General features: G+C 36.9%; 1 long non-coding RNA gene and 1 pseudogene across 2 annotated transcripts; one reads left to right on the top strand and one right to left on the bottom strand.

The window, feature by feature from the left end:
* Positions 1-27,845: 27,845 nt before the first annotated feature.
* Positions 27,846-121,915, bottom strand: LOC134479459 (uncharacterized). The gene is made up of 5 exons (XR_015622528.1): positions 121,811-121,915; positions 114,848-114,969; positions 105,425-105,528; positions 53,333-53,440; positions 27,846-28,135 (listed from the first exon to the last, which is right to left on the bottom strand). It is a non-coding gene; the product is annotated as an uncharacterized LOC134479459 (long non-coding RNA).
* Positions 121,916-124,987: 3,072 nt separating this feature from the next.
* On the top strand, positions 124,988-126,896 carry Phb1-ps13 (prohibitin 1, pseudogene 13; annotated as a pseudogene). Its single transcript, XR_015622527.1, has one exon. The product of XR_015622527.1 is annotated as a prohibitin 1, pseudogene 13, transcript variant X2 (transcript).
* The last annotated feature ends 17,283 nt before the right edge of the window (positions 126,897-144,179 follow it).

Genomic DNA, 144,179 nt, shown 5'->3' with positions numbered 1-144,179 from the left:
TATACATTGTATCTTGGGTAATCAGAGCTTTTGGGCTAATAGCTACTTATCAGTGAGTAGATATGATGTGTGTCTTATTGTGATTGGGTTACCTCACTGAAAATGACATTTTCTAGTCCCATTCATTTGCCTAAGAATTTCACAAAGTCATTGTTTTTAATAGCTGGGTAGTACTGCATTGTGTAAAAGTACCACATTTTCTGTATCCATTCCTCTGTTGAAGAACATCTGGGTTTTTTCCAGCTTCTGGCTGTTATAAATTAGGCTGCTATGGACATAGTGGAACATGTGCCCTTGTTATATGTGGGAGCATCTTTTGGTATATACCTAAGAATGGTATAGCTGGGATCTCAGGTAGTAGTATGTCCAATTTTCTGAGGAACCTCCAGACTGATTTTCAGAGTGGTTGTACCAGCTTGCAATCCTACCAACAATAGAGTGTTTTTCTTTCTCAACATCCTTGCCAATATCTGCTGTCTCCTCAGTTTTTCATCTTTGCCATTCTGACTAGTGTGAAGTAGAATTTCAGAATTGTTTTGATTTTAAGTTCCCTGATAACTAAGGATTTTGAACATTTCCTTAGGCGCTTCTCAGCCATTTTATATTCCTTAGTTAAAAGTTCTTTGTTTAGGTCTGTACCCCTTTTAATAGGGGCACTAGGTTCTCTGGAGTCTAACTTCTTGAGTTCTTTGTATATTTTGGATATTAGCCCTCTATCAGATGTAGTATAGGTAAAGATCTTTTCTCAATCTGTTGGCTGCTGTTTTATCCTAATGACAGTGTCCTTTGCCTTACATAAGATTTGCAATTGAATGAGGTTCCATTTGTTGATTCTTGATCTTAGAGCATAAGCCATTGGTGTTCTGTTCAGGAAAATTTCCCCTGTGCCTATGTGTTTGAGGCACTTTCCTACTTTCACCCTATTAGTTTCACTGTATATGGTTTTGTGTGGCGGTCCTTGATCCACTTGGACTTGAGCTTGTGAAATGTGGGAACCAAGGGAATAAAACTACCTCAGAAAACATCAGTTTTGTTTCACCAGAATTCACTGAGTAAACACCCTATTCAGGAAGTGTCCCAACCACGGTATGAGCGGGAACCTCAACCCCACCTCCTGCATACCAGAGATGTCTCCCCACCAAGGGCTTCCAATGAATTCAAAGGACAGTAGGCAACCATCAATGAATTCAATAGGTAATAAGTCAAGCCAATGAGAAATAACCAACTCATGCTGTAACCTAAAGCCTATACCCTGAAAAGGTATAAAGAGTGTGTGTCTTTGTTCTCCGGTGTCGCCTCTGTCTTGATTACAGTGCCACCCCAGTGCATTGGATCATTAAACCTCTTACTTATTGCATTGATCTCCATCTCAGAGTCTCTCTGAGTGGGACATCCCGGAAGTAGAGCTCGGGAGCTTCTCTAGTCATAGAAGCTTTATACTGGTGATAAGAATGGATAGATTTGTATTCTTCTACATGCTGACCTCCTGTTGAACCAGCACCATTTGTTGAAAACGCTGTCTGTTTTTCCACCGAATGGTTTTAGCTCCTTAGTCAAAGACCAAGTGTCCACAGGTGTGTGGGTCCATTTCTTGGACTTCAATTTTATTCCACTGATCTGCGTGCCTGCCTCTGTAAGAGTTGATATGGCCACCCAGTGTTGAGAAGTAACTGAGACTTTTGTATTGCTTCCTTCCCACAAGCTGTACAGTGTGAACAGGACAGACTATGAGCTGATGGATGATGATCCCTGGATACTTAGCTCAGTAATTGACTCATTGAGGAAACGATAGGACAGTCCTAGGAAGCCCAGTACAACAGACAGAACCTCCCTTATTCTATTTCAAGAAAATGGCCATTTTCAGCATAAAAACTTCCCTCCTGTCTTCTTTTTGCATTCTGTTATCCTCACTTCATACTTAGAGGTCACTTTGTGCTTTGATCTAAAGAGGTTAAAAAGGTGTTTACATAAGCTTTAAAAACCATTTTTTAAAAAAAAATTCACTACCATGCTTCAGGCAGAGAGAGAATATTTTTCTTTTATTTCTTATCTCTTATAGTCTGTACAGTTGCACAAAACTCCATGTACATGCCACTGACATGCAATTTTATCTGCATTGCTTTGTTGCATTAGTACAAATTGATTGTGATATTACTTCATTATTCAATTTATTATTTATGAGTTAATAGTTTTAGTTAATTTCTATATGTTTCACAATAAATTTAAATGGTTTTTTTTGTAGAAGAATAATTTATCCTGTGTTTCTACATGGTATTTGAAAATTTTCATGCTTTCTAATAGAAATTTAAAATTAGGGTGACAAGGGCCAGTAGAGATAGCTCAGTAGTTAAGAATACTTATTGATCTTGTAAAGGACCTCTGTTCATTTCCCAATATATAAATACTAACCACCTATACATTTGGCTAAAAAGGAATATGACCCCTTTGGCTTCTGGGGACACTTTTTCTCATGTGCCCATAGCTATGTGGAGGTAAATATGTATGTGCATAAGTAAAACTATAAAAAACACTGTAGATGTGGCGTAATTTCCTGAAATTAAAGCAGTAACTGTCTGTCCCTGTATGTTGAAATAGAGAATAGAAACCATTTTTTTAGGAGGGAAGATGTGATCTAAATTATAAATGATATGGGACAAAAACAACTCTAAATGTGTGATTTTTTTATTAATATTTTATCTTTAGTAATGGCATGTGGAATGAAAAAACTGAAGTATTATTAAAAAGAAGACAATTACTTGTGTCAGTTTATTTTCTACTAGACATGAAATTTTAGAAAAATAATTACATTTATAGACTTTAGTAGCCTAATTAATAAAAAGAATGTATGGTGCCTATTCATAAATCTATGCAGGCATTACATTAAGTAGATATGTGGAGAAGAATTATGTTTAACACAATCTTCATACATTAGTGGGTATTTCTTATAAGGAGAAATGAAGAAAATAGATTTCCATTCCAGCATTATATGAGATTAAGAACATCATTGGAAGTAAGGTTAAAAAGCAATCCCAGGAAAAGTCATTGGGGATTTAAAATTTTCCAGGCTGGGTAATGAAGATTATTAAAGACAAACATTCAAAAGTCCATGAGTTCACCTATTGATGAATTCACAAATTTACTTCTGATTACCCTTGTAATCCTTACTTCAAAACACACAATATTATGATATTTGGTAGCTTAAAGGCTAAGACTAGATGAGAGGAAAATAATTGAGTTTAGGAAACCCTCTGAAGATTTTGCCATTTACTATAAGATAGTTATTGCCTTTTGGTGGTTTCTGTATTGAGTGCTAATTTTTATTTTTGGAACCCTGGGGATTGGCAAGAACTGTTTGTAATGCTCATTCCTTTTGCCTGGATGTTAGCATAGAATTCCAGGAACTGGGGTTTATCATGATCTGTGAAAATTCTAAAAGCAAGTATCATAAGAATATTTGAGTCTAGGATTTAGAAAGCCATTGTAGTTATAGGGAATCATGAGTGAAACTACTCTTAACACCTAGTTGAGGTATTTATATTTCAGTAAATATTAATAGTTGATGCCAATCTTCCTGTAGCTCTCTACCTAAAATTTTCTACCAAATGTGTTCTTAAGATTTTTGAAAGTTAAATTTTAATTTCCATTCCCTTCATGTGGAGTGTAAACCTCTAGACACATATTTCAATTTCCAGGGGCTTTGCAAATCTATTCCTCTAAAATTTACAACCTGAAGCTGAAGCTAACTGTAAGGAAGACTGATCAATTGCATATAATTGTAGAGATTCACACAGAAGTAAGAATAAAGTTTTGTGTAGGATCGCTTGCCTAGTGTTCAGCATATGAGCCTTGATGATGTTTAGCATGATTTCTTCTTCCTAATTCATGTTGTATAAATACGCTGAAATAAAATCTGTACTATTTCAAGTCATGAGTTTAAACTTTGAGGATGAACAAATGTCTATCTTCATGTTAGGTAAACATTACGGTTGGGTAAAAATGAAAAAAAAATAGTGAATGGACACATGCCACTTCTAATTGTATTGTAAACAAAATTTTTGAATTGTCGGTTGTATACCAGACCTGTATAACCTTCATAGAACTGTTTGATGTCATGATAATTGTGCATTGATAAACACAATTCATTTTAAATTTCAAAGGCACAGACGATCTTTTTCAATCTGTAAGATAGTTTAAAATTGAATGAAGTTCTCTTTAAATGGAAGACAAAAATATCTACTTATTTAAGGTTTTAGAAACAGCTTGGAAGAGATTTAGTTTTTATCTAAAATGACTTTGCAGTCCATAGGCAAAATAGAATACAATAAATGAAACAAAATAAAATAAATTATCCATGTTTCTGTGTAGATGTGCCTTCTTTGCAGTCTGCTCTTCTCCCCATTCTGCATTCCTTAGTGCTGATTCATTGTCATATAGCAGTATTTGTAAAATTATATTCTCTTTCCCTCGCTTGAATATATTTAAACATATTTTAACTGTTTCAGATTACAAAAGAATAAGTTTTAAGATACAAACACATGTTACTTCAGTGCCAAAGAGAAATTCTCTGTCAAGTAGACAAAAGCAATAGCAGGAAAACTAGATAGGCATGTGAAAATACATTAAATTTATGTTCACAATTATGAGATTAATGGTTTTCATATTGGGAAGTTACAAGAATATGACAAGCTAAAGTTAATTCAAATCATAAAATATGGCCAAGAAAGAAGATCAAAGAAATAAAACTATAATTTCACATGAAAGAGATTCTATCAATATGGTCTTCCCACACTAATATTTATAAATTTTAGGATGTTTTTATTACCCTAACTTCATAAATATATCCCGGAGTAATAAATCAGTCTCTCAATGACTGTGCTCATAGACACATAATACAAATGTTAGTCTTGCAGAATAAATTCCAACAAGCCTCTTCTCATTTACCTGTACTTACCAAAGGGCTAAACATGAGTTGTTTTAGGGAACCAAATAAAATCCACACTATGACCTATTTCAGGAGAGGGTGAGGAAGACTGAGAATGTAGAGTGCAGAGACAATATTTCAGCATTTATTTGCTAATTGCAATAAATATATCTATAAATAAATATACATTGTTCTGCTAATCTCCCTTTGCTGACTACTTGACACGATAACCCTATGGGAATTCATTAGGGAAGTTTGGGTTACTCTTTTTAGTGGAATCATGACACATGTGTCTTCAGGAGAAGTAGGGCTTTACCTTTATCAGTCCATGTGTTAGAGATATAAAACTACTGAACTTTTCCAGATTTTTTTTTAAAGGTAGGATTAACCTGTCAGGAATGTTCATAATGTGCTTGTCTGAAAATAGCATCCTGTCCCAAGGGAAACTGAAGAAAATAATGTACTGAGATAATTGAAATAGCAAATGTGTTGGTCAGAGTTCCTGAACTTTTGTAGATTAAGGAACACACACACAACAAGACAGCGGGGCTTTTAAGGATAGTCCTCCACTGACTTTATTCACTACAAAAGAAATAATCTGGTGCTATCTCAAAACACATTGCATTGAGAAAAACTTTAAGGATACAAAACATCCAATCCTTCTCACATTAAATATTAGATGTCCAAAAAGCAGAAAGGTGATAATAAAATTGCTGTCCCAGTAAGTATGACCAAAGTACCTTTAAAATAACTACCAGAATTGCGCAATCAAGACAAACTGTAAGAGAATAAGGAACACTTCTCCATTGTTCTTGGGATTACAAACTGGTACAACCACTCTGGAAATCAATCTGGAGGTTCTTCAAAAATGGAAATAGATCTACCTGAAAAAACAGCAATACCACTCTTGGGCATATACCCAAAAGATGCCCCCACCATGACACAGAGGCATGTGTTCCACTATGTCCATGGAAAGAACCGTGGAAAGAACCAATCTCTAGACTCAGAGATGGTACTTTGTAAAAACAATGAATAAATTAAACTGAGTCCAAGCCAGCAAACAAATGAATATATTTATTTTCCTCTGTTTTTGAAAGCATATATAATAAATGAGATGCTTCAAGTTCTGCAATAACGAATGTAACCTTGAATCAGAAGCTGCAGTCAACTCTTATGTGTTGATATTTGTCAGGCTGTTTTAGTGTAGCACCAGAAATGAATCTAGGATATTGGCCCATGGTTCCATTAATTTCGGAGATCTGTCCATGAGCTGTGAATTAAATGCTTATCATCTATTTGTTGAGTTTAACATTCTATAAATATCTGTTATATCTGATTGGTTTACGATATGACTCAGCCCTGAATTCTTGGTAAGTTTTAGTAGGCAGGACATACCTAAATATTACACTGAGATATCTAAAAATCTCACATGATTGTGTCAGTTCCAATTTCACAATTTATGCATTTTAGTGTTTGCTTCATGAGTTTGGAAGCCCAGACAGTCAGGTCATAACAATTTACAATTGGTATTTTGATATCTTTATCAACATATGGTCTTCTTTATCTCTTAGGACTAGTATTGTGTGGAAGTGTACTTAACTAAACACAAAATTAACTACAATGGCTTTTATACAGCTCACTAAGAGTACTTGAGTTCTTCACCTATATTTATGGATGTTTTAACTTATGGAAGTAAGTTATGTTTCTTGGAAACAACAGATAGTTACATCTTGTGTTTTAAAAAAGTCAATAACCTTGTTTGCTTTTTTATTATTTACTTTTTATTAATAATGGGGTGAGTCTGTATGTAATTAAGGATATTATTGAGAGGGTGTGCTGTTTACTGTAGTTCCTCGATTTTTATTTTGTTTTGTTTGTTTCGACTATTGGTAGTTATTTTCTTTCTTCTCTTAGTACTCAGGATTTGGTGAATTGCTGTTGGGAAAAGAGAGACGTTCTGAGCTCTCCCAATTCTATTGTAACTCTCTCATGAATATGCTCCTTCCTAGACTCTTGTGGATAACGTTATCTTCCTTCTTCCTCGGAGTATATATGTTTTACACTGCAGTCTTGCCACGATTGCATAAATCAACTTAATTTGCACTTATATTGAAATATTATTTATCAATGAGTTTTAAGAGTTGCCACTACTGTGCATAATATTATTGTCATTTATTTACTCTCAAAGCTTGAAATGCATTATACCATATACTTCTGGCTTTTGCATTTTTAGAAAATAGAGATCTGATGATATTCTGATGTTTCTAACTTTATATGTAAGTTGTCATTTCACCTTGAATCCTTTAATATTAGTTCTTGGGTTTAGTTGTTGTTGTTGTGTTGTTGTTGTTGTTGTTGTTGTTGTTGTTGTTGTTTCTCACATCTTGCTAATTATGTTGTGGTAAAATTATCTGACTCTGCCTATTTGGGATTCTAAATTCCTCTTATTATTGGATGGCCATTTGTCTTTCTGTCTTGATACCTTTTGTTAAATTATTAACAACACTAGATTTTTTTAGATCTTCTGTGGCATGAATTCTTAAGTTTAGTCTCCTAAAGATCTCTGTAGTTTCTGGAAGTTTTGGGAAAGTTCATATCTGTATTCCAATATGACAGATTGTATTGTTGTATTGGTCCTTACACCTTAAGTTTGTCTCCTTGGTCCTGTCAGTTAACAATACCTGCCACTCTGACTTGTGTCTTTGGTTGATTAGATGTGAACTGTTCCATTTTTAGGAATCTCAATTTCATTAATTTTTTCCTCTTATTTTTATTTTTTTCTTTCCAAGATACTAATCATTTAATCTATTCTGGCAGCTTTTTCTCTAGGATATCACTTAATTCTCTTATTTAACTCTTCTAAATGTTTTCTGATCCTTTTAAAATTAATATCCTGAAATATTTCTCTGCTATTTTAGCCCCTCTATTTTCTTTAAGATGGTAAGAGTCTGTGGGGTATCAGAGAAGGTTAAAGGAAGAAAATGGGGAGAGATAATAAATAACGATGTGAAGGACAGTGCATGTTTCAGAGATATGAGAAGCAGGAGAATAATAGCTAATATAAAGTAGATTATGTGGAAAAATCTAAAAAGGTTGATTACAGTGATAAAATTCAGCTGAAAAACTGAAGCACAGATGTACAAATACCAAATAAATACAAATAAAATAAAACAAACAAAAAATAAGCATCAGGTATTATTACCCCCTTCGCTATCTTATCATAGCTTGAAAGATACACATCACATTGAATTTTATCTTTTATTAGTATGCACAGAAGGGGCGAACAATTGCTAGTCTCAATAGTTCAGTCAAATGAACTCAATACATTCTAGGTAATTTGTGTGATACAAATACACCCTTGTTCAAAAATTCCCAGGCTAACACACTGCTACATGCCTGGAAATTAAAATGTTGTCTTAGGAGATAGGAGACATCAGTCTTTCCTAAAAATTTAATTACTTGATTAAAGTATTCATTATTTATTTGTATATGTACATGTGTGTATGTGTGTATGTGTGTGTGTGCATATATGTGTGTGTGTGTTTAAGTGTACATGTGTGCGTTGATCTGTTCATGGAGATCACAAGTCAATCTAAAGGAATTAGCTCTGTCCTTGAATTATGTGTCTCAGGAGTTGAAGCCAGGTCAAAAGGCTCTACAGTCAGTACATTTATCCCACAGGTCATTCTGTCCACCCTAGGATCAGTCTTTCTATACAGGATGTGTTGTGACTCAGGATTTGGGGCCATATAAAATACCTTCTGAGTACGTTCCCCTCATCCTCTGTCCAGCAAGATTTGGTGCTACATTCTGTGGCGAGGCCATGTGGCTTGTCTGAGCCATGAACACTAATACCACTTTTGTCTGTTCACTCATGAGCTCTCCCTGTCTCTGCAAACATTCTGCATCAAGCCTTTCGTTTGGTGTCCAAGGCCTTGTTTCTTTCTCTCTGCTTTCTACACTGCTGAGCACCTCTATTTGTTCTCCTTGGCAGCTAAAGTTGGACCAGGAAAACATACTTTTTATGTTTTTGTTGCTGTCATTCTGTAGTGTATAGCCAACCACAGGGGGGGGGGGTGGTTCAAGTGAATTTTGAAATAAAAAAGCTAACTGCTGTGGATTGGATTTATTGCCAAACTCATCTCTGCCTTGGACTCAGATGGTTCAGTATATTTTACAGAGAAAATAATGCTGGAGGCCATTGCGTATTCATTATTTTTGGCAAGAGTGGCCTGGTGAAAGGCAGTCTCTTTGTGTAGCAACAGGTGCTGAGAATTTCATTGGTTGCCTCTCTTTTTTTAAGCAGTTGTAATTGAACCTGAGTGACAGCTATTAATAGATGGGACATCTGGACTGCAATCAGCTAATTACCTTGTTTTATTTGCTTTCTGTAGGAACTGAGTGTGAACAATTAGGACTAAGGTGTAACTTGTCACCCAACTATTAAAAAAAAAAGTAAAGAAGGAAGCAAGTGGAGCAGAACTTTGGAAGGATGGCAATCTTGAATTATGTTACACTTAAAGAATAATTTAAGGTAAGGGGTTTGCTTCATAGGAGGAGGAAAGTCTACCTGGGAAACAGTTAATTAACAGTGATATGTTTTCTTCCTACTTCTGTGGTAGCACATTGCTATAAATTTAGGGCCTTACAAATTACGAACCTATTGTCTCAATGACCTTGAGAAGGTAGAGCTACAAGATCGATCTACTGGAACTGAAATTAAGATGTTCACAGGTCTGCATTCCTTTCCGGAAGCTTTAAAAGAAAATATGTTTGTTTGTTTCTTTTCCTTTTCTAGCATAGGGGTTTGTCCATAGGCCTTGAGTCTTGTTCTCTTATCCACCATTAAGCCCAAAATTTTCAGATTATTCTAAGAATTCTTATGAAGCTGTGAATCTCTTTCCTTATCCTTTTCTACCTCCATTGCTATTAGAATGGGCACATCTGGGTAATGCTAGATTTCCTCACCACCACATGGTCCCCATGTTTATTTCTCTTTAAAATGTATTTTGTTCTTCAGAATAGCATATAGAAACATACCATGAATTCAAGCATGAGCCTCTGTGAAGGAGCCTTACTGGGAAACTCACCAATAAGTAGCCCTGCTCTATTTTTCTGCATTTTAAATCTGCTTTATCCCTTTGAATATTATATTTCCAAAGTTGGCATCAAAAGTTTTTTTTTTATTTCAAACAAAACAAAACTATTGTCTCGTCATGTTCTTTAAGTTTGAATCAAGGCTATTTTGAGCACAAATATATTTTAAAGACAAATGAAAGCATTTCCTGAAATAGGATTAGAGATTCACATGGATTTATCCTCATTTATCTCTTGACGATATAAATTTATAAGTGTGAATTTCTTACCTTCAGTTCAGTAATGACCAAGGAAGCTGCCAGGGCTTCAGGAATCAACATGTTTCCACTCTTGTTTCCACAGGCTGTAAAATTCATTCACGGAAAGTTTAGGTCTCTGAGGTCTTGTTTTGGAAGAATCCCCAATTCTTAGTGGCATTTCTTTCACTTGAGCATGGGCCTTAGATTCCTAGTCATTTGCCCTTTGGACTCCTTCATAGGATCTATTTCAACCTCAACTGTGTGTCCATCAAAGTGTATGCTTCCTAATTAGACATTTCAGAGTATAAGAAGAGGAAACTTCGTGCTGCAGTTCATTTATTTCACCCTCTCTGCAAGTGAGCTTACTTGTGTGTGGGAGTGACAGTCACAATCTCCAATGTATCTCAAGGCCTGACCAATGAAGAAGTTCCGGCTGCACAGAGAGTGCAGGACCACCCTGAGGCACACTGAGGGTTTCTGGATGTTCTCAGGGTTTTGAGTCACTAAGTCACTAAGACGGAAAAGAAATCACTTGAACATAGAGCAAATCAAGGAGTTCTGGAAGACTGAGAAAAACAAAATGGTGTCGGTTTATGTAGATATCGGCTTCATAGTTGTTAGAAATAGAAAAACAGCCAGTGCTGGACACCAGGGCCTGTTGAATGAAAAATACAAAGGCTCAGATATGGTGACTGTGTTGAGAGATGTGAAGACCTTGTTGTTTTTCTCATTTCCTGCTACGACAGCATGTCAAAAATGCAATAACTACTTCCTGGAAGAAAATTGCCATGTAGTGAAGAGGGAAACATGTGGTTAGACAGCAAAAGATAAATGTAGTGTGCTACTGGTTTGTACAAGAAAAGAGAGTATAAAATTGTTGGCTTTATTGATAAAGCTCAAATTATTAGTTTTATGAGCCAATTCATTATTATTTTGTCTTCACAAAATTTCAACAATGTATGCATTTTTGTGGGTGTAATTTTAATGTATGCTATTTGTCTATATAACATACCATTTATGAGTGTTTATATATTACTTAGTATATAAAACAAGATTACTACATTTTTTTACTTTTATCTCCAAATTTTAAACACAAATAAGAGAATATATAGCTTCCCAAGCAATTTGTTGTTAAATATCCCTATAAACTGTCAACCCATAAATATGGAAGAAAATCAGAATAGAGTACAATGAAATTGTCCTTTAATTAGAAAAAAATTGAAACACATAGACTGTATTCTACATTATGTTACAAATTATCAGTGTGCCTATCTGTTTGAATGACAGGCCATTTTAATTACATGATCTTAGGTCTTAAGGCTGTCATATAAGAATATTAATGTCGACTATCTCATGCTATTGAATCATATGATACACATCATGGGAAACCTACGGTAGGTCCTCAAGAATATGTAAAATTACTTAAGGTAATATTGAACACTGTGAATCACAAAGGTTAGTAGTATGGTTTAAGTAATAAGTTCAATTTCAGCAAATTTGCTAGAGGGCTGGGCCTAAAATAAACAGAAACTAATCTTCTGTGAGTGGCGTTGCACTGATGGTAATTGATACTGTAGAGAATTGGGAACAGGAGAGCTAAGGCTCATTACAGCATTTTTTTCTGAGTACTGAACATTGAAAATGCTGAGTGCTGTAATCTGGAATAAAGACAATTTGACCTCCAATTTTATTACCATTTTTGCTATAGCTCCTGAAAATATCTTCTCCATAGCAGCCACACAAAGCAATGTTAATCTTCCTCTCTTCCAAGTTAAGCTGGAACAGACAACATTGCTTAACGGGCAATAATTTTCATGTTTTGTAAGTTGTCTCCAAATGTATTAGGATCTGGGGCCTTGAATGGGGACTCTGGAAATGTGTTGTATGAAGAGTAATGGGGGTACCTTCTTCCTATTAAGTATTTTTTTTTTTGGTTTGGATTTTTTGGTTGGTTTTTGTGTGTTTTTGTCGAAATTGTGCAGCTTGACTTAATACAAAAAGTCTTATGTGATGAAAAACCTGCAAAAGCATTTAAATAGATCATTCATTGGACTCAAAATATGAGTTTCAAAGAAAGACTTTTTAAATATCCCTGTGTTGGATATGATCATCTTGGAAGTAATTATAGTACAGATTTTTTTCTCCTAAAAAATTCCTTCATCTTGAAATGTTTTGAATGTCATGACCTTTACTGACCTCTTGCCATCATATGGGAGACATCTAAAGATAGCCAGATTTCGGTTGGCCTTACACCTCCCCTTCAATATTGTTTCATTAAGCACCTAGGGAATGGAGTTTGTAGAGGGGAACCTGGGGGCATATTCTTATAGACCAGTTAATCCACACTCGCCTTTCCAAATTACTTTCAAGTTCTATGGATTAATTTTTGGAGGTTTTCAGGTCAATAATTTGTAAGCTATATAGACATTTTTCTGCCCACAGAAAATGAATAATAGGAAAGTAACATATTTCTTGGTTTTATAATTCAAAATGAGAGAAAGGTATTTTATTCTGTTTTACAATTCTGGAGCATTTCATAAAAATGTAAACTTTTTCTCACTTCACTTAATTTCTTGGTGAATTTTGCTCAGAAGGCTTCAGCAAATATAGCATTATGTTCCTAGATATTATGTTCATGATATATTCTTATACTTTCTTACAAATAACACACCTAACTGAAAATATTTATCTTGGAAAGTAATACAGATATATTTATCTTGGTAATTAATACAGATTTTTGCAAAAGCTATGGGAGATTTTGATTTTGTTCTTTCACATAATTTAATAAGAATTTACAAAGTTACCTAACTGTAAAACTGTAAATTTAGTTCTAGATTTTATTGAATAATATTCACAAACTAGACAAAGCAAGGCAGCAAGTGTTTCTGATCATAACTGATGAGTGGAATGAAAGTACATGTGGACTGTAATTTTTTTTTTACACATCTGAGCTTATCATTAAAAAATTTTACCTTCAGCACTGGTAAAAAAATGGTAATATATTTGCAATTTAATACAGTATATAATAGAAGTTCAATAAACATCATTGAAACCCAGGTTCTTCTCTACAAGAATAAGAATCCCTTTAAGGACACCTATTAGCACTTCTCAAAGAGCTCATCTGAGCACATTAAAATTTTTCAGATATTTTTGAGGCAGCAGACCCATAATTCCTTACTGCTGACATCCCTGCACTCCGAAGTTATGCTTATTGATGACTTTTTTCATGATTGTAGGATGCCAATCCCATCTGACTGACAGCTGGGTGCTAGGCAGAATGCATCCCTAAGCATACTGTATTATTTTAATGAAGGAATGGCCCCATAGGTGCAGGTCATTATTTTCTGATCATTTAAGGATACAGAGGGTTAGACAATTTGAACCCGCTCATACTTTTACCCATATCGATCTTTTCTTTAATGAAATTTTCTGACTCTTCCACCATGATACATTATACTGTCTGTATTAGTCATGTTTCTCACTGCTGAGATAAAAGGTCTGACACAAGTCATACCAAGGAGAATGATCTTATTGTTCACTGCATATGGTTATATCATCTCTGATGGTAGTTTAGCAAGGCAGCAGAAGGATCATGCCACTGCTTGGTACACCTACTGTTAATGGAGACAATTGAGTGCTGGTGTTTCTCCAGCTTTCCTCTTTCACAGTGTAAGGGCTCATCCACCGATGTGACTAGCACAACTCAAGATACATCACCACTCAGGTCCACCTTTCGAGAAAATGCCCTCATGTATACCTTGACGCATGTTTTCCAGATAAATTCTAAATTCTGTCACTTTGAAAAGGAAGGCTTATTAGTACGGTGGCATTGTATTTTCAAATACAATAACTAAAATTGTATTAATCTTCTGCATTGTGATGAATTTGAATAAAATTTGAGAAAGCACCTTGTCTAATACCGAGTGTAGATAGGAGAGTGACTGCATGCTTGATTGACTACTTCACATCTGTCCAGATGTGTTGTCTCAGAACTGTCTGTTATGGCATTTGAATTCTCTGATTTTGTTATACAGAGGAAGACTTCAAGGCATATAGCACACACCAAAGAAATGTTAGCTGAATTTGTCCCGTCCTTTCTTGTATGAAATGTTATCATGGTAACGTGTTTGCCAACCTTAAGCTGGGGAAGATTGGTAGTTATAACCAAAATAGCCAATGAATTGGATCATATATGGGATCTTAAGCAGCACTATTGTGATAACGAAGTTTTACATGGAAATGCAGTCACAAAGATGTATACCATCTCTTTTTTGCATCTCAGAACCAAAGAAAGGATTCAGAGATACATTTTTGTCTTTTTTATACTAGTTTAACAAAAACCCTCTGGAAGATAGGCTTTCTTCTCTCTCTCTCTCCCAGCAAATTTTATTTGCTGTTGTACTGATGTCTTGTTCTATGGATCATAGATATTAATTATTTTCTACTATGACTGGCAACCCAAAAAATAAATCAGTGGTTAAAGGAACAGAGATAATGAATTGGTGTTGAATGTTCTTTTAAAAGCATTAAAATACTGAACAGCTTTTCAGCTGGGAGGAAAACATGGAATTCTGAGGCAAGTGATACCTTAGGATATATATATATATATATATATATATATATATATATATATATATATATATATTCTCTTTTCTTATAATGTGCCTAAAGCCTCAAAACAAATTTTCTCCAATATATAAAAATCATTAATATTAACCTGGGGAATTTTCTCTCTTTGTAAGAATACTTGAGGAATTGAAAAGAATATCTGAATGAGGTTTCCTGATATCCACTTAAACAGCAAAGAGTAAGCACTAGGTATCTGTTAATCCCACCTTATTAAAATGTCAGTGGGGCAGGGACAGGAAAGTTGCTGGAGCTTATTGAATGTCACCTCATCCAGAAGGTCATTGTGAGATTATATCACAAGAGAAAAAGACAGAGAGTGACAGAACAATATATGATTTCCTACTCAAGCCTACATGTAAGCATAGGTGCACATAAAGATACATACATGTATATATCCACATGTACATACAACACACACCACACACACACACACACACACACACACACACACACACACACCATGAAGTAGAAACATATTGGTTCTTTGGAAAGTCATTCTGATAGTGATTTTCTGGGGCAAACATGTGAACGAACATTTCATTAAAGTGGACACAGTTGTTAAAGGTAGAGCAAACTCTTGAAGGTATGTTTTACTCAAGCAGACACAGAAGAGGATGTTCTGCTAAAGCAAGCATATGAAAAGAGATGTGATGAAGGATTCTTTGCTAAAGACATGCATTGATCTACCTTACATTGCCTAGTTGAGCTGCATTTGTTGGGACTCCATAGAGAGAAACACACACACACACACACACACACACACACACACTCATCTGGAGGTAAACTTCAGTTTCTTGTGGCTTCTGTTGATTCAAAGTGATCAGTAGAGTGATGTCAGCTGAGAAAAACACACTTGCTGAGGCAAGACACATGGAGGAGACGTCATGTACAGAGGGTATAAATGGGACTCAACTGAACTTGGCTTCCTGGAACAGCTAGATATACAACGTTTGTAAATCCTGTGTCTTCGCTGATCTTCACTGAAAGGCATAGCCCAGAACTTCGGATGTCCCTCCGGGTCCATGCTGTCTCTGCTAGGTAGTGCCACTACTGTTGATTCCTGTTTGCTAACTCAACTCTACCAAACTGGACTGTTAGTGTACCTGTGAAGTGTTTGTGTGTGGATCAGGCTGCTGCTGCTGACCTGTGAAATGAACTGCAGATTTCTAGGCAACACAGATGGGCTGATGGGAGTTACTCCAATGAATGTATCTAACAGGTCACATCCCCCATGTCTCCTTTCTTTCCAACTACCTCTGGTGGGTGATAAGACTAAAAGGACAGTTAAAGCGTTTAAGAGCCATCATTAAAAATAGGTTTTGAAAAATATTAAGATACACACACACACACACACACACACACACACACACCTGAATTTATAACCACAATAGGTTAATGCTACTTCATCTTCATATGTGATCTTTATTTGATTAAATGGTCATAGCACTATTTGTAATAGGGAAAAGACCAAATTATATGCATTTACTTTTTATGGAATATGTATCATACACAATTATATGTATATATTTATATATGGGATTATGACATGAGAAAAATAAGAAATGTGTGTGTATTTGTGTGTGTTAGCACTTTTAAGTGAAAATTCATAGCAACACCCAGAAGACTGAAAATTTGATGGTTGCTATATAAATAAAAATAAACAAAAGTATTTTCTGTCAGAAAATAAAAGGAAAGCTAAGTTACAGAATGAGAGAAAGTATCAGAAAGAACAAGAACCTAAGATATATAATGAAATTTTGAAACTTAAGAAGACAAAATCATGGAAACCCGACACAAACTCTCACATGCTCATACACACACACACACACACACACACACACACACACACACACACACAAGATCAGAAAAGATGGGTTGTAATATTATAATGGCCAATAGACTAAAAAGTTGGAGGCTACACCCAAAATTCAATATTATGACTCACTAAACAAGATTGAAATAGTGAAAATACTAATAGATATGCTGACAGAAAAGAGTGAAATTTCACAAGGTCAAAACTCCAGTTCAATAACTACAGGTGACTAATAATTGTAAAACAAAAAAGTTTGGATTACTCTCTCTTAGGTATGAGCACTCCAATTGCTTATCCAATACAAACTTAGTAATCATGAAACTATACATATAAAAGCAATACCAAATGGAGTCAGCGGTTGACATTTGTATTCTAAGTAACATATAATTGTGTATGTTAATCACAAAATAATCAAAGAAAGGGAGAACATCAATGTGAGAGCAGTGAGTAGCATGGGACAGGGTTGAGAGGGGAGACGTGGAAGGTGTTGGCGAAACAAAGGTGAAGAGTAAAGTGATATTATTAAATTTTCCTTAAAATTTAAAAATTAGTTGGGATATTTGACTTCATGAAGTCATTATGGAGAAGAAAGGCACTTGTTGGTGATGTTAACCTGAGTAACTTAATGAAGAGAAACCAGGGACTTCAAAAATAGAAGATAGTTTATTTTCTAAGTCATAAAACATTCCAAACCACACTAGGCACTACATCAAATAGAATAATAAAACATCAAGAGATATTTGTCTTCATATACATTTTATACTCCTGTTTTTCAAAAGCAAAAAGAAGAACAAAAACAAAAACAAAAACGAAGTCGCCAACAACAAAATATGGTGTTTTAAATTAAAGTCACAGATTTTTCTTCACCACACTTTGCTAAAGTAATGTGAAATTTACTCTGAATTTTTAAAGAGATTTTTGAGATTCATGTATGAGAAAGATCCCTTACTATGGCTATGATGCTAGAAAACAATGGCTTTGAAACATTCTGTCACATGAGCTGAGTCATCATTTATTCAAGCCTAGTACACTAGTTCAGTCTTTGGCTTAACCATAAAATGTAGTTAATTTAATTTCTACTATTTCCTAGCTATTATTAACCATGATTTGAGTGATGCTATTTTCACTTCAAAATAGATGTAGCCCAGTGTGGCATCAAACTCTGGAGTCACAAAAAAACGTAGACATTGTAATATGATAAAAGGCAGAGCGAACAAAGCTTTCGATGCAATAAAGTTCCTTCCTGATTTGAAAAGTGGAACATATTTTGTCTCAAAGACTGAATATATCACATGTTTTCTAAGGCATGCTGACTATTTTATTCTACCTTTAATATAGATCATTTCAGAAGATGCAAGATTAGTGATATATTTTATATTTCATTAATTGTCACAAGTGTGTGTGTGTGTGTTTGTGTGTGTGTGTGTGTGTGTGTAGTATAATTACTGGCAGATATAGAATACACAATTCAGTTGGAGAAATGGCTCAGCAGTTAAGAGCACTGGCTGTTCTTCCAGAGGACCCGGGTTCAATTCCCAGCAACCGCATGGCAGCTCACAACTGTCTGTGATTCCAGTTCCAGGTGATCTGACACCCTCACAGGCATACTACCACTATTCGTAAAATAAAAAAAAAAATAAGTAAGCTATTTCTTTAAATGGGCTGGAGTGCTCAGCGGCTAAGAGCACTGACTGCTCTTGCAAAGGTCCTGAGTTCAAATAACAGCAACCACATGGTGGCTCACAACTATCTATGATGAGGTCTGATGCCCTCTTCTGGTGTCTGAAGAGAGCTACAGTGTACTTATATTAAATAAATAAATAAATAAATAAATAAATAAATAAATAAATAAATAAATATTTAGACTACATAATTCAAAAGATATACAGAAAAACTGTTCTATAAATAAAACAAAACATTTCAGTACACTCGGAATCTAGAGGTCCTCTTTTGACATACTATCTATAATGTTATCTTTCATTAATATATGTTGTTAACTATGCACTTGTAAGTGGGCATATACCATGCATGCCCTTTTGGGACTCAGGTACCTCATTCAGGATGACTATGCTCCAGTTTCATCCATTTACTTGCAAAATACATGATGTGTTTGTTTTAATAGCTGAATAATATTCCACTGTGTAGATGTACCACATTTTTTCTATATCTATTCTTCAGTCAAGGGACAATTAGGATTTTTCCAGTCTCTTAAAATAGCAAATAAAGCTGCTATTAACATAGTTGAGCAAGTGTCTTTGTGGGAGAGGGGTGCATGTTTGGGGTACATGCTCATGCGTGGTATAGCTGGGCCTTAAGGTAGAAGAACTATTCACTAACTATTCATAGAACTGATCTTTCTGAGAAACTGGCAAATTTTCTTCCAAAGTGGTTGCAACGATGCATTCGAGGCTATTTCCCAGTTCCTCTTCTATGAAATTTAATGTATCTGGTTTTACGAAGTTGAGCATTGCCCTTTAAATGTCTATAATGAATTCTGCTGGAACTTCGATGTGGATTGCATTGAATCTGTAGTGGATATTAGTCATAAAATACAGGATATCCATGCTACACTCTACAGACCCAAAGAAGCTGAAGAGGTAATGCACAAGTGAAAATGCTTGAATATTATTTAGAAAATGGTATAAAATCGTCATAAGAAGCAGGTGGAGGAAGGAAACTGAGGGATGGAGAGAGGATCAGGAGAGCAATGGGAAAAGTCAGGATCAGTCATGGCATAGGACAGGAAAGATGGCCTGATGGTCATGTGAATGATTGGAAATCTGCAACTGACATGGGTGGGGAGTTGGGGTGTATTTCCAGGGCTTGATAAAGATGAAGGATGAGGGAAGTACACAAAAACCAATAAGGGGGACCTTAGCATTGGGGACATTGAAACCTGATGAGGCCACATCCTACAGCCAGGCAGAAACCCAATGGAGTGATAGACACCAAGCCACCTACAAAGCTTTCAACCTAAAATTTATTCTATCTACAAGAAATGAAGGGATGCGGGAAGAGACTGGGAATGGCCAGCCAATAACTACCCCAACTTGAGAACCATCCCACGGGCAAACACCGACCCCTAACATCATTAAGGACATTGTTATGTTTGCAAACAGGAGCCTATCATGTCTGTCTTCTAGGAGGCTCCCCGCCTCAGCCAAACATTTCTGTCCTTAAAACACTTTCAAGTACATATTCTTCTAATGTTTCTTCTTCTCTCTCTCAAAAACCAAAGGGTAACTCATTAGATAATAATTCCATCAATAACCTTATCTAGTTTGGAAGATGGCTTAACAGGTATATCCAAATATCCAAATACCCCTAAAATTAACATACATAAAACTTCCATTATCATAAAGTCAAGCATCTAGATATCTATAAGCCATCATACACACATACACACACGCGCGCGTGCACACACACACACACACACACACACACACACACCACAAATAACTAGAGAGAACTCTTAACTTAAAAGTTCATAGGAGACATAGGAAAAATATGAAGTTACCTAGTTCTTCTTTATTAATAAAAGAAATCTCTTAGTAAGTGTTGCTGTACTGTTTACCTAACCAGGGGAACCCATTATTACCTTAGAGTTGAACATTTCCCATAGCCTATGTTATTTAAACTTGCAGTACATTTAATCAAGTTTGATAGGCTTCATAACAAAAGAGAGATTCCAGATAGTATTAACCTTCATTCTTTTATTCCCTTGACAGTAATACAGTGAAGAGGTAAAGACATGAGTCCACAGCATGAAGATTTTTAGCATAATACACTGACCTCCAGAGCAAACTCACTTCGCGTGAAAGTTTTCTTGTTAGTACAAAAGTTAGCATCCTTAATTTCACTCTCTGTTTTTTGACAGCCAAGAAGAATCCGTCTGTTTTCTTAAACATTCTATCTTCTTTGCTGAACAGGGTTCACTTTCACAGTGATGGCAGAGAGTCAATTCATACAGTTAGTGAAAGGAATTATGTCATCGTGACCAATAGACCACTCAAGACAGCATTTGGGGCTTTTAATAATTACATCAGACTTTATACAAATTTCACAACTGTCTTCAAAAATTCCCTCTAGGTCTTTCTTTTATACAGATACCTCATTGTGAAGTGTCTGTGAAATCAATTGATACTGTAACTAACCTGTATTATATGAAGGCAGCTATTGTGAAAGATGAGCGACATTCTCTTCGTAGTATCGTCTAAATGTACAAACTCCATTTGGTTAACCTGGAATCACTGTGTTTTAATTTTAGAGCATGTAGATTTGAAGAGCTTATGGTTATATTTTTATCTTTTACAGCCCAGGCTAATTGATTTCTAAAACTGGAAGCATAACAAATACATTTCTAAATCACTACCTTGGGACCTAGAGTAAAAGAAAGCGAGGTTCAGAGAAGATTAAATGATAGAGAAAGATGATGTTTGATATCTCCTTCCTCTTACTGGTGTGTCCCATTCTGGTAGAGAAGATAAGCATCATGAGAAGTGACAGAGAGGGTGAAATGCATAAAATAAAATTTTCTTAGAGAGATAAGCCATAAATAGCAATAAAGAGAAAAAAATATATGGAATACTTAGAAAGTAACTGAACACATACTCTAATTTAGCTTATGGTCATTAATATTAACAACCTGCTTTTCACTATAAAAAATAAATCTAAATGTCAACCTTCGTATTACAACCTCATATTAGCAATATGATTTGAACCAGTACAAATCTGGCTTCCCCTTTCTTTCTATTCCTGTACCCCTTCAGTCATTCTACCATATTCTCTCCAGTACCTTTACATAACAAGTATTGTCTTGTGATTTTTTGGGGGGCAGATGTAAACAGCCATGCATTAACTTCAGACAGGACATGAATGAAGGGGAAAAAGGGCATGAGTCCAGGCAAGGGCAGCATAGTGCCAGTGAGATTAAGGGTATAGATTACTGAAACACAATTGCATCTCCTAAGGTCTCATCCTGGAATAAATGCTGACTCAGGAACATTGCCTTCTTTTCTGTTGCGTAGCGAACCTATAAGAAGCCCCAACAGAGTATCCTGTGCTTACAAATTATTTACTATACATGACACCTGGTGACAGATGTCATAAATTCATAAATTTCAGAGGTTCTTAGTCCTAAGAGTATACTTAGCTTTCTCAATCCTATGATCTTTCCATGACACTCCCAGAGCAGAATATTTCAATGGAAAGGCAAATGCTAGTCCATTGCCTTGAGATGTTTTTAGTTATAATAGTGACTGAACTAAGTGCAAGCCTCTGTCTGAGAAGTAAGCAAAATTCTGTAAGATGGAGTTTTTTTCCCCTCCTCGAAGAAGATATGTGTTTAGAACTGTGGAAAGCCACAATAACATTCGCCATCACAAGATAGCGCTGGCTTCCGCTGCGCCCCACGTGGAAAGCCGGGATAGCATTCGCCATTACAAGATGGTGCTGGCTTCCGCTGCGCCAGCCCGACTTCCTTTCAGGAAATTAGCTGTGTGCGCATGTGCAAGAGTGTGTTCGCGCCAAGTCTTTGCCCACCCCGGGGTGTGCCAGTGAGATCATGGGTAAGCGACCAATCAGGCGTGGACGCGCCATGCTAGGGTTTTATTTTCTTTTTCTTTTTCTTTTTTTCAGAGCTGGGGACCGAACCCAGGGCCTTGCGGTTGCTAGGCAAGTGCCCTACCACTGAGCCAAATCCCCAACCCCCGTGCTAGGGTTTTATAAGCAGCGCCTTTCTGGGCCCCAGTCTCTCCTCTTCAAGATGTAATAAACGCTTTGCTGCAGAAGAATCCTGGTGTCCGCACGTGTTCTTGCTGGCGAGACGATAGCACGGGACATTTGGTGCCGAAACCCGGGACAAACGCCTCACCATCGCCGGTGCCGAGGAGAGCCTCCATCCACAGAGAGGGTCCAGAACTGCAGGTCGAAAGATAAGCTCTGAGAGACATGTTTGGTCTTGATCTCTCTCATCTCTCTCCCCCATTAAATGATGCGGTGGAAGCTTTTGTTATTGTTTTGGCAGCGCTCATTCTTTCTCTTTTGGTTTTTGATTTTGCGGCTGCCACTAGGCACAGCCAGAAATCGTGCCTAGAAAATGAGAAATGCCGCCCAACAGTAATAGCAGGACAGGGAGCGCTAGGGGAGTTACAGGACAGCATGTCAGAAACAGAGCGAAATGTAAGATTAAAGAGCTCAAAGAGAAAAGGTGCACCTAAGAAAAAAGGCCCTTCCAAGGACCTTGGATCCGAGGAGGCGAGAGATAAAGGAAAGGACGCCCTGGGAGAGAAAAAGGGAGGAGATAAAAGGAACACAGTATTTTGGGAGAAAAATTGTGTCTTTGTGCTTGTCAAAGGTGTGATTAGGCTCTGGAAACTTCACAGAGTCATACTGATCAGATTTGATAGAGGTAGACTGCCTGAAACATTTATTCAGGAGAATCAAACAAAAAGATATCTCAATTCTTCATTTTTCCTACCCCCTACCCCCAAGGACATCTCAATGCCCATACACAGCTTGATGGAGTTAATGTAATTGGGTTGTGAGTGGAAATATTCAGGACTGTGTTTCACTCCCATACCATTTGTGAATGTTAGTCGTGCTGCTCAGATATCCCGTAATATATCTCAGTATCGTACAGGAATTTGGTTTCAACACGTTGATGGACTAGTCCAGGAATTGAGACAATCCATCGTCCATATCACTCCACTCGAGTGGATGGTCACCGTGGAAGTGGTGGGAAAGGGGAAATCCTACCTCTCTGCTGACTCCTATTGGAATATGGGTCCCTTTGGTGGGACACCATCTAGTTTTTCCCTCTATGTGTATTGTCTGTCCTTGGTGCACCAAGCTGTCCATGTCTATCAGTTTATGTCTGTGGTTCTTGCTTCTCATTGTTTAAATGTTTTATGTTTCATGTTCAAAAGAGAAAATGGTAAAAACTTTATCTGCCAATCGTTCATATCTTGATTTGGTTTTAACTTGTTTCAAAAAAGGAACAAATGAATAAAAAGCAGTTTCAATCGGTCCTTGGAGCCCTGTATCTGTAGCCAGGAGTCTAGGTCAGCTGGAGAAGCTGCTCGGGGATGAGCGTCTGCATGAGCTGATTATTAGACTTAGCAGGTGACAAGGTGCTTCTCTTAAAATCACAGCTAGAAAAGTCATAATGGTGTTTGGTCTAAATATTAAAGATATGTGTAGCCACTTCAATTTTGTTTCTCATTGGTTTTAAATGTATAAATATGCTCTACATGCCTTGGTTATGGACTATTGGCTTTTAAGTTATTGGATATGGTTAAAAAGGTATAATATTGATAACAGAAAGTTGACATAACATAAAGCTGGTAATTTGGATAAAGTCATTATAGACAACATGTGACATGAGCCAACCTAGGGAAACAGGTCTAAATTGAGATAATATTTTTATGAAACTCTTATCCTAGAAACCAGGCTTCTAAAAGAATTTAGGACAATGTCTCTTTGTTGAGGTATTGGAGACCGCACCATCGTGCGTTGATATGTAGGAATTGGCAGTCAAACTTTGTAGCATGAAGGATAGACTCGGTGTCTTGGAGACTAGATTTTGGAGACTAGATTGTTTGTTGGAGGTTGAGTTTTGCTTTCCAAAGTTGTGGTTTGCCCTGAAGTTATCTGTATTTTAATGCTAATTCCACTGCCCCAAGGACAGCTGCCTAGTCACTACTCAGAACTCAGGTGACCTTGTGGTTGTGCTATGGTGTTACAAGGAGAACTTTAGGATTTGATTAAGGATTGCCAGTGTTACATTGACTAACTCAAACTTATTTATAATTGAGGAAAAATCAAACAGGTAGAGATTGTTACAGGACTTACAAAGGATTGATGAGGTCTTAGAACTTGTGAGAGCATTACAGCCAGTTTCCTTCCTCCAACTGCCATTTCAGGACAGATTTAGAGGATTGATTTTATGCAATTTGTTTACGTCATAGCAATTGTGAGTTTTCATTTCATGAGCTTGCTTATAATTTTAGAGAGCCCATGAAGTGATATCATTAAAAATTTTACAAAAGAGTGGCTAATAGCCTTATATTGTGTAATTTTGTTGCTTCTTCAATGTAAGAAGTTAGAACTTTGAATCTTTCAGTGTATATGGAAATTTTTACTACAAATCTTTGCTCTCAAAATGAGCTTTAATATTTGGGGAGTAGCTGTTACACTACTCCAGAAAAGAATATTTGAAACTAATTTTAAGCTTCTAAGGATATGTTAATTGCCAAAATTCCTCACCTTACCAGAGGACTTAAGCCTTTGTTATCCTCATTGGAGATAAAGCTTCAGTTGTGTTAATACAGAATTGTAGGCTAGAGTCATGGAAGTATTTTAAAAAGAAACCTGGTGGCACATACCTTATTCCAAACAGCAATCAAATTGGTTATTACAAAATACTGATATTTGGCCTATTACATATACAAATTTTTCAGGCAAAATTGATAATTTTACTCTTTGCATGCTTTTGTACTTCCTGTATATTTGTGCATGCAACCCATAGGAAATGCACTTATTGTATCTATAGGTGGTTCATCTAATGAAAAGGCTACATGTATGATTGGATCACTTGTTTATTCTCTTGAGTTTCCCCTCACAGACTACTAAATTACGTGCTGTAGCCACTGTTTTTAAAATGTTAAAAAATCAAGCTTTCAATTCATATACTGATAGCCAATGTGTGGCTTGTGGTTTCACAATTGATTAAAATTTTTTCCTTTTTTTTAGATACTACTAACCCTTAAATTTTGCAATTAGTTAATGCCTTATTGGAGACAAGTTTTCTACATGAAATCAGTGAGTGATGATTTCAGTGTGAATGTCTGACAACTCACTGTCCTTTCAGTGCTCTGGGTCAGACAACTAAACAAAACCATAGACCCAGCTCTTTGAAAATGGCAATGGAGTTGATAACACACCCTCACGAAAAGAGGAAGACTCCATTTGCTTACTTTCAATGTCCAGCCTCACCCTGCCAACTCAGGGATTTCTAAATAAGGCTAAATCTGGACTTGTTTACAGGATTCGGCATTTCTAATTAATGCTCAAAACTTGTGAGGTGGGCTGGAGAGATGGCTCAGTGGTTAAGAGCACTGACTGCTCTTCTAGAGGTCCTGAGTTCAAATCCCAGCAACCACATGGTGGCTCACAACCATCTGAAATGGCAACTGATGCCCTCTTCTGGTGTGTCTGAAGACAGCTACAGTGTACTTATATACATTAAATAAATAATAAATAAATCTTTAAATAAACAAAAAAACAAAACAAAAAAAAAACTTGTTAGGTGCTGGAAAGATGGCTTAGTGGTTAAGAGCACTAAGTACTGTTCCTTTGTAGGCCATTTGGGAACTCAAACTAGATAGCCTGGACCCCTTAACGAGGGAGGGCTATGATGCTAGACAGTTTATATCTTAATAAATAAAAAGGGGGAGTTATATCCCTGTATGCTATGTATGCTATACAATAATACTCCTTTTATTTCCAATTTTAAAATTTGGATGCCAAGGAACTCTGAGTGTTTATGGCACCCTACAACTAGGCATACTTCTGCATTTGGCATGATCCTGTCCAGGTATTTTATATGGGGAAGAGGGAATGTTTGTGTTTTTTCTACAGGATGCTACAAGAGTATGCCAGCTGCCAGAGGTGGTTGCTGAGACTTGCTGATCCTGGGAGCATGAAGATTCAGCTCTCGTGGTTCGGGTCCCTGGAGTCATTCCTGTGTCCTTGGAGGAAGACGGAGGAATCCCCCACATCTTTTGTCATCACAGAGATTTTGACGTTGCTGCAATCATTGTGTCCCGTCCCACTGCGGCCTGCACTCCAACCCTCTGTGCACTGCTACTTGGTGGAGAAGATTGGACTCTAGCTGTTACCCCTGCCCCCCTCATTCCCCTGGTGACTCTTGCTGCCTTAGTCATTTTGCAGTCTGTAGCTTCACAGGAATTCCATCTGCGTGAAGCTGCTGTGGACTGGGAAACACTACCCTGGTTGTGCAGATCTCAGACATGGTTCCATTGCCTGCTGGTTGTTCCAGAGAAGAATGACTGATCCTAAGCTGTCCTGGGAAAGACCTTGTTACTTTCGCTGCTATTGTAGCAGCCATTACTGCTGCAGCCATTGTGTCTGCAGTGTCCAGAGTTACCCTCCCCTAAACTATTGTTAGGCAAGCACAGTGGGTGAACTTTCTGGAGTAGTTGCTAACAATTGGGAATTCTAAATTTTATTATAGGAGTGGCTTGACTACGGCCCTTGGTGGTAGCAGCTGAGGAGAACCAGATGAGGCGCCCACTACTTATCGGGAGTGGCTCTGTTTGGTGCAGCCCTATGCTGTGGATTAGTGTTTATGCTATGGTTGGTTTGCAAACTCAGATCTCAACAGAAACGTGACAAGGTCGTTATCACTCAAGCACTTGTGGCCATTGAACAAGGGGCCTCCCCTGAAATTTGGTTATCTATCCTCAAAAATTAGTCGACATCTGAGTTCTCTGCTCTTGTACCCCATGGATTTGTGGATCCATTGCACTGGGATGAGAGAGACTCAATGATTCTTTGATCAGCCCTTCTACATCGCTGAGGTTTCCTCATTGCACGCGATAGGGTGATCATGATTTCCCCACTAACACACTTTCTGGCTGGCCTCTTTTGTAGAGTTCGTCTTAGGTCGTTTAGCAGTTACTGTCACACAGCACTGCGGTATCCAGAGACGGGCAACTTTCCTCATGCACGGACCAATCTAAGACATGGGGCCCGGTGGCGATAGGGTTACCCTACAATGGATAAGGCTGTGACATTAGAGGAACGACCTAAGACAGGAGCCACAGCAGATGGACGTAACTGCAGAGGCCTAGACCAGCCTCATTGTAGTAAAACAAAAAGGGGGAGATGTGGAAAGCCACAATAACATTCGCCATCACAAGATAGCGCTGGCTTCTGCTGCGCCCCACGTGGAAAGCCGGGATAGCATTCGCCATTATAAGATGGTGCTGGCTTCTGCTGTGCCAGCCCGACTTCCTTTCAGGAAACTAGCTGTGTGCGCATGTGCAAGAGTGTGTTTGCGCCAAGTCTTTGCCCACCCCGGGGTGTGCCAGTGAGATCATGGGTAAGCGACCAATCAGGCGTGGACACGCCGTGCTAGGGTTTTATTTTTTTTTCTTTTTCTTTTTTTCAGAGCTGGGGACCAAACCCAGGGCCTTGCGGTTGCTAGGCAAGTGCCCTACCACTGAGCCAAATCCCCAACCCATAGGGTTTTATAAGCAGCGCCTTTCTGGGCCCCGGTCTCTCCTCTTCAAGATGTAATAAACGCTTTGCTGCAGAAGGATCCTGGTGTCCGCGTGTGTTCTTGCTGGCGAGACGATAGCGCGGGACATAGAACATCACGAGGAAATAGATCAGTCAAGAAGGCCAGTAACCCTAAGATATCAAAGACAGAATTAGTAGATCTCTCTAATTCACCACTTGGTGATTATGGAGATGAAAAACCTATTTGCATATTAGTTGTGGACAAAACTTGTCTGCTGAATGTTTGTAATACTCTAACTTGGCTTTCTGAGTTTTATAGCATAAGATATGCCTGTGTGATTCAAGGTCTTTCATATAAGTATTTTCCTATTTTATATATTATACATTATGAAATTTATTTTATTAGCACACAACTCTAGGAAGGAGATATGATTTTGACAGGCTTGTAAAAGTGATTACTTAAAGAAATGCACCTCATGACAATTTAAAACCCACATAAATCTGTTATGATAAAAATATCGCATTTAGAGGCACTATTTCAAAAGCATTGGTAGATTTTTGCTTTTCATCTTTAGTGTCCCACTTATCACATTTTATCAACTTTGTAACATCACTGAGAATCTGTTTGCCCTCTCGCAATTCCCTGTAGCAACAATAAAAAGGATTAGTGTTGTTTCAGGAATTGTGTCACTAGAAAAGGAATGTGGAATATGGAACATGTGATTCTATCTTGCCACATGGTAAATCAATTCAATACTTATATAGTTTATGGCTTGGTTTTTGATAGACATCTACAATTATAGAGTCTAAACACCCATGGCCAACTTGACTTTATTATGCAGAGCCCTATGTAAGGAATATAAGAGTGCAAAGCCCGAGTTTCAAACTTGTAATGTTTGCTAAATACTCATTCCAAATAATTGTACCTTTCTCTACTTAATTTTCATCTTCTTCGGCATGCTGTTGTTAAACAGTTAAAAAAGAATCTTGGAAATAATAGAGTGTAGAACATGGTGACTAAAAGGCGTTTAGTATGAGTCAAGAACTTTCTTTGCTTCCCCCTAAAAAATGTATATTTGTTTCAGTTGTTATTGTGAAATGATTTATAATTGCCTAGGTACCTAAGGTAAAATACAGAGTTCACTTGGTCCTGAAAGAAGAAAAATATATTTACCTCCACATATCTCATATAAATCAAAACTGATAACAAAACCTGTGACAATTTCCAGATTATATAGTAATGACTAACATTTGAGTACTCACCATATACTTAACATACCACTAAACACATAAATGAAATATTTCATTTAAACTATCCTAAAGCACTCCGAACTAGCCTATACTTTGATCTTTTCCATTTGCCAAACGAAAACCAGATTTCCAATTTCACACATCTGCCCCTTTCCCCATGAATTAATTTGTTTATTCAAAGTTCCATACAAATCTCAGCCCACCTCCTCCCAGTAAACCCTTCAAAATTCCCCACCCCTCACCCCTTCCCTTGTATCAAATCACCCTGATAATTCTAGTTACTGAAACACTACACACAACTTCTCCAGCTGATTCCAGACAAGGCAGCCCAGGTAGGAAAACATGATGCACAGACAGGCAACAGGGTTGGTGTTAGCCTCCAGTCCAGGTGTTGGGGACCCACATGAAGACCAAGTTCCTACATACTTGCTGCGGAATGGGGCACCTAAGTCCAGACCTTGTATGTTCTTTTATTGATGGGTCTGTCTCTGGGAGCCTCCAAGAGTGTAGATTAGCTTATTCTGCTGGTCTTAGTGGAATCTTTATTCCCTTCAGGTTCATCAGTCCTTCCCTCAACTCTTCCACAACCTTCCAAGCTCATTTTAATATTTGGCTGTGGTCACTGCATCCGTTTCAGTCAGCTGCTCCATAGAGAATCTCTAAGGACAGTTAGGCTAGGCTCCTCGCTGTGTATCTAGGCTGCCAGATACAAACATCGCCTGAGGATCGAAGGTAGTTGAAGAAGGAAGTTAAGCCTGCAATGTGTCTCTATCGATCTTCTGAGGATAGCTCAGCAAATTTTCCTCAAATTGGAAGGGCTTGCCACTGCATTCATTTAAGTTCATCTCATATAGGACACCTGTATATCCAGGCCAGCAGTCACAGTTATAACTGTCAGCAGTGTCTTCACATTTTGCATCATTGTGACAGGCTTTGACCAACTAAGAGGCATCAAAGTCTCACAATGTGTTCCTGTGAATCTACTAGTCATGCAGGCACAGTGGTAGTGGTTGTTTCCTGTGTCCACACATAGCCATGGGGACATATTGTCTAGCACATTCATCAAAGCTGAATTCACAGTTGGTCTCCAAGGAATCCTGGTGAAATCTGTCAATTTTTAAAATTTTGATTAATTATTTTACTTATTTAAATTATATCTTTTGCTACCTCCTGGTCCCACAGTTCTTCACCCTTTCTTCTTCCTGCTCCCCATACCACCTCTGAACCTCTCTTCCCTTGGGCCTCAAGTCTCTCAAGAATTAGGCACCTTTTCTCCCACTGCGGTCAGATCAGACAGTCTTCTGATTGTGTGTGTGTGTGTGTGCGTGTGTGTGTGTGTGTGTGTGTGTGTGTGTGTGTGTATGCTGGAGGCCTTCAATTACCCCATGTTGTATGGTACCTGCTTGGTGGCTCAGTCTCTGAGAGCTCCCAAGGATCTGGGTTAATTGAGACTGCTGGTCTTCCTATGGGTTCCCTCTCCCATTCACCTCCTTCACTCTTTCCCCAGTTACTCTATAGGGGTCCCTGACATTAGTCCAATGGCTGGGTGAAAGTGTCTGCATTGTTTCAGTCAGCTTCTGGTAGGGCCTCTCAGAGGACAGCCATGCTAGGTTCCTGTCTGTAAGCACATCATAGCATCAGTAACAGTGTCAGATGGGTGACATCCCCACACATGAGATGGATACCAAGTTGGGCAGATCACTGGGCAGCCTTTGTTCAGTCTCTTCTATATTTTCATTCCTGCATTTCTTTTAGATAGGAACAATTCTTCATCAGAAATTTTGATGGTGGATTAGTAACCTAATCCCTCCACTTGAGGTATGGTCTATCTACTGGAGGAAGATTCTTCAAGTTCCCTCTCCCCACTATTGTCATTTTGGCTAAACTTACTCCACTGAGTCCTGAGAGTCTCTCACCTCTGGATCTCTGAGACTTTGTAGAGGTCCCCAAACTCCCACCCCCAGAAGCTGGGCATTTCCATTCATTTTCCTGGCCCTCTTGGCTTCTTTTCTGTTTACCTCACATATAGCTGATCCAGTTCCACTTTCACCCTCTCCACTCACCCCTGTAGTCGCTCCCTCCCTCAGCCTACTGTGATTGTTTTATTCCCCCTTCTAGGTGGGATTGAGACATTCTCCCTTGGACCTTCCTTCTTGTTAAACTCCTTACAATATGTGGGTTGTATCCTAGGTGTTCTGTATTTTGGGGATAATATATAGTTATCAGTGAATATATACCATGTATGTTTTTTGGGGTCTGGGTTACCTCACTCAGGAAAATATTTTCTAGTTCCATCCATTTGCATGAAAAACTCATAATATTCTCAGTTTTAATAGATGACTAGTATTCTGTTGTGTAAATGAATCACATTCTCTTTCTTCATTCTTTGATTGAGGGATATCAGAGTTTAACGCCATGCACAAAGCTCAAGTCCAAGTGGATCAAAGACCTCAACATAAAACCAGATACACTCAATCTAATAGAAAAGAAAGTGATAAAGACCCTGGAACTCCTTAACCCAAGAGAAAATTCCTGAGCAGAAAGAACACCAATGGCTCTAAAAGCTACAACTGGTAAATAGGTCATCATGAAATGTATAGGCTTCTGTTAGGCAAAGGACACTAACAATAGTACAAACAGCAACCTATAGTTGGGAAAATAATCTTCACTAACCCTTCATATCACAGAGAGCTAATATCCAAAGTATATAAAGAACCCAAGAAGTTAATCTCCAAAAATAAAAGCATATATCCCATTTAAAAAAAAAAAGTTCAACATCCTTAGTCATCAGGGAAACGCAAATCAAAATGACCCTGAGATTCCACCTTACACCAGTCACAATGGCTAAGATCAAAACTTCAAATGACAGCACAGTATTTTCACATAAAATCATTTATTTTCACATTCCCCTTTTTCTACTATTCCTTCGAATGGGAATCTAATTATTTTGATGCAGTATGTGGCACAATTGTCTTAAAGAGCATATGGCAATATTAAAATGTACATATTTTGATTTCTAAATTGCATGCCTATATATGTATGTGTATATCTCCAGTGTGTTTGCTTCCTCATTTGTATGTTCCCTAAGGTTGTGTGGTATCCATGATGGCCAAGAGCTATGGAACCCTTGGAACTGAAGCTGTAGGCAGCTGTAACTTACCCAAAGTGGGTACTGAGAATTGAAACAGGTTTGCTTGGTGTCATGACTTCAGACCCAGATTCTCTTAGTTTTGGTTGAAATGAAAGCCAAGTTGTGTTAATCAATTCATAGTTCTTATGACTTGTCATCATTTAGGTTCATATAAACTGACATATCTAGAAGTAGGCCACAAAACAAAAAAATCTACACACCTTTAACTTCAGATGAATATTTCACAGCTTATACTTGGGAATATTTATGTGACAAACTTTTTAAAAGGGAAATACATATTGCTTGGTTTTATATATTCATATCCCCAGCAGGTGACTACAAGTTTAAATAAAGTATTTCTTAACTGGCAATGCATTTTTTTATGAAAATTTAAGTTGCAAGCAGGCTATAGGGAGTGAGCCTTATAAATCACCTGAGCTGTCCAACTATTGGCATGCCTCGCAGTCATTATGTATAATTGGTTAATGGTGTATTTATTCGCAAATTATTGAATCAGCTTCAGGGATATTCGCTGATGAGTTTCTAAACTCCAGGGGGATTTCAGTGCAGAGGTAAATGAATTAAAACATAAGATAAAACTAATTACTTTTATTTAAATTCAATTTTGGGGTAATCGTTCTGTCTTGGGGGGTCTTGCAGCAGTTTTCAGAAGTGATAAATTTGCTTTACTTTCCTAACTTGCATTTCCCTAGAGCCGAGAAATTAAATCATTGGGATGAAAATCAGAAAAGAGTATTTTCAAACTAAATTTTGTGCTGGTGCAATGCCCTACCACACTTCATTAGGCTCTCTTCTATTTGATCTTCTTTTTAGTTAACATGGCCTCTGTGCAAACCTGGTCACCCTTTTCAGATTCAGAGTCAAGTGCACGTAAGTGCATATTACTTAATAGTATTTAGATGTCCAGAAATTAAATGCCACTAGAATAGAGCACATCTCCTTTTTAAAGAAATATGAAGACATCCCCAGGATGCTGAAGGAGTTGGAGTCTATGCCTCATATAATGCTGTACATTTTGTGTCACTTAACTATAAACATAAAGTGGTAACATAGACATTAGTCAAACCATCAGTGTTTCATGCATGTACTTGAAATTTACTATTTTGTTTAATAACTGGTGCAATATCATTACAGCCTACTTCCTTTGACACAGTGTTGCATTTCTCATGGATATGGGCCTCTAGAATATTTATGAAATTAAAATTACACCTTTATATTATGATTTAGATACATGTCTACTGAGATGTGACTTGGTGCCCTGGTTTGTATCCATCTGATGTTGTGACAGACATCTTGAGCAAAAACAAGTTTGAGGAGGAAAGGTTTTAAGTCATCTTACAAGTAAAAGGTCACATTGTATCACAGAATAGTGGGAGCAGGAACCCATAATTCAACAGATTGCCTCTGAAAGAATACATAAAGAATTAATTGTATTTCATATTTCTGGAATCTTTGTTCCAAGTGATTGTAACTTACCTCTAGAAAGTGAAAGGCTAATCTTGCAACATCACTTCTCTTCCCTGTGCTTTACACCAATGAAACTCAGCTTACTCAGAGACCCCCCTCTCATTTATCTATCTTAATAAGATAAAGGCTTAGATATAATCACCAGCCATGTTTATGAGTTACCCAGTGGCTGTGTGTTTTGATGTGCAAAATACCCTGGTCTCTAAAAGGAAATTACAACTAAACTCTATCTCACTTTTAAATAGATTCCCCTCCCTCCGAGACAGGCCACTGCTGTGTTCAGGAAATGAAAGACATTTCATTTTTATTCCGTCTTGTCAAAAAGAGTTAAACCCAACGAAATGTATATGTTTAAATGTGGGTACCATATGCGGATGACTTATCACCAAAGTATCCTTAAAAAGACCAAATATGTAAATGTTAGATAGGACCTAAGACTGCAAATGCAAGAAAAAAGCAGTCCTAGGAAGCTCAATGTAAATTCTTACTGTCTCTTTATTATTCCTATCCAAGACCAAAAAGGCACAGATTTCTGAATGCTTGCCAGGTCTTAGATCTTTTGTTTTATTCGTGCTTTTAAAATAGGACTTGATAAGGTATGATGATTACTTGTAAGCTTTAATGTCAGAAATCTTACATTTGGATAGTGACACAAAGAGAATGGTAGAAACAATTGAGAAGGCCTGTTGCATATGAGATACAAGGAAACATCCAAGGCCAACTCCTTATTCAAATACACAATGAGCTTATTATTAACTGATATTACCCCTGTCAGTCAGCTCAGTGGGCACAGAAGTATAGATAAACAGATCCACATCATGCTTAGATTATGTTGATCATTGATAGTTATAGTTCCTTAATGTTACCTTGAAGAGTTGGGGAGAGCTTGGAAGAGATCAAAGAATACATCCACCCGGTTGCAAACACTTCAAGAAGATTCACATGTCATTGTATAAATGCATCTTCTCTATACCCTGAAAGGAAGACTCACACCCAAACAAGAGTGATTTTATGGATGTGGGACAAAAATTGTACATGTTCAATAAGTCTGATAATTTTAATATAAATAGGTCTTAGATGTAACATTAGAAGACAAAGTGTAATGAAAAGGGCATAAAAGTATATTCCCTGAGATGTAGAGTGATCATTGTTTTTGCTTTTTAATAAGTAATTTTCTTTCAAAATGACATCTAAATATTTGCTTAGATTTTAGTTGTAGAATATGTATTATGGTTATAGTTCTCAAACTTTCTAAAACTCAGACACTTAAATACAGTTTCTCATTTTGTATTAACCACCCTCAACCATAAAATTACTGTGGTTGCAACTCTATAAATACTTTTGTTAATGTTAAGTTATAAGTATCTGTGTTTTTCAATGGTCTTAGGAGACACCTATGTTGAATTTACCTTTTGTCCCACCTGCAAGGACTGTGGCCCACAGGTTGAGAAACACTGAAAGGGAGAAAGCATACTCTTTATCTATTGGCAAAGGACCACATATGTACTAAGCTTAAACAATAACTTCCTTAGCGTGTAATGTGGCTTATTAGAAAGCCATTTTTAATTGTATTTGTAATCTATTTCCAAGAAGATTGCAGGCATATAATTATTCTGGCATTGGGCATATGAACAAATTTCATTTTGAATTGTTCCCTGATATGACTCCAAGTGTTCATTTAAGTGTATTAAAAGAAATAATAAGTCTTATCCTGGAAATCTTTTGGCATTGACAACAGAAAGAAGAAAGGACACAGAACCTCGAGCACTGACAGTGGGCAGGTGGGCTCTACTGGAGTTGCATTAGCAACAATAGCAACCTGGAAACTCAGGCTCTCTATTTTATATATTTAGACAAAGTGGCAGGTTTATGGTATACAGTAGAATGAGAAGGAAGGTTTAAGCTAGTCTCTATAGAAGGTCTCCAGAGGGGCAAAAATCTCACACCAGAAACATCTGAGAGAGAAAGCTGCAATGCCTGATTTCTCTACACTCTGACAACATTTGCACACAAAACAGAGAAAGGCTTTGCCAATTCCCTGAGCCTGTTCCAGGGAAGGCTTTTCTGAATCCTGTGGGTCTGTGCCATTCCAGTTCTAGTCAACAACACACACTCCATCTTTACTATCCAGAAGACCCAAGTCCACAACTGACTCATCCACTGACACAGACAACCTATGTACCAGGGAGCAGAGAAAATGCTTTCAAAGGCTATTTTACAATAATCGTATCTGTCTAGCAGCCTCCATAATAAACATTATCTATTTTACAAGGTCTCTAGAACACCTGCTGGAAGGCCTGAGGAGTTTTCTCAAGCTGGAAAAACTATTCTGCTAGCGCGTGTTTTGGAATGTTTAGAGTCCATTTAAAATTAGCCACCGTTAGAGTGATTTGCAGTTCTCTGCATTCCTCACTTGGCACGAGCTTTAAAGGAAACATGCTTTCACAGGTCTGTCACACCTACCCACAGTAGCTGCGACTTGTGTCCTGTTTGTTTCGTTCTCTTTGGTCGATTTTAATGGAAGGCTTAGGAGTGATTAGAAAATAAAACACCTCGTGACAGAAGCATAAATTATTTCTTCAGTACCAGACAACATTGTTAGTGTGTCACAGAATCATAATGTATAATACATACATTATAGTATAAACTCTAAAGTTATTTTACATTCTCAGCAGGGAAGACCGATTTGCAAATTCATAAATCACATATGCCATGTTAATTTATTTAAATAGAATGTTACTGTACCCCTTTTTGAGGACAAAGCATAGATAATAAAATATTGAGGTCACAGTTACTATTTTAAAGAAATCAGATATTGTATTTAATGAGAATGAATGTCTGGAATATTTTGTAGCAATTGTTCAACATCTTAACATCCCATGTTATTTTTCCTTGCCACTCAACCCTGAGTTCTACTGATAAATCTATTATTAATCATTTCTGTTATTCATGGATGATGTGATATCCTTTATTTATATTTTACAAGAATGTAAGCTGGCCCTTGGGATCCAGCTAAAGGGAAGGCTCCAAGTTTTGACACTATTACTAATGCTGTAGTACACTTACAGACAGGAGACTAGCATGGCTGCCCTCTGAGAGGCCCAACAAGCAGCTGAAAGAGTCAGATGCAGATATTTACACTCAACCAATGGACAGAAGCCAGGGACTCCTGTGGTTGAATTAGGGAAAGGCTAGAAGAACCTGAGGAGAAGGGCAACCCCATAGGAAGAACAGCAGTCTCAACAAACCTGGACTCCCAAGATCTCTCAGACACGGAGCCACCAACCAGGAAGCATACACCTGCTGATATGAGGCCCTGGACACATTATACAGCAGAGCGCTGCCTGGTATGGCCTCAATGAGAGAAGATGCTCCTAACCCTTGAGAGACTTGAGGCCCCAGGGATTGGGGAGGCCTGGTAGGGAGTAGAGGTATGAGGGCATCTTCTTGGAGAAAGGGGAGGAAAAATGGGATGAGGAACATTCAGAGTGTGTACCTGGGCAGGCAGGGGATAATGACTGGACTGTAGAAAGAAAAAAAATTAAAGAATAGCAGTAATAAAGAAAGACAAAAAGAAAGAAAGAAAATAACCTAAATGTTGACAGAAATCTTTATTAATTCAACATTTTATATTTTTATTTTATTTCCTTATGTCTCTTTGTGTGTTTGTGAATGTACATTATACCAGAACTCTTGTGTGAGGATCAGAAGACAATTTGAAGGAGACTTGTTTCTTATACTTGGGTTTCAGGGATGGAAATCAGGACATCAACCTTAGCAATAAGTGCCTTTATTCACTAAGCTATGTCAGCCCATTCTAACTCACACTTTTAATTAAAAGTGCTTACTTCTACTAAATTACAAAATAGCTCTCATTTTCAGGTGCATAGAAAGACTATCACACAGAGAAAACTATAATTTTATTTTTAAAAGGCTTGACATTTACCCTCCAGCAAGTCATTTGCATCCAACCCATCTGCCTTCGTAATAAAAATTGGAAACTAATTTGATTTTCTTACCTGCAACTCACATGAAACAACAAATGCAAAAATGTTACATTAATTAGAAGGTTCAAGAAAAGAACTTCATAATAAAAACAATGTCTTAACAGTAATTAGTTCAAAAATATAAGATTTTGTATTTAATTATCTGTCTATGCCTGCAAAAGTCTCACAGTGATAACCAGGAGATCCATTGCAGTAAATATGGTTCTGCTAGGTAGCCGTGGCAGTTGAAGTACACTCTGCACAGCTTTACATGAATCCATTTTCTCAAGTTCTCACATTTCTTTGAGTACAAACGAAGCATCACTTTAATATATGCTGTCTTTAAGGGTCACTTTTCCCCAGGGAGGGATGCATATGGCAACATCTAGAAGCACTTTTGACTGTCACAGCTTGGAAGTGGATTGGAACTGGAACCCAGTGATCTAGCCAGGGATGCTGTTAAGCCCTAAAATTCAGAGCCTAACCCTTCTACCTCATCGCCTCATTAGCCAGCATGTTATGCCCAAGTTGGAAGGACCACACTTTAACTGAATGGAATTGCTACAATACTATATTATTGTGAAACAGTTTCCAGGAAGAATGGTGAAGGCAGTAGCTTAAAGGGGGGTGTTCAACTCCCCATCCCCCATTTCTTCAGAAGTCACCAAAGAAGAGTCACTTTTTTATATTGCTATCCTGAAATTGTGCCTCTCTCTAAGCACTACACCTACATTTCCATATTGTTCTATGGAAAGTCACCTAAGTTACTAAGTAGATCCTTAAATTTAATGGTTAGCACTAGCCATTTCTATGGTTATCCAGGAAGTCTGGGCCAGGGGAGGGAACTGACTCTGGCATGTGGTCCGGAAATGTTTGTTTTGACTGTCTCATGGCTGAATATCAGCCCGAGGGAGTTAGAAATGTCACTGGTGTGCAGTGGTATAATATTCCTGCTGCTCTGAAGCATCTTCAGTGTTAATCTTCTCTCATGCTTGGCAACTTTCAAAGTAGAAGTAATAGGCAATTCCATGGAGCTGTGAAAGAGATTCCAAGTCCTCATCTGTCTTTGTAAGGACAGAGAAAATTGCTACCATGCAGTTGGCCTTTTTCGTTATTGAGAATGTAGAACAGCTCAATTTTCACCAGGGCTAATTGATTTTCACAGCTGGGGCAGGGACTCTAAGAATGATGCGAAACTTGAAAAGTTTCTTTGTGCAGACCCCAGAGCTCATGGGTCTTCCAGGGACTTCAGAAATGGACTTAAATAAGGAATGCTGAACTCTTCTGAAATAACGGGGCACCAGCCAGAAAAGGGATACTTGATAGAGCCCACTGTGTGAAGAGGTTATGGCCTGCCATATGTCATTCCCACCTCTTCATAATTTCCCCTTCACATTCATTAGTTATGTTACAAGGAAGAAAACTGATTTCCAGCCCTGATACCAAACAGCTTCTCTGAAACAAGATGGGCCATAAGGGGTTGAGTTTCTGATTTCCTTTGCCTCTACTGACACAGAACCCCATGACTGACTTGGGTCAGTCTGTTTCCTAACTTTTCATGGTATTTTTCCCCAGAGGAAAGGAGAAAGGGTGTGAAGAGACAAAGCATAGATTGAATGAAGGACTGCAAATCATGGATGTAATCAATGGAAGAGAATGAAGTGTTGGGAGAGGTGAAAATGGAGGGAGAGGGAAAGGAGGAGGCGAGTCTTTCCTTACTTGGAACAGTCCAGCTTCCTAATATTCTCATTCAAGATGACACATCCCAATCAGTCCTGCACTTCAAAATGATGATTCTAGTTTTCAACCAAACTTTACTACCAAATGGCTAAATGGTCTGAGACGAGTGTTCTTTTGCCCGACTAGTGATATAAAACAATGCATGTCTAATGTGTTGGCAATGTCATGGCACGCCTGTTTCTTCATCTTCTACTTGCCTTGCTGAAGGTTAAGTTCTAACTCATGGTCCTGTTCAATGAAAGGTGTTTGATATTCAGCTTTAAGCTACAGAGTAGACCATTTTGTGCTTTTAACCAGAGGAGTGCTTATATTTGGAATGTGTTAATAATGCCTATTTTTCTGGAGAATGTCTATAGAAAATGAAAATGTAGAAGTAAAGTATATCACTATGATGAATAAAGATGATTATCAGAAGTAGTAGCCGGCAAACATTTAAGTGGTATCTACAGGCAGAGGCCAAGGAATTATTTGTCTTAACAAGTTCTCTCTTTACATTAAATAAAAATACAACTTGACAATAAAATCTAATAAATAGAATAGTAAGCATAATCTATCAAGTTACCAAAACAATTTACAAATGGAAAATTTTGTGAGATATTCCTGATAACATGTAAACCCATATAGAAAATTAGCTATGAGTTATTATTTAAGGACTTAGACTTGGTATTAGGAATAAAAGAAGGGATAATCACACTGTATTCTGAATGCCAAAATATTATTCTGCACTAGGGATAACTCATGCAATTACCACCATATGATTTGCCTTTTTTTATAAACACAAAATAAACTAAGTAGATAATTAGTGAAGAAAGGAAGAAGAAAGGAAACTTCTCCAAAACTGCCCTACAAGCCCATATACAGTCACAGAACAAGCATTAACAGGTATAAGGAAACTGAAATTACCCCTTATATCCTATCAAATCACAATGGATTAAAGCTGGATTTCAACAACAGAAAAATCTACATAACCACGGAAACTGAACAACTTACTACTCAATGATCTTTGGATGAGGAAAGAAATAAAGACAGAAATTAAAAACTTTCTGGAGTTCAATGAAAATGAAAGCATGACATACCCAAACTTATGGGACAAAAGGAAAGCAGTACTAAGAGGAAACTTCATAGAATTAAGTGCCCTCATAAAGAAATTGGAAAGTAATGCTAGTAATTTAACAGTACATGTGAAAGCTCTAGAAAAAAAGAGGCAAACACACACAAGAGAAATAGTAGGAAATTATCAAACTCATGCCTGAAATCTATCAGTTTAGAAACAAAGGGAACAAAACATAGAAACAACAAAATAAGATCTGGTTCTTTCAGAAAATCAACAGCATAAACAAACCCATAGTAGTAAAAGAACTTACACAACTTAACAAGCTCAGAAATAAAAAGGGAAACATAACAACAGACTCGGGGGAAGTTCAAAGAATCATTGGCTCTTTTTTCAAATGCCTGTATTTTACAAAATTGGAAAATATAAATGAAATAGATAATTTTCTATACAGATACCACTTACCAAAGTTAAATCTATACCAGGTAAGCTATGAAAACAGTCCCATAGCCCCTAAGCAAATAGATGAATTCATTAAACTCTCCAACTAAAAATAATATAAAATAAATAAAATTAAATCCAGGGACAGATGCTTTTAGTGCAAAATTCTACCAGACGTTCAATGAAGGGCTAAGACAAATACTCCTCAAAGCACTCAACAAAATAAAAACAGAAGGAGGCAAGGGGTGGGGAAGAGGATGGGGGTTTCCAGAGAGGAAACAGGGAATGGAAATAATATTTGAAATGTAAATAAAGAAGATATCCAATAAAAATGTGGTTAATTTACACATTAAAATACTGCTTAGCTACTAAAAACAAGGACATCATGAATTTAGTAGACAAATAGATGGTTCTAGAAAAGTTCATACTGAGTGAGGTAATCTAGACCCAAAGACATGCATTGCATGTATTCCCTGATGAGTGTTTATAAGCTAATAAAGCTCAAACTCAAAGAACCTCCAAAAAAACAGGGAACATTCCAGGGAGGCTGACTGAATCTATCTCAGAAGGGAAAAAAGTACATATTGGAGGTGGGTGGAGGCAAGAAACTGAGTGGGAGAGGGAGAGAGGGGAAAAAGAAGGGAGATTGGATGTGAGGACAGCAGTGGAGACTGGAAAGGTGACGGGGACACCTCCTGGGTGTCTAAAGACCTGGGATAGGGCAGTCCCCATGGTCACTAAAGGGGTGTCTTTAGCTGAATCTCCTAGCGGTGAAGAATATGGATCCTAAAGTGGCTACTTCCTGTAGCCAGGCAAGACTAATGGTGGAGGGGTAAGGACAACAGCATGCCCACAAAACTTTGACTTAAAATGTGTTATACCTACACGATGTGCAAGGATAAAGAGAGAGGAGGTGGAGAAAATGGCCAACCAATGACAGATCCAACTTGAGACACATCACATGGGCAAAAGCCAATCCTTGACACTATTAATGATGCCCATCACGCTTGCAGACAGGATCCTAAAATAACTATCCTTTGATACGCTCCACTCAATAGACGCAGAGAAACATGCAGAAAAACAGATGCAGGGACCTACAGTCTAAGATTAGATGGAATTGTGGAAGAGTCAGGGGAACAATTGAGATAAACAAAGAGGATATCTACTATACACTACATGGGAAGGCCAACAGAGTCAACTAACATGGACCCTTGGGGCCTTTCAGAGACTGAAGAAAGAAACAGAGACTGGACCTAGTATCCCTGTACATATGTAGCAGATGTTCAGTTTTGTATTCATGCATATCCTCTAACAACTGGAGAAGGGAATTTGTTTCCTTCCAATGGATCTTGTTCACCTGACTGGGCTGCCTCTGTGGCCTCAGTGAGAAAAGACATTGCCCAGTCTTGCAGTGACTAAGTGCTTGAGTGGGTTATCACATGGGGTAGGGTACCTCCTTGTCAGAGATGGGGAAGGGTTATTGGGGGAGGAGCTGTAAGAGGGGACACTAGGAGGAAAAATCTAACTGCACAATCATTTAAACCATCAACGTCTCTGTCCTCACTATAGCCAGAAAACATACTGGTCGGGATAACATGTCAATTCAGCCTTAGAAAATAAAGATTTGTATCTAAAAATGACTAGGCATACTATGTCATTAGATTTTATAATCAATTTAGTCAACAACTTAGCATATTTATGAAATTAGATTGTGGAAATAATTGTTGAACTATAGAAAGTTATCTTGAGTTGTCATTAATTGACTTCATTCCATAATGTAAATGCATCTGATACCTTAATTGTATTTCATGTTTTGTAACTTTATTTTTATAGAATTTTATAGTTTATGTAGAAAATATTTGAGAATAGTATGTTTTTTCAATTTATTCTTTATTAAAGAAACCCCATCATTTTAAGTGCTGATCGGTTCAAACTGAAATCGTCCTTGTTTGCTTTTGCTTTCTGTGTTTTGTTATGTTGTCTGTTTTCTTTTTTTAAATCTGCAAACATTATAATACTTATTTATTTTTAAAACTATTTGTTTGTTTAATGTATGTGAGAACATTGTTACTGTCTTCAGACACACCAAAAGAGGTCATCAGATCCCATTATAAATTGTTGTGAGCCACCCTGTGGTTGCTGGGAATTGAGCTCAGGACCTCTGGAAGAACAACAGTTTGTGCTCTTAACTGCTAAGCCATCTCCCCAGCCTGTTATCTGTTTTCTGTAGCCTGAGATGATTCAAAACCTTGCTCCTTCTATATAGGAACGAGTACTGGGATTAGAGATAGGAGACTCAGTACAACGTCACTGTAAGAGTTCTTACATTAGATTACGTTTCTGATTCTAGTGGTTGGAGCCAAATATTTTCTGAACGTGAACAATATTCCAATCTTGCTGTTCGAGGGAGTGTTTTAAACCCCAGCATCCACTGAAGAGGTTAGCATTAGTTTTTGATTAAGAGACCAAATGTCTCTTAATAATTACACAAAGAGTTTCCCAGTGCTTTCATAAGTCCTTTATGGAGGATGCTGCAAGATAATATTCACAAAATTTGTCTAATGATTTCAAGAATCAAACAGTTTAGTCTGTATATTTCTTTTGTATAAACTCCAATATTCTTGACCTTAGCAATGCAATTTAGAAAGAATATTTTACTGCAATCCATTTATATCTTACTATCTAATTTGAATTTAAAGAGGCCCTAAAAGCAATATCATGTTCATTTGGTTGTTTTAAACTTTATTAAATTCCCTCCTTGATTTAAATTTTGACTTGAAAAGTTACAGGAAATAGCACCAAAATAATATATGAATAGAACTATTATTTTTTCTTCCCACTGATGTTTGATTTTTATATTTTAAAGTATTTTATTTAATACATGTTCTTGAGTGTCTAGTATGGTCTAGACTGCTGGGCTGCAGGATTGAGGCAGTTGTGCCTGTCACTGCAGGAAGTTTTTGTCTATTTTTTTGTCTATTTTGTCTATTTTTCTTTTTCTGTTTCTAAGCTACTGGTTATTTTATTTATTCACACTTCGTATACTATGTCCCTTCCTGGTTTTCCCTCCACATAAACCTATCCAGTCCCCTTCCGCTGCTTCCATGAGGATGCTCCTCTATCCACCCACCCTCTCCTGCCTGACAACCATAGCATTCCTCATACTGGTGCATTGAGCCGTCACAGTACCAAGGAACTCTCCTCCCAGAGATGTCAGATAAGTCCACCCTCTGCTTCATTTGCAGCTAGAGCAATGGGTCCCTCCATGTGTACTCTTTGATTGGTGGTTTAGTCTTTGGGAGCTCTGGGGTGTCTGGTTCATTGATATTGTTCTTCCTATGGGGTTACAAACTCCTTCAGCTCCTTCAGACCTTCCCCTAACTCTTCCATTGGGGTGGCCATGGTCAGTCTTATGGTTGACTGCAAGCATCCATATTTGTATTCTTCATGCTCTGGCAGATCCTCTCAAGAGGTAGCTATACAGGGCTCCTGTCAGCAAGCACTTCTTGGCATCCACAATTTTGTCTGGGTTTGGTGGCTGCAGATAGGGGGGATCTCCAGGTGGGGAGTCTCTGGATGGCCTTTCCTGCAGGCTCTGCTCCACTTTTTGTCCCCGCATTTCGTTTACTTTTTTCTTAATTTTTTATTTGATAATTTTTATTGATATTTCAAATGTTACTCTCTTTTCAGGTTTCCTGTCCATAAGCGTCCTATCACACCCCCCCCCCTTCTTCTAAGATACAAAAGTAATTCTGGGTTAAAATTTTTGAGATGAATGTTTGGTCCCATCCCTAACCACTGGATATGGTCTCTATAGGTTCTCCCTCCTTTTTCTTGGCTATTTCAGCTAATGTCATCCGTGTTGGGTCCTGGGAGCATCTTGCTTCCCTGGTCCCTGGGACTTTCTGGTAGCTACTCCAGTTCCTCATCGCCCAACACTACACACCTCTATTCAATTTCCTGACCCTCTGAACATCTCCCCTATTTCCTCCCATACCTGAACCTGTTCCCTTTCCCACTCCTCCATCTAAACGCCCCTCCCAATTCCATTTCTCCCTCTACCTCATGTTATTATTTTGTTCCCCATTCAATGTAGATCTGAAGCAGCATGCAGACCTTCTACTTGAGCTTCATATGGTCTGTGAGTGTATATATATATATATACATATATATATATATATATATACACACATATATATATATATATATGTATATATATATATATATATGTATATATATGTATTAAAATATCCCTGAGTGTAGATTGACAATTCTACTTAGTACTTATGTGATCTTCAACTACTTCCAACTATAGACTAAGTGTCGCTTTTTGTCTCATCTCTTAACCAAAGAGAAGAAAGTTAAGCAGGCATGTGAAGAAGGGTCTATGAATCACAGAAGTCAAATTTGCCACATTTTTTCTTGTAGTAACTTATGCAGTTAGTTAACAATTCAAAATCTCACCCAATAAATCCCTCTGGAAATCCTGATTGCTTTTCAAGACCTCATGTATACATATTGATAATTAATATACTAACAGATAAACTTTACTTTCTATGCTAACATATAAGCCACACTGAGAGACATAGCAGCCAAAAATAATGAAGCATTTGAACAATCATAAGAAAGTATGTTTTTTTTATAAGTGAACATAGATATGGAGCAGAATAATGGATATTCAGAATACTGGACAAGAGAAGAGAAATAAACTTACATATAAGAAAACCAGAAGATATGGTCATGGAAAAACACGGAAATTTGCCAATCAGTGATCTAGCAGAATTGAGATCTATGATAAACAGTATTGAGTGCATAATCCTAAAGAACAACTATGTTTCAACTCACATTAATTCCCTTTCACTCAATCCAAATATGCCCTTAACACTCCTGAGCAAAATGTTCCCCCAAAAGAAAGAAACCTGTAGAAAAAGATCGTTCAATGTTTTATTCCAGTATGAACATGAATCCAGATGGCATTGCAAAAGGAGATTTATATTGAAAAAATATTCAAATTATAATGATGTAAACAAATGTAGAGGACTCTTTTCTTAAGATAGAACTGTCCCCAAGGCAATGAACTCCAGCATCAAAAAATAACATCCAGACAAAGTCCTTTTTATACTATGACTCTATGCACTGTCATACCCTCTGGTTCTAAAGAAAATGTATCAAATAAATTGTCCAGTGCTCTGTCATATAAAATATTTCATGATTAGATGAAATCCAATTTCATTCATTCTGTCAAACATACTAGATGCTCATAATTTGTCCACAAATTTCATGCTTATGTTTCTCTTTGAGTTATACATAAAATCTCTATTTCCTATTTCTCTTCGTAAGATGAAGATGGCTTTATTGATATTGCCTATCTCAAAGAGTTCTCATAAGATTTAAATTATATGCTACAGTTAAGGAACTTTAAAATGCTCCTAGCTATATAACTTTTAGCAGTCAATATTCTTTCTCTTTGTAAATCTGCAAGGAAAAATTATGCAAATAGTTCTTAGTGATAGTTTTATCTATTCTCTTGGGTCCTTGTTCATAATTTGACAGTTTTTGAACTGTACAATATGTTCAATAGAAGTCATTAAAAGTATCAGGAATTCATAATATTTCTCAGACATGTGCAGTGCTCAAAAGACCTTCATGAAAGACTTGTGGCTATTTTCAACCAACAATCATACATCCCTTAGTCAGAAAATGGGTTGATGTTAAAACAAAGTATAAACCATACATTTTGTTATGTTCAAAATCAATATTCTGAAATATATGTGTCCCAAACATATATTATGACCCCACACTTTGGTGATATGTTTAATACTCTTTTATTTAAAACATAACTTTTTTCCAACTCTGTTGCAAGATATTGAAGCATCTTGTTGATGCATTTATATATGCCTTAGCAATACTTTGAAGAAGAAAGCATAACACCCTTATTAGGAAGATCGTATAGCCTATTGAAAATATGGACAGTTTATTTTTGTAATATTCTCTAAATAATTGGCCCAATGAGAAAATTGCCTTGTGATGCATTTATCAGAGGGCACAATTGATATTAGATGGCAAATGACTATAGCTAGCCAGTTATAAATGAAGCACATGGGAGTCAATGAGAAGAGTGTCTAAGCTCTGACACAGAGCTGGCGACAATCCATCTCGGTGACAGAGTTCTGGAGGAATGATGCACTGGGGCAAATCTAAGCTTTAGTGATTTTTTTTTGTTTCTGTAAAAGTTGAGGGGGTAAACAATTATTACACAAAAAGACTATATTTAGAAAACTTTCTTTGATCTCTCTATAAGAAGTCACCAATGATTAAAAAGAATAAAACAAGAGTATTTTTAAGAAAAGTATCAGATTTTGGAATTTATAGTTAACCTGTCACTTTTATTTATTGGAAACTTACTGCATACTCATGGACAGAGATGCTCATTTGGAGAGAAAAAAAATCTCAGCTATTTCTTTAACTTCATTTACTGATAGCAGAGCTAACTTCACATGTGGTACATTTTTACCAGAAAAGTTATTAGTATATAAGGAGGTAAAAGTAAAAAGGAATCATGTACAGCAAGTAAGAATAATAATATTGAATGCAACACAATTGTTCTTTAAAACTGTTTATTGATGAACTATTGCTTCGATATTCTAGCTGCTGAAACAAAAAGGGAGAGGGATATTCAACTGAAGAATATAAAACTGCAATTTCATTGTGGTACATCTACACAATGGAATATTACTCAGCTATCAAAAACAACGGCTTTATGAAATTCGTAGGCAAATGGTTGGAACTGGAAAATATCATCCTGAGTGAGCTAACCCAATCACAGAAAGACATACATGGTATGCACTCACTGATAAGTGGCTATTAGCCCAAATGCTTGAATTACCCTAGATGCCTAGAACAAATGAAACTCAAGACGGATGATCAAAATGTGAATGCTTCACTCCTTCTCTAAAAGGGGAACAAGAATACCCTTGGCAGGGAAGAGAGAGGCAAAGATTAAAACAGAGACTGAAGGAACACCCATTCAGAGCCTGCCCCACATGTGGGCCATACATATACAGCCACCCAATTAGACAAGATGGATGAAGTAAAGAAGTGCAGACCGACAGGAGCCGGATGTAGATCGCTCCTGAGAGACACAACCAGAATACTGCTAGCAAATACAGAGGCGAATGCCAGCAGCAAACCACTGAACTGAGAATAGGTCCCCCCTTGAAGGAATCAGAGAAAGAACTGGAAGAGCTTGAAGGGGCTCGAGACCCCATATGTACAACAATGCCAAGCAACCAGAGCTTCCAGGGACTAAGCCACTACCTAAAGACTATACATGGACTGACCCTGGACTCTGACCTCATAGGTAGCAATGAATATCCTAGTAAGAGCACCAGTGGAAGGGGAAGCCCTGGGTCCTGCTAAGACTGAACCCCCAGTGAACTAGACTGGTGGGGGGAGGGCGGCAATGGGGGGAGGGTTGGGAGGGGAACAAAAAAAATTTATGGTAGTCTTATAAGATATAAGGGCTTTTGATTTTCTTCTATCTGTTGAGGGTTTTGTGACCTAGTGTAGTGTCAGTTTTGGAAAAGTTTCCATAAGTACTGAGAAAAAGGTCAGTTCTTTTGTGTTTGGGTGAAATGTTCTGTAGATATCTGTTGGGGCCATTGGATTCATAACATCTGTTAGTTTTATTATTTCTCTGTTTAGTTTCTGTCTCAATGATCTGTGCATTGGTGAAAGTAGGGTGCTTCCCTTCTTAGTTTTGATGGTATGGTGATATTTATTTTCTTTTTCTTTCCTTTTCTTTTCTTTTTTGAGTGTAGTTAGTCTCCTTGGGTTGGAGTTTTCCTTCTAGTACCTTCTATATGATTGGATTTATGGATGAATATTGTTTAAATTTTTCCCCATGAAATATCTTATTTTCTCTGTCTATGGTGAATAAACATTTTGCTGAGTATAGTAAAAAAAAAATAAGACACAAATGTGAAACCTGAAAACGTCATTAAAAAAAACAAAAAAAATTGCAATTTCATAAATACCATACGTTCAAGTAAAATTTGGAACCCTGGCATTTTTTCTCATAAGTTCACCCCATGGGAGCAAGTTTTATTCATTGCAGTGGTTGCTGTCACAGTTATTACTTTTGTCAAATACCTGCTTACACTGGATGCATAGTCATTACATTAATATATATATATATATATATATATAAACATATACATATACAATGTGTACAATTTTAAATTTGCAGAACTTGACATTAAAGTACATTAATTTCAATTGTAAAGTGAACCAGCATGAGGAACATCATGATATCAGCCCATCCAAAACATTCCATGGCAACCTGTCTACTGTGTTACCTCCTTCAGAAAACCCATATTCACTTAAATGAGGCATGTTAATAAATAACGTTCAGTGAATTCCAGAACCTTGACATGTTGCTTGCAACGTTTTATAGAATAGCCCATATCAAACACTAGGCAGGGTTCTTGTGTCATGTAACCAGTCATTTTAGATAAATAACACTTATTTTTATCTTTAAGAAATGAACTTTGCTTCTCTTTACTTTCAAGACATACCACACTCATTTTACTTGAATGTTAATGTGTCTAGAGGTAAAGCTAATTGAATTTATTCTGGCGTAGCACTCTAATAATTGCCTCTAATTTGAAGGAAGAAATCATTGTCTGCAGTCCCTCACCTCTGATGAACTGAAAAGTAGCAAATAACATAGCATCAAACAGTCAGCAATGAACATGACTTTTTTTTGAGGGTCTCATTCTACTTTCATTTATCCTGGAAATGGCTGCCCTGATAATCTCCAGATTGGTAATCTATATTATACTTAAGAAAATATTCTAGAAATATAGTTCACATTCTAAAAACATCACATAGATAAGGCTTTACAAATCTAAATTCAAAATCCCTTACAAAGGGACCTTGTGCTCTAATTAGGGTTAATCTGGCATTCTATAGTTTTCAAAACATTCTCTCCCCAATGAAGACAGGAATGTTGCCACCTGGCTTACATTATAAAGGTTAAGGCAGTCAGCACACAGGCAGGGGTAGAGGTCTTCTGCCTCATCTCCTTTTGCTATTCTTTCTGACCAAACAGCAGAGACTTGATTTTCTGAAGAGAAAAAAAAAAAACAGAAGAAGAAAAAACTGATCAAGACCTATTCACTAAAATTGATAAAATGCCCCATTACCTCAGGATCAAAGAGAAGTCAAGAAAAAAATTATACCTAAGGGGACTAGGAAAGCCCACTGAAGCCCTTCAACAGACAGAGCAGTGACAGAGCAGGAAGCAATTGGAGAGCCATCAACCTAACTGCCTGTGAAATCTACCAGGGACCCCGAAGCTGCCACCCGGATAATATTAGCTCTAGACCAAAGCACCTGGGACCTGTCAGTCATCCAAGCCCAGAGAATTAAGAGTTATATTATAATTGTCTCCATTTCATAGCCTCTGTTTTCAATGAACTGGAAAAGTGTGAGGCTCAAAACAATTTGCTTTTTAAAAGACTGCAGGAAATACAAAAAAAAGATATGATTTCTTATGGTTGTTAAGATGGGAATGCAGAAAAACTCTATTGAAGTTTTCTAGCAATAATATATAATATTTTTATAGTCATTTAAATGATAGTATTCAAATCATGATCCTCAGTATAAGTTGATAATATTACTCTAGGGAAATCTTACATGTACAAATTTAGTTCTAGCAGTTTTTCTCATTTAAAGGCAGACTTCATTTAAATCAAAAAATGACAAATCAATAACTTCTGAATGAATCTTAAAATAGAAATTACTTAACATGCTACAATAAGTTCAAATCCATTAAGGAGAATATGAAGCATCTCCTGTTACTTTTCGTAGTGATGGATGCCTTTACTACATTTTGAGAATTTGTTATGCATACTGTTCTATCTGGGGTTCTTTATTCTCACTGTAAGTCAACGCTAATTGCAATGACTGGATTTGAAAATGAAAGAACAATCTATTATTAGATTAGCAAATCCACCATTTGATATATATGGATAGATATTATCAGTGGAACAGTGGGCAGCCTGAGCAACTGAGTTTTGGAAGTTTGAATGCATTTGAACACAGTCATGGAGTAACCATTACTTGGCATGTTCCCTGAGTTTTCATTTCCATTATAACGAAATGTCTGAGGCTGGTAACTTTACAAAGTAAAGAAGCTGTTTGCTGGAAAGATGGCTCTGCAAGCATTTACCGTAAAGGAATGTGAATCTGTAAAGTCTTCACAAACCAAGAGGAAGTAACCAGCATATATCTGTAATCTTAGAGTCCTTGTAGAAAGACAAGAGGTAGGTATAGGAGAGTCCCAGAATTTTAGAGGGTAGCAAGGGTACATGAAACAGTGAACAAGAGATATTCTCTTATGACACAAGAAAGGTAATAACCAGCATCAAACGTTTTTTCTGACATCTACAGGTTTCATGGAAAGAGCATATTCCTGAATTCACAAGAAAAGAAACACACACACGCATGCGCACGCGCACACACAAACACACACACACACACACACACACAGAAAGAAAGAGAGAGAGACAGAGAGACAGAGAGACAGAGACAGAAACAGAGACAGACAGCATGAAAAGGAAGGAAGATATATAGAAATGAGAGTAAGGAATAAAATAGATTTACTTAATTATAATTTGGGGTGGTTCAAATACATGGCACCACCTTGCTTCTGGGGAGGAATTTGTCATAAAAATTTGAATATATATATCTTAAGTAGGAAGCCATTGAATAATCCAAGATTTAGTTTCTTGATAAGATTCTTCTTGAAATAATTTAGAATATGATCAAGATAATATTGATCCTTCCTAAAAGCCCAAGAATTCCTGCTCAATTCTACTTCTGAATAATCCAAACAATATCGCCACATGGTCCACCTAAGATAGACCCACAGGAGGTACATTCAAGTCACAATAGCTGCTAAAACATACCACTCTGTACTATCTCTACTTTTTTTAACTTTTGAAAATGTATTGTTATCAGTTGATATCAGAGTTCAGTGTACATCCACTAGGATTTCCAGATTCAAGAACATCAAAAATAAAAGATGGATAGAAAGATAGTTCCAGAAAGAAAACTTTATTTATTTTAACAGAAAATGCATACCTATAGATGGCCTATAGCTGGAAGGAAGATTAGAAGCTCAATTATCTTCATGCCTTACAATTTAGAAGCTTTATCAGTTATTGGAATAGTGTGTCTCTTGCTTACACGTGTTCTATCAATTACATATTTTCCTTAATGAGCAAGTTTTCTAGTTTTTCTTTAGATCGACTCGTTTTTTTTTTTTTTGTTTGCTTGTTTCTTTTTTTACATATGCTAACTTGGACCTCATTTTCACTATATTCCCACCAGAGTATTCGATCACACTTGAAGCAACTTTGGATCATTAAATGGAATAATTTTAGAATGAAATTAAGAGTTTTGTTTTATTTAACTTTAGTGAAATCCTTGTTTAACTAGCTTGCTCTTGTTTGGAGCATCATATGTGACACTGAGTAAGTTTTATTGACTTTTCCAGTACTGCTGTTCTAGTTTCCACAGATGTTGGTGGCTTCATCAGAGTTAAAGTCATGGTGTGCAACTCTATAGAACAATGACATCCAGGTCATATTTAATATAGTAAAGGTTTAAAATTAAATCCATAGATACAGTTTTCTTCCAAAGCCATACAATTTGAAAACGTAGTTTTTATAGCCTAACCAGTCTTTATTGAAAAGCTGCTCTTTCATAAAAGTAATATTTGATAAGAATCAAAAGGATATTGGCAGCTTATTTTTTAGGACTGGAGGAATCTCTGAATACAACCAGTATTTCTACCAGATCCCTTGAAGAATATTATATTCTTTAAGTTCAACCAGACTGTTTTATTTCAATCAGAAACACTGTTAAATTACTGAAAAACTCCTTCCTGTTGCTTCTCTTTGAATCTCTGGGAAATGTCACAAACCTTTAATCTTATCTCTGTAAAATGGAGTCACATATAATTAGCTAATTTTCTACTACAAGAAACCAGAAGTATTAGGTCATAAGCCCACCAGTCTTATTCTTTTTACCCCATGGTATGCTTTCAACGTGAAATATCCCCACAAGTTCATGCATTCAAACTTAGTTCTTAATTGACTGCATTGTCTGAGGAAAGGATTTCAGTAGCAGAGACTAAAAGAAGCTCCTTTCTCTATCTCGATTCTGCTTTCTGTTCTGCCCTTGAGTTAGGACCATACATCCAATATTCTTACCAAGGTGGACTGAGTCATGCTGGCATTCAGAGTAACAGGACTGGATCACTGACATTGTAAGCCAAATAAATCCTTCTGTCTTAAGTTGCTTCTGCCATGTGCTTTGTCCTAGAAAGGAGAAAAACCAGTAACACATTAATATACCATCCCACTATTATTTTGTCCAAATTACTCTTTAATTAAAACGTGATCATATTGTTTATTCTTTCACTTTTCTCCTGTCAAACCTTATCAAGTGCTTTCTTGCTTGCTCGTAAACTCATGTCCTCCTTTAAAAGTTATTGATTAATAAATTTAAATGTATGCAGCTATATTATATAACATATTTTGTATAACTTATAATTTTATGCATATTTATAACTTATGATATATATCAGCACAACCTGCTTTGTTCATATAATATAATGTATATGTATATGATCTCAGGGCTGACCTCTTGGTATTGGATAATCAGCTGGGAAGACTATTTCTCTCACTCTCAAAGACCTTAGTTGCCCATAGCTTTTGGCCTGGAACAGGGACCCTGGAAGATTTCTTCCTTTCATGCCACCATGTCTATTGTGATTCTTGTTCCTCCTTGTTTAAGCAAACATTTTGTTGAGAATTGATCATTGTGAGTTCCCTGACATTTCTAGGAAATGTGATCTCACTTGCGAATTTCTTTTAATCTTGTTCTTACAATTTTTCTGCACTCTTTGGGATCTTCTCTGAGCCTAAGGTTCAGATACTGTTCTGGAGATGGTTTCCACACAATCATGTGTTCTTTTCATTTTGATCAATAATTCTGACAAACTAGGGCACCTTTCAAGTAGAACATGGACCAGAATGCCACAATCCTTTTTCTATAGGTGCTGTATGAGGGATCTCAGTGGAAATCACCAGCTTTCTATTTGCACTTAAAAACACCAGTACAAAAGGAAAAACAAAAACATGTATTGAGAAGCAGGCCAACTAGCCTTAACTATTGAATTTATACAATAAATACTTTACTAAGACACCATAATTTCTAACTATGTTATACATATTTATCCTTATACCCACTGATAAGAACAGTTCTAACCACTAATAAATGAAGGATATCTTTTCAATTTTCAATAAAATTCAGGGTTTATTTTTTCTTTCAAAAAACTCAATTTCAAAACCCATTCTTCAAAAATAAGAAAGAAGTAAGGAGAAACAATAGTGAACTTTCTAGAAAATGTCTAAAACTTATAAGCATTTTTTTAGCAGAATGGACTTGCCTTGCTCTTTAAGACAACTTCCTCATCTGGGTATTATAGATGGTCAGTATCTTCCCTAATGCTTCCTATAAGCTGGATTGTATGATCACATTTTTTTTGTCAAAACTATTTTAATCAAGAGAATAATAATAGAAGCTTGGTAAAAAAAAATGGTCGGTTGTTCGTCTTTGAGTGACAGTGATGACTATGTGGTAGAATAATGTAAAATTATGCCAACTCTGTAGATCTATGCAAATAGGCAGAAATGCTGTGTTTGAGGGGAAGGGGGGAGTGATTAAGAACATAGAAATTAAACTTCTGTGAGCAATAAATGAAAGACTTCCTTAGGTCCACAAAGCCATCACATTCTATCATGCCCCATTTCTTTGAAGCTAATAAAATCCTAATGAGATATGATGCCCTTGCATGTGTGCGTTATGCTGTGTTATACTGCTATCTGTTCTCACATTAACTCCTCCAATGACCTTTTTTTTTCATTATGTGATTTCACTTCTTCTACTCCCCCAATTTCTTGTATCATTCATTATTCTACTTGGGAGAACTTTACTCTCCTCCTACAGCCCCTCTTCCCAATATTCAGAAGTTAAATAAAGCAGAAGATGGGACTAGAGAGATAGTTCAGGGTTTAAGCTCACACATCCTCCAGAGAACTGGAATCCAGGTTGAGATTCCATATCAGGTGGCTTACAATTACCTGGAACTCCAGCCCCAGGGTATCTGACACACTCTTCTGGCTTCAGCACACGTTTGGATTTATGCCCTACACATATACACATCTCCTCTTTTGGACTTTTTTTTTTTTGAAGGACAGGCTGATCAAAGTGAAATTATCAGTTCTTTTTATTAAAAAAATAATTTTACTCATTTAGATTTCAAACGATATCCCCCTTCCTGGTCACCCCTCCAGACAACTCCAACCCATCCCCCCTCTCTCCACTCCTTGTTGCGTCAATGAAGGTTCTTCTCTACCCACTCACCCACTCCTGCTTCGTCCCCCTATGCTGTGGCATCAAGCTTCTACAGCACCAAGGGCCTCCCCTCCCACTGATGTCAGACAAGGCCATCTTCTGCTGCCTATGTATCTGTAGCCCTGGTTCCATGTATACTCTTAGGTTGGTGGTTTGTTCCTGGGACCTCTAGGTGGTCCTATTAGTTTATATTCTTCTTCCTATGAAGTTGTAATCCCCTTGAGCTCCTTCAGTCCTTCCCCTATCTCTTCCATTAGTGTCCACAGGCTCAGCGCAATGGTTGACTGTGAGTTTCTGCATCTGTATTGGTCAGGTGCTAGTAGAACCTCTCAGGGAACAGCCATACCAGGCTCCTATCAGAAAACACTTCTTGGCAACAGCAATAGTGTGGAGGTTTGGTGTGTGCAGATGTGATAGTTCTCTAGGCAGGGCAGTCTCTGGATAGCCTTTCCTTCCATCTCTGTTCCATGGACAAAAAAATGAAACATATTATCAGTTCTTGATTCAAGAAAACATTTTTCTTCTAATTTAAAGTTTAAAAAAAGCTGCAATTTGATTATGTTATTTTTAAACTTGAGCCTTTTTAAAAAAAATTAATCCGTCTGTTAATGTCAGCTATGTACTCATCAAATTTCAGTCTGCTGAGGATAGTGGATACAGTTGGGCTTCAAGTCCATCTTTTTTTTTTAATACACATTTGAGTGCTGAAAAACAAATCCTACACTAGCCATGTCCCTAGCTTGCTCCAAGCTAGAGATGGAATGGTATAACCATAACCCGCTCAGGCCTCGTTTCTGATGTGGTTTATGGCTTTGTTTACAACGCTTAGAAATCATTCGAGTCTCTTCCAGTAACTGTGACCCAAAATGAGCAATTTGGAATTTCATCACTCTTAATATTTTGAAGATGGCATGAGATCTGGCCGCTCTTAGTGGACAGGGTGTGTCTTTTCCCCATTTTCTTCAAAGAAAACACTTGGCAGGAACAAATATACTGAAGAGACAAAAAAATAAAAATAAAAGACACATTAAAAACTACAAGATGTGAAATGAATGGTTAGAGGGTAATTTGCAGAACTTGCTGACAAGATATACACATGGCAGTAGGAAATCATAGGAGGTTTAAATGGTGTCATGAAGAATGCATTCTGAGGAAGTGAAAGAGGAGCCCTTGAGACATTGGTTTTCTCTTCTTATAAACATATTCAAATTACAGTCCTATTGTATTGCTGTTAAATTATAAAAATGCTGTCTTTTATCCCGCACTACATCTGGTACTGTAGTGCCCAAAGGTATCTGATAGACGTCTTCATCTCAGTCAGCAAAGCGTCTCACCTGCTCTGCTCCATCCCATATCACACTGCTGATGGCTTCTCTCTGAGCCTGGCAGCAATCTCTCTACCCATCCAGTTCCCAAGGCAGGTTGCCACCATGCCAGAAATATACATCCCAATTGTGTGGCGGGTTAGTGTCTCTGGCCAAAAGATACTCTCTTATACTTCAACCGCCACATGAAAGAACACCCAACACAATAATTTCTGATCCAATAGATAAGATATAATTGCCCACCTAAACACACAAAGCCCTGTACACACCCATCCCTTAAGAATATTCATAACAACCTGTAAATATGCAGAGAGGAATCGTAACATCAGCCTCCATGTTCTCTCCCCTGCTTCTCTGCCTTGCTTCAGTCTCCTCTCTCCAAAACTTTTCTCCTGCTCATCCGTCCCTCTTGTCCAATGACAGACCTCGCTTTATCCTATACCTGCCTATACCTGCGTGATGACATCATCTTACACTTGTGTAGTGGTGTGAGAGTTCATGACCCCAGGATATCGTATACTTTTTCTTAATTCTAGAACACCTAGTCATAAGGCAACTGAAATGAATAGCCGCTTCAACTGGAACACAGTCAAACAGTGTAAAATAATGGAAATAAGTCAAACATACATATACACTTCATTAATATATCAAAACAGTAACAACAGCAACAAAATAATAATAATAATAATAATAATAATAATAATAATAATGCACTTGAAACAAGAACTTTATTTTTCTGTCAGGTCAATACAACACAGTAGTAGCAGCCATTTCCGACCCATGAAGATTAATGCCATAAGAGTGAATTAGACCTTAACCACCTCACCACAACTGGGTTAATAAAAAAAAAACCTTGCCCCTACTATCTTTATCAGAAATGCTACTAGCATTTGTAGTACATTATGAACTCAGTGTACTTGAAGTCACTGTCATCACTAACCTGGGCTACCTCACTAGCCACATAACATCAAACATGTTCTGCCAGCATACACTTGCACTCATATGGTCAAAATTTCTATAATAACCAGGTTCACATGTTTATATTGACACCTGCCTTAGTAAAATGTAATTGGCATATCACAAAGGACACTATTAAAAGTTACAACTCAGTGTCACTTCATATTATTAAAAAGGCTTGCAAGAATGATTGTAATGAGATTTTAGAACCTTGTCATCACTTCTAAGGAGACATCCATGTCCATGACCTGCCCCTTCCCCTCCCACTTCCCTCCTTTCCCAACCTCTGAAGATGGTCACTGTTTTCTATCTCTATGGACCAGCCAATTTCAAAGTTTCCACATTTAGATCATTTAGGATAAGATCTTTATAATTCTTTTTCTTGTTTACATAATGTTTTCAAAAATTATTCTACGTAATAGCTTTCAGCAACACATTCACATTACTGAAATATAATCCACTATGTGGAAGTAAAGCTTGTTTGTCCATGCCTTTGATTGATATTTTTCCACTTTTTCATGATCGATAAAAAATTCGGTTATGAACATTTCTCATTGTAATTGTTTAATGGGAGTTTGGCCTTGTGTCTTAGAGTTTTCTCCTGAACTAAATTGCCTGGGTAACACCGCATAGAGTTCATGTTTCATATTCTGAGTGGCTACTAGACTATATTCCAAAGATACTGTATTATTTATCTCTGCTTCCAGCAATCCAACCAGAAGACTCTCACCTTCCACAGCCCCACAGCACTATGGTGTGTACCAGAATTTAGTCACATTTCTGAGTGAGAGGCTGTATCTGCCAAATGGGGTTTGATTTGTTTCCCCAGTGACAAATGGTTTCTGGCCTCCGCTCAGCTACTCATTGTAATCTACAGAACTTCCTCAGAAGACATCTATTGTAATCAGCATCTAGTCTTTGAATGACATGTTTGTATATTTTTTAAAATTTTTTGAGTTGACATATTTCTCAAACGTTCATTTTTTTTATCCTGTTCATGGTTTACAAACACAGTCTTCCATGATCTGGTTTATTTTACATTTTAACTGCATCAAGTGAAGCACGAATATTCTTAAATGAGATAAAGTTTTTTTTCTTTGCTGAATCTGATTTTCACATCCTAAAATAATTATTGCTCTAGATCAGTTATCCATTTGTTTATATTTACAATATATGTAATTTTAAATCATAATTTAAAAAGTATTTGCTTCATATTAATTAATTCTTACTCTACTAGGTAACGGCCCCCTCTTTCTCATCTGTATACCAAGATGCACAAAACTGCATTTGTTAATCTTGGTTTCTTGCCATATTATATACATTTTAGTGTTGACTTTTATTTTCATAGAAATGGCAGGACATGTCTGGGGAAATATTACTGTATTGAGGTTTTCAGCTAATTTTAACATTACCAATATTTTTAAAATAATGGATACAGAATATCTATTCATTTATTTGGGGTTTTTATTAAGAGAGTCTTTTATTGATATTTTGTATATTTTAATGTATGGTAGTTAATCTTTTGTGAATTCTATTCTTATGCACTTTTATTATTTGGATGATATTGTGAATAGAGTGTTTATACTTACATTTGCACTATGTTTAGTATTGTAGAGAAATAAAATAGATCTTTGCATATTAAACTCATATGATATGCCTGTGCTGAAATGATTGGTAGGGATAATAATGTGTTGTGACTTCCCTAGGTTTTCTGAACACATCATGTTTTCTGTGGTGAGACATATGTTGACTTGCTTTGGTTGTGTAGAGCTTTAATCTCTGTTTAACAGCTAAATTCTTGTCGTAGTTTCAAACAGAAGGAGAACAAATATTTCTCACTACTTTTAAAAAGAAAGATTTCAGTCTTTCAGCATCTAACATGGTTTCAAACTGTCACAATCTATTTCCAGATTGAAAGAATTCTTAGGTTTCTATATAGACATTTAGAGCAATCAATATATTGATTTGTAAAAACCACAATTTTTGGTTTCTATGGATTTTTGGGGGGGATTTGTTTGCTTTTGGATTTATTAGATTTATTTTGTTTTTGTTTTTTTGTTTTTGTTGTTGTTGTTGTTGTTGTTAGCTTTGAATCAGAAACTCAGAACATTAGCTTAATCTGGCTTTGAACTCAATATGCATTTAAATTTGTCTTATAACTCATGATGAATCTGCTTCCTCATTCCCTCTATTGCTGAAATTTATGCCTACACACTCAACTTCTAGATTTTGTTATCGTTATTATGTATGTGCAGTGTGTGTGTGTGTGTGTGTGTGTGTGTGTGTGTGTGTGTGTGTCCTTAATGCATCAAGTACAATACATACTCACAATATAGTTCATGGTGATCTTCCACTGAAACATGGACCTACTAGCTGCCACACCCTTAAAGAAAGCTGATTATTATTTTGAGCTTATGCAGATCTTGAACATTCTATCTCAAGGGCTGGGAGATCACATGTACAATTTTCCTACTCTTTCCACAAACAGTTTTCTTGCCTACAGGTATTCCAAATTACCTACCCAAACACTGATCCCAGAACCTGAACCCCAGGAGTGGTTGTGTGATATAGATGTTCAACTTACAGGCTTGCATTTCACATTTTTATTCTCTGAACTTGGACCAGTTGTGGATCTTTATGTTATCACCATCTACAGCAAAGACATGCATCTCTAACGAAGGTTGAGAGATGGACCAATATATGGATGTAACAATGAGTCCTTATGAATCAGTTTAGTAGTGTATCTACTAAAAGGAATAATGGTATGGCCTTAAAAAGTACCCAATGAACATTGAAGAATGTCTTGCAACACTAAAGGATAATAAAGTTTCAATTATACCTATGTGATCAAGGGGTAAATAAAATAGCAAAGTGATGTGTTTATGTCTCCTAAGTTTCTTTTGGAAGAGAGATGTCCTGATTTCCAAATATTATCCAAGCATAAGGGATAAATTTATTGGTATCTTTTAAAAGAATTCTCTTTTTGTCAACCACACATGTAAATGAAAAAAATGGCCATTGTATTTTTTTTATAAGGAATTAGCTCTGGTTTAAAGACCAATTTGTACAAATAATGAGGCTATTAGAAGTTTCTGTTTTGGGATGGGGAGATTGTTCACTGCTTTATTTCATTATCTATTCATGACTATATTAAGACAATAGTGAGCTTTTAATCACTATGGGACACTACTGAGAAATGTTATTCAATGAGATCTGGTTTATTTTGGCTCCTTGTCACAGTTTCAGTTCCTGGTTGCTTTGTCCCATATAAGTGGGTTTGTGATTATGTGAAATGTCATAGAACAGGCATACTACAGAGCAAAGCTCTTTAAGATCTGAGAAGCAGAGCAACGAGTAAGTGGCCAGAGACAAAACAACTTCAATGACTACCTCCTCTGACCAAGTCTTGTGTCATAAATAATCTATTCATGTATGATCAATGAACATAACTTTGTAGTTAATGTTAGTATGTTTTTCAATAGCTTAGAAGCAGTCAAAGTAACGTTAAAAATGGCCTACCTCCCACACAGAATTAGAGAAAGGATTGAAAGAGCTAAAGAGGCTTGCAACCCCATAAGAACAACAATGCCAACCAACCAGAGCTTCCAGGGACTAAACCACTACCCAAAGACTATACATGGACTGACCCGTGGCTACAGCTGCATATGTAGCAGAGGATGGCCTTGTTGGGCACCAAGGGAAGGAGAAGCCCTTGGTCCTGCCAAGATTGGACTCCCAGTGTAGGGGAATGTTGGGGGAGTGGGAAGAGGGAGTGGATGAGGAGGGGAACACCCTATAGAAGACAGGGAGGGGGTATGTGATAGGGTGCTTATGTCTGGGAAACGGGAAAGGGAATAACACTTGAAATGTAAATAAGAAAAATATCCAATAAAAAAAGCAGAAAAAAATCACCTACCTCCCACACAGAGAAGCTCATACTTGAGAAAAATCCATTTGTAATTATCAACCTTCCAATTTTCAACTTTCCTCTCTGAGTTCTTAGATGGCACATGAAAAAATGCCCCAGAGTCTCTTGTAATTTTCCTGTTGCAACCCACTTGTTTCTTTAGGGAAGCTGAGCAAATTTTTTTAATTCAGCAAATTCACTTAGTGTACATTTTTGTTTTTATAATATTGAATGGATAATTCCTTTCATTACCACAGTTTTCCAAGCTTATACTAAGTGTACTGCCTTTTAGCTGACATAGTGTGTTTACATGGAAACGTGTGAGCCACTTCCACATATAAAATTGAGCAATGGTGAGTAGAGCCACCATCAGTGTTAGCATCTCAAGGTCTCCATGTTTGTATAATGCATACAGTAAGAATTCTATACAGAGTAATGTAAGGAGGAAGGAAAACTCTAGAACATAAAGAAATTAAATTAAAAAATGACAAGTAATTCTTGTCCACTGAACACCATTTCAAATCATATTCATTGTGTGACAATCAAATGTTAATAATTACTACAACCTCATTATAACCACATCTATATGACAGGATTTCCATATTTCTCATGTATTTTTGTAGGAAGTTCAAAATTATCCATATTGTCTGAATGATGGTGTCTTTTCCCATGTAAGGGTATTCAGTTTCAGGTCCCATTATTAACTGTTGATCATAGTGAATATGTCAATTTCTTTTTCTTCAGGAAGTCTTTTCTTGTGCCAATGATTTTAAGGTTGCCCTCTATCTCCTCTTCTATTAGTTTCAGTGTATCTGACTTCAGGTTGAGATATGTGGTCCATCCAAAGGCTTAAGCAAGGTGATAAAGATGGATCTATTTGATTTTTTTCTACATTCAGCTGTGAAGTTTGACCAGGATAATTTGCAGAAGCTTCTGGAAAAGCTGTCTTTTTATCAGTGTTTTTCAGTATTTGTTCTAGCTTGCTTATCAATAATTATATATCCATAGATGTATGGATTTGTGTATGGGTCTTCAAAAACATCACTCATGAGGTAACCCAGACTCAGAAAATACAATGTGACAAGTTTTGCTTGTATGTGGTTTCTAGCTATTTATTCATTGATATCCACAAACGTTAGATACAGAACAAGAGGTTAGGACAAGATTTTCTAAAAAATAAAATCAATGTAACCATGTAACATGGTTACAACGTAAACATGAAAGAGAGGCTTGTCAAGTACCTGTGAAAATATCTCCTGAGTCTACAGGGTTACAGTCTTAGTGTCTTCACAAATAGGAGGCAATTGCAGTATCTATAGAAATGGTATAAAGGACCTGCGTTCACAGAGTTCTCAATCATGTCTCCTCAAAACAATAAGACTCTTACACACAGCACAGCTTGGTCACCATGCTGACATGGTGCTGTCTTATAAGGAGAAGGTCAGGTTGTGATGCCCCCACTCAGAGAAAAAAAATCCAGAGAAGGAGAAAATACAGATTTCAACAACTAAAGACCAAAGACTTCAAGTTCATTTCTTGTTATTTCAAGGTTGGAGATATGTGTCAAGAGCACTTGGAGTGGAATGGTATAATCAGAAATTGCATCTGGCTCTACTGGGGTCTTAAAATGTACAAGGTGTGCCTCAATTTTCTCACCTCTCAAAAGGAAAACAAATATTGTAGTAACTAACAGTTTAGAAATGACCTGTACAAGTGTTTACTATGTGAGAGCACTAACTATGTGCTTGAACAAGGAGCTATGGTGTTTCTTGTGATTATAGGAAGGCAGCAAGAAAGGGAAAAATGTGTAAACTCTATTATAGTGGAATAATCTAACGAAGTGCTCAAAACATCACTCAATCATTGGTATTCTGATGAGTAAACATAAAGAAAATGTGTGTGTTATTACTCTTCCTCAAAAAAAAATCTGGCTAAATATAAATGATCTAACCATATTGATGAGTATTTTTCAAGGACATATTATTTTACAACAGGCTGAATAACTAAGAAAATGGGTTTTAAAGATTGAGACAAACTAACGCAATAAACAAAAGTGATATTTTAGATCATCTTAAGGGTTTTATCCAAATAATAAATCCTATTTTAGAATAATTGTTTCAAAATTATTTCTATTCATTTGAGTTTGTGAGTGTTAAAGAGACAATTAAAAATTAGAATACCTCTTTATGTAACAAAAGGAATAGATTTGAAAGCAAAGTACAATAAAAATGAGATTTACTGAAATAAATAGAAATGACAGTGAATAAAAATTACTTTGCCCTCAGGTTAACATTTAATTTAAAAGGAAATTAATTTTATTTTTTAAAACATAATCATAATTGAAAGTTATTTTATCATAAAAAAGAGGTCTCAGTATAACCAGTACATAGAGTGTACTAAACAGGTTTATATGATACTGAGATTGAAAGGAGACACAGGTCAAACAGGGCCACATAAATTACACGGACATTTTCTGGATGTATCCTGAGGTCAATAAATAAATAAATTGTGGTGGTTGTCATGTTCAGATTTATGTACATGAAAGGTTGGCCTTGACATTGTTAAAAATGAATTGTGGGTAGATAATGTTGAATAAGAACATTTCAAAAGCAGATGATGTGTGGTAGATAAGGCTGAATACAATTCTTTCAAAAGTGTATGATGCTATTTAATGAGAAATTTTAGCATGACCTAGGATGACTTAAACAATTTGAACTTACTTGATAAGTATTTGGAAAGATTTGATGATACTTTGATGCATATACAGATTAGCTTACTTCAGCACAGTAATTTATAAAAAGTTTAAAAATAAAATTTTGAACTTGCTGTAGTGTCATGTATCAATATGACTATTTGCTGAAAGAGAATATTTGGTAAGTGAGGCATGATATGCAAGGAGGAGTGGCTGAGTCCTTATGTATTTTGTCTGAAGAAATATAAAATAAAACATTAATTAAATAGTGTTCTACGTAGTTCAGGAACTTTAGGGATGAATCTTGATTAAACATAGACTTGGAATAAGTGTGTGGAATAATACTTTATGAAGTTCAAGTGATCTCATGGTGAGAAACTTACAAATTCTTGAAGGAATATGTCAGAAAAAAAATCTCAAAGTCTCAGCTCTTCATTTTACTATGAATTACGTCTATACTTTAGAAAAGATATGAATGCAAAGAATAGTACAATTTTAAGATAGTTCTCAAGGACCACAATTCCAATTATTATCATGTAGGAGGACCAACAGTCTCAATCAAGCTGGATCTCCGTGATCTCTAAGACACTGGATCACCAACTGAGCAACATACACCAACTTATATGAAGCTCCCGACACATATACTGCAGAGGACTGCTGGGTCCGGGTTCAGTCAGAGAAAATGCACCTAACACTCAAGAAACTGGGGGCCCCAGAGAGTTCAGAGTTCTGTTGGTGTGAGTGGGGTGGGGACATCCTCACGGAGATGGGGGCAGGGCAGGGAAGAGGTATAGGATGGGAACAGTCAGAGGGTAGATTGGGAAGGGAATAAAATCTGGAGTATAAGAAAATAAAAAATATTCCTCAATAGAGGATCTCGAGATACTGATCAGGGGTGAGGGTATTAGCATAGACTCTTACCCCATTTCTGAGTTCTCTTTATCTTTGTTGCAACCTCTTTAATGTATAGTCGTTATATAACACGCATGCACACATACACCCAGAAGCTTGTATGCACACGCAGAAATAAGTGGATTAGATGTGTTTATTGTGTGCTCTATGACAATTAATATCAGAAATAGAAATTGAATACAAACTTGCATTTATTTTCACCACATTTCCAAGATAAGTAAAATGCTATGACAAATTACTGTCATTGAACTTGCTAAATCTTGCTATTTAATGAAGTCTGACATTCGTAGAAAAATATTAGAGCATTAGTCTGTTTTATGCTCAGTGTGCTCATAATAAGTGCCACAAAACTGAGCTATTTTTTTAAAATCTAAGGTCCTGGGGAACATTTCAGGTCAACCTAATTGCAGTCTTTGCAGAAGAGGACGAGAAAACTGTGATAGAGAAACAGAACATGTGCAGTCTGTAACTTTGACTTTTGTAGATCGTCTCAAGTTCAAAGATATGTGATTATATAAGACCATCCAAAACAAAACACTATAAAAGAAGATAAATGATAGTGATGGTAAATTCACTCTGAAGAACAGGTTTGAAATGTAACAAATTTAAAACATCCCTTAGTCTCCTTGTGTTTAAATTGAGTGCCTCACCTTTAAATTTGCATCAGAGCTTGAAACCATATGTGTTAAAGCCCGATGGCTTTAGTGTCTTTAACACTGACCCCTTTGTGGCAACTAAATTTATAATAGGTGACAGAAGTAAGCCCTTGATTGTACAAATTCCACTCTGCTTGAGTTTCACGACTCCTCTCTCTCTCTCTCTCTCTCTCTCTCTCTCTCTCTCTGTGTGTGTGTGTGTGTGTGTGTGTGTGTGTGTGCGCACGCGCATGTGTGTGTGTGTGTTTGTGTGTGTGTGTGTGTGTGTGTATGTGTGTCTATCTCTTCAGTTATTTTCTTAATTGGAAATAAGTCTTACATATATAGTCAAAATAAAGCTTCACCAATCAGATGCTCTTAAGAAAAGTACTGTAAGAATTAACTAAAAAGAAACAATCCAAAGCATCATTATGGGTTTAGAAAGTTAACTGGATTCGAAATTACCAATGATTCCCTTAATTACACACAAATGTCTGATTACTCCCAGAAGTTAGAGAAGCCAGTGCTAATTGACCTACTTGGAGTCTTTAGGGTTAAACTTTTACCTAAAATGGTATTCATATAGATAGGAAAATCAACCACGGCAAATCTATTTAGCAAACATAAGCCCAGAATAAGTTCACCTGGGGCAACTTCGGGTAGGTCATTAGGTTGCTCATTGAAATGAAAGGATTTAAATAAATTCTACTTCCTTTAGACAAAGTGTATGAACTTGCTATCACGTATTACAAGAATTAAAGAACTTCTGCCAGATTCCCTGACTTGGTCAGCATTACTTAAGTGTAATGACATGATAGATAAACATCATCGAACGTAACAGATTTTTTTTCTGAACGATATTTTCAACTTCTCTTTACCCAGTAAAGCAAAGAATAAAAATTTAACCTTTATAAATTGTCTATAGAAAAGTAAATTTCTGTGTTTCTTTAGGGACCTTCAGCATATGAGTACACCACCATCCTTAAAAGAGTCCCCATGTGCCACAGGTGAAATAATACATAAATTTAAATCGCATATCTTCTCAGTGCTTACAAGTATTAGCTTCCTTTCTTATCCTTCTCTGAGTAACATAGTAATACACTTTATTAATACCTTCAAGAAACAAACACTGAAGTACAGTAAGACAGTCATGATAACATTAGGCAAGAAAGATAAAAGTTACATACTTTTATAAACTTGCTCATGTTTAATCAGGAAGAAACTGATCCTGTCACATTACATATTAAAGGAAATGCTAACCATATTACTTTCTAGCAGTGGTAATCATCACAGTTGCAATAATTCTTGTCCTATAAATAACCAGAACACTAAACAGTATCTTCAACCATTGGACAGATGAACACCAAGACAATGACAGCTGAAAGAAGGCTATTACCCCAGCTCATTCCAACTTTCTACCTGTGTATTTTTATTGCTGCACGTTAGAGTGAAGAATATATTATATGGTGTATGTGATCTGGATTGTAGAGATTACAAGTGGGAGGAGCAGAACTGACTAGAATTTGTACATGCGAGAGTTGTAGGAGAGTAAGGTAGACATGAGTGTCCAACACCTAAAAATAAGTCCTTCTGAAGTAAAGGTTACATGTGGAATTTCATTCCAGGTAAGAAAATTAAAATCTGTATATAGGATATCTTAACCAAAACTTCAAGAGTGCAATAAAAATTTAGATCATTAAGTGAAAAAAAAAGAGAGAAAGAAAAAGAAAAGAAGAGAAAGAAAAGGAAAGAAAAGAAAAAGCTAGCAGCTGGCTATTACAGGAAGAACAGCATCCAACCCTTTCTAGGCATATAAACCAAGTATCCATTATTTAAGTTCTCCTTGCATAAATAGCTATTTTTCACATCATTATTTCAACATCAAAAGAAAATGTGTGATGTTAGAAATTAACTGAAGCTAAGGTAGACTTAAGTCCATTTCACTTTTAAATAATTGTATCTGTATTAACCTACTTTCACTTATTTAATTACTAGGGCTAATGAAACAGAAATTTTTTTTCAGTTTTTCCTGCAATGTTTTATGTTTACAGATTCACAGTCAAAACTTCATTGCAGTTCTGCTGTCTTTGAGACTTCACCACCTGAGACCTGAAACCAGGGGAGTATTAGATGAAGCAGTGTCTTGATAACATCTTCCATATTACAAAAGTAGCAAAGAAGTGGTTAAGCCACCTCTACTTCTGTAATATGAGAGCCGGCATATCCCCTTCTAGAGTAATTCTGGAATTTCTTGTATAATATTTCGAATGGAAGTTTGTAGAATGAATGGATTATCTTTTCACAAAGATGTCGTCCTTCTCTTCTGTACATGCCTCAACCCATCCTGAGTTAGGATTATTTCAGTTGCAAATGACAAAAATAAAAGTCCAACTAAGAATTGAAGACCATAGGTTACTGGGTGAATTAATGAGGTTTATTCACCTCACACAATCTGAGAGCATTCAGTGAGATGAGTGGTAGTCTTCATATGTAGTCATGCTCTACCATCTCCTCCAGTCTCTTCCTGATAGGCTGTCCAGATTCCATCACTCTTTTCTATATAGTGAGATCTCAACCAAGCTAGGATTTGGATTGACTCTATCCTCCATCATTCTATCATCTGGTTCTTGGGTCTTATAGTTTAGAGGAATTATATGAATTTGCAATTGACTCCTTCACTGGTCCTAACCTATGACAAGGACAATAAGACAGAGGTGTATCCATCCTTTGTAGAAGAAAGAATACAGTTTGACAAGATGCAAAAATTGTTATTAGTCAAGTGGTAATCTGTGCTGACATGACATAAAGTGCAGGGGTGGATTAAATCCTACTTCCCTTTCATATGTCCATCACAACATAATGTTAGGAGTTTACACTACAAAAGTAGTGTGCGGTGCTAGAATCTTATTACAATAGTCAAAACCTTTACTGATATCTGATAGACAATACTGTTCTTATAAAAGGGATAATCATATACTTTAACTCATTTGTAAATTGGAAGAAACATATAAAAATAACCTCATGGCAGCTTTAATTCTGAAATATTCTTAAGGATATTTACTGTACTTAGAATAGAAACGAAAGATCCTGTGTTAATGATTCTTATCCTGTCTTTGTTTTATTACTGATTATGTAAGAACATACAGTAGAAAAACATAAAGCAAATAAAATTATTTAAGATTATTTCTAAATGTATGCAATAAAAAGTTTAATGAATATAATAATTGTGCTATATAATATCAACTTTCTAGATGGCATGATTGTAAAATTTTTAGGATAAACTACAAAACAATAAAAATTCAACCACTTTGCAATTCATGAATATTTAGGCCAACATAGCTATAAATAAAAGATTTAAAGTGTTAGTTATCTATCTCACTATTCAAATAAGTACTTTTCATGAAAATCTATTGGTGCCTAGATTTTTTTTGTTCACAACCTAAGACATTATTATTTAAATATTTGCATATATTTTTAAAAATTAATTTAATAAACACTATGTAGAGATAGGTTGATCATTGCCAAATATAATCCAAATAAAAACCTTAGATATGCATTTCTTCTTTGTATGCTCCTGAAAATTTGAATGTGGATATTTTAATATATTAATAAATGTACTTAAATGCAGGGATAGGGATTTTCCTATACAAAGATTATATCATAATTATTAGGTAATTCTAGAAATAAAAATGGAGAGAAAAACAAAAAATAAATGTGATAATGAGAAATTATTGAGAAGTAACAATATACACATCACTCATAAGACATGAAGGGAATGTGGCAGTGACAAACAAATACTATGAGGAGAAAGTGAATAGGGACTATGACAGAAAGATATATTCAGGGAGATGTTTCTAATAAAAAGTTTGAATGGACTCTAGTGCTATATTATATCACCATTATTAATGTTGTGTCATTCACGAATCAGATGTTTGAGGATCCCTTTCTGCATGTCTTATACCCACTGACACGGTGCATGCTCACTTCTGGAACAGTAAAAACAAAGTGTAGCTAACAAATAAAGGGTAGACTACACCACACACACAGAAACTAGTGTCTTTTGAAGCTTAGCAAGGATATTTAATCACACCTTCCATTTCACCTTGTTGGAAGAAAGTCACCAGGGATTTCTACCTGAAATAAAAGATACACAAAATGTGTTGCATACAATTAACAGGTTCAAACATTGTTGCATACCATAGGACTAGCATCAGTTTTAGTAACTGCATTGTATACTTGAAAGTGCTTAGTGTATTACCTTTCCATACAATAGGTAATATGTGCACTTATTCACGTATCCCATAGTTCATTTAACCACATGATATATTTGAAAAAGTATCATGCTGTGCATCCTAAATAATGCATTAATCTAACATAATATAATTTTAATATAAATGAACAAAGTAAAATATGAAATCAATGGTATAAGAAAGCTTGAAAAAGAAAGTATCCATCATTATGGACCAGTTTAGAATGCTGTCTCCCACTTCCCACATTAACCAATGTTACATGTGCAACCAAGGGCTATAGGTATTTGCCCCATTGACAAGGATGGGTATTATTAAAATAAAAACACCAAAAGCATAGAACAAAATCCTCTCTACACTCTTTAAACTCATCGAATGTTTTTTTTTAAAGAACTAGAAATATTGGGCTAGTGCCCAGTTAAACCACATGAAGCATAAAAGCCATTTTATAATTTATGGAGTCTATGAGCTTAACTCATTGAATGATCAATGCATTCACATGTGAATGTTTTACAATGTGCTTAACATGTTCAAAGCAAATACTTCCTGAAGTAAACACTACTAGCAGTTACATCCTAAAAATTGCTTTTAGTTTTACAGAATACTCTTAAAGCAAAACACACATGACTTTTCTCCCCATTGTAATGTAATATCCAGTATTTCTCCGTTTTCTGTGTGTTCTTTAATCTGTTACATATGGTTTGGGAAACCATGTGGCATCAGTTACAGAAGTATTGTTTGCTCAATTACTGAGGCCTTTCAAACCCCTCACACTACTTTATCATCTTATACAAACTCTCAATATTCCAAATACACATACATGTATTTTTTTCAGGTGAATGTTTCAGCCTCTTTCCCTACTCCCTAACCAAATTGATCAGAATCACACAAATTCAAAAATAGATACACATCAGAATGAAATATTGGTCTCCATTTCAATTTTATATAACTATCCACTGTCTGATTAGTGACTTAATCAATGCTGTGGAAACTTAAGCGATGCATTCAACCAATCAAGTTAAAGTATAAAAGGCTCATATCTGCAATTAAGATTTTTGACTACCCCTTGAACAATATTTGAATGTTTTTTTAAATGATTAAAAAACATGGAATATCACTATCTTAAGCACTATTACTCCTTAGCATCCGCTGATCTTGATAGACTTTAAAACATAAGAGAGTGACATTGGAAGGAAGAAGGGAAATATATACACAGAGAAGTAGGAGAGAGAGAGAGAGAGAGAGAGAGAGAGAGAGAGAGAGAGAGAGAGAGAGAGAGAGAGAGAGAGAGATCAGGTTGCAGACTATTTGGATAGTTTCCATAGGATTCATTAGTTTCCATGGGATTGATTATATAGGAGTTTAATGCATATAATTTAGAGGGTGTGGTATTGAATGGTCATATTACGAACAGATAATACACAGGCAAGGAAATAATGTTGGAAATTTCAAAGCATAACTTTAAGATCAACAAATGTGTCTTTTACACACTGGAGTCAAAGGTCATAGAAGTATATAAAGAGAAAGAAGTCATTCTCCATTTCTGATTTTTTAAATTAGGTGTCTTCAGATATAGTAAAGTCATTTCCTCTGACAGACAGGATTGATGAAGGGTCTGACTTCAGGTAGAGTTATGGAAATGCTATTTTTTTAAAAAATAAATCAAATATCTAACTGAGGAGGTGGAAGTGAATAAGATGCATGGCCCCAGACGCTAATGCATCAAGACTAAGAATAGTTTCTGAGTTATAGAAATATAGACGAAACATTTTGAGATTGGTTAATGACACGGGAGCAAATTGCTCATTGTAAGCACTATATAATTAAATCCAAAATTGACCTGTGTAAATTATAGAAAAACAGAATGACTGAAAAATAATTACAAGTATAAAATATTTTGACTCCAGTAACATATCCTTGCATTTAAGTACAAAGAGGCAAGACAGAAGAGACAGCAGTAGAATAAAGATTGAAATAATAGATGATTAATTTAGAGAAAAATGACTGTACTAGTCTATAAAGGACTGGGAGAAAGACTATGATTAAAGAAAAATCATGGAATATGTCAAATTCTGCAAAGAGGGGACAGAAGGGGAGGATAAAGAAATAACTTTTATATGTGGCAGCATGAATCCCTGAGGTACACTTGCAAGAGAATTTTGGAAGCAGAAACCTGTTAACACCAAGGAGAAAAAAATGAGAAAATCAAAAGTTAGAATGGCAAAATGTATGGAAAAACGTTACTGTTAAAGAATCAGGGGAAGAATGACATAGATCCATAAATATACACACTGGTTATTGTAATAGTTATGTGTTTTTAGAAGGCAAATTATACACTTTTATTTGTAATGAACTGAAGCAATGGGAAGGAAAACACTAATGAATTAGGAGAGATTGGGAATTAAAAGTAATATGAGACTGAATTCTAAATATCATGAAGAAGCATCAGAATATTCTTCAGTGAAATTCCTCTACAGAATCATTTCTGTCATTGATGTGTTTAAATTGTAACGTGTAAATTGATTTTAGTCTTTGTTTGATATTTCCAAGGCATGAGTGCTGCTTCATTTGCATCATTTCTACTCTATGTTCTCTTCTTTACATTTCCTCTTGTGTATCCCTTGGAACCATTCCTATTCCTCTCAAATTCATGATTTATGCATTGGAGTATATATATATATATATATGTGTGTGTGTGTGTGTGTGTGTGTGTGTGTGTGTGTGTGTGTGTGTGTGTGTAAGCTTGCATGTATATTTAGGCCTGACCACTCTGGATTGTGTAATTTATTATGTCCATGGAGTCTACTGATTCTCCCTTTCTCAGCAGACCTAACAGCCATAATCACATATACCTCTTTGTAGATAGGTGGGGATTCATAAGATTTCACTTGTTCATATTAAAATGGTATCCGTTCACATGTATAGTATACCTCTAGTACTGTCTTACGACTATGGATAATATCGAGTGTGGATGTACTTTTAACTTTAAGTATATTGTGTTCCAGATAATATTCTAGATGGAGAAAATGGAAATTTATTAAGAAATTTATAACTTCATCAGCTATTATATAAAGTCAAAATGGAGTTAGTGACTTCAACATTTTGTTTACTCTAAAGAATAGAACATGACCCTGGAAAAGCTGCTCAATGTTCAATACCTTATTAGAACAGAAGGAAAACTGAAGTATCTGTAAGACGGAGAGCTGATAGCACAAAATTCAATATCAACATGTGATATTTTATGAGTAATATAGTGATGGAAAGTTAATGTTACAATGTTGATAAAACTAAATTAAGATAGCATAAAGGACTGCTGTCAGGTGATGGTCAAATATTTGGAAGCTACAATACTTACATAAGTAGCACAGGGCCACAGATAGTGAAATAACAAAGCTGACAGGAGTACATATAGAGAAAGTCTGTTATGAAGTAAGTGCTGAGATGTTCAACAAGTCACAAGAGGCATTTAGAAAACCAATGAAAGATAGTCAGGGTAGTCACAGGCTCATATAAAGGGATTGTAATCCAAGAACATGGCTGCTCTGGCAAGGGATCATGTCCAAAGACCTCCTAGGTCTATGTGATCTTTTGAGAATGAAGACATGCCTTGGATTACAGAATAATCTGGCTGGAATACAGATAGGCCCTTGAATCAAAAATGTTAATTTATATGAGGAAGCAGCAATGTTTGAAATTGATATATAGTAGAGGGACAGAGAGAATGGGAGAAAGAGAGAGAGGAAGGGACAGAGGGAGGCATGGAGGCAGAATTGGTGGTAGGGGAAGGGTCTTGTGTCATGGCTAACTGCTATTATGGATTCTAGCCCTAACTTGAACCATAGACAGAAACAAATCCTCCTTTGCTTACTTTGCTTTTCTCAGGCATTTTTCAAAGCAGGAAAATGTTAACAAATATACTAGGTAATTTGAAATTTGAAGAACTGGGAAGTTTTGAATGAGGAAAATAGAATATGATATTAAAAGGCTACAGAGCAGAGAGACATCCAAAGTGACTGTAGATCCTCAAGTCTTCTAGGGCTAGACAATGGGATTGTCAAAGACAGATATATTTTTACAAGTGCATTAAGATGGAGAGAGTCTTTGAAGAAAGGAGAAGCATGACTAAAAGTGATTGTGTGTGTGTGTGTGTGTGTGTGTGTGTGTGTGATTACAGAAAACAGAGATCAAGTTCTCTGCTGTTAAAAAAATTATAGTCTCATTTTATACCATTCATTACCGTCTGATTTAAAAGTACTCTAGGTGGACAACTAAAGTATATTAAATAATACAATTGAAGAATAAGATACTAAGGATATTCATTACAAAGAATGGCACATTTTCCTATCAATAATATTGAGAAAATTTTAAATAGTTGCTAAAAAGGAGACTTGTCTTTCATCATTGTTTTGTTTAGTTTTTCTTTTTTAAAAGTTTTTTTTTATTTTATGTGAGTACACTGTCAGACACACTAGAAGATGGAATCAGATCCCATTACAGATGGTTGTGAGTCACTATGTGACTAGTGGGATTTGAACTCAGGACCTCTGGAAGAGCAGTCAGTGCTCTTAACCACTGAGCCATCTCTCCAGCCAGTTTTTCTTTTTTAAACAGACCTGTTCCTCATACAATAGATTCTAATCATACTTTTATCTCCTTCTACTTCGCCCAGTTCTTTCCCACCTCCTTTTCTCTCCAGGTCCACTACCTTTCTGTTTGTCATTTGAAAGGATATGCTTCTAAAAGATCACCATTAAACATATGAAAATAAAATATAATTAGATAAAATAAAACCATTGTAGCAAAGTTTAACAAGCCAACCTATCATGAGTAAGAGTCCCAAGGCAGGCATAAGAGTCAGAGACTCACTCGTTCTTACAGTAGATAATCCCGTAAAAATACTAAGCTAATAGCTATAATATGTACAGAGGCCTACGGGGCTAATAGTTCCTGCTTCAATCTCCGTGAGCTCCGATGTGCCTTGCTTAGTTAATTAAAAGGGCTTTGCTCTTTCGGTGTCCTTCATTCCGCCTGGCGCTTCCACTCGTTCTGCCTACTTTTCTGCTGGATTCCCTGACCTCTAAGGAGGGTGATTTGATCAAGGCCTCCAATTTAGATTCTGTCTTCACGTAATGTCTTGCTGTGGGTCTCTGCATTTGTTCCCATATGCAGGCAAAGAAAGCCTCTCTGATGATGATTTAAAAAGACACTACTGTATGCATTTACCAGAATACTAAAAGTCACTTGATTGATACATTCTTTTGTTATTTGGGTTTTGGGAGGCTGTTAGTCCAGGTGTGTTCTGTTTTATCCTAGTTCTCTGAGCTATCGAGTTCTTGGTTTGTGGTTTCCCTAGCAGAGTTGGCCATGGGTTTCCATTCGTTGGGTAGGCCTTTAATCAGATTAAACATTGGTTGTTTATTCCTACAAGTTCAGTGCTACCATGGCCCTAGCATATTGTAGGCAAAATAGATTGTAGAGCAAAGGATTTAGGGCTGGATTGATGTGGATCTTTCTTCTTGGTAGCATACAGATTACATTCCTGTACCAAAGAATCTGTATTGAACATGCGAAGGTTCCATGTAGACATCAGCTTAACTTCTCTCTGCTCAGTGAAGTATGTGTGTCGTCCTCAGCAATGAGGCGCTGCTTTAAGTTTGAGAAAAGCCAATCTTTCTCTTAGAAGCAGCCTGAATTGTTGGGGTATTTCCATGGGTCCCACTTTGCTAAAATCTCAATTAAAGGCAACCCAGTCTCACCACTGGAAGACTTGCTACAGTGGAGACTCCTAATCCCCCACTACAAGAAGTCATCATTAGGATAAGTTTACACCTTACAAGAAGCTCCTCATGTACTATGTATGTTCTCATACTGTCCCAAACCCTACCCACTTCTAGATGTAACGTGTTATATTTTTTCCAGTTCTTTAAAAAGTAGTTTTATTCCTTTTTTGAGAATTTGATAATTCACCCAAAACGTTTCGATTATATTCTTCCCTACCTCCTCACTTTTCCCTCCAACTCCTCCAATACTGACCTTAGACTGCATTTTACCTCTCAAATTTCTGTCTTCATTTCTATTATTTTATAGTACATAGATACTAACTTGTGCTGGCCCTATAGTCAAGTGTTTGGAACTACGCATTGGAGTTAGTCAACTTAAGAGAAGCCGTGAGCCTATCACAGAGACCACTATCTATAACTACTGAGTTAGAGATTACGGCACATGAGTCATCATGACCAGATGTCCCAGGAGTATGATGCTACAATATTGACTGGCTAGACCTTGGGCAGGTTTTGTATGGGCAAACAAAGTTGTAGGAACTATAGCAGTCCTGCTGTTTTTAGAAGACACTCTTTCCCTCCTGTTCTCCACAAGTTCACCAACCCACTCTGGTACAAGTCACTGCAGAACTGGGCACACCCTCTCCCACTGAGGCCAGAGAAGGCAGACCAGTTAGAAGAACAAAGGGAAGCAACTGAGACAGGAGCAACTTGAGCTCCACTGAGTAGTTGTAGGACCAGCATGAAGATCAAGATGTCAATAAGCTACAAATATGTAGGAGTCCTAGGTCCAGCCACTGCACGTAGTGTGGATGGTGGTTCAGTCTCTGGGAGCCCCTCTAAGACTTCACGTTAGTTGACTCTGTAGGTCTTCCTGTGGAGTCCTTATTGACCCTGGGCTCCTCATTCCTTCCCTCAACTCTTCTACAGGACTCCCCATGTTTCATCTAAAATTTGGCTGTGATCGCTTCTCGGCCTTTTGGCTAAGATCAAGTGTAAAATTTGGCTGTGAGTCTCTGCATTGTTTTGGTTTGCTGCTGCCACAGGAAGCTTTTCAAGACATATTTTCCTTGTGCTCACATTCACAAACCGATCAGCATAGTTTTGCAAATTTACTAGTTTACATTTTCTACAAGAATATTGATAGCCTTAGCAATAGTACCTTTGTCTGAACCAATATTAAAATGGGAGAAACAGCTGATCAATTTACATTTGGTTCCACATGCCTATATTAAATTGCAAGATGAATTGGTGACACAGCAGAATTCCCTGTCATCAGGAAATTTAGTTGTGTCTTTTTAACATTTCTCAATCTAAGAGTAATGAACAAATTTGTTAATATATTTGCTGAGAAAATGTTGCAGCTGCTAAAGCATTTATTCCTATAATCAGTATATTCATAGGTTTCCTCACAGAAGCACCCCCAACTGAACATTTATAGCTGACTATATACTATTCTACTTTTACTTGCAATGGAGAACTTTGTTGCATAATATAAAATTGATATTTTAAGCATCATTTTACTTTTTAAAAGTACATTTATCCTCTGTCTGAGGAGTATTTGATGAGTCTCTTTAAATTACACAAAATCCCAATATGTCTAAGTCTTCCTCTGTGTATGAACTCTAACTTGGAGGCACTTTGATGTAGAGCTTGCTTAATATACCATAATACAGTTTGGATTGCTCAATAAAGTTAATATTTCCATTGTGGTACACGTTAGTTTGTTATAACCAATTGTTTTTATCATTAATAAGCCACACTGGAGACTAAAACATAATGATCTACTAATTACAGTGAAACAAGCATTTACTTAATGAAAGAGAAAAAGCTATTAGTACCAATTTAAATTCCACAAAGCTTTTTCATGGGACTGTGTATTACTATAAATTTTATCTAATTTTATCTTACTATGCTATGTTCACATTTTTCCTTAATTAAATAGAGGGATGCACTGACTAATAATTATCTAGAACAAAACAATTAGGAAGCTATTATAATTGGAATAAAATGAATTTATCACAGTGTGTAAATGTCTTCGAGAAATGGGGAAAATTTGGAAAATATTTCAGATCTACCCAGTTGGCCATTCTATATCAGGAGATATTTCGCTGACATGGCAGTATGTGATATGAATATTGTCTATATCCATGTTAAACAGATGAAGGAATCCTGGAAGTCTTGATGAGAATAATATACCAAATACAATACTAGGGGAAGGTGACATATTCTGAAACAGTTATTGGTCACCTACAATGTGCAAGTGCTATTTGTTCATTGGCTCATTAATAGAATATTATAGTGTTTAATTATGTAGTTGAAACAGATGGAAATATTAATCTTCTCTCTGAAATGTGGTTATCAGATACATTTTCAATTTCCTAACCTTTCTCTTCACATTTAATAGATTTTTTCTTCCTTTTCTCCCCTCACTGTGAAGAGAAAAAAAATCAAAAAACCTCCAAGCAATGCCATTTATCATTGTTGAGAATATTTCCTGTGTTGTTGGAGTACAGTTTAGAAAGTTTGAAAGTTTTTGCCTTTGCTTTTGGTTCAAAGAGTTTTGGTTGTGCTTTCTCCAAGTTTCTTTTCTTTTCTTTTTTTTTTTTAAAGTCTCCTATTGAGCTCTGTAATTGACTTTTTTGTGGGGTGAAATATGACTCTAGTTTTATAGTCCATAGATGGCTATATGGTTTTCCCCATCCCAAACTGAAAAGGAAAAAAGATGACCAACCAAATATATATAACAAATAACATGACAAACAGAAAAAAGCAAACAAGGAAAAACCCAATAAGATAAAATAATCCTAAAACAGAACAGAAAGCCCAAAAACATTCCACAGAGTTTGTTTTCAGTTCGTTAACTAACCCTGGGCATTGGCCCTGTCATAGATTATGTCTGTTATGTTCAATGTCACTCCATAGAGAAAACTGATTTTTCGTTTGCCAGTGTGTATCAATAGCAAGTAACTTGATGGTTAGGTGTGGGGTCCTATGTATACACCTCCTTCTCGGTTCTGGGACCTTGTCTGGCTTGAACATTTACAAATCTCGTGCATGCTCTCAGATTAAAAAACAAACACCTTGATTTATTTTTTGACGAATTGAGATATAGACGAGTGTGTGTGTGTGTGTGTGTGTGTGTGTGTGTGTGTGTGTGTGTGTAGGTCATGATGCTAAAAGGGATGTGACATGGAAGTAGAGATCGAAAGGGCGGAAGACAAAAATACTTTGGAAGGTGCATGATATTAAAGAATAATGGGAGAGATCTACATCTGGTTCCTGTCAGCCTGAGACACAGCCAGAATACGGCAAATACAGAGGCGAATGCCAGCAGCAAACCACTGAACTGAGAACGGGACCCCCGTTGAAGGAATCAGAGAAAGGACTGGAAGAGCTTGAAGGGGCTCGAGACCCCATATGTACAACAATGTCAAGCAACCAGAGCTTCCAGGGACTAAGCCGCTACCTAAAGACTATACATGGACTGACCCTGGACTCTGACCCCATAGGTAGCAATGAATATCCTAGTAAGAGCACCAGTGGAAGGGGAAGCCCTGGGTCCTGCTAAGACTGAACCCCCAGTGAACGTGATTGTTGGGGGGAGGGCGGTAATGGGGAGAGGATGGGGAGGGCAACACCCATAAGGAAGGGGAAGGGGAGGGATTAGGGGGATGTTGGCCTGGAAACCTGGAAACTGGGAAAGGGAATAACAATTGAAATGTAAATAAAATGTAAATGTCCAATTTAATAAAGATGGAGGAAAAAAAGGAATAATGGGAGATTATTTGGGGAAGAAAGAGGATAGCCAAGAGAAGGGATAATGGAAGTTAGAGGGACTAGAATAAGAAGTGCAATATATGCTGTGTATATGTATGGGAGTGTAATAAAGAAATCATCCCTTTTCTAATAATGATCAAATTAAATGAAAAGGTGATTATATATGTATATATATATGTATATATAACTCCATTTATATCTTGGATACATTTAAACTATAAAACACAAATTATAACCTTTTTATTATTACTACTTTTTTTCCACTAATTTATTAACTTTATATCCTGATCATATCCTCTTCCCCCAGTCCCCCTACATACACTCTCCCTCCCCTTAGCCCTCCCTTTCACATTTGAAAAGGTGAAGTTTCTCCCTTGGGTTACAAAACATCCCGTTGCTTAAAGTCACCGCACAACTAGGCACATTCTCTCTCATTAAAGCCAGACAAGCAGACCAGTTAGGGGAACAGGACTCACAGATGAGCAACAGAATCCGAGTAAGCCCTGCTTCAGTTGGTGGACTTGCATGAAGACCAAGCTGCACCCTTGCTACATATGAATAGTGGACCTAGGTACAGCCCTTGTTCAGTGGTGGTTCAGTCTTTGGTTTGTGGTTCAGTCTCTGAGAACCCCCAAGGACTTGGGTTAGTTGACTCTGAAGGTCTTCTTGGGAAGTCCCTATCCCTTTGGGTTCCTTAATTCTCTCTTCAACTTCTCTACAAGATTTCCTACATCCATTCCAATGTTTATCTTTGAGTCCCTGCATCTGTTTACGTCAGCTGCTGGGTGAAGCCTCTCAGAGAACAGTTATGCTAGGCTCCTGTCTTTGAGTCCAGATGATAGATAGCATGATGCATCAAGACTGTGGAAGGGAGAAGGCAAGCCTGAAATGTGTCATCCATATTTATTGATCCTCTAAGGATAGCTCAGAACATCTTCTCCCCTCAACCTGTAAATTGGCAGGGACTGCTTCTCCATTCACTTATGTCTGTCTTCCACAGAGCACCTGTGATGTCAGACCAGCTGTGTCAAATAGAGCTGTCAACAGTGTCTTCAGATGTTTTATCATTGTAACAAGGTTTTGACCAACAATGAAGCATCAAGGTCTCACAGTGTATCCTTGTGAATCCACTGCCACACATGCAGGCACAGCAGTAGTTTCTTCCATCCATAGGTGGTCTGCATGGAGATGCCTCTGACGGATACATTCATCAAAGTTGAGTCACAGTGGTCTCCAAGAGTTCCAGGAACATAGTCACAGAAGAAAGCTTCCAAAACATACTGACATGTGGCACCTTGTAGACAGGACTGGGACACACTTTCATCAATCTTCAATACACAGTTCACAACAGAATACTCTTGAGGACAGACACACATGTCTCTTCCTATCTTATCGAGGCATACTGCCTCATTCATGCAGGGATCAGAAACACTTTTAGCCACTTCCAAGTCGCAATGGTGTCCAGGCACACTGAATCAGAAATGGCCATTGATTACAGCCTAGTACATAGAAACATTGTGGTAACCAATGTGGTTCTTACCACTCACATGGTGAACTGTCTCACAGAAGATTCCAGCATGCTCAGCAGGGAAGATAAATGCAGGGTGCTCATCTCTTTATGTCAGGTCCATTCCCTTATTTTTTGGGGATACTCACACTTTTGGAATTCAGCAATATAAAATACCTAAGTTATATGTATAAATTCGAGGGCATGCTTCTTAACCTGAGAATCAAAAGTAATACCCTGCTGCATAAGTGTATCTCTAGGTACTTGAAGATATGCAAAACCCGTTCGCAGTGACCTAAATTAGTAAAGTGGTTCTCCCAGGATAAACCAAATATAGCTAGGATCAACCAGAGACAGAGGAATAAAAAAATTTCTGAAATTTCATGTTTTTACAATAATGCTGATTGTTAAGGATGTGTATATTTAAAACACTTAATCAAATTTAAACTTATTAAATATTCCTTCCCCGTACTTTTCCTTGGCTAACAATATAAATAAATAAAATGAGTAATTTTGGGCATATAAAAGTAACTTCAAATTTGAATATTAAGTAATTGGATAACTTTCCCAAAATTTCAACTTTTCTCCTGAAATTTTGTACTAATGTGCTTTGAATGAATCTGGAAAAGAATAGATTAAGAAGAGAAACAGACTACAGACTTATTGTGAAGTACCTGTCCATGGAAACCATAATAACAAAGCTCAAAGAAGACTCAAATGTCTTTCAGTTGCAGAGAGTAAAGTGGAATATGTAGATACTTTAAAGTCAGAGGAAGCAATTTTGTGAGAGATGAGTATGTTCAAAAGGGTAGACAAATTCTGGAATTGAGTTGTTTGGCATTGCCATACCATATTTGATATTTATTTTGATCTTCTCTGGTTAATGAAATTTCAGTAAGACAATCGAAAGCGATTGTATTGTTTATGTCTGCTGTCAATTAGAAAGGTGAGGGGTTATCTACTTCAGTACTTATTTACTGGATTTGTTAGTCCCTGGAACTCTTGGTTTGACATCCTACCAGCAGGTTTTAAAGGACTTTAAGAACAATATTTTAACTGTCTAAAAGGTAAATTATGGCAAGTTTTTTTTATAAAAAAGGTATATTTCTTATTTGGATTGAAATCTCTTCATTCTTCCTCCCCATGTGTGCACATGTGTGTGGATGTAGGTGTGGTACTAGTGCATGCCATGATGCACATGGAGTTTCAAGGAAAGATTCATGAGTCACTTTTCTCAACCATATAGATCCCAAAGATGGAACTTATTGTCAAATATCGTAGAATTTTCCATTTGTTCTGAAGCATCTTTTTGTCTACCTTAAATGACTTTTGTTAAAATTTTTTAATTTCCCATGTTTTATAAAAGGATATAGCTCATACACACACACACACACACACACACACACACAATTTCTTAAAAAGTAGAATGCAAATAGTCAAAATTTTATTTTAGTAACAAAGTAGGAAAATGATAGAAAAATACAAACATTTTATCATAAATATTCTCTTAACTTCTCTTCCAGGTCCACCCAACTTTTTTCTTTCCTTCCTTCCTTCTTTCCTGCTTTATTTACTTCCTTCCTTTTTCCTGTCTTTCTCTTTTCCTGTTTCTTTCTTCTTTTTTTCTTTCCCCTTTCCTACTGCCTATTGAATTTCTCATTTTCTTCCCGTTTTCTCTTCTTCACATAGAATCCAGTTTTTGTTGTCTAGCAATTATTGAGAGTGTGGTCTGCCCTGGAGTTTAGAGACCTAACAATCTCACACTACTAAAGAAAACTGTCTACCCTAAATGGCACCATTTTCTACTACTTAACTGGTGGTAGGATTGCATGCCCACCTCCCTACCTCTACCCTACTGAGATATCTCTCTTGCTTGAGGTTGAGAGATATTGGTCCGGTGCATGTTGCCATAATTGCTGTGGGTTCATGAATTCTCTATTTGAACAAAAATTTTACATGACACTGGTTTCGGGAGAGCCATGTCTAACATCAATATGATCACTTTATAAATAATGTAGTCAAGGGTATTCACTTCACCGCTTAAAATTCACACTCATTCTTGATCAAGTTTTCAGAATTTTAGGAGATTAAGCATGACATTGAAGATGCTTCACATTGCAGTGAACATTTATATAAGTAATTGCATGACTAACATAAGAAGCCCCCAAAATAAGCCACACTGAATTAAATATTAAAAAATATTTATTATAGCCATTGATGTAAATCATTCAGAAGGGATAATTAAATCATATACAATACATATATATAAGCAAGCAGCTTTATTTAAAGTAAATTTTGTTAATTATTCTGCTTAACAAAAAAGTAGAACATAGCATAGGTATGTCATTAAATGAGCAGGTACAAAATAAACAAAATCTATTGAGTAACTTGCCCATAATCAATATTTACAAATGAGAAAGACTTTGTTATAAAACATGAACCAAAATAAATCTATCAGAAAATAAATCAGTATAAGCTAATTGTAAGATTAAAAGCACTCTAAAAATGGATTAGCAAAACAAGTGCCATCTTGAGCACACAATAGGAAGTAAACAGGACGATCTTGGGGTTGTCTTTGTTGAACATAGTCCTACAACCTCATTCAATTTCAACATCTTGCTTCTTGTCTCTAGCTGTAGTTACTAAGCAAGTTCTATTAAGGCACATTTGTTAAGCTCTCTGATTTGTTTCTGAACATAGATCAGGTTTGGTATTTTAGTTTGTCAACGTGAAGAACTAATTAATACCAGAATTAATGGAAACTAAGTTTATGGAAATTTCTAAAAATAAAACTCACCAAATAATATGATTTAATAGTAAGATAACGTAATGGACTCCATGCAAACAAAAATTTATGCTTAAATTTTTAAAAGAAAGAAATACAGAAACTTTCATGCATGAATTAATTTACTAAATTTCAAGGTTCTAAGTAATGTTTCCTCCTACAGTGGGAGGTGTGCTTATTCCTCTTATTTAACTGTCTATAACAATTTAAAAATATTTCCATGAAATTTTATTCAGAGCTAATTAAAAGATTCATTAAATTCTCCATTTCTCTAGGAAGACAGGAGACTGTGCTTTGGAATTCTTCTTAAACCACATTTCACAGCAATTTTGTGAGGCAGTTCCCAGTAAATTCACCTGCAGTTCTTTTGTTTGGGAGTATTTTTGTTTGTTTGTTTGTTTACATTTTAGTTCTCGAAACTTATTTTGAGTTCATTTTTGTATACACTGCTGTCCACTAATTAGAATGTCATAGTAAAACCTTTCACTGTATATAGTAAGCAACATAATTTGTAAGTAAGTGAAATACTATAGCATTACACCAGCAGAGGGTTGATAAGGGAGGCTTAAGCAAGCAACACAGACCAATGGAACAGAATGTAGTTTCCAGAACAAAACAGCTACCAATTTTCACAATAAACACCAAAATTATACAGATAGCAAAAGGAAGGGCTCTTTGTTAAGTGTTGTTTCTCAAATTGGTTAAGCACATGCAGAAAACTGACACATGACCTCTAACATTCATCTAGCATAAAAATTAACACAACTAATTGAACATCTTGGTATAAAAATTCTAATTACTTTATTAAGTAAAGAAATCATTGAGATACTTTTAGACAGTCTCATAGGATATTTTTAATATTAGAATATAGTTATATCATTCCCCCTTACTTCTTCCAAAACCACCCACACCATGGCCTACTTTTTCTTTAGGTTTATGTGTGTATGTATTCTTAATATATATGTAAGAAAGACCTAGGCAATCTGTATGATGTTACTTATGTATGTGTTTTCAGGGCTATCCATTTTGGTACTTGATGTCTGCTTGCTGTGTTTTTCCCTAGGGAAACGTTTTTCTCCTCTAAGCATTTTAACCTTTCTCTAAGCATTCCCTATGTGCTTGCCGTTCTTTGTCCAGAGGAGAAGTGTCCCGGGCATTCCTTTCTCGCATTAGCTTCCCCATTAATGCCATTCTTGTGTTTAGGCTGCCATGATTTTCAGATTCCATGGCTGTTGTTTTGGACATTTTCAAGAAACAGAACTTTCAAATTACTCCAAAATTGTAAATTACACAAGGTGTGAATTACACCATGTCTGGAAAATTTCTAACCTGTGAAGCAAACAGTAACAGAGTAAAGAGACAACCTAGATAATGGGAAAAAATTACCAACTGCTATCTTTAAAGGAACAGAATCCAAATATATAAGCCACCAGATAAATTATACCAATAAAAGAACAAGAAGCATTTTACAAAAGTCTATAATTATATTAATAAATACTATTTAAAATGAAAAATATCAAGTAACAAAAAGGAAAAAGGGAAGAAAAATCTCATTTCCCTCAGATCTTAATGAAATATGAACCAAACTTTGAAATCCTGTCTCTGTAAACTAGAATGCCTATACACAAATGCACATACAAATACAATAACATGTAAGTAAATGCAAAAATGAACAGCAAATGCTGACAAGGGTTTATGGAAAATATAATTCTCAAGTGTTGGTGAGAATACAAACGAATTCAGTCATAGGAAGAACAGTATGCCAATATGGCTAATGCTCTTCAGCTAGACACCCCATAAGATCTGTCACATTTCATAAAGACAACATATGAAACTGTCGTAACAAACAATACCTGACTCTCTCTGCTTATTGGTTAACAGGTTACAGGTACAAAATCAACTTTGGAACCCAGAGATAGATGACCATATAAAGAAACTATATAGGTATAGTACACAGAATCATAGGAATAAAATACTATCATTTGCAAGGAAATGGATGGAGCTAGAGGCTATCAGGCAAACAAGTAAACTAGACAAAGAAAGTACTATATGAATGCTTTCACCTGTGGAAATTAGAAACCAACTGGCATGGGACAGAGAGGCAGTACTTTATATAAAAGTGTTATCTGCACAAGCATGAGGACCTAAGTTCAGTTCCTGACACCCACAGGAACCATGGAAACAAGCATGTCCAGCTAACTTGTGAATAGCTCTTCCTGGGATTGTCTGCTGACCAGACCAGCTTCTGAGTCTGTGAGAGTCCCTGACTCAATGCAATAAGGTGAGCAATTGAACAGGTCACCTAATGTTGCATAATGTAATCTAATCTGGCTTCTGCATTAAACCTATCTGCACACCACTCTAAAATACTGAAAACATGCATAAACTTTACTCATAAACCCCCCTCATTACACCACACACACACACACATACATACACACATACATACACACACACACACACACACACACACGCATGCATGCACGCACCCACACACACACACGCGATTGTCCTGCATGAAGAATAGTTATTACTAGTGGTTAGAGAAAGAAAGTGACTGAAGGGAGACTGGATGCAGTTAGATCATATTGCAAGGGTATACTGAAGTACCATAAAGACATTGATTAACATGCATAATACATACAGCTTAATCAAAAGTCATAATAAAGTCAAAACCACAAGCATATATGAGTATTCAAAGTTAAAGTAATATAAACGCACTGGGCAGTAGGAATAAGAAAAAAATCCTACCTGTTAAAGATTTCACAAGCATTTCAACGGCATTAGCAGGAAGTTCACTTTATTGATTGTATTGATTATTTAAATTGTTTTGTTGTTATTGTCTCCAGTGGTTTTGTAAACAGACCCTTGCAGTACATGTTCTTATATCAGAAAGTGTATTTTAATTGCAATGGGAAATTAGCCAGATTTTGGTTCTATATCTCATAGGAAACAATGCTCAAAGATATTTTTCTGCAGCTTGGTCATCATGAGCAAGTATGAATGGCAAAGGCCTGGACAGCTTTCTCCATTATTTGCTCTGACTCTTATGTTTACCTGACGTCCTCAGTACCACCAGCAGAAAAACGTTGGCCAGTGTTTCCGTTTTGTTTAGAAATCAGCCACGACACTTTGCTTTGGGCTAAAATCTTGGCACATGAGCCTCGAGTCAATTTTATTTTTCCTTAAATAAATTCTGAAATCCTTTTCTACTAAACCATTTTAGTTAGAATAGAACATAAATAAATGTAACTGAGTCCAGATGCTTTCGCTGCCCACTGAGAACCAGGAGAAAGGATATGTGCTTTCTTAAAAATTGAAAAATAAACCTGAAAGCATTGACCACCGCCATCCTCTCCATGTGAGCATGCCTTAATTTAAATGTGTTTAAATTTACTTTTAAAGTATTCAGAGTCTGTGTGAAGCTAAGACTAGCTAGTACACATCTAGTAATTCACTTATTTTTTTAGACACTTCATATCAAATTTATTTGGGCCAAGTTTGAAATAGAACGCATATATCAATACTATTTGAACTTGAATTATGCAGCAGTATATAGACATAAAATTGGAAGACCTGAAAGTCATCTTTCCCTAATAAATCTGGGAAAGATCACCCCCTCCCTCTACACTTCCAAATCTATCACATGACAGTTGGTGTGTGTTGACTCAGCCTTGGAGAAAGGCGCCCAGCAGGTTGGCAGGGTAAAAGCTTTCCTGTTTATTCAACAATGTGCCTCCATGGGGTCTACGGTGGTAAGGAAACTGGCAAGCCTTACATAGTGCATAGCTGTTTCATTTTCCAAACCCATCGAACATGCTTGGCAGCACGGAAAAAGTGAGATGGACCACAGCGGAGCTCAGAGTCACCAGGAAAGGCTTTCAGACACGAGGAGGTGCAAAACAGAACTTTCGCTGAATAATTACAATTCTCTCACTCTTCTGGATTTTGAAGTCATGGCTGTGGCACAGCATTTGGTGGCTGTGATGGTCAAGCTGGTGACTTTCAACAGTTTAGGGCATCAGGATCGGCTGGAGCTCTGAGCCTACTGAGAAGTGATACCTGCAATCTTCTCTCCAGAATCTAACTAAACTCCATCAAGGAAATTAACATTCAATAACTATTCTAAGCAGCAGAATTGATTCCTAAAGGCACTGTTCTTAGGTCCCATGAGAAAGGCTCACTGGAGAAAGGGTGAATGACAGAGAAAGTATACGTAAATGAGGGCATTGATTTCACAAAGCACTGGACTTTAGAAACATTATGTCTGAGATTATGTGACGTAAATATCTTCTTTAGAGTGGACATGCTCACAACTCTTTGAACACAACTCCCAAAGTCAAACAGTGTGAGGGATAAGACTGTGTTATCCTTTAAAGGAGCATTGAACTCAATCGAGATACAAGTTATAATAGCACCGTAGATTAATAAATCCCCAAAAGCTTTTCTTTCTTTTTTTTAAAAAAAGATAATAGTATAACACAGGCTTTAGCTATAGTCCATTTTGTAAACTACTTGTTACACAAACCAGAGGACCTGATTGTGTGCCCATCACAGCATACTAAAATACAGGGTGCTGAGGCATGCACCATTAACTCTGATGCTAAAAAGAGGCCCAGACAGGACGATTGCTGTGACTTGCCCATTCGTCAACCTGGTAGAATTAAGAAGCTCCAAGTTCAGTGAAAAACCCTGCCTCAAAGGTTAAGGAAGAGAGCTACTGAAGTTGACACATGATATTGACCTATGATCTCTACATGCATATGTAAAAATGAATGAACATGTGAAAAATTACATCATAATATTTGTTAACTAATAGATATGAAAATATGACTAGCCTTATTGGTATTGCTTTGACAAGATTGTTTGCTATAGCGAAGAAGTATAATCATACCCATGTTCTGTAATTCCTTGGTAATTCCCAAAGCACACACATCTTTTATTCTCAAAATAAGAACTTTGTTTCTCTGCAAGAAAAGATAGTATCATTTACCCAAATGGACATCCAGGGAAACAATGAGGAAATGTGCCTAATTTTAGGCCAGTAAAGAGTGAAGAATTATTAGGCTTGAAGCTAAGATTCTATTACTAACTTCGTTAACATGCTTATCTGCTAAAAAAAGAAACTCAGCTGTCTGAATCATAGACATGGTTATATAAGAAGGCACAGCCTCAAATCCACTGGTGGCCTCAATAGCCCTATGACGGTGGCTTTCTGAAGCTTTGGGGTAAGGCTCTTTATTTCTCCATCTGCCCTTCTTGGCTTGTAACATGACTACCCATGACCTTGAGCACTTCCCACTATCTGACATCCTTAAATGAATGAAAACAGAAAAGGCAAGGGAGCTCAACACTGGAAAGTCTAGCTCTCTGCTTCCAGATATCCCCAGATGTGAGGAGTCCCGGATGCAAGCTCCTGTCATTCTGAACTCCATTATGCCTGTTTTGCCTGGTGGACTGGCTACTCTAAAACTATAACTCAAATACTTTATCCTCAGATTCCATTTGGCAAGTAATTTAAGCCAGTAACATAAAAAGTGACCACTATACTGCTTATCTTGAATGTTTAAATTTTTTTTGTGTGTGTATGTCAGCCTTCTAGATGAGTGAAGGCTCCCTAAATAATTGTTATCTATTGTTTTTCCTTTGTCAAGTATCATAGTATTGAGCACATCACAGTGCTTGGTTTAAGCAGTGTAGACACACCAGACACATGATTGTGATGGTCAGAGTTTCAAAAGAATATAGAGCCCCAAGGATTACCCGATTTAGAAACCATTTCTATTTCCTGTCTTCTTAATTTCCTCATTCTATCTGACTTCCCAAATATAGATAGATGGTAAAGATATCCTTATGGATACCCCTCAAAAAGTTATGCACACATATTTTATTCAGGAACATCAGAGTAGAATGATTTGCGACTCAACACTACCTCCAAACAAGAAACGGTGTTATGGTAGCACTGTTCTAACTGCAGACCTTATATGCACCAGTGTTCCTTCACAGCTCCCCAGAGTATAATTACAGTGGATTTATTTCTGGCCCTTGTAAATGTCTAAGAGAATACAGCTCTAATAAATGTCTGTTCCTCCATCAGACCTTTAGTCGAATGGACAGAGAAACTACCTAACCTGGAGCAGCATTTATTAAGCACGCCCTGTCTTATAAACTGTCTCTAGGTTATGACACATTATGTATTTACTATACAGGAAGGAGAGGAACAAATAATATGTTTAGATTTTCTAATTTTTACACACTTACAAAAGAGATAGCATTGATGTGGGCTTATTAATTGAAATGTTCAAAAATTGTTTATCTGAAGTGGGGATTTGAATAGGTCCAATAAGAAAACTTATAAAATAAGTTATGAATAATATAATATAAAATAATAAATAATATATAATAAATAATATATAATAAGAATATGAATTCTTATATCTTAACTAACATCTATATATACTGATCTATTTGGTATTGGTCATAGTGCTAAGTTCACACTTTCCTACCCTTTTGAATGTTTTGGAATATAAACCTTTTGTGACATAATCTTTTCTCCATGTGCTCTCTGTAAGATATGTTCATAAGAGTCAAGAGAACATTTCCAGCAAGCTGATTTTTTTGGATGCAACAAAGGGCAACTTCCAAATATTACAGTTCATAACCTCACCCCTCACAGAGATAGAGATTCAGTAATTCAAGTGATTTTGTTTCACCTCAGCCAAGGTCAGTTTTACATCAAAACAACTCTTTTAACTTGATAGCTACCCATACCACCCACTCTAGCTTCAAACCCCAGGCTCACATAGTACTGACTTCTGCTCTTACAAGTCATATTTACCATTCTGGCTTATAATGCACCCAGACCAATAAATAGAGTAAGACTATGAAAGAGCCTTCTAATGATGGCATGTCATATTTAAACATAACAGAGTTCCCTTGCTAACTTACCATGGCATTTTGCTTAAGAATTTCACAATAAAGATCTATCCAAGCTGTAGATAATCACAGAGGTCCATGCAGGTGCCATTTCCATGTGAAGTAATGACACCAGCATTGAGATACCACCATGACATTGTATTGATTCAAATCGTTAGATAAGCTGAAGTATTCTCTAAAACTTGCCAAGTGATCTATACTTTGCTGATGTTACTGGTATACCCAGCACCTTTAAACCCTGCATTATACATTATCCATGTCTTATCTTTGCCTTCACCAGTTTTTTGCGGGGTGAAAGGCATCTGGACATCCCCTATGTGTTTCCTTTACAACAGGAACTGCTTGTGACATGACAGGCAGATGGATGACGTCAAATAATGGTGTTTCTCCACATTCTCACTCCCCTCTACTTCTTGTGATACATCTTTTATCTTACTTTATTGTTAGATTCAAGCTCATACACAGACCATGCTGTCCTCAAGCTTGCAGTCCTACTTCTCTAACCCTCTAGTTCTTGAGCAGACATCATGCATTATCTGATATACAAGCACTGGTGATCTTAATGTGAACCAAGAATGACTTGGTTGTTACGGAACACATGCAGTATTTGTTTACAAATACATAATGCCTGAAAGTCAGCATTAAACAGTCATAAAAGGCAAGCTTAATTAGCTTAGTTCAAGATGCTTTGAGAAGGCACTTTGATATGTTATGCACACAGACTTCATTTTCAAGTCTTAGGGTCTCTTTCACCCAGAGAAATCAGTAGTAAAACATTCATGTTTGTGGTACTTTGCTTATATCAAACACATGTGGGCAAATTTGAATTGGGAAAGAGAATATTGAGTTTCAGAAACATTTCTGTGCTCATATGTTTAATAGTCTCCGGGAAACCATTTGAACTGGATGGTACAAAATCCTACTACTATAGATAAATGAGAGATGATTGAATTTACATTACCACTAGTAAATGTAAATAAAATCATATACAATGCATACCAGTAAATGAAGCCATTTTTCTTGTATGAACACTTAACATATTGACTTCTTTTTTAGAATACGAATTCTTAAATTATTAACATATATGGAGTATCTAAGAATTATTCTAGATGAAGATGTCTAGAAGCCAAAATAAAAGATAGAATTGGGTCTAATTTTTGTATTATAATATGTTCACTAAAGAAACTTATTCAGGGTAGCAGAATATTTGTCCTTTAATTACCAACAGTAGCCTATTTTAGCATTTTCCCACAACTTAAATATGGAAAAATCTTACTAAAACCCCCCTTTTTTGTCTTTTATGTTTTATTTTATTTTTATTGGTTATTTTGTTTATTTGCATTTCAAATGTTATTCCCCTTCCCGATTTCCCCTCCAAAAGACCCCTCATTACACCCCCTACCTCCTGCCTACATGACTGTGCTTCCCCACCCACCTATCCACTCCTGCCCCACCACCCTAGCCTTATCCCTATGCTGAAGCATCAAGTTTTCACAAACCTAGGGCTTCCCCTCCCACTGATGCTGAGAAGGCCATCCTCTGCTACATTTGCAACTGGAGCCATGGGTCCCTCCATTCTTTGGTTGGTAGTTTAGTCCCTGAGAGTTTGGAAGGCTGTTGGTTCTAGCTGGTTGATACTGTTGTTCTTCCTATGGGGTTGCAAACTCCTTCAGTTCCTTCACTCCTTCCACTAACTCCTCCATTGGGGTCTCCATGTTCAGTCCAATGGGTGGTTGCAAGTGTCCACATCTGTATTGGTAAGGCTCTGGCAGAGCCTCTCAGGAAACATCCGTATCACGTTCCTTTCAGCAAACTCTTCTTGGCATCAGTAAGTGTCTAGGATTGGTGACTATATGGGATGGATCCCTACGTGGGCAGTCTCTGAATGGCCTTTCCTTCAGTCTCTGCTCCACGCTTTGTCCCTGTATTTTCTTTAGATAGGAGCAATTCTGAGTCACAATTTTGAGAAGGGTGGGTGGCCTTTCCCTCAAATGGGGATGTTACTTAGAAATACATTAAAGTCTATCTTGCAAGAAGAAAATCCTACTAAGAATATGCTAATAATTTGAAATGAAAAGATGTGTTATGTGAGAGTTGCTGTTATCACTCAGAGTCTCACAAAGCAATAGAGCTTACATGAGTATTGAGCTAAAAGAGCCGGAGTAGCTTAGCCTGGATAAACAAGCTAATGGCAGGAAACATCAGGAACTAACTGCCATGTTAGGCAGGGTGGGTGAGGAAGTTAGGACCGCACAGATGTCAGGGCAATTGCTCTGCCTGTTACTTCTAGTTGGAAAGTTGTGGAGGTTCTGCCTCTGTTGAGCAGCTCCAAGTAAAATGGAAAACAGCAAATACGTGTGCTGCTATCTTCTTCCCTCTATCTTTCCCTGCAGTCTTCTATCAGTCTCCTGCGTTTGTCTCTCCCAGGAATCAAGAAGTCAGCTGGTTTCAGATCTTGAAAATAAGTGTGTTGCCAAAGAGCTAGGACAGACCAAAGGCAAGCAGTACTAATAAACGAAGTAGTCATTTCTTCTCAGTGAATTTGTACAGCAAAGGTGGGCTCTCCCACAACCTATTATCTCTAAGACTATGTCAAAAAAAAGGAAGAAAGAAAGAAAGGAAGGAAGAATGAAAGCAAAGACAAGACAAGACAAGAAGAGAATAGAAAAGAAAAGAAGAGGAAAGGAAAGGAAAGAAAAGGAAATGAAAGGAAGAAAAGAAAAGAAAAAATGAAAGAAGTGAAAAGCTGCTATAAAAGCGGGGTTGATCTGCTTTTGGTCTTTTTTCTCCCCTAGAATATGAAAAAAATTAGCAAAACCTTAGACATCCCTTTAAACCACTATATATATATATATATATATATATATATATATATATATATATATATATATATATGCTTGGTTTCAGCATGGAGTGTGTTACACAAATCCTAATTTGACTTTTTTCTAACATGTCTACCCCATATCTATTATCTCTTCCACTTAGCACATGAACTTGTTTATCATCTGAAAAGGTAAAATATCCTTTTTAAAAAATTGCATGATTTCACTATATTTTCATACATGTACTTCACATTGGTCAATTTAAAGTTCTGGTGTTATTAAACTTTTTTATTTTTTTTAAAAGAAGTATTTCTAATTTTCTAAGGCACCTCCAGATTGATTTCCAGAGTGGTTATACCTGGTTGCACTCTGAAATATATCCTGTCCAGCATGTGCTGTCACTTGAGTTTTTGATCTTAGCCATTCTGACTGATGCAAGGTGGAACCTCAGGGCCATTTTGATTTTCATTTCCTTGATGACTTAGTATGTTGAACATCTTGGCCATTTGAGTTTCCTCTCTTCAGCAATGTACCCCATATTTTAATTTGTTTCCCATTTGTTTTGTTTTGATTTGTTTCACATTTTTTGGAATTTAACTTCTTGAGTTCATTGTATATTTTGGATATTAGCCTTCTATTGGATGTAGGGTTACTGTAGATCTTATCCTAATCTGTAGGCTGCCTTTTTGTCCCATCAACAGCGTCTTTTGCATTACAGAAAATTTTCACCATCCCATGTTCAAAATTTTTCACTGAGAATTGTTCAAGTCTAAAAGAAATTCAGGGGGGAGCAGAAACTGAAGGAAAGTCCTGTCCAGTGACCGACCCAAGTTGGGATTCATCCCATGAGCGGGCACCAAACCCTGACAATGTTACTGATGCCATGTTGTGCTTACAGACAGGAGCCTAGCATGACTGTGCTCTGAGATGCTCTACCAGCAGCTGACTCAGACAGATGCAGATACTTAGAGTCACTCACTGGACCAAGACCCCAGTGGAAGAGTTACAAGAAGACCTGAAGGAGCAGAGGGAGACAGCAACTCAGAGGGAGACCAACAGTAGCAACTAACTTGGACACCTGGGATCTCCCAGAGACTAAGCTGCCAACCAAAGAGCATACACAGGCTAGTCCAAGGTCCTGGGAAAAAATATAGCATGCTTTGTCTATCCTCAATGGGAGAGAATGGGCCTAATCCTGTAAAGACTTGATGTCTCAGAGAAGGGAGGATGCAGAGAGGTGGGGAGCAACCTCTCAGAAGCAAAGGGGAGGGAAGATGGGATAAAGAACTCTGGAAGGGAGCATGGAAGGCAATAATTGGGATGTAAATAATTTTTTTAAAAGAAATATTTCAGGTTTTTTTTATGTTCATTTTCAATTTGAATATGCTAATGAAAATGCCACACTTCATAATTAATGAAATGCTTTACCAAGTGTTGAAGAAAACTGGTCACCACAGGCCAACCATGTTAATCACACAGTAAGAGTCTGTGTTTTGTGCAAGGTGAAAGATGAGCTGGTAGCATTATTTTGTATGTAGTTTATCCATTGGATGAAGATGTCTTTTCTCCAGTGTGAACACTAGGACTCTTTGTGGTTGAAGAGCCTGGGCTTGTATCTGGGTCCTCAGTTATACTTTATTGATATTTGTCTTTTTTATGCCAGTACTATGTTATGTCTGCTACCTTAGCTCGGTAGCATAATTTAAATTTAGATTAATGTTAGCTCCAGCATATTTATTTATTTATTTATTTATTTATTTATTTATTTATTTATGTTATTCAGAATTGCTTTGGTGATGTTGGGTCTTTTTGTTTTCATATGACATTTTAAATAAATTTTTAAATGAATCTGAAGAATGAATTGGAATTTTTGAGTGTATCATGCTTATTTTGCAGATTACCTTTAATAGGTTGGACATTTTCACAACATTTTTCTTGTCGAGCCTGTCATTTCATCTCTAATATAAGCCTTACATCCTTGTCTTTTGCAGCTCCAGTGATGTTTCACTTCTTGGTACTTACCTTAAATTATTTCCACATGATATTTTAAGCTTTTTTTTTATCAATCTCTGAAACAATGTATTCAGATCACAATCTCTACTCCTTCCAGTTCTCCCCTACCTACCGTCTCCCCCCATATCCACTGCTCCTCCCTTTCCTTTCAGAAAAAATAAGGCATCCCTGGGATAGCAACTGAAAATGCCATACAAAGATGTGATAAGACCATCATTGCAAGACTGGACTAGGCAACCAGTAAGAGAAAAAGGATCCCACAAGCAGGCAAAAGAATCGGATATGTCCTTTCTCTCACTGTTAGGAGTTCTGCAAACATCCTGAGTTAAACAACCATAGGATCTAAGAAGAGGACCTAGTGATGTGCAAGCTCTTTCACTGTTGCTTCAGTCTCTGTTTGCTGCTAGGTTTGTTGATTTTATTGACTGTGTGGTCCTAGCATCCTCATGTCCTCTGACTTCTACAAGCTTTCCTCCCTGCCTTCCCTATAATTACCCAAGGTCCACCTCATGTTTGGCTGTGGGTCTCTGCACCTGGGCAGATTAGGTGCTGGAGGTATCAAATTATGAACATAGCAAAAATCTTTAGGTATCATCTCACTGACTTATTAATTTACTTATTTATTTATTTTTTTGTCAGGCACATTTCTTTCTTGGTCTTTTCATGTCTTATCAAACATTTTTGAACATGATACTCATTAGATTGCTTTATAACAGAAATTCTCAAACCCCTTTGTTATTCAAAAGACCCTTTCACAGAGTTTACCTAAGACTGTTAGAAAACAGATAGCCTTGCACAATTAAGCACTTGCAAAATTAGTTATGAAGTAGAAACAAGAATGTTTTTATAGTTGGGGTCACCACAACATATTATTAAAGCTGTATTAAAGGGCCACAGCATTAGGAAGGCTGAGTACCACTGCTTTATAATAATTTATAAATTATGTTGCACAGAATTACCTTCAGAAAAATCTACCTTTGCTGACTCTGGGAAGATGGCTTCGTGAATAAAGCATTTTCTGTGTAAGGTTAAGGACTTAAGTTCCAAATCTCAGAACCCAAGGCAATCCAAATAGATTACCCTATACCTTAATCAGAGAGCTCCTATGCTGAGACAGCAAGCAGGGCTCCTTAAAGCCAATGGATGGAATATTTAGCTGACAAACAACAGGGGGACCCTGTATAATACAAATTGAAGGTAAGGACAGAAACCTAAGGATGACTGACACCTGAAATTATATTCTCACTTCCACATTTGCTCTATGACATGCTGCAATATTTACATATTCATACGGATGAACATAAACACATATACCATATACATATACCAAGATTTTAAGAAATTAATTTCACGGCCTTTATAAACATACTTATTCAAAGAACTCAGATTTAGGAAAGTATATGAGAATTGCAATGAGTATCTTCACATAATATAGAAAAATATGAAAATATAAATATTATAAAATGAAAGAGCTGAAGCTGTGGGTGGTCGTTTAGAATCCATCAAGTGTTCCCGATGATGCTGAGGACCACACAGAGGAGCACTGTTTTATTATATGGTTAACAGCCCTTTACATATTTGGTCCAGTTGTTAAAATATAATTGGCTTTTGTGTCTGGAAACCTTAAAACTTCACGGTCAGGAAGTCCCTGGGATGCTTATCAACTGGTTAAAAAGGAAAAGAAAAAAAGAAAGAAAAAGAATCTTCCTGTAGAAAATATGCAAATGAAAATCAGTTTCATCAGTAAATCACCTATGGAAACCCTAATTTAAAGGATTACTTTGTGGCTATTGTTGTTTTAACACCCTTTTTGGTTCTTTAAAATTAAGACACTGCTTGGTCTTTTAGATTTGTTGTCTACCTTCCTTTCACAATTGTGTGCACTCTGTCCTACATTGGTTGTTGGTTGATTTAAGTTAATTTTCATCTTCATCTTGCTATTGGCTACAGCTTGTGTTTGCCTTTTAATATGATTCCCTCAAGATTGCCAGGGTTGAGGCAGGTGCCGTATTAGAGGGTGTACTACGGTACTATGAACATTTCTAGATGTCCTCCCTTTGCCAGCTATAACATCTTAGGTCCATGAACATTACTGATCACCACTGTTCTGCTTTCCTGGAACAATTTTACACCACTGGAGCAAAAAACAAAACAAACAAACAAACAAACAAAAAACAAACAAACAAAAAAAAGAATTGGTTTTTGCGGCAGACTTATATACCACTAACCTTCCATTTTTAAAAGTGGCTTTTCACATAGAAAGCCTAATTCAAACATGTCTTAGTGTAAGTCCACATATAGTAATAAGTTGACCATAATTAGCTATCTGCCCACCCCCTTCATTTCCTTTATTTTTCCACACTAGGAATTAAGCCCATGGCATCAGGCATGCTTTGACAGTCACTGAACAATATCTCTGATCTAATTTACATTTTCAATACATGACAACTTAAGACACATGGACTCAAAGAATAAGGCAGATCCTTACCCTAACATTACAAAATGGATTTGACTATTTTTGTTTTTGAGGAACAAGGGGCTTTTAATCCAAGCCAGTCAATGACAGAGCTCCAAGTTTGATTGCATAAATAATCACTTCCATGGCCTGGGAGGACCCAACGATTATCCCAGTTCTTTTATGAATGCCTCCCATCCAACGACTTACAATTTAGATGTCAATTAATACATGACAGTTAGTCAAAGAAGGAGAACTCAAAACTTAACTGGATCGCTTCCCTCAGAATACAAACGGATCACAATTAAACGTTTCATACATCCATTAATTAAATATGTACTAGCTTATACATTTTGTTTTACATAAACCACAAAAATAAATTTTAAAAAGCTTTGATTGATGGTTTTTCTTTCCTCCCCTTTCCACCTGTTTTGGTTCTCGCTGAATTTTTTGACATACATGTTTTTCCTTTGGTGTTATCCTGTGATCAGAAAGATGGCTAATGAAATATGGCAGGAGAAGCCTGGGGCCTGTTTCTCATCTGTAGCCTGCTAGTTTGCAGATGTATATTTATCCTGATAAATTGGCACTGGAACTCTAGAGACTTAGTTCAATTTCCTCGCCCCGACAGCCTCTGTGAGCATCACACCCCTCCCTAAATTGTTTCCTCGAAAGATGGCACACGCATCGTGCCTTACAAGCTAAGCACCTCACTCCTCATCCTTTCACAGGATTCATAAAAAAAAAATTCAATGAGAAAAATAAGAACCTGAATATAGGTTAATCTGTCTTTCTACTTTTTAACATGCATTCAAGCGGGAGGAGCCTAAATGTCCTCTGAGGGACTTAACCCAGCAGCTAGTGGATTAAGTGGATCAACAGAAACAGAGACCACAGTCAAACATTGGATAGAGCTCCAGAAGGCCTGAGGAAGAGTTGGGGAAAGGACTCGGACCCAAAGAGGACAAGGACCACACAAAGACCAAAAGACTGAACTTACCTGCTCTCTTGGTGGATCCCACAGACTGAACTACCAACCAAAGAGTGAGCATGGGCTAGACCCAGCAATGCCCCATCCTGCACCCTGTACATATGTAGCAGAAATGCAGCTTTGTGTTCATGCAGGTCCCCCAACATTTGAAGCAGGAACTGTCCCTGAATCTATTATCTGCCTGGGGATCCCATTCCTCTAGCTGGATCACCTTGTATGGCCTTGGTGGGAGATGAGGCACCTAATCATGCAGTAACTTGATGTGCCAAAGGGAGGTGTGGTGGAATGACTCAACATGACCCAGAAGGGGTGCTCTTCCTTCTCAGAAAAGAAGGAAAGGGGGAATGGGCTAAAGATCTGTGTGAGGGGATACTGGAAAGTGAAGATGGGCTGATATAGGGATATAAAGTGACTAAACAAAAAAATAAATTTTAAAAAGCACAAGAATTAAAGTGGCAAGAATGACAAAAATCATACCTCGTAAATAGGGCTAAGAGTCACATATATAATTTAATTGATATATATATATATGTATATATATATTTATATAAATAATTGATCAGGATAAGAGTCACATATATAATTGGTAGATATATATATATATATATACATATATATATAATTAATAGTGAGTATATCAATCCTTTGGTGAAGCTTTGTTCATGCATTCTGAATGACTATTCTAACTGCAAAGAAGCTCGCTAAGATGTACAGCATCAATGCCTAGAAAAGTGTGTACTCTCCTAATATTTGCTGTGTAGTGCTTTTAATTATGAACTAATTAAAATGAAGTGCTTTATTTTTCACAAAGAAAATCAGGGAGATAGCTAGAAGCAATTTTTGTCATTCATGTACCAATACAGACAACTACAGAAAGATTATGAGTATCTTTCATCACATTCCCCATTATATATCTGCAAGAAGTACTCACTGACCCAATTATTACTCATTGCTGTGTAAGGGCTTCCCTCTACCGCCATGCACATGATGGCGCCAGGTTGATAGCAAATTGACACATAATGCCATCCAAGTGTTCTCCTTCATAATCTTAGACTGCACATTGCTAACTGCCTTGAATAAAATTCCATTCTCATCACAAAATTGTACTGTTGATACGGTTTGCACTATAGGGTCAGATTATTACTAGGTTATAAATGTCTCCTTGCATTTAGTGTTTCTTTGTTTGCTTTGTTTTACTTGTCTCTAAACATAATTCCATGGAGTTAATTACTATTGCATAAAAATGTCATATCATGGAAAATAATGAAGGAAACAAGCTGAATGCTCATGAAAATCATCTGGAAATGAAGATCTTACTTTATACAATATAATCTTATCTTAGGCAGTATTCTCAATATACCCAGAACCATGAATTTATTGATCCTGAAAAAAGAAGAAAATCTGAAAGATGTCATATTAAGAATTCATTGTCATTGAAGGTGACATTACCCACAAAAAGCACATTGACCAGATCCAGTGTAATGAGAAATAAATGTACTTAGTTCATAATTATACTGTTTAGGTATTTGGCTAACATTTTTTTAGCTTTGGTTTTTGTTTTTTTTTTTTTTTTTTTTTAGTTTTTTCCGGAGCTGGGGATCGAACCCAGATTTTTTTAGCTTTGTAAATGAGCATGGCAAGATCAGCTTTTCTTGAAAGTGACAAAATCAAAACTTACCCCATTTCATTCACAGACCACACGAAGGTCAAGAAGAAAGAAGACCAAAGTATGGATGCTCTCAGCCCTTCTTGAAGGGGGAACAAAATACCCACAGGAGAAAATACTGGGTGACAAAGTGTGGAGACTGAAGGAAAAACCATCCAGAAACTGCCTTACCTGGGGATCCAAGGTATAGACACTAAACTCAGACACTTTTGTTAATGCCAAGAAGTGCTTGCTGACAGGAGTCTGATGTAGCTGTCTCCTGAGAGGCTCTGCCAGACCATGACAAATACAGAGGTGGATGCTCTCAGCCAACCATTGAACTGAGCACTGTGTCCCTAATGGAGGAGTTAGAAAAAAGGACTGAAGGAGCTGAAGAGGTTTGCAACCTCATAGGAAGAACAACAATATAAACCAACAAGGCACCCCAAACTCCCAGGGACTAAACCATCAACCAAGGAGTACACATGGAGGGACCCATGGCTCCAGCTGCATATGTAACAGAGGATGGCCTTGTTGGGCTCCAATGGGAGGAGAAGCCCTTGGTCCTGGGAAGGCTCAATGCTCCAGTGTAGGGCAAAGGTAGGGCAGGGAGATGGGAGGGAGTGGATGGGTGGATAGGGGAGCACCATGACAGAGGAAAGAGGTATGTTTCTGAAGGGAAAACTGGAAAAGGGAACAACATTTGAAATGTAAATAAATAAAATATTCAATTAAAAAAATAAACATACCCCTTTTCAAGCTCAGTCTGACTTAGAAATTAGCCCTTCCAAAATTCCTTTGGTTTAGACTCTCGAATAAATCTCTTTCAAGTGATTTATCATGAATCTGTTTCTTTTCTCAAAGGCATCACATATTTTCTCTATTCATATTTCTATTTAATATATTTTTCTCCTATAATTTATTATATATTCATAGGTACAGAGTCTACATAGTTCAGGGTGGGCCTTTAATACATGGTACTCATTTTTCAACCTCCTGAGTGCTAGGATAATATTCATGTTTCATCATACCTAGCTTTCCAGTGATATGTATATACACATCACTGTGTATCATCAGTGATATATATGATACACACACACACACACAAACACACACACACATACACACACACAATGTAAAATGTATAAGTACTTTTAAGACTTTTCTACAGTATGACAGGAGGTATATACTGATGCCTTATGAACATTCTCAATGCTAACACAGAGATATCAAATGCCACCAACGGGTCCCTTTGCAGCACCTTAAGATTTGCTAGTCTATACATATCAGTTGTAACCATTAAGTAGGCTAGACAAAAAAAATCATTTAGATCATAGCTTCTCCAATTCCAGTAGGTATGTGTGATGCTCAAGGGTCTTGTTAAAATACCATTTCTGATTTCTTAGATTTGGAATCCGAGTCTATATTTTTGTTAAGATTCTAGAACATGTACCATTAACAAGTCACTCAAAGGTAAGTGTTACTGTGGGTTTGGTAAAGCAATTGCCTGGGACATGTGAGGCTCTTAGAGAACCCTGACTCTTATATCAAGAGAATTTTGAGGATTAGGCCTTTTCCTAAAAGCAACCAAGTCCATTAAAAATCCTTGTATCAGTCTGAATGTATACCTTAAATTGATCACTTGTAAATATTCCTGCATAAGATTTAATATAATATCAGTCATTAACTATTTACTGAGTATTGAAATATGAGTCTCATAAAAATGAGATTAATACAAAATAATTTATTGGCAAGGATTTTCATTTCCGGTGGCAAATTTGCATATAATAAACATGTTACTAAATAAAAGTATTGAGTAATAGATATTGCTATAAGAATAATATAAAACCTTAAGGTAATAACAATATCAATCAGACAAGGCTTGACGGTAAGAGCATTTTCTGTCAAAGCAAGGGAATCTAAGTTCAAATCTTCATCACTCACTTCACAGCTGGGCGTGTCAGCACATGCCTGAAACTGCAGCACCAAGAAATGGAGAAAAGCAAATCCAAGAAGCTCACTGGCCAGACAGCCCAACAAAGACATTGAGATCCAAGTTCCACAAGACACTCTGTCTCAAAATGAAAAGTGGTGAATAATAGCAGCCACTTCATATCTGCCTCTTCTCACCTCTACATATAGGCTTCCTGGTACGTGCATCTTCATACCTGGGCAGGCGTGCACACACACATGTGCGTGCGCACACATTAGATAAACTTAAGTGTAGTTCAAGTGTATAGAAACCATAAACACCAAATTTAAAGTTCACAGGGGAACAAGGTTGAGATTTCCCTGGCGTCTCAATTCTGGAATGCCTGATATTTCCTAACTCCCATTTGAAAAAGAAAATAGAAATTTTTTCCTTTTTTTCTTTATTAACTTGTGTATTTCTTATTTACATTTCAAAAGTTATTCCCTTTCCCAGTTTCTGGGCCAACATTCCCCTAACCCTTCCCCCTTCCCTTCTATATAGGTGTTCCCTTCCCCATCCTCCCCACATTACCGCCCTCCCCCCAACAATCACGTTCACTGGGGGTTCAGTCTTAGCAGGACCCAGGGCTTCCCCTTACACTGGTGCTCTTACTAGGATATTCATTGCTACCTATGAGGTCAGAGTCCAGGGTCAGTCCATGTATAGTCTTTGGGTAGTGGCTTAGTCCCTGGAAGCTCTGGTTGCTTGACATTGTTGTACATATGGGGTCTCGAGCCCCTTCAAGCTCTTCCAGTTCTTTCTCTGATTCCTTCAACGGGGGTCCTATTCTCAGTTCAGTGGTTTGCTGCTGGCATTCGCCTCTGTATTTGCTGTATTCTGGCTGTGTCTCTCAGGAGCGATCTACATCCGGCTCCTGTCGGTCTGCACTTCTTTGCTTCATCCATCTTGTCTAATTGGGTGGCTGTATATGTATGGCCCACATGTGGGGCAGGCTCTGAATGGATGTTCCTTCAGTCTCTGTTTTAATCTTTGCCTCTCTCTTCCCTGCCAAGGGTATTCTTATTCCCCTTTTAAAGAAGGAGTGAAGCATTCGCATTTTGATCATCCATCTTGAGTTTCATGTGTTCTGTGCATCTAGGGTAATTCAAGCATTTGGGCTAATAGCCACTTATCAATGAGTGCATACCATGTGTGTTTTTCTGTGATTGTGTTACCTCACTCAGGATGATATAAGAAAATAGAATTTTAACCAAGAAAAGATTTGAAAATATTTTTCTTGAAGACTCATATTCAATTTCATTCCTCTCCTTTCTGACATCCAGATCTCAGTACTATCTCTCATTGCATGTTACCCTTGGAAGCTGATGTACTTGAGATGTAGGCAAGGGTGAGCAGGTGAGTGTCTGTGTTATTAGGCAAGTGATGTGGTAACTGACACTCGTTAGGAACTAAGGCCTCCCTTCATTTCATGCCCACGTCATGGCTGTGTGTACTTTCCGTTTGCCTCACTCTGGGTCTATGCTCACTTTGAAAGTTCATTTATGCAAATATGGAGATACACTCTTTCCATTTTGGTCTCTGGCTATTATTTCTGAATGATCATTTCAAACTGAGTGACTAGGCCTTTAAATTTCTGTCTCACACTCTTCTGTGAGTGCCTGCTGCACGTGAGGGACGATTGCTACCCCCACCCACAGACTGCATACAGAGCAAATATGCAGGTTCCCTAAAGAGGTAATCAGAAGTTATCCTGCAACGGAACAAAAGGAAATCAAGCAAGATTATTTAGTTCTGTTTTAAGTGCCAGTGAGCTGGTTCAGACAAGAGAAAAGTCTTGCAAAGTCTCTCTCTCCTCTCCCAGATGCACTCAATCTGAACACATTTCAGCACATTTAGATGTAAAAATAGAGGCTGTGTTTTTTAAGTAAACAGTGCTTCTAACTCCATGAATAACCATTTGAATACAATTGTGCATTCCGAATGAATCACTGTGTTTTTAATAATGAAACAACAGAAAGATCACATCATTCAAATGGAAATGGATTTTCATTTAATCTTCTGTGGCGGTGGCAATGATACAGTAGTGTGTGTGATAGAACTGAAGGGTTGCAAGAATTTTTCTAACTCCCCTGGTATCTTTTTAGAACTGACAGCTTCCTCGATTGTTAAAAGGAAGATGCTAGGAGTCATCATGGTTATGCATTAGATGAAGACTAGCACGAAGTGAATGTAACATTATTGTTCAATGACCATACATTAAGCCATTCTATGAACAGTTGTTATTGACTATGATCTCATAAGAAAGAGTGTATGTGCGTCTCCTGCATAATATGTGCATAATATACTCTGATTAAATATGATTATATATTAGATATGTAAATATATGATTATGTATGTAAAGATAGACAGCGTTATCCAGAAAATAATATACAATTTTAACCCAAGGACAAATTTCACTCTTCTGGAGATTTTGTAAATGACATTATTGTGTTATAATATTTTGAGAACTGGTTTATTTGTAAATAATAATAATACAGTGTTCCAGGTAATTTTTCAGTTACCTGAGACAAGACTGAGGGCACAGTCTACAGCAGAAGAGCACACATTACTGGTCTTCTCTCAGCTGCATACCCTTCCAGAGTTACTGAAACCTGGTGTCTGGACCCTGAGATTTAAAAAGTTACAGCAAAGGTTTGTTAATTAAAACGTTCACAAATGTAAGTCATGAATCTAAATTATCATCTTACAGGTTAATTGCCATTCATTAAGTAGGATCATGGATCATGTGACATAGCCACTGGGTTTGGGGCTTTATGCCACTTACACCTCTTACCTAGCTCTCATTAACCTGAGATACTGACTAGGAATAATTGGTAATTTTTTCTACTTCCCCAGCCACTGTTCTTCCTCATGCATACATTTGCAAGTTTATCTGTTTATCTGCATTTTTTAGTCTTGTATTGAATTGCAGAATCAGGTCATGTCTCACACCATACCTGGACCTTGAACCATGACTGGCCTTCCAGCTGACTCCTCATTTTAGGACTTCTACGCTTGGTTGAATTGGTGAACACCCCCCCGCCCCCGCACCCGATGTCCGGGATGCATTTTTTTTCTGTCAACTTCTTTCTCCTGCAGCGCTGCTAGTAAACTGTTCTCCCTCAGATCCGGGGCCCACAGTTCGGGTGTTAGACCCACAGCTCTCAGCCAGCGGCTTCCATGTGAAGACTGGATAAGTCTAGACTTTGCTCGTCTTCATGATTCGTTGATCTACTGCCATTGGGATGCTGTGGTAAGATTGATCTATCATTATTAATTTGTTCTTGGGTTGTCAGCAAGAACATTTGAATGTGTCTCTCGCCCAATGGGCATCTTGCCTTTGACTGTACCTCCGGGCTTCCGAATGGCATGCATCATGAAAAACCTCAAACGTCTAAAACTAGTGCCTGATTAAAAGGCATTCAAACCTACACACCTTTGCAATCAGGTCTGACCTCAGTACCCACTAGATAAAGACTCCAAGTGGCCATGCAATGGCACTTTTGATCCTACTATTCTAAAGGAACTTCATACATTCCACCAGCAGACCGGTAGATGGAAGGAGGTTCTCTATGTCCAAGCTTTTACTCCAAACCCTCTTTGTTCTTCCTGTCCCCCAAATCAACTCCTTCTGGCTATGAAACCTCAACTGGATGAAACTTCTACTTTTCTTGATCTAGCTAATGACCTTGCCACTGCAATCTCTCCTACTTTCCCAGCTTCCTTTTCTTCCTCTTCTTACCAGACTTCCCCAGTGTCTCCTTGCCTGATTTCTCCAGACTCCTCCCCCCACCCCACCCCCGCCATTCTTCCCCAATCCAACTAGCCCAGCGTTGGTCCTTTAAGGGTAGTTGCTGGGTTAGACAGACTTGTTAGAATACATGGCCCATTTACATTGAATGAAAAATCTCTCTCTCTCTCTCTCTCTCTCTCTCTCTCTCTCTCTCTCTCTCTCTAAAAAATAATATCTGAGATCTTTTACCTCCAGCCCTTCTGCCTTTATTAAAGGATTTCAGTATATCACTCAATCTTATAGCTTGACTTTCCAGCAGCTACAGTCAAACATCCAAAAATACAATGAATAGTGGGAAGCTTCTAATTCCTGGGTTTGGGAAAACCCTATATGGAAATGGATGCTGCCTTTCTTAATCCCACTTCTCATTTTTCTGGCTTTACTATTTGTTCCCTGCCTCATTAACCTCATCTCCACATTCCTCCAATGACAAATTCAGGCCACCTCTGCCAGTAAAATCTCCCACATGAGACCTGCTACTGATGTGATTTGTCCAGGATTGTAGGGCATATTCTAATAATGATGGGCATAGATCTTCTTGGTTCAAGAACTAAGGCAGAAGAATTCCAGGGAAGATCTCCTTCTCTATTTATTTAAAAGATATGCATAATTGATCAATCAAAGGAACACTTAAAGAGACTTGAAACCTACACAGGTTCAAAACATTCAGTGTCTAAGCACTGTAGACACAAAACCCCACTCCTAACCAAAAGCTACTTATAATGGATACCTGCTAGCAAAGGGAAAACCGGTTTTTACAACCATACATCAGGCCAGGCTCCAATGCCTATATGCCGCTGGCCAACACAAAGGAAATTCTATGCTTTGTTTTTGTGAAAGTTTGATTCCTTTGGACAATTTTTGTCTTCTTCTTTGTCTTTTGATTATTAATGCTGATTTCAGTTTTCCCTTTTGTTAGGCTTTTTTCTTTTTTTTTCTTTTTTGCTTTTTTGTTTTCTGCTTTGAAAAAGAGGAAGAAATTACATAAGTTTGAGTGAAGAGGCAAGTGGGGGAGGGGCTTTTCAGTCATTGGAGGAGGAAAATTATCAGAATTTGTTATATGAAAAGGATTTATGATGATAGAGCAGTGGCTGTCATTTGATGTCATCTTGTTCCTCAGAGAGACAGAGAGAGAGACAGAGACAGACATATATATACACACACACACACACACACACACACACACACAGAGAGACAGAGACAGAGACAGAGAGACAGAGAGAGAGAGAGACAGACAGACAGACAGACAGACAGATCTGCCTAATCTGAGCTTTTAGTTTTTAAAGGCCTCCCCAGTGTCACACATTTTTCAATAAGGTCACATCTCCTAAGCTTTTTAATATAGTTCTGCTAACTAGGAAAAATGTATTCAAACATTTGAGTCTATGGGGACAGTGCTCATTCAAATCATCACAAAGGTAAAAGTTAGTAACTTTGTACATTGAAAAAGAATCAGAAAGTAGGGATCATATATAAATGAGTGGGGTATGAAGAAAGATGAATCTCTGAAACAAGAATGAAGAGTTTATCAGCCTGTGAAGGAGAATTTTAACTCCGTTTGAGTGCAAATGGGATGCATTAGGACATATAATTGCGAGAGTCCTGATACTGATCCAAGCTAGTGCCTGGTGTTCAGCAGAGTGAAAATGTTTGCTGATTGACAGGGCTGTTGCAAATTGTCTATCAGGAAGAGACTGTGAGGACAGATTTCATGTTCCTTTTCAAATTCACTATACATAGTGACAAGAAGAGGGGACACAACATGCAGATGGTTTCCAGATCACAGGAACAGAATGACTACAGTACAAATGAAGTCCTTGAGTGGAAAAGGAACAGAAACATTGCATTGAATGGAGATCTGTCGACATCTTGAAATTCAGTGCTTTAGAAAGTCAGAGTCAGATCTGATGCTTATATGGTTTAAAGGTCTGAGCATTTTATTTCATTAATCACTAATGGTGTTTATGTTGTTTTGAGGTAGGAATAATAGTTTATTATGGTCTAGTGAGATAAACCAATTGCAAATTAGGAGAGAAGTCATCCTTTTAGCACTTGATGTTTAAAACAGAGCAAGTAAGAGAGGCAATAAACCATCCATAAGAAGACTGGTCAACTTCAGCACCATGTGGTAGTGAGCAAATCTAGCAAAAATGTATCTCCTTAGATTTTCATTTGTCATTCAGAACTACGGTCTCCTTTCACTATTTCTTCATTGCTCATTCCTATGTCATAATACAGGAAGACAGTTTCACTTTAATTCTTGCGTGAAGAGAGTTCATTCACTGAATGCTTGGTCAGAATATAAAACTGGTAGAAATCTGTGACAGATGAGAATTCTATGTGGTGAGGAAGCAAAGAGATCATGACAGGAAGAAGCTGGAGACAAACAAATTCCAGTAGTGTATTCTCAGTAGCCTTCTTTGTCTGTCTAGACCCTATTATCTGAAATTTGTGGAATCCATCCACATAACACCCCTAGTGGGAGAAAAAAAAGCATAAAATAACATGAACATAGCAACTACATTTCGTATTATTTCGAATAATATCAGATAAGAATAAAACAGGGAAGAGTTACCTGAAGATCACGTGATTCCAACAACAACAACAACAACAACAAAAAAACCCTTAAAAATTGTTCTATACTCTATTCCCTGTACAGGTATTTGCAATGTGTATTACTTCCATAATATCTCTGAGAAAGTTTGAATTATATTGTAGTTTAAACCACAAGTCTCCACACTTTTTATAAGTTATGAAATCCTCTCCTCATGTGACACCTATTTAATATCTGTGGAATACTAGTGTTTGGAAATATAACTTGAGGGGGAGAAAGGGTTGTGACAAGGAATTCCCACTGTACTGAGAGAGCCACCAGAAGAGTACCTTGAAAGTAGAAAGGGACAGTTCTGCTTAATTTCATATACCTTTCCTTTTATAGGGAGAGAAAATTCTCTCCTTCTGTAGACTATCATTATTCATTGCAAATTTCACACATATTTGGTCACATCCTCCTTACCAGCTTCCCTTCCTCATACCTAAACTTCAGGTATCATTTTTTTTTTTAAATCTGTCCTAGTATGTTTCAGGGGAGATGTTACAAAGCTTTCCCATTTAGGACTGACTTCTTAATAATCACTTAGTCTCAGCACTTTGCCCAGTTATGAGATTCTGTATTATTACCTGCTGTACCATCAATTAGGTCATCTTTCTGCCTAAGGTAAAGAGAAGCACTGATCTAAGGTTATCCACATATTTATTTAGCGATCAGATACTCATGATAATGTATATTTTGTAAAGAAACCATAATAGGTTCTACCCCTCCCCACTGGGCTTCCTGAGTCATGGCTTTTTGATCAAGTTTTAGTATCTTACTTTATTTTTACTGTACTGCTTACTTCTCAGTGGCTGTGGTAAAACACTACCATCAAGACACCTGAGGAAGAAGAGAGTTGATTTTACCCAGGAGTTAGAATCCTTATGTCTGGGACAGCATTTCAGTGAGCAACGGGTACGATGAAAAGAACAGAAAGCAGAGGGCTCACATGTTGATCTACAGACATAAAGCAAAGCTAGAAAACTGCAAGTCATGAGAGACTGCAAAGCCTTGAAAGCATTGTTCCAAGGACATAATTCCTCCGGCAAATAGAAACCTCCAAACAGCCATTAAACAGAAAATAAGCACTAGCATCCAACGGACTATGTGGGTAATGTCTCATTGAAACCACTACAGTGTACCAATCACGAACTCTTTCTTGTGGAAATGGGCTTCAAAAAATCCAATCACGAAGTAAAGTGACTGCCACTTTCACCTTCGTGCCACTATTGCACCAGAGGACACATTTGGCATGGCAGGTCAGTGTTTTCGAATGTGTTAATCACTGCTTAGTACATTCATTCTTGGTTTTACCCCACAGTGTTTTGTCATACTGTGAAGTTTCAGCGGCAGTGATGAGTTCTTAGGGCGGTTGCAAGCTTGATTTCTTCATGTCTTATAACCCAACTAAATTGTGTCTTCAGTAGTAAGTCTTGTCCTCTAGTTATAGGGAGAAGCCAAAAGCAACAAGAGACTGAGTTTGATGTGGCCGCTGTTGTCTTCATATTGAATATTCATATTCATAGGGAGGCATCCCACATCTAGCAATGAATAATAGACAAGAAGGTATATGAGATGGGACTGAAGCGTTATATGGAAGAAAATATAACACTCCTAAAAAGTAACTGAACAACGAAAAGCAATCAGACATTTACGTGAAAGTAAAAATTACAAAATAAGAAAGATATTAATGGAATTAATTGCTTTTATGGCCATTCTGAGACAGAAGTTGAAATTGTAGTTGAGAAAGTCAGTTTTCTTTTTCATTTGGGTTTCTATTTTACCCTTTATCCAATCATCAGGGTAGAGTGGGCAGACCATCAGACATGAGTAAAGAAGGTATCCTTGTATTTAATATGAAGAAGAAAAAATTCAAGTGAGAAAGCAGAAATCTTAATGCTAAAGTGCCAACCGGAAGAGGCTGCAGGTGTTACAGCTTTCTCTTCAGAGCTGGCTTCAAGATGCCAGTGAGAGAGGCTGGGAGTGAAAAAGAGGTAGGAAGCCCGAAGCTTTCCGAGCAATCTCAGAATGCTGATCAAGAACACTCTTGCAGCAAGTCTGCAGAAAGCAAGTTGAGAAATGAATGGCAAGAGAGGCGAATTTCCTGTGCGAGGTTGATCAAGAAGGCAGAAGTAAGTCCCCGGATTGCCTCTGAAGCTGCAGGTCTTCCCAGCTAAGTCAAGGATGGTTGATTTCACAAAAGAGGCAGCATTCCTTGGCGCAGGAACAGGAATGGTGGAAGCTGGAGTGAGTTACTCTGTATATTGCCAGGCTCCAACAGGTCTGTCTCCATGGAACCTGTCTCCAAGAGGACTTAGCATTACTCTTCTTTCTCTTAGGAGCATCTGTGTGCCAAAGCCTGGAACCAACTAAGAGAGGAACCACCAGGAGCCAAATTATGAAGTCTCCCCTTTCTTCTTTCTACAGTGAGCAATCTAATATGACTCTGTAGAGTCTCCATGCCCTACTATATAATGCTGGGTAGCCGCTGATTGGGGTATGTATATAAATGTTTTATAAAATGGAACCAATCAGGAAAAAGCTGTCAACTCTACTAGCTGAAAGAGAAAGCCTGGCAAAATTGAGGGTGTTCTCCATTAGGGATTGTGCTCTATGCCTGCCATTCTTATGCCCCTCCCTATAAGTCCATCCAGAGAGTTGGACAGGTTTTGACTTATGTCTTTATTTCTAGGCTTCTTTGTACTTGCAGACTGTCAAAGGCAGTGTTATGTAAGCTGTTGGGACAACCATGGCATGGGCTCTTTCTTCTTTCTTCTTTTCTTCTTTCTTCTTTCTTCTTTCTTCTTTCTTCTTTCTTCTTTCTTCTTTCTTCTTTCTTCTTCTTCTTCTTCTTCTTCTTCTTCTTCTTCTTCTTCTTCTTCTTCTCCTTCTCCTTCTCCTTCTCCTTCTCCTTCTCCTTCTCCTTCTCCTTCTCCACCTCCTCCTCCTCCTCCTCCTCCTCCTCCTCCTCCTTCTTCTTCTTCTTCTTCTTCTTCTTCTTCTCTTCTCCTCCTCCTCCTCCTCCTCCTCCTCCTCCTCCTCCTCCTCCTCCTCCTCCTTCTTCTTCTTCTTCTTCTTTTTTGCTGCTGCTGCTGAAGCTTCACGGAAGTAAGCACTTGGCTTGCAGAAAGGCAGCAGCTCCATTGGTCACTGGCATGCAACTAATCAATTTCCACTGTGGGCCAACAAAGCTGGATCTCTTTCTGGTTGATATTGTGAAGGTCCTGTTGCCTTTGCATCCAGAGTCCTCCAACCCTGGATGCTGAGGCAGAGCAGAAAATGCTGTTGGGAATCCCACCACTCCCGTTTTCAGCTTTAGATCTCCATCGGATGCTCCGTCCTAGTCCATAAGTAGTGTTAGCAGGGAAAAGCCAACAGCAGCCAGAAATATGTCCTCAGAAAAGTTATCAATGATGATAGGGAGCTCTAAAACAATGACAATCTTAACAACCATTGTTAACTAATGAAAAAGATAATATTCAATTGAGTGGTTTTTTTTTCTATGAGAGCTTTTAATTTTTGATTTTTGTGAGCAGACCAGTACCTCGTAGAACATCTCGGTGATGACAATTAAAATGCTGAGGAAACACCTATATCATTTGTGGATCTAAAAACAACAACAACATCAATAACACAGAAAGAAAGAAAGGAAGAAAGAAAGAAAGAAAGAAACAAACAAACAAACATGGATCTCAACCCCCGCATTGCCACCTGTTGCACTCTGTGAGCTGGCCTGACACTTGCCTGCTTAATCCTGGAGCTCTGTCCCTGGTGGATGGGTGCAGAAGAGCTGTCAGGCTGTCCAAATCAGCTACCACCAGGACCATTAGATCCAGGTCCTTGAGTTGGATGACCTCAATATCTATCCCATTTACAATAGGCATGTGCTGGAGCACAAGATGGGTGATCCACAACCAAAGCTGCAGGATCTCCATGACACAACAGGATATTCCAGAGAATTCTCAAGGAGGATCTAGTATTGATAGTGTAGAAGAAGCAAGAGGCCTCAAATTAGCCCCATCACTTACTGCTATGAATATCTGTGGGACAAAGCATGACATACAGCAGATTCCATATTCAGATTTGTTTGGTTGGGGGGGTGTACAGGAAGAGGGGGAAGGAAAGATGAGTGACATTGGAGTGCATGAAGTGAAAATCACCAAGAGTCAATAAAAAATGTTAGAAACAAAAGACCCTCAGTGACATTAAATCAATCAAACAAATAAATGAAAAGAAAGAAACCTTGTGTACCATAATAACCCATGTCCTATGTCTCTGACTTTACTAGTAAGTTGTCCACATGTACTAACACACACACACACACACACACACACGCACACACACAAACAACAACCACAAAAATACTAGCATCATTCACCCTCCTACCCTTTTGCATATTCACTGCATAAGCTAATAAATCAGAAAACAAGGATAAGAGACCATTAAAAATTATGATCTTTTAGAACTTCGGTATCTAGAAGTGTGAAGTTTAAATCTCTTTTCACTGATTCATGGTAAAGTTTTTTCTGTGACAGTTGACTCAGACTTGAGGTCAGCCGTTATATGGAGCTTCAAGAAGTGGGCTGATTCCCCAAAACCTTTGTGATTCATAGCACACTAGAAAAGTATTGAACTTCCTTACGAATGTCCATTTTACAGATAGAACACATTTAAATTATTTTCTTTAAAAATGTGTGCTGTGTTTGGATGACAGTGTTGTTGGAAGATTTTACTTGAAATCATAGTTTTTATCTTTCACAGTTTGAAACAGAATACCTGCAACTGCACTATCCTTTTGTTCTTGTACAGGCACATTCAAAAGACCTGGTCACCTGGGTAGTGAGTCACTGGGTTCTGAGTAACTACATAAGAAGAAATAAAAATATAATTATAATTTCTTAAATATAGAAAAAAATATTGCCATTCTTTGTGATAAAGTTGAGATCATGGTATCTTAATGACAATAGCAGTGTTTGACAAGCTGGTAATTTTGAGAGAGTTGTGGAGATCTATGCTGATGAAAGTTGGGCCTGAGTAGAGTTACATAGCCTATATGTTTCTCTCAAAAGTGTTGATGAAGTTAATTTCACATTTGTTTTCCTGTTGTGTTGCTTTTTAATGCATTGCTAGCAATATATTTTATTCTAATCGGGAACAACAACTGATCAAGAATTGAATTTCCTAGGTTAGAGCTTAGTACAATGTTCAGACCACCAAAATAGTAATTTTATGTTTCTTTAAAATATAAATGATTTCCTTTCTTCTAGAATATTGTTTAAACTATAACTCATGGTCAATACAATTTTAAAGGATTAATAAGTTATGCACTGGCATATTTTTTCCATCTTTATTAAATTGGGTATTTCTTATTTACATTTCAATTGTTATTCCCTTTACCGGTTTCCAGGCCAACATCCCCCTAGCCCCTCCCCCTCCCCTTCTATATGGGTATTCCCCTCCCCATGTTTAATGAATACTTCAGGTTCAGTGTCACAATTATGTATAGTCTGTGTTGATTTCTGTGTTGTAAATGCTCTCACCATGCCAGATGCAACTTACCAATGATTTGGATGGCAGTTCACAAAAGCCCTAAATGTTAACAATCGCCATGTAGTGAGTACAAGCTCCTTCATGAATTAGCCCAGATATTATTCAGAAAAGTGATCTGAGAATGAAGCCACCTGGAGATGAGGAAAGATGAAAAACATTTATCTGTGTCAGTGAGAGCCAAGAAATAGCTGTAATTTTCACTGCTGAACATGTGATACTCCTGAAATGCAGGCATCTTTAGCTTTAAGTAATTTAGGTCTGCTTTTCTTACAGCAAACCCCAATAAATGAGAAAATTTAAAAATACATTGACCTATTACTCCTAAAGTTTTTGTCAATATACATATATACACACATACAATATATATGTAATATTTATATACATAATATCTATGTTATATATACACATGCATACACATGATAAATACATATAAGTGCTAAATATTGCCACCCAAGATCTGGCTACATATCACACTACATTGTGGACTACTGTCTCTATCTCAAGAAGGAAACATATGTAGAATACGTAATGATAATTATAAGTCTGAAAAGGTGAAGGAAAAACACAATTCATTCTCTTGATCTTCTCCAAAGAGATTCTCATGATCAATAGGTTTTATTTATTTCTACACATCATTTCTTCAAAGTTTTCTCTATATTCCTTTATTTCACTCAATATTTTCTAACCCACAAAGTACCTAATCAAAGTGTTCAAAACTTGTAAAAATATTTTGTGGATATTGTATGCACAGAAATGAGCACATATTGCCATGTTAGGGTGCATCCTTTTTATAGATCCTAAATCCATACACATTTCATTTCTTGTACCAGATCATCTAACATTTAGCAGTTTATAGCAATAGAAATATTTTAAGGTCACAAGGTCAATTTTAGTGAGAAAGGTATTGTAAAATACATGTATAAGTAACAGTAATTTGAACTACAAAACAAACCAACATAGCTTTTAGAATTGCTGGGCTAGTTTCTAAATAGAAATAAAAAATATTTTTGAAAGTTTAAGTTCATGAAAATCACTAACTGCTAAAATTCTAAATTTTACAAAATATTTCTTATGACTACTTTTAAGAACCTATTCAATTTTTTTTTCATTTTCCATAGAGATGATCAGGATGTAAAGCCTCTTGATTTTGTTTTTTTGAATGTTTCAAGAAATTCCTTGTTTTTGCTGCTTTTCATTCTCTATGACTGACTTAGAAAATACATCTTTATACTTATGGGATGCATGATGCTTTTTCCTCGGATAAAATGTAAATATCACTCTCATGGAAAGAGATGTAAGACCAAGGTGCTTCTGAAATCTGAGACTCTTTTTTCTACAGCAGACAAATTAACTTTAGTTGTTCTTGGTTTGTCATTTGAATATGCTTTTTCCATATAGGTCATGGTTGCTTTAATTTCTTGTAGGAAAATGGTTTCTTCTCCATATACTATCCAGGGACAGTAATAATGATGAAGATAATAAGTTTTTACTAAAAAAATTAGAGATTTAGTCCATGGGAGCTCTGGGGTGTCTGGTTGGTTGATTACATATGGAACAACCCATGTCTCCTGTCACATATGTAGCAGAGGATGGCCTTGTCTGGCATCAATGGAGGAGAAGCTATTGGTGATGCAAAGGCTCAATGCCCCAGTGTAGGGGAGTGCCAGGGTTGGGAGTCAAGAGGGAGTGGATAGATGGGTGGGACACACTCATAGAATCAGGGAGAGGGAGGATGGGATAGGGGTTTCTGGAGGTAAAACTGGGAAATAGGATAACATTTGAAATGTAAATAAAGAAAGTATCCAATAAAAGAAAAGAAAAATGAAAGAACAGAGAAAAAGTGGTTGATACAGAGAAGGAAGAGAAGGGCAGAAGTCCTAAACATTAGATGTTGCACAGAGTTATCAATGCCAAAATGTCTCCTGGACTGGAACAGTGAAGAAACACTGTGCTAAAAGGAGGCAGCATCATTCACTATTGAATCACTCCATAGTACCTGTCACCTCCCTTCTGGGGAGATTTGGAAAATGACACTTAGCTTGTCCTTACAATCACAGAAAACACACCTTGGTGACACAAAGACAGACATTACCTCAGAGTTAAAAGCTGGAAAACATTTTCCAAGTAAATGGTCCGAAGAAACAAACTAGAATAGCCATTCTAATATGTAATAAAATCAACTTTCAACAAAAAGATATCAAAAAAGATAAAGAAAGACACTTCATATTCATCAAAGAAAAAATCCACCAAGATGAAATCTGAATCCTGAATATCTATGCTCCAAATGCAAGAGCAGCTACATTCATAAAATAAATCTTACTAATGCTTGAAGCACACATTACACCTCACACAATAATAGTATGAGATTTCAACACCCCACTAACTTCAATGGACAGACCATGGAAACAGAAAATAAACAGAGACAGAGAAACTAACAAAAGTTATGAACAAATGGATTTAACAGATATTTATAGAACATTCCATCTTAAAACAAAAGAGAATACCTTTTGCTCAGCACCTCATGGTACCTTCTCCAAAATTGATCATATAATTAGCCACAAAACAGGCCTGAACAGATACAAGAGGCTTGAAATAATCCCATGCAATCTATCAGATCACCACAGACTAAGGCTTGTTTCAATAACAGTAAAAACATCAGAAAACCCATATATACATGGTAGATGAATTACACTCTGGTCAATAATAACTTGGTAAAGGATGAAACAAAGAAAGAAATTAAAAACTTTTTAGAATTTAATCAAAATGAAGGCACAACATACCCAAACTTACTGGAAACAATGAAAGCAGTGCTAAGAGGAAAATGCCTACCTCTGAATTCCTCCAAAAAGAAACTGTATACACCATACACTAGCAGCTGGACAGCACACTGACAGCTCTAGAACAAAAAGAAGAAAGTACTCCCAAGAGGATTAGACAACAGGGAATAATTAAACTGAGAACTAAAGTTAACCAAGTAGAAGGAAAAAGAACTATACAAGGAATCAACAAAACCAGAAATTGGTTATTTGAGAAAATCAACAGGATAGACAAACTCTTAGCCAGACTAACCAGAGGGCACAGAGACAGTATCCAATTTAACAAAATCAGAAATGAAAAGAGAGACATAACAACAGAAAGATGAGGAAATTCAAAATATCATCAGATCCTATTAAGAAACTTTGTACTCAACAAAACTGGAAAATCTGGATGAAATGGAAATTTTTCTAGACAGACCTCAGGTACTAAAGTTAAATCAAGATGAGATAAAACATCTAAACAATCCTATAATCCCTAAAGAAATAGACATGGTCATTAAAATATCTCCCTTCATAATGAAGAGAAAGCAAAGAAGAGAGATCAAGGGAAGAGAAGAAGAGATACCCTAAGGACCATCTCCCTTTGAGTAGGTTCTACCTCCTAAGCAATGATCACCACCCAAAAGCCCAAGCAATAATTAGCCCATTGAAGAACAACAACAACCAAAAAAAAGAGATAAAAAAGGAGAAGAAAATAAAGAAATCTCCCAACAAAAAAAAAAAAAAAAAAAAAAGCACAGGACCTGAAGGACTTAGTGCAGAATTTTATCAGACCTTCAAAGTAGACCTAAAACAAGACTTTTCAAACATTCCACAAAATAGAAACAGAAGGATCACTACCAAATTGTTTCTATGAAGCCACAATTATGTTCATACCTAAACCACACAAAGACCCAATGAAGAAAAAGAACTTCAGACCAATTTAACTTATGAATATTGATGCCAAAATACTCAATAAAATCCTCGGCCACCAAATCCAAGAGCACATCAAAACAATCATACATCATGATCAAGTAGGCTTCATCCCAGGGATGAAGGGATAGTTCAATATACGGAAATCCATCAATGTAATTCACTATATAAACAAACATAAAGGTAAAAAAAAAACAAACCAACAAACAAACAAAAAAAACCACAGGATCATCTCATTAGATGCTGAGAAAGCATTTGACAAAATTCAACACCCCTTCATGATGAAAGACCTGAAAAGATCAGGAACTCAAGGCCCATACCTAAACATAGTAAAAGCAATATACAGCAAACCAGTAGCCAACATCAAACTAAATAGAGAAACTAGAAGCAATCCCACTGAAATCAGAGACTAGACAAGACTGCCAATCTCTCTCTACCTATTTAATAAAGTACTTGAAATCCTAGACAGAGCAATTAGACAACAAAAAGAGGTCAAAGGGATAGAAATTGGAAAGGAAGAAGTCACAATATCATTATTTGCAGATGATATGATAATATACTTAAGTGACCCCAAACTTCCACCATAGAACTCAAAAACCTGATAAACAACTTCAGTGAAGTGCGTGGTATAAAATTAACTAAAAAAAATCTGCATCCTTCCTTTACTCAAAGAATAAAAAGACTGATAAAGATATTAGGGAAATGACACCCTTTACAATAGTCACAAATAATATAAAATACCTTGCTGTGACTATAACCAAGCTAGTGAAATGTCTAGAATTTCAATCTTTGAAGAAAGAAATCGAAGAAGATCTCAGAAGATGGAAAGATCTCCCATGCTCATGGATTGGCAGGATTAATGTTGTAAAAATGGCCATCTTACTTTAAGCAATCTATTGATTCAATGCACTCCCCATCAAAATTCCAACTCAATTCTTCATAGAATTGACAGCAATTTGCCAATTTATTTGGAAAAACAAAAAACCCAGGATAGCAAAACCTATTCTCAACAATAAAAGAACTCCCGTATCATCATTCATGACCTCAATCTGAATTATAGAGCAATTGTGATTAAAAAAAAAACAAACAAACCTGATGGTATTGGTACAGAGACAGGCAAGTAGATGATGGAATAAAATTGAAGATTCAGAAATGAACCCACACTCCTATGGTCACTTGATCGTTGACAAAGCAGCTAAAACCATCAAGTGGAAAAAAGATAGCATTTTCAATAAATAATGCTGGTTCAACTGTCAGTCAGCACCTAGTAGAATGCCAATCGATCCGTTCTTATCTCCTTGTACAAACTCCAAGTGGATCAAGGCCCTCTACATAAAGCAAGATACACTTAAACTAATAGAAGAGAAAGTGGGATAGAGCCTTGAACACATGAGCATAGGCAAAATCGTCCTGAACAGAACACCACCCAATTTTCTTGTGAGAAGGAATGATATACTCTATGGATTGCTATTGAAACCCTGTGGAGGCAGGTATAATATCAAGCTAGAGTCTGTAATTTGGCAAGGAAAAAGGTAGGGAGGGGAGAGAGAGAGAGAGAGAGAGAGAGAGAGAGAGAGAGAGAGAGAGAGAGAGAGAGAGAGAGAGAGAGAGAGGAGAGAGGAGAGAAATGGAGGGAGGGAGAGAGAGAAGAGAAAGGGAGGGAGAGATACGGAGAGAGAGAAAGAGAGAAAGAGAGGGGGAGGACAGGGGATAAGCAGGAAGGACAGAGAAAGATGAAAAAAACCTATGATATAGAAATTATTTAGTTTGAGACTTAAATATGCACATTCTACTTGTTTATGCTAGTTGTCCCACCTCTCCTGGAAAAATCTGTCTTCATTTTTTTAAACTAATTTTACACGTTGCACAATTTTTCATTATAGACTTTTATGAAAATTGCTATATTTTTAAAAGCTTGTTTCTTTGCTATTAGAATTTTAGATATTTCAAGGCATGAGCCTATATCATGTCAGTAACCCATAGGAATTTGTTTGAAACTTGTCCATATTAATCAAAATTAATGTCCATGTTTGTTAATGCTACCATTTGTGGATGGAATTTGTCTGTGAAGAATCAAAGATATATCAAGGAAGTTAATGTTCCAGTGCTATCATGTTGAAAACATACAAAATATATTCACAAATTGAAGGCATAGAATTTTGTATATCAACTACCCCTGAAGTCAGTTTTACATACATTGTATTTTGATAAGATCAAAGGACAATTGCTATCATATGTTGGATGGACTTCCTCCCTCTTTTCCCTTTCTCTAAGCAAAAAAATATGATCCTAATTTACCTTTGAGTGCACTTAAGTGTAAAGTTTATTTATTAATAATTAAATAAATTTTATGTTTACATAATTCATACAAATAATTTGACTAAAATAAATTTTAAAATATTTCAGTATTTTGAGCATTGAAATTTCAACTATTTTTAATTCATTTTTAATGTTTTATTATATATTTCTTTACTTATATTTCAAAGGTTATTCCCCTTCCTGATTTTCTGTCCATAAACCCCAATTCCCTCCCCTCCCCCCTCCCCTGTTCCTCCTATGCATCCCCCTTATTGCCCTCCCCCATATTTCCCTGCACTGGGGGTCCAACCTTGGCAAGACCAAGGGCTTTCCCTTCCACTGGTGTCCCAACAAGGCTATTCTCTACTACATATGCAGTTGGAGCCCTGGGTCAGTGTAGATCTCTCCTGAGAGACACATCCAGAGCACGTACAATACAGAGGTCAATGCTAGCCACAAATCACTGAACTGAGAATAAGACCCCCTTGGGGGGGAATTAGAGGAAGTATTGAAAGAGTTGAAGGAGCTTGCAACCCCATAGAATTTTTAACTTATTTACATAATATTCTCAAAATTACGTCACAAAATTAGGAAATTTTAAATTTGTTTTAGGGTTATTTAAACAATACCATACACTTATTATCATTAAGTTATTTGTACAGTGATTATCTTATATCTCCATACTGATTTACATTTTTATATTGTATGTTTTACCCAGATTTAAACATTGAGTCACTTAATCCATATTTAACCTCTGTGTCATATAAATTGTACCTTGATTATCATTTACTTGGTAGCAATTATTTAAGGCTAAAATACCAATTTGATTTATAAGGTCAGAGTTACCCTGAATACTAATACAAATAAAGAGAATTACAGAGCCCTTTCTATGAACATACACACAAAAATTACCAATAAAATGCTTTCAAACTGAATCTAAAAGTACCTGAAAAGTATCATCTTCCATGATCACATATACTTCATCCCAATGAGTGAGCAATGGTTCAATATAAAAACTACAGGATAGATTTTCATTAGATGCAGAAAATCCCTTTGAGAAAAATATAAGACCTTTCTTAATAAAAGTCATAGAGAGCTTAGGAATATGAGAGACATAACTGAACACAATAAATGCAGTTTATACCAAGCTCATGGCCAATGGCAACATAAAAGGAGAGAAACTCAAAACAATTAAAATGAAACCAGGAAGAAGACAAGGTTTGCTACTCCATTCATAATCATTGTAGTACTTGAAGTCCTAGCTAGAACAATCAGATTACTGCAATAGTTAAAGGGTATACATTTTCAAAAAGTAGATATCAGTGTATCTTCACTTGATGATGATATGATAGTATAAATGAGTTCTACTAAATGCCACCAGGAAACTGCGACATGTCCTAAATACTTTCAGCATAATAACTGCATAAACATTAATTCACAGGGTCATTAGCCTTCCTACAAATATAGCAAATGGACTGAAAAAGATTTCTGGGAAACACCACCTTACACAATAGTCTCAAATCACATGAAATTTCTTGATGTAATGCTAACAAAGCATATAAAAGTCTTGTATGACATAAACTATAAGACATTGTAAAAGAAATTGAAGATATCATAAGATTAAAAGATCCTCTATGTTTACAAATCAGTAGTTTTAATATAGTAAAAATGGTCAACCAAAATCTACAGATTCAATGTGATCCCCATCAAAACACCGACACTGTTCTTTAAAGATCTTAAAAGGACAATTCTCAGCTTCATAAGGAAGATAAAAGCAATCCTGAGCTATTACAGTACTGCTGCACATATCAACATTTGCACCCATGACCTCAAATTACACTACATACCAAAATGAATAAAAACGAGGCATATTGGCATAAAACAGGAACATTCATCAATGACACAGACAGTAAATCTGCACACCTATGGACACCTTATTTTTCTAAAGAATCCAAAAACACACACTGGAACAAAGACAGCATCTTTAACAAATTAAGCTAGTCAAACTTAATGGGCACAAGAAGTCAAACAGTGGTGATCCCACTCATAGAATTAGATTCACTGATGCCCCTAACTGCAATTTTGCAACTATTGTGAGGCATAATATACATATTTAAATGCAGGATATCTGATATTAGACTCCTCTGAAAGGATCATTAAGTCACCCAAATGGGCCAAATACACACACACACACACACACACACACACACACACACACACACACACACACACACAATATGCCTTTCCTCGGTGGTATGGTATTTTTGTTGGATGCAACAGAAAGTTAGATCCTGTTTTGTAATCCAATATTTAGTCTATGTGCTTTTACTGTGTAATTTCAAGCCATTACTTTTGAAACTCATTAATGAAAGCTTTTATTAATATCTTTTATTTTGTTATTGAGGTATGGTTTCTCTTTTTAACTAAATGTTCTGGGATTGTCCATCCTTTGTGCCCTGTTGGGTCTGGTTACCCTTTCAGAATGATGTTTTCCTTGCAGTTTATTCTGAAGACATAGAGTGATAGACAGAACTTGCTTAAATGTATTTTTATCATGAAATATTTTTTCCACACAATTGTGGATGAATCAAGATTTGTTTTAAAAAATGTGTTCTATAAGAAATACTTGAAGATTAAACTCAAGGGAGTCAAAATAATAACAGAAGGTAGAAATAAGTTATGAAACCTATTGCATACTGACATGTGAGTTGTTGGGCAGCAATGAGGAAGATGAATGCAGGATATCAGTTTAGGACAGTCAAGATACTTTGTGCAGATGGGCTGAATGTAGTGGATAAAGAATGAAAAAATAGATTTGTGGTTGATTCATTGGGTTTGTGATAGAGAAATTTAGAGAGAAGAAGAACTGTGTTTTCCAGAGAGGACTATTGAAAGAATATATAAAGAGTAATATTTCAACCATCGAATAGTGAGGCATTGCTTTTAAATACAGATAGTGAAGTCAAAAACAGATATTAAAATGACAATGATGGACAAAGGTGGAACACACAATATATGCACACACACACACAAACCACAAAATGTAAATATTCATCAGCCATAATATCACCTTTAGATATATTCAAAAATGCAATTACTAATAACCTAACACAAGATATGAACATAACCTGCAACAAGAAGTCTCTCTCTCTCTCTCTCTCTCTCTCTCTCTCTCTCTCTCTCTCTCTCTGTTATTTGTATTTATTGTTCTCTCATACAATACATCTTGACCACAGTTTCCCTTTCCTCCCCTCTTTTCTGTGAAGCCACTCCAAATCCCCTCTCCCTGCAGATCTACTCCTCCCTTTTTCCCCAAAAAAACCAAAAGCACAAGCCCAGATATCACATCAGGTTAAGGCAACCCAGTAGGAGGAAAAGGGTCCCAAAAGCAGGGAAAAATGTCAGAGAAACCCTGACAGCCACTATCAGGAGTCCACTAAAAATACCAAGCCAACAACTGTTAACATACACAGAGGACCCCTAACACTTAGCCATGCAGGGACCTCAATTGATGTTTCAGATTCTATGAGTCCCTATGGGTCCTGCTTGGTTGATTCTTAGAGATATGCTCTCCTAACATCCTTGACCCTGTGGCTTGCACATTTCCTCCTCCCCTTTTCTGAGGGGTTCTATGAGCTCCTTGGGGAGGAACCATATAGCAGCCTCCAACCTGTACTCTTACTCCACTGAATATTTTGTTATAGGTCTCCGCATTTAGTCTCCTTAGCATTTTTAACAGTATTAAAACAGTAAAATGTTCTTACAAATTCAGTAGGTAACCCCAGTGCACTTTATCCTTTGAATTGTTGGTCCCCATTGTTGTTGGAGATTGTAGGAACTTCAAGAGTTTGGACCTAGTTAGAGGGAGTGGTTCAATACAGTGGTTCTATGGACTTATTATCCATGGCCACTTTGTTTTATTCTGATTTCTTTTGAAGCATGAATTGAAGAGAACATTGTTGTTGTTTTGTTGTTGTTGTTGTTGTTGTGTGGTTATAGTAATAGTACAGTAGCTAATACTCATATTTATCAGATTTAAACCAAACTACCCATTTACGAATAATAATCCTTTGTTCTCCTATATTTCACAAATGGGAGAAATATGTTAGGATCCTATCATTAAGAAATATAAAGCACTGGGGAATTCATGTGGAGGTCAGAGTGGAAACAGGTGAGAGTGGAAGCAACAGAAGGGGTCATGGCTGCCAAAGTGATTGAGTCCATCGGAAAGTTCGGCCGGGCATTAGCAGTTACAGGAGACGTGGTGAACTCTGATTTATATAACGTGGATGCCGGACACAGAGCTGTCATCTTCGACCAATTCAGTGGTGTGCAGGACATCGTGGTAGGGGAAGGGACTCACTTTCTCATCCCTTGGGTACAGAAGCCAATCCTCTTTGACTGCTGCTCTCGACCACGGAATGTGCCGGTCATCACTGGTAGCAAAGACTTCCAGAATGTCAACATCACTATGTTATCCTCTTCCGGCCAGTGGCTAGCCAGCTTCCCGGTATCTACACCAGTATTGGCGAGGACTATGATGAGCAGGTGCTGCCATCTGTCACCACAGAGATCCTCAAGTCGGTGGTGGCTCGATTCGATGCTGGAGAATTGATTACCCAGCGAGAGCTGGTCTCCAGGCAGGTGAGCGATGACCTCACAGAGCGAGCAGCAACATTCGGGCTCATCCTGGATGACGTGTCCCTGACACATCTGACGTGCGGGAAGGAGTTGACAGAGGCGGTGGAAGCCAAATAGGTGGCTCAGCAGGAAGCAGAGAGAGCCAGATTTGTAGTGGAAAAGGCTGAGCAGCAGAACAAGGCGGCCATCATCTCTGCTGAGGGGGACTCCAAGGCAGCCGAGTTGATCGCCAACTCACTGGCCACCTCCGGTGATGGCCTGATCGAGCTGCGAAAGCTGGAAGCTGCTGAGGACATTGCTTTCCAGCTCTCCCACTCTCGGAACATCACCTACCTGCCAGCAGGGCAGTCCGTGCTCCTCCAGCTTCCCCAGTAAGGCCAACCAGGCCACGGCCTCCATCGCTCGGAATGACGCCTTTTTTCCTGCCCCAACCCCAGAAATCACTGTGAAATTTAATGATTGTCTTAATGTGAAGGAAATAAACGTAAAATCACTTCAGATCTCTCTAAACAAACAAACAAACAAACAAACAAACAAAGCAGTGAGTTTTGAACAACAGAAGCTTGCTTTATCAGAATTCTCAAAGCTATGAGTCTGAAATCAACACCAGAGGACAGGAATCATGGTGTCATTCTATGTCCTTGATATAGACACTGAGAGTCTGTTTTTCCACTCAGTTCCCCTGACTGTCGTCATGAGAGGTCAGAGCTACAGCACTCCAGTACTCACAGCCAGTTCATCCAGCACTCTGCTACGTCTATCGTCATCAGTTACTCTACAGCCATTGCATATCTCTTCAACTGCAGAAAGCAACGAGTCTTGTGAATTAGGCAGTTGATATTTGGTGGTAGTAAGGTGGTCAGTTAATGCTGTCATCTATAGCATTGAGGATTAATCATGTAAACCAAATAAACCATAACATTAGAAAGAATTGTCGTTAACAGTCAAAGCAGCATAAAATCAAAAGCTTGACAGAAAAATAAAAATCAAATATACCATTTTTGGAAACGAGTAAGTAGTAATATCCCCATGCCCTGTGTCTTAACAGAGAATTGCCATTTGCGAGTTTAAGAGGGAGAAGAAAGGAACTCAAGCACTAAAAACCACATAAAAGAGGCAAGACTCCTTGAATCTGCAAGGAAAAATAAATTCAACCCCAGTTCCTAAAGAAGCAGCTCCTTTTTCATACCCAGTGTTTAGCCTTCGGAAGATTTAAATAATTTATGGCATGATATTAGTAAAAGTCCTAGATCATCTTTGGGGAAATAAGTTGTGCATATGTGAAACATAAAGGAAAACATATAATCAATATGTAATTACATTGTCTATCTCAATAGTTTCCCGCCTTCCTAATGCTGTAACCATTTAATAAAATTCCTCATGTTGGGGTAAAATTATTTTCGTTGTTACTTTTTAATAGTAATTTGGCTACTGTTAAAAATTGCAATGTAAAATATCTGTGTTTTGTGATGGTCTTCGGTCATTAACTCCTAAAAGTGTTGAAATCCACTGGTATCTGCTAGTACTTCAGGGATAAAAAGGAATGGGACAGAGGGGAAGAATTTTATTGTTCTTGACATTAATGTTTCAACAAGGTTGGGTAGAAAACCATATATGGAGAATGGAGAACATTCAGGATAGTTCACACAGGGGGGAAAAAAGGAGAGAAAGCAAGGATAGAAAACTGGAAATAAGAACTGAGGAGACTATGACTAAGATTATGAGCATTTTTATTAAAACATTTGGATGGGCTGGATAACTCAGATTGTATTTCAAAGAATAACGGTGAGGAACACAGTGAAAGTGGCTCTTTGATGCTCCCCTCAAACCATGCTGGTCATATCTACACTTGCATATCTGCTGCACTGTTGGGAGTGTGTAGTTTCATTACATGTAACCAAGAAATGCCTGAAGCAGCAAGCAGAATGTAGAATTCCTCCACATGGTGAAATTTGAGAAAATGATGCGCATATTTTGTATTTCTTACATTTTTCCAAAGGCGAAGACATGAAGGTCTATAGACAGCCCTTACTGAGGTAGGAAAAATGGCATGCATATCTTACAGAGAAACAAAAAGAAATTTTGTTTCTGCAAAGCATGTAGTCTCTCACACTACAAAGAGTGACAGAAAGTCACTTTTATTTGGATGTTATGCTATTTTTATATTACTTTTATTTTTTTTTCAGTCCAATCATTACCCTCCCCCAAAGACCCCCTCCCACAGTCCTTCATTCCATTCCTCCTACCCTGTCTCCATGCTGTTGTATGTTCCCTCCCTGCCAGGCCTACCCTCTCCCTGGAGCCTCAAATCATCCAAGGGTTAGGCACATCTCCCACTGAGGCCAGACCAGGCAGTCCTCTGCTGTATAGGTGCTGGGGTCTTAGACCAGCTCATGTATGCTGCCTGGTTGGCGGTTCAGAGTCTGAGAGATCTCATGAGTCTTGCCTGTAAATGTAATTTCAAAAAAGAGACTGGTGAAGCATTAGCATATTGAGAGCAGATCATCATCTACCATATACACACACGCATGACCATACACATGTTTCCTTTAGCTGTGTTCATTTGAAGCATAAACATCCTGCCTTCAGCCTTTCTATCTTCGTGGACTGATAAGGTAACCTTTGCAAATTGTTCAGTGAAGCCTGGATGTTTTCCTGCTAATAAAAACATTTTACTAATGTGACATTGGATTTGAAAGGTTTGAAAATTGTGCGTGTACACTTGAGGGGCTATTGTAAGCAAATGATACAATTTCAGTAATGCCTCCGTGTCTCCACTCTGCATACTATTTGTGTTGATTTTGCACATAGTTCAGAATTAATTCCAAAACAAGAAATATATGAGGCTGTGACATTTAACTTTGTTCTGTTTTCAGTTCTGAATGGAAGCAGTATGTGACCTCTGGGCACCGATTCTAGCTACAATTCCTTTTCTCAGAAACCACTTTCCCCAAGGCATTGGTGTGATTCAGGCATCGTATTTAACTCTGGGACTGCACTGTCCAACAGGCAGGGCCTCTACATTTGAGATCTAATAGCATGTGAAAATTGTTGTAAAAATAGAAGTACATGTGCAAACATTAAAATGTAGTTCAAACAAACAGTTTGTGGAAATCTTTGAGTGTGAATTTTGAACAGCTGAGTTCTGCCAAGCAGAGTCAGGGAGGAAGATATGGACAGCCGCCAAGGAAAAGATACTTTTTTTTCCCAGAAAAAATCAAATGCAGAGAAGAAATGTGCATGATAAGAAGTTTTGATACATGAAAACTATTTTAAATTTTCTAAGACTATGATATGGTTATGAGGGTGTGGTGCAAAGGTGTCGAGGTTATGGGAACTAAAAGCCCTCTTCAAAAATAGAATTTGTGACTGGTGCAGAAGGATGATGAAGTTACAGCCAGAGGAAGACCCTGGTTCAAAGCAAGCAAACTAACAAAAAGAAATCAGAATTTTTCAAAGGAAAAGCAAATAAACAAAGCATATGTTTATATATGTTTACGCATCCCAAGGAACCATTTCAACAGGAGGAAATCGTGGGTCAAATATGTCCTCAAAAGTAAGTTTTCTTACCTAGAGAACATGGAAAAGTGAGTCAACAATATTATCTATGTGGTTTACTTTGAAATACTGTGTTAAGTAGTCACATGATCTTGACATGGTTTTAATACAGCATTGACCTAAGTGGTTAGACTCGGAGGACAAGAAAAGGTTTTGTGATTCTTATTCTTCTTATTATTCATTTATTTTACTTTTACTATTTCCTATTGTGGAGTTTTTATCCCACTGGGTTCCTATTTATGGCTTTGTCAAGTGGCTGCACTTTTCCTCTTGCTATAGTAACTCAGGAACTAGCAGTCTTTGGAGATCAGGTCAAGACTCAGTGGAACCCATGAACAGTATTTAAGGAGGAGAAACCAGGGGAAGTAATTACTATAATATAGCATGTCCAGACAGCGAGCTTGACCTTTCCAAATCCCATGAGCTGAAGTACATGCTCCAGTTACTGTCTGCACTTGTGAAGAGATGCATTTTTCCTCCTAGGCTAAATAGCCTTTGTGAGAGATCCTGCTGAGGAAGGGATGGAGGGATTTATGCCTGCTGAGTTAATGCAGGACACAGAGTTGTTTGGCAGTCCAGGGTTGGATGCTGAGGAAGAAAAAGAACATGTGTAATCCTACAGGGATCTAACAGCCTAGAAGTAAACAATGGTTAACTCCTAAGTTGTTAAAACTGATATGAACTGGAAGAGAAATGAAAAGGTGTCTCTCCGAACAGAGCTAAGTCTAAACTTTAAAGATAATAGCATAGATGCTTTGATATCCTGGTGAATTACACTTTATTTTGATGATATGGTTATATGGCTACAAAAGTTTCTCACACACAATTCATTGTTTGAAAATTTAGTCTCCAGCTAGTAGCACTGTTTTTGTGGGTTATGGAAATTTTGAGAGGTTGGAGTCTTACCCGAAGGAAGTTGATCTCTGGTTGAGTGGGCCTTGGGTTAGTAATCCCAACCCGCTTCCTGTTCCATGAGAAATTAGTTGAGGAATCTCAGCTCTGCATGCTGTCACTGACATCATGCCATAAGCTATCATACCTTAGCCACAATAATTAATGATATTTCTTCAATCCATAAGTCCATCTTCCCATATGCTGCTTTGGTGTGTATCATTGAATGAAAACAATAAGAAAAGAAGTTAGTGCAGAAAATCAATACTAGGAAATAGGATTTTTTATAGTAAACCTGACCACATTAGTTATAAATCCCTGGAACACTTTTGCAGGTATAAAGATCACTATATGCTAGGCATGTTTTAAAACACTGCAAGCATAACCTAATGAGATATTTGGTTAATAATCTAGAAGAACAGAATGTCAACAGAAATGAAAATGGCAAAACCTGTGCTAAAGAGATATCAGATAGGAAGGAGGCCTCTATCAGGAACTGGAGACAATTTCATTTACAGTACAGCAAAGCTTCTGACTGTGTTTGACAGGTGACCTGACAATTTGAGTATGGATTAACACTCTTCGTTAAGAGTGTTAATGTAATTAATGGGATAGAATAAATTTGAAGACAGAATAACAGGCAGGCTGTGGCATGGTCACTGCCCTCAGCGCTTAGTGAAATTTATAGGGAGGAAAGGAGAAAAAGTAGGGCAAATTTATTGTTTCATAAGACAAAGATTCTGAGCATGAACTTGGCTAAAATGGCAGACAAGTCAGATGTAGACAAGGGGTCTATAATCTTTAATGCCACTGCTATTAATAAGAGAAACAACATATTTTGGACCAATATAATGGAAAATGTACTCTAAAAGTAAGATTCTACCTATCTGGGGCTTCTGTTGGAAAAATAAAAATATATCTGAAAGAAAAATTGCTAATCTTGGAATATATCAATATAGGGCTTTCCTGTTATAAACTAATTACCTAGGAAAATATATTCCCTGCTATAACTAGAAGCAGATACACTAAAGCTATGGAAGACCAGAACCAAGTTAATCCCAGACAGGCAATATGGTATGTGTGGTGGTTTGAATGTGCTTGGCTCATGGGAAGTGGCATATTAAGAATTGTGACATTGTTGAGGAAAAGCGTCATTGAACAGGTGATCTTTAATGTCGCTTCCTATGCCTAGGCTCTGCCTAGTGCAGATGAGATCATTTTCCTGCATGCCCATTGGGGAGAATCTCCTTCTAGCTAGCTTCCTTCAGATCAAGATGTAGAAAGCTCAGCTTCTTCTCCAGCATCATCTGCCTGAAGGCTGCCATGTTTCCTGCCATGGTGATAATTGACTAGACCTCTGAAATTGTAAGGCACCCTCAATTAAAATTTTCTTTGTTATAAGAATTGTCTTGGTCATAGTGTCTATTCATAGCAATAAAACCCTAAGACAGTACTTTTTTTCAAATATACAAGAACCAAGTGTGAGGAGATAATGGTTTACACAAAGGTTTAAGGAAACTGTTGAGCCCAGGGAATATGTGGCTATTTGCTATGTGTGGTGGTTTGAATACGCTTTTCCCATGAGAAGTGGCATTTTTAAGAGGTGTGGCCTTGTTGGAGGAACAGTGTCAACACGTTCTAAGGTTTAGTCCATTATTCTCAACAGGAATAGGGCAGTGTCCAGTCAAATGGAGGGCTGAAGGAGATGAAAGGTCTACATCTTGACCCAAAAGCAGGCAGGAAAAGATTGACTTCCATGTGGCCAGAAGGAGGTTCTCAAAGTCTACCACCAAAGTGACACACTTCCTCCAAGAAGGCCACACCTCTTAGTAGAGTCCCTCCCTAGGCCAAGCATATTCCAACCACCAAACCAAAGTATATTGAACCAAGATAAAGATAATAACCCCATCTACCTGGTATGTAGAAGCAAACTTTGGTATTTGCTTTAGTGGATTTTGGTTTAGGTTGGATCCTTAACTTCTGTTTTTATTCTTAATTCTGTTAACAGTTTTAAAAGTGTGGTATTTATGCAAGTAGATATGTCTCTCTGTGGGATGTGCATGTGAATGCAGAGGGCTGCAGAGACCACAAAAAAAGCTTCCATTGTCTTTGAAGTGGAGATAGCCATGATTGCAGTGCTCAGTTTCTAAAGTAGATGCTGAGAACTGAGCTTGGGTTCTCTACAAAAACAGTATGTGTTGTTCAGCACTGAGCCATCTCTCCGGCCCTCATTTCTTTCCTTTTCTTTCCTTTTCTTTTAATTTTTTTCTTCCTTGGAAATGCTTTTTGCTGTTGTTTTGTTTTCTGTATGTTAAACATGAGCGTTAGTTAACTTTTTTGTATGTGTTCAGACAAGACACTTGTGTCTCTTGAATGTTAATGATATTAAAATTTTATTGATTTTAAAGCACAGTAAATAATACTGAGACACTTGAAGTTGAACTGAATATATTATGTAATATATGACTAATACCATGAATGCATGCCATACTGCTATAATTTCAAAGTGAAATGTCTCCTACATATGTTTTATTGTTTTATTATACAGTGCCTGGCATCGTTCAATAGACTGTAGAAATTTTGGGAAGTGGAGATAGCAGGAGAAGCAGGTTCTTCGAGGACAAGCCTCTGTCCGGTTGGCCTCTGCCTTCCATTTAAATTCTACATGAAGAGGTGATATCTCAGCCTCCTGAGGTCCCCAGTCATGGAACTGCCTTCTCCCATGCCTTTCCTTCCATGTTGAATTGCCTAGGTCAGCTTGGCTTATGTGAATGTCTTGATTAATCACTGTAGAAAGGCCCAGACAACAGTTGGCAGTACCATTCCCTAGGCAGGTAGTCCTAATCAGTAGGAGATAGATTAGGAGAAACCAACCCAAATGTAGCTGTAACTGAAGTTATGAAGATTATTTAGGTAAATTCAAAAAGACACAAATTCTTTCTAGAGACTTTCTATAGATAGTTTATCTAGTAAGCCAGAAACTAAAATCCTTCATAATTTCTGCTCCACTTCTTTGGCTACAAAATCAGTACTTTGATGAGAGGAAATGGAACAAAACAGGCCTGCATCCAAGTAACTGCCTTAACTTCCATTGATGATGACTCTTGACTGGGAGTAGTAAATTGAGCTGGAATAGTAAGCTAAAATGAAATGTAAAAATGTAAAATTAGTTATTTTTAATATAAAGGTAACCAGTGATTTAATCTGGTGATTGTATTTCTTTACCTTTGCTAGACCAGTATAACCACACAGAGAAAGCAAGTTATATTTCAAGCTGTACCTCAATACTGGGCAGTTAAATGATGGATAATAACTCTTATGCTAAGCTAGCAATCTCCCAGCCATGATCTATGATAGCTGCATACAATTATTAATCTGGATCTTTGGGTTTCAGATGGTTCTTGTTTGTTTATTTGTTTCATTTGTTTTTCTCATGCTGTCTTCTCTGACCCACTCCTCCACCTAAATCGGAAACTCTCTTCCCCTCTCTCTCTCCTAGGTGGCAGAAACCCCACTGTATTTTCTCTTCTGCCCAACCTTTGGGCTATCAGCACATATTGACAAGGCAAAGAATAAATGATAAATACTGTTTACACTAATTTAAGATAAGAGATTCTTGATATAATCACTACAATACTGCACTGGATTAAAACAAGATGTGTAGTTAAACAAATCAGCATTTGAATAACACAAGGAAAACCTTTACACAGCACATAAACGTTGTGCCTACAACGAACCTCTCTATCTCTAAGTTGCTTTTAGTGAGATAATTTGATCACAGCAATGAAAAATGAGAGAACAATTATTTATTGCCATTCCTAATGTGGTCACATCATCATGCTATCTCTTTAAAAAATTATGTGTGATTCTTTGATTCTAAAAGATACTATAAAGAGATTTTGTCTTACTTTGACGTGACTCAGGATTATGATATGCAAGTGGCTCCTGAGACATTATAGTATAGGAAGACATTGTTTCTTCTTGAATTAATAGCTTCAGGTAAAGCTAAATTTGCCTTAGTTTCTCCTAATACAAAATTCAGCCTTGATAGTGATAGAAGGTGGCATCCTTCTACCCATCTCAGCTAAATTTTTGTTTGTTTTTTAGAGAAACCACAAAATATGGTGCTTAAAGAAACTGCAAAACTGGAGATCAATATTTCATAGTTAAGGGAAATGCAGAGTAGAGTGCACTCAAGTAGACAAGTTTTAGTGCAGTGGTTCTCAGTCTTCCTAAATCTGAAAATTTTTAATTCAATTCCGCATGGTACAGTGACTCTCCACCCTAAATTTTCTTTTTCTTGCTACTTCATAACTATAATTTTGCCACTGTTATGAGTAATCAGTGTCTGTGTGTTCTGATAGCTTTAAGTGACCCCTGCAAAAGGGCCATTCAGTTCCCCATGGTGTCATGACCCACAGGTTGAAAATCTCTTTTAGTGGATAACATTTATGTGTTGGTTTCTGATATATCAGTAATGAATATTGTCCAAAACATATCAGATTGACCTCATCAAAAGTTTCTTTATTCTTTTGAGAGCACGTTGGGTAAATGTGTGTATGCATGACTCACATTGTAATATGTGATAATGAACCATATGGCTTTGAGATTTTACTGGTCAGCATGTACAGTAAAGAATAGGGAAGGCTTCATTTTTCTCAGCTGTGAAGAAGCAAAATTTTTAAATTAAAAATAACCTTTTGGCTGGCTCCTTGCATAATTGCTATCTTGTTTTGCTAATATTGTGTCTAAATTATAACTTGCCAAAGCCCTGGAGATTTGCATGCTGGTTTATCCTCTATTTTAGCATTGACATGGTTTTCAGTCAAGTGTGTAACTAAATCCTGTGGCTATGAGCAAGGCTGGCAGTATTTGCATTGAAAATCAGTGGGAGATTTAGAGTAAGAATGGCTCTATGCAGCCTCCCTAAAAAGATTCCATGATGAAAATTCTGGTCTCTTAAAACACAATTCAGTCCCATTAACTAACTGTGGCTGCGAAACCTCTGCTTCTATCAAATACCCATTCCAACCAGTGAAAATAAAGGGAAACCATACAGCCAGCCACCACAGTGTGACACATGAAATGATAATTTGCCAAATCTTTTTAAATGAATAGTTGAATGGGAAATATAGGGACATTTTAAAATGGATTTTATGATGCAAATAAAAATATTAAGCTCTCATTTTTATTATTATTTGACTAAATACATGCAGTTTCTCTTGTGAGGTTATAAGAGTTTGTGGAGTATATTAAAGGCAGTCAAGGACATATTCTGTAAAATAAAATTAAGTAAATATCTTCATTATCTGGGCTTTTCCATTCTCACCCTGTACACCACCTCTTCTTCTTGATTTTTTTTATCTAATGTTTCAATTAAAATTGTTAAAGATCAAGTGAAATGGTTAGTGAACTCTGTGAATCTAATTTTGTTTACAAGTTTGTCATCACAAACTTTGCTATTAGCAAATAGGAAATATTTATGATTCTGTTCAAAGCTATCCATTGAAGGTAGATTTTCAAAAGACTAAGAATTAGTCCCTGAACTACACACCAGTCAGTATGCACAATGGATAAATGAACGAGCTGCCAAAATAATGGGGGGTGGGAGAAAGCAGTGGAAGAGATCTGATTTAAATAAAGTGAGTGTATACAAAAGTGTATCACAATCTTGAGGAGATTTTACATTTTCTTGTACTTAGTCTCCTCTTCATGAACAAGAATGTGGTTGTGAAAATTGGATTTACCAGAGTTCCAAGAAAATCACTCTACTATTTGTGATAGGCTTACATTCAGCACAAAGCAAGCACAAAGGCAGAGACAGTCCTTGATGGTTCACAAACATGGTCTGAAAATACATTAAGTCACGAATGATGCCAATAACTTCTTCTGGTGAGTATATATATTTTGCCTCCTATAGATTGTGTATTGTGATTTATAGCCAATGTGTTTGGTCAATACTGAAGAAGATACAGTCACTTTGATTTCAATCAAAATATATTTGTTGAGATTTGTGGCTGGAACTATAGCTGTGGCATGATGCTTGCTGTAATCTTCCAGGTCACGAAAAAGCAATGATGGCTAAGTCAGCACTGTTGGCAATTCCAGGAAATCTGTATATGCTAGAATAAGAAAAGCCCAACCCTGTGAGTCTGTACATATGAACATATGTACATATATGCACATACATTACATATGTAACATACATACATGTGTATACATGTACATATGCATATATACATATGCATATATTTACACATATGTACATATATTCTATGTATCTATGCATATATGCATATGTATATATAATTTATTTATTATTTTACCTTTGGGAAATACTCTCTTTGCAAAGCTTATAATGACTCCATGATAATTAAAAGCAGCAGGGGTTCAAGAGGCAAGAATGCATCTAGGTCTTAGCAAAATGGCAAATGCTGAGACCTTCAAGACCGTCATTAAGGCTGTGGGAATGAACTCTGAAAACATGAGTTCAAATATAGTACTTATTCAATAATTCAAAATATAAGAATGAAATATGAACTGTATAAGGACCTTCATAGAACTGAAAGAACAGAGGCAGCTGCACTATGAGCCAACTGACAGAAAGATACTAAAAAAGGTGATCAGGAGATTTAGGGAGTGGTGATTGAAGGGCAAGATCCCATCTAGCTAAATTTGTTGTTTATGCTTACAAAAGCAGGCAAATTCCTGAATTCAAGGTCATCATGGTACAGAGGAAGTTTAGTTCAGGGCCCAGGCAGAGTAGAAATAGTAGTTTTGGTTGGGGGATGTCCCACCAAGCTAGCTTATTGTCTAGGCTTAAGAAAGGTAGGCAGAGGGGTTGGGGATTTAGCTCAGTGGTAGAGCGCTTGCCTAGCAAGCGCAAGGCCCTGGGTTCAGTCCCCAGCTCCGGAAAAAAAAAAAGAAAGGTAGGCAGATCTCTGAATTCTTTTATAATATAAGAATAAAAACCATGCTTGCTCTCCTCTTCTAAGAACCAAGGGCTACTCATGGGATGCTGATTCATTGGATAATCAAAAGGGAACCTATGGTTACCACTGAATTCCTATACAAATAAAAGACTAGGCCTTTGATCTACAAGGGATGAGCTTTATCCATAGCAAAAGGAAGCTGTTTTTGAACCGAACACGAAGAAAGCAATCTGAAAGCTGTTTTGAGGAGAATAAGTTTATCAGCTTCTAACTTACAATTTTATTTCAAGTAGTGTATATCCATTCCTCAGAACCCCTCTCTAAGCAGAGGCTGGTCCTTTGCATTTATTATTGAACATAAAGTCTTTGCTTATACAATATATTCCACCCACAGTTTCCCTTCCCTCCTTTCTTCCTAGCTCACCTCGCAACTCTCCTCTTCACCATATATATTCCCCTTCTGTTTGCTCTTTAGAAAAAAAGCAAGCCTCCAGGAAATGACATCCAAACAATACAAAGAACGATACAATAACACAGGATGTATGTTCTTCTAACTAGGCTAGACAAAGCAACACAGTAGGAAGAAATAGTTCCAAGGACACGTAAAAGATGCATAGAAACATCCACTCCCATTGTTAGGAGTCCTGCAAAAACACCAAGCTAAATAATATATTCATAATAGACATAATATATTCAAATGACTTGGTGCAGATCCTCCTAGGCCCCCGTGCTTGCTCTTTAGTCTCTGGGAGCCCATGTGAGGTCTATTTATTTGATTTGATGGGCCATATTCTCCTGATGTCATCCATTTCCTCTGATTCCTACAATTTTTCCACCCACCTCTCCAAAGGAATTCCCCTGTTGATCCAATTGAGACCTCCAGCTAGACTGTCTCTTCACATGTGTGGCTGTTGGTCTCTGCAGCCACTACCATATGCTAATGGAAGAAGCCTCTGTTGAAAACTAGACAACTATGAGTATAGCAGAATATCATTAGGAATTGGTTTGTTGATTTCTTTCCTTTCCTTTCTTTTTTTTTTTTTTTTGTCTTTTTGTTGCCAGTTGTATTTGGTTCTATCCTTGGCCTCTGGGTTGTCTAGTCTCTGGTTTCTGGCCATTCAGGTAGTGTAGGATATGGGTTCCCTTTCATAGCCCAGGCCTCAAGTTAAACCAAGCACTGGTTGCTACTCCTACAAGTTTAGAGGTTTTGTATCACCTCTAGATTTTTATGTGGGATTTCAGGGAATGTCAATTATGATTGTAAAGATGTATGTAAAGTGTTTTTGTTTGTTTGTTTGTTTGATTGATTGATTCCACACTAAACCGTCTCCCCAACCTTCTTCGTTAGGTTTCTGAACAAGTACAAAAAAGTTAACCAAGCCATTTTTGCTGATTTTTATTGGCAAATGTCTTAGCTAGGGTTTCTATTGATGTGATTAAAGCTATGACCAAAAGGGATATAAGAATAGAAGAAATTTACTTTTTATGTACATAATAAAATTTCATTTTCTTTGTCATTGATGGTCTTCATATTTTCACCATCATGATCTTCTCTTACTGTTAACTTCTCTCATCCTTTCATAATTGGCCTTTCACTAGCTTCTTGGTTTTTATCGGAGGATTAAATTATTAAAAATATGGTTTCTAGACAAGTTTCTTCTTTAAAAGTCTTGTTAGGACCTATAGAATTTAGAACCCACCAGTCTGCTCTTTCAATCTCTCTTGTTGATTAGGGTGCATTCTGATGCAGCCCATACTGTGATAGATGATGTGATGGTCTGTATATGCTCGGGACGGGGAGTCGCTCTATTAGGAGTTGTGACCTTATTTGAGTAGTTGTGTCACAGTGGGCATGGACTATAAGACCCTAGTCAAGGCTACCTGGAAGTGAGTCTTCCACTAGTAGACTTCAGATAAAGATGTAGAATTTTCAGCCTGCACTATGCCTGCCTGAATGTTGCCATGCTTCCTGCTTTGATGATAATGGACGGAACCTCTGAATCTGTAATGCAGCCACCAATTAAATGTTGTCCTTATAAGAGTTGCCTTGCTCATGGTGCCTGATCACAGCAGTAAAACCCGAACTAAGACAAATGATAAGGCTCCTAAAATTTTTATAACTTGTTTCTACTCAGCCATAGGGATAACCACTTCATTATTTTAAACTCTAGATGTTATTATGTTTTATAAATAAATGGTAGTTGATATCTTTAAAATTGATCTTATGAGTTGATTTTTCTAGAGTAAAAAAATGCATGCCATTTAAGTAGTTGAAATTAAGTATTAAGCATTTGTTAGGAATTAAATAACCACTGAACCGACTTCATGAGTTATCTCTCAGAAAGATCTGAAAATATTTGCCCTGATAATTATAGAACTACATGCTTTATCAATGAAATGCTTTAATTATGGGAAGAATCTATCAACAAAATAAACGGAATTAAATAAATTGTTTTAGGGCCTAGTTTCTAAAACTTGTACTTATTTCCAATATATTGGTTTTTCATGTTTCTTTTCAAAGTTTTGGTTGCCTAGCAACAGCAGAGCAGTGTTATTAACTATTTACAAGATGCCATATAGTATCATGTGCTATTATGCTTCACCAAATTAATAGTATTTCCTTTGTAATTTTCCCTGTATTCATTCCTTATGCAATTCTTGTATGTGTATGTGTAATTATTTTATTTTCAGTGTATTAAGTAGTAGATAATAAAAAAATTATTGAAAATGATTTTATTTGAATTATGATATAAACATGGTTCAAGAAAATATGGAGGTGATGGAATAAAAAGGAAATGAAAGTGTATAGACCAATCCTCTTTTAATTATCATGTTAAAGAAGATAAGTTAACATAATAATTTATTCTTGCCTTTAAAATTTTCAGCTGCCTTCTCAAGTTCCTGGATAAGCTTTGCATTTAGACATGGCAACATAGGTGTCATTTATTCTATGCATGTTTACTCAGTATGTGGAGATATTTCCAGGTACAGATATCCTGCTATATAATTCTTCATCATGAGTTAAGAGTAAAATCCTTTGAATCTGTTTTGATTCACTTGTCTTGATGTTCAATCAGCACAACTCTCTATTGTTTCATATCCATAGAGTGAGCAGTTTACGTTGGATCCTGTGCCGACATCTATCCATTCATATGGAATTTCAAACTTGGGAACATAATACTTTGCTAATTTTAAATTCCTGAACTTCCTTACAGATATGACATACATGTATACACACACATACATACATAGATTGTTTTTAAATTTTAAATTCACGTTTTACTTTTTACTTAATGTTTTGAATGATTTTTCTTAACTGTTAAGGCACATGGGATTTATTAAACTTCCCAGATCATTTTTTCCCTAATAATCTGCCTCACTCAATGCAGGCAGAGGAGGGCAGACATACTGAGGAATCTATTCTTCCCTAACCTTCCCTGCAAGACATCTGCTAAGACCCCATTCATCACAATGAAATCTGTGAATGGAGATCCCTGTAATACCCAAAGGTCTCATTGAGAGTGGGGCTGCAATGTTTAACCACTTCTCTGGCAAAGGAAAAGCAACATACGCTTTTGTCAAACTGTCAGCAAACACTTCTCTCTTGATACAGTTTGCTCAACTCAACCTACTGAGATGTCAACTGGTCAGGAATGTTTCATTTTGGAAACGATCAATAAATAAACCTCAACTTTGCCTTTATGTGGTTCTCACAAGAGAGGATAGTTTCCTCGATAGTGGCTGAATATTATCTCCAGAGAGATTCAGACAACTTAGTAAAGGGGGGGGGGGCTTTAAAAACTGATTATCAAAGTAGGTTAGTAAGCCATGTGTACTTTACAGATACTGAACTGAGTAAGATCAGCTCCATGTATCTTTTATTAACCTGCTTGTTATTATAAGAGATCAGATATTTGTGTCCCCCAAAAGCTACTCTTTCCTTGACTAACCTGGAAATAATGGATGGTTACAATAAAAGCTAGAAGACACTACTCCCTGATTCTGAAGCAGACTCAACTGGGATTGAAATAATGAGATGTTATAATGAGATGCTAACCATATGGCCCACACTTCCATTGAATCGTGAATGTCATTTATTTCCAATAAAGTTCAGAGAAGACTGAACTTGAATTAGATGTGGAAAATTTTAATCACATGGATTTTGAGATGGCATGATAACCGTGAGCTAGAGACAATGGCATGTTATATAAAGGATAAGACCTAATAAGACATATAATATTTTCTAAAGACTACAATCTGTGTATCCCTTCATCATTCTACTCTCTACAGGTTCAAAAACAAGACACTCTGGAAGTCAGTGAGCAGGTGGAATTGGAAGAGAACTCTTAAGCTTTCTTCTTACTTTATTTGTCCTGCAATGTCTGTAATCACTAAAGAATGCTTTGTTTCTAAATGTTTTCATTGTGCTTGCTTTTTAATATAACTACGGATCTCCATATCTCCTAGGAACTGAGGGAAGAGTTCCAATGTCTACTGAATTTACTCCCCTTCCCTAATGTCATTGTGAATTTTGAATTCCGAAGATGTTACACAATTCAGGGCCTGCTTCTTTAAAAAAATGTTTATTAGTCAGTCTAGCAAATTCTAGTAATAATTTTAAGGTATTTTGATAAATATCCATTCCACTTTCAAACTTGTTTAAATACACATGTTAATATTTTAATACCTTATTAGAATAAACACATACTCTTTATTTTTAAATATTTAAATATTTAACTGACAATAAATCTCCCCTATAAATAAGCTTTAAATAGAATAAATAAGGTAGAGTATTTTAATTCGGTCATTTATTGCATGAATATTATAAACATTCAGCATGAAATTAGAAATCCAGGTTACATAACATTTTTACAATGCAAATACAGATGACTTTGATAGAAAACTTTATACAAAATGTTCAAAAATCCAAATATATAACATTTAAATTAAAATAATTTAATATGTGTCTTTTTAATTTTCAAAATCAGTTGGTTAAAAATAAAACTCTGTGCAAAATATTTTGCCCCTTTCAGCTTTTTGTATTGTCTCTTTTTATGGCAACAATTGGGTAATAGCCAGAAACACCATTTTGGGTTTGACTAATATATGCCAAGTTCTTTTTAATATCTAAAACTAGAGATATATTACCTCAAAATATTGTTATGAAACAAATATTTTAACATTATTTATTTATTCACTTTACATTCAGTCACAACTCACTTATATCCCAGTACCCGCCTCACATAGCCTTCCATTGACTGCTCCCTTTCCCACTTCTCCATCAGCTGATGCGTGTAGCCTCTCAAAGGACAGTTACTCACACTAGGCTCCTGTCTGCAACCACAGCAGAGTATCAATAATGTCAGGGGTTGTTTCTTGCCCTTGGGATGGGTCTCAACTCGGGCCAGTCATTAGTTGACCATGCCTTCAGTCTCTCCTGTATCTTTGTTTCTGCACATCTTGTAGGAAGGAGACATACTTTGGGTCTAAGCTTTTGTGGGTGTTTAGTGTCCTTATCTCTCCACCGGGAGTCCTGCCTAGCTATAGGTGGTAGTCCCTTCAAGCTCCATAGCTCTCATTGCTAAGAGTCTCAGTCATCCCAAATCTCTAGCCCGTCCTAGATATGCTCCCCCTCCCAACACTTGCTGCTAATTTCCCTACACTCTTCAGGCTATCTATTCCAGGATTTCACTACATCTGCTCCCCACTTCCCCTTCTCTTCCCAGTCCATCCCCTGTCCCACACAATTCCTATCTTCCCCCACTCCTGATGTATACTTTGTTTCTCCTGAATGAGATTCAAGCATCCTCCTCCCCTGGGCCTTCACTGTTATTTAGTTTCTTTGGGTCTGTGGATTGTATCATGGATATCCGGTACTTTAAGGTTAAAACCCACTTATGAATATATATGGTACATGGTTTTATTTGGGGGGGGGGTTGGGATGCATCATCTAGGATGACTTTTTCTAGTTCTATTAGTTTGCCTGCAAATTTCATGATGTCTTTTTTTAGTAACTGAGTAGTATTCCAATATGCAAATGAACCTCATTTCTCTTCATCCATTCTTCTGTAGAGAAACCTGGGTTGTTTCCAGTTTCTGGTTATTACAAAGAAAGGTGCTGTGGACATAGTTGAACACTTGTCCTGGTGTTATGGCAGAGAATTTTTGGGGGTATATGTCCAAGAGTGATATAGCTCGATCTTGAGGTAGAACTACTCTCAATTTTCCGAGAAACCCTCAAATGGATTTCCATAATGGCTGTACAAGTGTGTACTGCCACCAGCAATGGAGGAGTGTTCCCTTCGTTCCGGATCCTCATCAGCATGGGCTGTCACTGGAGTTCTTGATCTTAGCTATTCTGATGGGAGTAAGATGAAATATTACGGTTATTTTCACTTGTACTTCCCTGATGGCTACAGTTATTGAGCGTTTCTTTAAGTGTTTCTCAGCTAGTAGAAATCTCTCTGTTGAGAATTACCTTCTTAGCCATGTATTCTATGTTTAAATTCAGTTACTTGGTTTGTTTCTATCTAGCTACTTGAGTTCTTCATATATTTTACATATTACCACTCTGTCAGATGTAACATTGGTGAGGATCTCTGCCAATTCTGTAGGCTTCCTTTTTTTTTTTCTTATTGAGGGTGTCTTTTGCCTTTCAGAAGCTTTTCAGTTTCATGATGTTCCTTTTATGTAATTGATGATCTTAGAGCTGGGCCACTAGTGTTCTCTTCAGGGAGTTGTCTCCTCTACCAATGTATCCAAAGCTATGCAATACAAAATGTCTGTTGGCATAGCATCTTAGTGATAGCATATCTGCTTTTCAGAACTTTCAGAAATCAACAGACATCACTAAGATGCTATGCCAACAGGCTTGATAATGTATTATTTGATATTTAGAAATGTAAGAGTCTTTTTTATTGTATATTCTTAATATTTTAAGTAGACTATATAGTTCTTTTTCTTTTGGAAGAGAAAAGGAAATCTTGACTAAGCTATTATTTTTCCCATAGTTCAACCACCCTAGCCACATCTTTTACAGTAATGAAAATGCAGATAATTGCTGTAAGTGAAGAACGAACATTGGCAGTTTTTCACCAAGAATTAACTTGTTTATGTGGCCTGTGCCTGGTGACTGTGATAATTTATCACTCTCCTTCTGAGTTAGTAATTTTAGCTAATACCTCTTTTACAGCAATAATATCACATTCTAATATTCCAAAATCTCAACTACCTTATCTCTCAGTTGTCATTACTCGATTCAAGTGCCTGTTTCTCTGCAGTGATTTTGATTTT

Source organism: Rattus norvegicus, chromosome 6 (assembly GCF_021556685.1).
Source record: "Rattus norvegicus strain SHRSP/BbbUtx chromosome 6, alternate assembly SHRSP_T2T, whole genome shotgun sequence".
Lineage (NCBI taxonomy): Eukaryota > Metazoa > Chordata > Mammalia > Rodentia > Muridae > Rattus > Rattus norvegicus.
Note: the sequence above shows the minus strand (reverse complement) of the source record. Positions and strands in the feature narration are given on the sequence as shown.